At 39.2% G+C, this 144,179-nt stretch overlaps 2 protein-coding genes across 2 annotated transcripts in view; both read right to left on the minus strand.

Annotated features, from left to right (window-relative positions):
* Positions 1–2,590: 2,590 nt before the first annotated feature.
* Positions 2,591–80,648, minus strand: SLC2A9 (solute carrier family 2 member 9). The gene is made up of 12 exons (XM_071447340.1): positions 80,528–80,648; positions 76,834–76,932; positions 71,896–72,056; positions 67,958–68,082; positions 66,402–66,547; positions 51,598–51,730; positions 43,302–43,489; positions 39,783–39,893; positions 31,767–31,868; positions 29,212–29,287; positions 12,963–13,090; positions 2,591–4,376 (listed from the first exon to the last, which is right to left on the minus strand). Exons 1-12 carry the CDS (start codon positions 80,603–80,605, stop codon positions 4,119–4,121), a joined length of 1,605 nt encoding a protein of 534 aa, XP_071303441.1. The 5' UTR covers positions 80,606–80,648; the 3' UTR covers positions 2,591–4,118.
* A 50,758-nt stretch (positions 80,649–131,406) lies between these two features.
* WDR1 (WD repeat domain 1) overlaps positions 131,407–144,179 on the minus strand; it is a 19,394-nt gene continuing 6,621 nt past the window's right edge. The window contains exons 4-15 of the mRNA XM_071447447.1: positions 143,284–143,431; positions 141,695–141,875; positions 139,800–139,877; positions 139,039–139,119; positions 138,687–138,920; positions 137,785–137,874; positions 136,757–136,911; positions 136,087–136,174; positions 134,989–135,099; positions 134,324–134,497; positions 133,081–133,225; positions 131,407–132,790 (exon numbers count right to left, since the gene is read on the minus strand). Coding sequence (XP_071303548.1) covers positions 132,681–132,790; positions 133,081–133,225; positions 134,324–134,497; positions 134,989–135,099; positions 136,087–136,174; positions 136,757–136,911; positions 137,785–137,874; positions 138,687–138,920; positions 139,039–139,119; positions 139,800–139,877; positions 141,695–141,875; positions 143,284–143,431 — 1,595 coding nt within the window. The 3' untranslated portion in view covers positions 131,407–132,680. The remainder of the gene's footprint in view (positions 132,791–133,080; positions 133,226–134,323; positions 134,498–134,988; positions 135,100–136,086; positions 136,175–136,756; positions 136,912–137,784; positions 137,875–138,686; positions 138,921–139,038; positions 139,120–139,799; positions 139,878–141,694; positions 141,876–143,283; positions 143,432–144,179) is intronic.

Genomic DNA, 144,179 nt, shown 5'->3' on the forward strand with positions numbered 1-144,179 from the left:
GTGGGCTTTTTTTTCACTTTTTTTTTTACTTTTTTAAATTTTACTCTGAAGATGAAAATTATCCCATATGGATTATTACTCACATCTTCCCCCACTAGAAAGCAGATCCTTGTGGAGTGAAAATTGGCTTCAAAACCTGAAGTATGAAATTCAACTTTTTATACATATTTCAGATTTCAGTTTTTGCATATCCTTGTAGCAGAAATAGTCACTTGACTGAATTTCTCATCAAGAAGTAGAGCTGTAGCAACTCAAATTCATCCATTGCAAATGACAACTTTCTTCAAAAAGCCTCACCAGTTTCAACAATTTTTATAAGCAGTTATTACTACCACTAGCCAGTTTTAATAATTTTCCTCACACCGTTGTCTGCATTTTTATTTCTGAAGCCCAGTATAAACATATGAAAGAATGAAGTATAGAATCTGATTTGAGAATCAAAATATAAATAATGCTTCAAAAAATATACAGTTTCAGGGCCCATTTTCTTCCCATAATTCCCAACGACCCAACTGCAGAGCTCACAATGACTTGGCTCATCCAGACACAGGACTGAACAGTCTTGTACTGGGACATACAAAACCCCAGGGAATTGAAACATGTGCATAGGGGAGGTTCAGGTTTACCCAGAACAAAATCCACATAATTTAAATTTTATTCCAAAGGTTTATTTTGCAATCACTGTGCATGGACATGGTTGATCACACAGACTTGTGATACTCATACAAACACCACCTCACAGTACCTCACCCCAGTGTCAGACAGGAAAAGGGAATGTGGCACCACACAACACTTGCTGACAAACACACAGGCTATAGACAATTAGATACATTCAATAAGAAAAAATAAACTATAAGTTGCTGATATTTTCCATGTGGTCCTCTCATTGCTGGAAAAATTATAGCAGCGTAACAATGGAAAAAAACTGTATAGAACAACTTCAAGAACAGCAGACTCATTAGGGTCAGAGATGAGAAAGTTAATGAAGTACTGGCACATCTGAAACTTCCACAGCCCAAGGCGGAGGACACTTCCCTGGCTAGTGAACAAAGCACTAGCTTGGCCTGGAATTGCTTTGAACACTGGATGGCAAGGAAAATCAGGTGAGATGTGGAACCCCTGCCCCACACCATGCCCAGTCTGTAGCAGCTCTTTGCAGCCACACAGAAATTGTGTGCCCATCTCAGGCAGGACAGGAGAGGGGAAATGGGATTGCAGAAATGAAAACATGACCCCTTGCTGTTAATGCTGTACAAGACCCCCAAGCTGTGATAGGAAATTCTATCAGACATCTCTACCTATGCATTCAGAGCTGGGCTCCAAATGCAACTGTAGGCAAATGTAAGATGATTTTATCTTGTTGCAGAAGTCCTGATTTCTGATACAACTGCTGTATCAGGTCAGCATGATATTTAATTGAAGTTATCCAATTGTAACATTTTCAACAGTGTCTAATGTATGCTGATGAACAGCACTAAGTGCTAAATTCTGCTCATTCTAATAATATTGGTTTCCAATCTTCCAACTTGGCTCAAAGCAGATCTCATCATACCATGTTAGTAGCCCTAACTACAAAGTAAGGTAATTCCCAGTCTGAAGGAGAAGGTCTGAATTTGCCAGTCTTGCCCTGCAGGCAAAAAAGGAAGAAATTTTTTCATAAAATTTTCGGGAGGCCTGGCATTCACACTCAGTGTTTACATAACCATTCACCTTGCAAGCCTCATATAACCCTTGGAATAGAGAACTAAAGGCACTGAAAAGTAATACTTTCATTTGCTGTATATATAATTTTACAAGTGGTTATTACAATAATATTTTTGTTGAGTTTTCTCCACAGTATTTGATTAGCTTCCATTTATGACTGTCTGTTGGAATAATCCCACTTCGCTCTCTTTCTTAATAGTAGCACCAAACCCATAAATTTTTTATTTTTCATTCTCAATTCTCTTTCTCGTATATATTTAATTTTCTTACTGCTGTACTTCTATCCCGATGGAAAAAAACTCCATAAAGTCTGGCATAAAAGCACCCATCAATTTTTTGTCAATTATCTAGTAATGAAATTGTCCTATTAGGTCAGCTTACAACGTCTGTGGTAAAAATGCCATATACAAATAAATCACAGTATAAAACTATATGCATAAATTAGTCATAAAGTCATAAGAGCTGAACATTAAGATCTCTGATTATAATTTACAGTGTAATTTACAGTGTAGAACAAAACAAAAATGAGCTTATTACTTGGAGAAATACAAACAACCCCCCCTCCCCCTGCAGATACCAGAAAATAATTATCCACTGTATGTGTATATACATGAATATAAATCACAGAATCATAGAATAGCCTGGGTTGGAAGGCACCTAAAGATCATCTTGTTCCAATCCCCCACCATGGGTTCCAATCCCCCACCACCTTCCACTAGACCAGATTGCTCAAAGCCCCCTCCAATCTGGACTTGAACAATTCCAGGGATGGGGCAGCCACAGCTTCTTTGGGCAACCTCTTCCAGTGCCTCATAGTAAAGAATAGAAATTCTTTTAAAGAATTTCTATTCTTTACTATGAGGCACTGGAAGGCGTTGCCCAAAGAAGCTGTGGCTGCCTCACAGTAAAGAATTTCTTCCTAATATCCAATCTCTATCTACCCTCTTTCACCTTAAAGGCACTAATATAAAGCCATTGAATATTAATAAGTATCTACACTTGGAATGTATATACATATATATTAATGTATGCATACATTGCAAAAATGCTCAAAATTCATGAATTTCTAGATTAGTAAATATAACTTGTGGAAGCAGTTGACTCTACCTACATGCTGCACTTTCTTCTTGTGTCTTACTCCTAACTGAGAGCAGCTCAAAGACTTACTGTTATTTAATTTAAAAATTCTTTTTACATCAACATCCAGGTACCTAGAGGGATCAAGAAAAACTGTTATCAAAATTAAAACTGTAAAGATGATGTTCATTAAGAAAAAAATCCCATTAATTGGTGGCTGAACCACTGAGAGCCTGCTGAGTCTTTCTCTCATGAAATCAAGCAGTTTTACAAAGCTTTAGATAGCTTAGAAACTTGTTAATAAGAGCTAGGCCTGGTGCTTCAGAATCTAATGCCCAAATAAAAATTAGTGTTTAAATTCCTATGCAGACATCTGAGTGTTAAGAACTAAGTTGCCAGGTGTCAGGGAAATTTGGGCTCCTAAGACTTGTTTTAAAAGGAATTTGAAAAGAAAAGCAATAAACAAACAAACAAAAAATTTAAAAACCCTAACCCTTGGAACACTTCATGTTTGAATTTTTGTTTCAATACTATGCCCTATGCATACCATCAGAGTTCTCTCACTTCCCCATGAGGTTTAGCTTTCCTTTCATATTAAACCTTTTAAGTTTAAAAATTAAAATTATGTAAATATATATATTCAGAGAAATGCAGTGCCAGCAAACCCAGAAACTAGAGACAACTCTTGTTGAGCACGATTTTTACAAACTCTATTACTAGTGAATCAGGATTTGCAAGTGAGACAAGGAAACTCATCAGGACCCTGAGCTGCCCATTTGTGGGATGGTGGGAGATGTTCAAACAATGCAACTGAAAGTCAAAATAGCTAGAAAAGGAATGGGAGGTCAGGGAGGTGTCATGTCAGATCTCATGGGGAGCTTGAATGACATCTTGGGAAACATGGAGAAACTCATTCCGGTGCCATTCCAGGTTTGCTTCTCAGCAGACCCCCACTGGGATCTCTCCCCTTGTCTCTGCCTCCTCCTCCTCTTGGAGGGAGCATGCCCACCTCCCTGTGAGCACATAGGGTGCTCAGCCAGCTGCTGCTCAACACCCTGGCTCCCCACTGCCACTTCACATCTCCAAGTCTGTATTCCCCATCCCACTCACCACTTGCTTCACAGGTGCCAAGGAAACTCCATCTCATTTAATTCATCAGTTGCCACTCCTCCCACTCCTCATTGTCTCAACTGTTACCCCAGCTGCTAATGAGTTCACCCATACTCACTTAGAACATTTTCAAAGGAGAAGCAGTTCATGATAAAATATACAAGTTGTGCACTGCTATAAATGAAAAGAGCACTCTCTCCCCCATCCCCTGAAAGAACATCATGGGTTTACACAATCCTTTTTAAGGTTTCCCCATTGTCCACTGGAGTTGTGAAGTTTGATTCTTGTTCTTCACTTGGTTTCCTCTCCCCTGGGTAGTGGTTCATCTCCTGCATTTCTAAAGTTACTTTGTTCCTTTTGGCAAATGCTTGGCTGATCTCATGAAATGTCTTATTTTTTGTTTCAGGCAGGACAAAAAACAGGTAGGCTGCTCCTGCAAAGCAGACACCAGCAAACACTACGAAGCAGTAGGTCTGTAAACCAGCCTGTGAATGAAAACAGAGGAGATGGTCATTACAAAAGAGAAAAAAATCAGAAGAAAGGCAGGAATAATTTGAAAGAAAAAAATGGGGCGTATGGAGCAACTTTTAACCAAGTAAAGTACTGGCACTCATTGCTAGCTGGAGCGCTGAAACGTTCATAAAAATGCATGAAATTTTGGTTCTTCCAACACTGCCTGTGGCCTGTCGACAGCAAAGCAGGTTCCTGGCACAGACACAGAGAGCTGCAATCTGGGCAGTGCTGGGAGACACCAGACTGAGCTGGGGGAGAGCAGGAATCCTGCACTGTGCTCAGCTGAGCCTGGCAGGGCCCTGGGGTTGCTGGAAATGGGGCAGATGTTTCACTGGGTGGTTCTGCACACTGCCTCCCAGTCCCAGGTACAGGAACTGAGGCATGCTTCAGCAGTGCTGTGCACCTCTAAAAACCCATGGAAAAACTGCCATAGCCAGGGGCATCTCCATCACAGCAGTTACAGGCTTTGAGATTTGCAAAATAAATGAGGAAAAACCCCAAATAGCACACATTTGTTATCACTTTTATGGTTACGGGAGTTCACAGAAGGAAAAAAAAGTCCCTAAAATGCATTTCTTTTCATGCTAGAAAGTGTAAGAGTTAGTTAAAGGAATGCAAAGTACAGACCATATTTGAATGTTATGGATTTTACTTCACTGCAAAACCAAAGAGAGTAGATGTAAAGAAGTTCATTTATAAATTGATTATAAAGGCTCCAACCAGCCAGTAGGAGTTGTAGTTCACTGAAACATAACTATTTCTTGCCTGGTGATTATTAGGTCATTTAGAAGCTACCAGATACCTTTCAGCAGTACAGTTGTGAAAAAACATTTGATAAATACCATATTGCCATCTGAGCTTTGTTGAACTTGGAACAGGTTTGATATTATGGCTCCACAGAAGCCACTTGCAACATTTGAGGAAACCTCCCTTCCTCTATTGATTTACACTCTCAAACATGCTATGTACCCATATTTTTCTAATTGCTTTTATTAACAAGGCTGAATTAAGCCAGAAAGGGTATCTGCAACTCCAAAAATAAGGTGACATTTCTGTGGTGCCCTGTGTCAGGTCATGAACAGCAAACCCAAGGAGAGCCAAACTCCTCACACATCACCTCAGGTGCTGCAAGGCTGAGCTTACCCCAGGGAAAGCCACTCAGGACAGAAGAAGCAGACTGTCTTCCTCAACATACATATTATGCCATTAAAGGTATATAACTGCAACAAGTAAGACAGAGCCAGTAACCTTCATTTTACACATTTTTGTAATAGGCTCTCATCATGCCTCGTTAGTCACACCAGTCCTACACTGCAGGCTGGTTTAACTCCCTGCTTTGGGTGCTCAAGGTGTATGCAATTCTTGGCACTATTTTTATGTTTCACTTGCTCATTATGCATCATGCGTGGTGTGCAAGAAGAACATTAATTCCTGCGTGGAACAAGAAAGAAAAAATGGAACAAACCCTTTCCTGCAGCTGCTTTTTAATACCATAGCTGATTTCCAGCCTGCCTAGTCACAGTGTTCTTTGTTTCTGTGGATAATTCATTACCTAGTTCAGTGCTTCAAATCCTGCCTGTAACAGGAAAAGCCAGCAAGTGCATACTCTGATATTGTTTATGGACTCTAGAGATCACCAATGCTTTTTCATTAAACCCTAGAAGCATGAAGTCCTGAGCAAGCTGACAATCAGAAGCCAAACAGCATGGATAACATGGCGGGGGGGGGAAATATTCTGGCATGTAACAGATAGAACTTAATAGAACAAATAGCTTATACAGAGGCAGAAGCAAAAGGATATAGTAGACAGGAGAAAATAATTTGCAGTGCCTCATAAATCATCCTGTCATGCTAAGAATTGAAATTTGACATCTGGATCTTCCGCATTTGTAATTGCTCTTCAGCTGAATGGCAGAATTTCAACCCAGAATCATGTTTCTCACTTTTTAAAATTTCACTGAATTAAATATTCTCCATGATGAAAGTGAACCTTTAATACGCCATATAAATAAACATGGCAATCAATTGTAATAAATTAAAATAAATGTGTCTTTTGGTGATGCAGCCACAACTTTGTGCCCCCTTTCTAATTCCTCTTGATTTCTTTGCTGTCCATGAGCTAAATAAATTAGTGCTTATTATCTTTGATTCATATCTAAGTAAACCTCTTCTAATTGAACTAAACACTCATGAGTGCATGTTTTATTTGCAATTATTTTACGTAATGTATTTATATTTATTTGTAATAATCATACTCTTCTTAATTTCTACAATCCCTTAAGAAGCAATCCTCAAGGACCTCCAACTGAAGTTTCACAGAGAATAAGGTAAAAATTAAATTTTGTTATAAATCCTACAAGTGGGTTTTGTAGGGTTTATTGTGTCCTGCAGGATTTGTCCAACAGGTCCATAATTCCCAGACAGGAGGAACACTGCAGGGTGACCATAAAAAGCCCTTTCATCTCCAGCCATTCTTCAGTTATAATATTTTCTTAAACCTGGTTATTATTTACACTCACAGCAAAGAAAACCACTAATTCATAAACCTTTTATAAGTCATCCAGAGTTCAATTTAGATCACCCAAACCTGCGTTTGACACAGAACATCACATACTAATTAAATTACTCATTATAAACATGAAACCCTCTATATGCACTGCACACTGATAAAGGTTGTAAGACAGAAATACAGGGTAAAGCGGGAGGAAAATGTTAAATCACAAATCCCAACTCAGTAAAAACCTTTAGTGGGACATAGGTGGGATACAGTTCAGCCTAGATGTTTAATTCATTTTTATCTGTTTCTGATGTATTTTGAATTGTCTGGTGCTGGAGGAAAGATCTGAGATATGGAACAAGCAATAGATTGGCCCAAACATATCTGATGGGCCCATCAGGGAACCTAGAAGGTGAAATAATGTGGTGAAGTGCAGTAAATGCTGAGATATTTAACAATGGCTACTACAGAAAAGGTACTAATAGACAGATCTGCCAGGAAACAAGATCTTTGTTCCATGAGATTAGTGAACTTTCTTTTATTTATATTGGATATTATTTATGTTATGTCCATGAAACCTGTATACCTCACTATTTGTAATCACCATAGTCTCCTAACTAACCTGTAGTTTCTCTGTTGTTTTATCCCTTCCAAGGTGCTAGAGGTGAGCCTGCTGCTGCTACTGCAGAAGTAAAACCAAGGATATTGCTTATCCTTGGCTGGGGTGGGAGTAAAAAGTTGAGGAAGAACTTCAGTTAAAGTCTTTGGTGACAAGGCACGGATTCTCTGCAGCTCTGAGTATTTGAGCCTACAGACATGGATGGCCTCAAGATTCTTCACTGACATGTGCACTGCCAATGATACAAGAATAATGACAATATATATGATAAAACTGAAACAGTAAATCCTTTTTCTAGGCTTTGTGACAGTATTTCACCTGCTACATGGAGTGATCAAAAAATTGAATACTTGTGTCTACCAGAAGAGTAGCTTGACTTTTTTGGTGCATACAAGTATTCAAAACATACCACCTCTGAACAGCTGGAAGGTGCAGCTAAAAGAGGAAGGGAATGTCAGAGGAAGAAGTAAAAGCAAATCAATTCTGAATGGAAGTTCTAAGCAAATAGAGAAAAAATTCAAGGAAAGTGTGTGGTTTCTGTAATTCTGCATTTCCTCACATAAGGACAGGTTACTCCTCACCCTCTGCTCCAAGCAGGAGCAGCAGCAGCCCTGGGCATGCAGGAAGCTCCAAGGCAGCCCCATCCATGTCCCACTGACACATCCACCCATGCTGCTCTCTCCACACTGCCTGCACGTCCTGCTCAGGCTCAGAACACGCTGCACCTTCGCAGAACAAAGCTGCTTCTCCTCCCCCAGCCCCAGGCAGCCTTGCCAGAGCTGGGAACGTTTCCTCAGCAGTACCTGAAGCCAGGCTTTTACCTGCAGGGTTACAAACCCAAAGGTCAGAAGGAGGTCAGGACAAAGCTCTACAACAGGCTGTGTTTTGCAGCTGTTTTCCCTTAGCATTTCCTTAAGCATAACCTCCTGCAGGAACACCCAAGGTTCAAAGGTGGATCCCTAAACAGGAGCAGTGCTGTCTCCTGGTAGATATCCATTCCATATCAAGGGCAGAGTCACAGTGAGGATCCTTGAAGGGCCAGGCTTTCTGGGGTCACTGAGGGTCACCTGCCCTATCAGGTCTATGGGGAGGGCAAAAGAACAGCAGACACACTTATTGATGCAATCTCCTGAGGGAAGCACCTACTAGGTCAGCAAACTAGTAAAACCTCTTCAAAGCTGGATTTACATTGGATTTTTCGAGGCTGGTGAGGGCTATTACTATACAGGATATTTAATAGTTAAGCATAAACTTTAAAATGCATCACCTTCTATTTCAATGCCAGCTTTCTAAGGAGGCCATTTGAAAAACAGCATTTCTACAAATTCTGGACAGCTGAATCCTGAATTGCTCATTTTTGTCTTTTCTGCAGATGATTAACTCTTTTTATTTGTGGGGAAAAAGAAAAAAAAAAAGAAAACCAAGAAATTATTTACCTAAGACACACATGCAATTACCACAAAAAAGAATCAAAGTTGAAGTACTCAGGCAATTCCCCCAAATCAGATCCCAGGCATGGCAAGCAATCAAGCCTGACTTTGAGGATGAAATAGAGCTGCATAAGCAACATGTATGAGTAAGCAGGTGCAGCTTTGCCACATTTTTGTAAGCAAAGAGGTGAACAAACCATCCCCAGCTTGTGGGGGGCTGCTATACACGTTAGAGAGAATGTACAGGCATTTCCCCCATCTCCCTTTAAATACAATAGAAAAGAATACTTAATTTTTAGCATCATGAACTGACTTTAGGTGCCCAAAATGAATGAGAAAAAGAGCTCATTTTTTAAAGCTAAAAAGTAAACTGAAACAAATAAAAAACCCTAACATTGAAATGACCAGAATTCTTGTTTTAATTACAAAACCTGCACAATTTGCTACTTTTGAAGCAATCTAGCCGAGAACAGTCTTCCTGTTAATAGCTTGCATGCTGTGAACACCATATTCTGGAGGAATCTAAAAGTAGTTGAGAGGACCATTATGTGCTATTTAACAATGGTTGCTTACTGACTTAACACACCCTGTAGCAAAAGTTAAATTCTAAGCAGGATTGTGATACTGGAAAACACATATTCTAGGGCAGATACAGCAAAATAAATGAGCAAACGAAAAAAATCTGAATTAACTTAACAAACGTAACACATTAATATTTTTAAAACAAAACTTTTGGCTCTTCCCAGCAAATGCCAACCTCTAAATTCTCAACTTGCAAAGTCACAGCCCCCGACACTAGCAAAGGCTCCTTGCATTTGTAAGTTGCCATGAAGATTAGTGTCATGAGCTGTGGGTCAAACTGGCTTTTGAAGTGCTGAGGTCAAGTGATAATGGTTCAATGTCTTACAGAATTGATCAGCAGAAAAACTGTTATTCATGTAGACATTTGACTTCTCTTTGTTTCAAATTGATATAATGCAGTGAAACAAATGGATAAGGGCTTGTGTCCTTTCCCCTTTGTCCTTCTTCTGTTCCAGACATAATTTAAGGTTCTGCTGAAAGTGCAGGACAATGAAGAAGGACTGAAGTGTAATGCTCATGAAACATAATTCCTAAGTAAAAAATAGAGACATTTTTAGACATGAACTGCAATTTCAACCATGACCTTCACACACACACTATCTCTTCATAAAAGTGTAACACATCCTTATATTGTATCTCTAAAGGGGGTTGCTTCTAATTAAGATAAGCACATCTAACCCTCTGATAGCCCAAATTTCATTTTCTCATCTTTGAGGGGAACTTTTACCATTTCCCCTAACACAGGGACACTGTCATTACATGAAACATCCAATGTATTTGAAGGAGCTTAAAACACCTTGGCTCAGGGAGACTATGCATAACTTTCTGGGCACACCTGTGATTGAAATCCTTTATCCTGAGTAATAGAAAAAGTCAAGGGATACTATTACACAGTAAGGAAATAATAAGGACAACCAAAAGACAATCTTGCTGAGTAAATGAACCTTGAGAATGAAAATCTCTAGTGTAAAACTAAGGAAGAAATAAAGTAGAAGTAAAAGAGAACCTCCAGAAACCAGTGACTCAGAAGTACTACTTCCCAGGCACAAATAAATTAGTTTCTGAAAGGAGGAAAATAAACACACATACAGGTCTTGGCATTGTACTAATAGGCAATCTGAACTAAGCCTTGTAGCACCTTTATCCCATATGATACTGAGCTCCTTCTGGATCACAGATCCAAGCAGATTATTTTGGTTAAGAGTCAAATCAGTTTTCCATATAGAAGTTCCCTAATCACAATGGGATATTCCCCTGCATTCCCCAGTTATTGGAAACTTTTGTATTAGGAGGAAAGTCTGAAGATGAGCTGTTCTTGAAAATTAAAAATATAAAATGCACAACAATTTAAATATTTCTTGAATATGTACTTAATTTACAATGTGACTTTGACAGCAGAAAAAGACTCTGCACAGTTTTATAGAAAGAGAAATTATTAGGACAGAAAACTTCTGGAGAAATCTGATACATTTTCCTACAGTATATTACTAATTTACCATGTAGTCTTTAAGTGCCTCATAACAATCTAATAGCACAACTTGAAATATGAAATAAAAGTGCATCAGCATGTAATAAAAATAGCATGTTGGGAAATTATTTGGTAGTTATTGATGTTTAGCAATTCTTTGAATTTACACAACACATTATAAAAAGTAAACAGAAACTTTTTCTAGATGACATGGAATTTAAGGTCCTGCTACACCACTGAATTACTGAAGTCTATCCCTGCAAACTAATGAAGAGTATTTCTTTAACACAAGAAGCCTATCCAACTGCACCAGAAGTTTTTGGCCTTTTAGATCATACTTTTCTGCTGGTTTCTTGTTCCCTGTGCCTGCTTCAGCTCATTGCACCCATTTCCACATATATACATTCTAATTTCTGATTTACTGTGACCCTGTTCACATTTCAGCACCTCATATAGGTAGTGATGAGGCCTGGAAGAGAAGCCACATCCAATTTCTTTTTTAAATTTGTGAAAAATTTATTTGTATACTAGCTTTTCAATTTCATCCATATATTTTAATGTATGACTCAAGCCACTCTTTGATTATATTTATCTACAGATGGTTGAAGGGCAAAAATCTAGTCATTCAAATTAGTTAATTGGTGACATTTGGAAAACTAATTACTGGTTGATTTTTTTAGTAACCCTAAACTGAACAGATTTGTTTTCCGAATATTTGGAATAATTTTGTAGAAGCACACCAAGGATCAAAAAAAGTGGCTGCTGTTTCTCAAGCAATCAGGTTAGTATTCAAATACACAGGCAGGATTATGCATTCATCTTGTGGAGGTACCTTAAAGATTTTTTTCCTGGTTAAGGTTTATAAAATGAGCTAAGAAGATATTGCCTCTATGTGAAGAAAGTGGTGACTCATAAACTGAATTTTGAGAATAAGGTTGACTGAAATAGGAAAAAGTTAAAGCTTGGGAAAGGGGAGATGTTCTAGTTTGATCTTGTGAAGAAGCTTTAAAAATCAAAGTCTGAGTAACACTGCTTTCATCTTTAGGTACAAACTCTAAGCTTTTTCTCTTTTTATTTCTCTTTTCTTTAAAAGAAGAAAAAAATCCCCCAAAAAACCTTCAAGCTGGAAATAAAATTTATCCTCATTAAAAATAAACTAGATAATTTTCTAATCACACAGCTGGATATTTTTATGACACATAAGGATAAATTCCCCAAGGCTACAGCAAACTTCATATGGATGCATACTAAATCACTCAAAAAGCTTTAATATGCGTGTGGAAAATTATAAAACGCAGTTTGCCTTTTAATTTGAATTTATTGAGGGTCTTTTTAAGCATTTTCACCAGGTGATCTGTCAGGTAGCATTAGCAGAACAAGTAGGGATTGTCATGAGTTGCATTAATTCAAATCTGACAGCTAAGCAGAACTCAGGGTTATCCCCGGTTTTGTGCAGGAGGCAGAAACTGCAATTTTGAAGAAATGTGTCTGTATAATTAAAAAAAAAAACCAAAACAACAAAAACAGAAGAAAAAAATACACCCCCCCCCCCCAAAAAAACCCACCAAAAAACAAAACAAAACAAAAACAAACAAAAAACCAACCAAACCAACCCAACCAACCAAACAAAAAAAAACCCAAACCCAAAAATTTACCTAAATGAAAGTATTCTGAGTAAATGTCCCTAGGTTTGAGATCTTGTTCTCTGTCCCTACCCAGCTGCCATGGGGGCAGGTGGTGGAACCAGGAGTGCCTGGCCAGCTGGGCTGGAAGGGAGGGTCTAATGCTACCAAAATAGTCACTCCTCATCCTCTGGAAGAAAAACCTATTAACCACACAGAAGCATCCATTTGCTGGATGAACTGGGGCTGCCCCATGGACTAGGTCAGGTTTTCAAAACCTCAAGGGAATTGTCTGCAGCAGTGATATCACAGCATGTCAGTTAGCAGGGATGTGGAGTACCTGGATGAAGGGGAAGAGCAGCCCCACTGCGAAGTTGCAGAGCCAGTTGACTGTCCCAGCTATCATGAATGCAGCTGGCCTCTGTGACTGCTGGAAAAGCTCTCCAGTGAGGACAAAGGGAATCCCACCTGAAACAGGGTCCAACAAGACAGTGGTATTAGTAAAGTCCCCCACCCATCAGCAGAGATGAACAAGCCTCGTGACGCACACATCCCTGCTCTGCAGGGCCTTCTGAAACAGATCTGTCAAAATCATATTTGAGAGAAGTGACACTTCTTTCTTTCATGCCATCACATCTCCTGTTTGACATTCTTTTCAGGGATGAAAGGCAGGTAACAGAGCAGGGAATCCACACACCAGCTTCCAGAGCATCATATGATAAACTGTTTATTCAAAATAAGAACAATTGTTTCTACTACAATGCTTGAAATTCTGAAAATTCAGAGATACTCCAAAATACTTTTAGATCTTAACAGTTGGAAAGATGGTTCCAAAGAGACTAACTCCTATTTTTTTTATAATTATTACCCAATTTCTCAGCAATAAAAAAGACAAAACTTTTGCTTCCCTATGAGTACACTTGTCATTGATGCTTATTTAGTATGTTCCCTTACCAGATACTGCTGGCACTTCTGGCGAGGTCTATTTCTCCCATCAGCCAAGGACTCTGACCTCCATAATAACAATTGCATTTGAATACCACATTTGTGACATGTGTTTTCTTCCACTTAGGCAGTAGACTATTTTGTACAGCACTGGCATATAGCAGTAACCCCCAGGGAGTAGCTGTCTAGTAGCTGAAAGTCTCAATTTATGATCTTTGGCTTCCTTCATTCCTATCTGATATTTCCATGGAAGTATTTCTATTTTTAGAGAACAAAACCTGGATTTTACTTGTTGATCAGACATATATATATCTACTTGCAGAATTATTTCATTACAGTTTGAAGAACTGTACAACTAGTAACATCAGTATTTTGCTCTTACCAGTTTCTGCCTCTAGGACCTCAGGTGTGCTGGTATTGCCATTCAGCTTTGTAGGCAAGACCCATATACACTGTGGAAGATTATGTAAGTCCTGCCTCAGTTTTAAGCATATTAATAAGATAGTGTAAACAACCAAAACCATATTTATATATATATATTTACTTTCAAAAACCTCTATAGCAATACTGACCTCCAAAAGATTTATAAATTAATAAGAAAACACCACTACAGACTTACCCATCCACTGGGTTTTCTCCTTGCACATCCTCCCTTGGTCTATGTGCTAATCTTTTGCACTACCTTTATCCTTGGACATTTGGGAATACATCTCTAAGTGCATTATAGGGCTGCATCCTTATGTGCTCAATGGCCCTGAGCTTAAACACGTGCACCAGAAGCCCCTGTGAGCAGTGTGAGATAGGGACTTGCAAACACAGAACATGACATGCAGATGACACGTGTTGTCAGACACCCTTCCAGATGCAGAAGCCATGAATATGTGCATAAATAAAGGCAATGTGATGCAGCAAAGATCTGCTCTCCATCGTGAGCTTGTGTGGCTTTTTGTGAGAACACATCTGAAGTGGTAGCAAAGCCTTCAACTGAACTTTCTGTGCCAGAGAGTGTCAGTATAAATTACACCAAAAAAGTGGAGAATAAATAAATAAATTTATTTACTCCTACTTTATACATAGGAAACTGAGATATGGAGAGTTTAAGCCATCCAAACTGCAGCTTTGTACCTTTCTACAAGACATATGTAGTATCAGAATTCTGCTAAAAAAAGAGTAATCCCTTCCAGCAGAAGTTTGAACATGTAGAATAAATATCTGAACCCCAAAACTTAACAAAATTCCAGCAACATGGGGTCTATCAATGCTTGATGCCTTCCAGTGGCCATTCTATCATACCCTTGGGATTTGGGTTCAAATCACATCTGTTCTGTCAGCAATCACATCTGTTCTGTCAGCATCTGGTTTGGGTCTTAAATACCATATGAGGCAGCAGTTTGCCAGGACACTTGCCCCTTGGAGAGAGGAACTGAAGGACTGGAAACACAGAAATTGTGTAAGATGACTTATTTATAATCATTTATTCTGTCATGCCTTTGCTGTAGGACAATCTACAGAAGTGTTGCTGTTCTTGTCAGTATAATAAAATATGCTGTTGGAAGCAGCATTTGGAAAAGCAGCATTTGGAAAAATCCATATTATACAAGAGAGAAAAAAGCCAGAGGCAAAAAAAAAAAAAAGAAGTATGAAAGGACAGAAACCTATCAGAAAGCATAAGTGTAATGGAAATAAAAATGCATGGGCACTATCTCGGAAACAGGTTCCTTGAAATTCCAATTTAATTTCTAAGAACATATCAACTATCTCTAACTTTTAAAAATTCTGTAGAGGAATGGGAAGTGTGGCACAGACAGACCTCCCATCTTTCTCATGGTCTAGAGAAATATAGCCACAGCATCACAAAACAGAAAGTCAGCCTATGTAGGGAGATGACTATAAAGAATTGTAAGGAGGAACCCAGGAGCCTGGAAAGTGGTACATGAGTTATGTGAAAGTCAGGTCAGGTCAGGGAACACAAGAAATGGAGTAAAGCCAGGTCACTGCTGTCTATTGCTGTGTGCCTGGAAGAGCACAGACTTGACCTTAAGAAGATGAAGAGGAGGGCATGTGAATGCCTCCCAAGGGCCACACCACTCTGAAAAACACACTCTGCAACTGAGTGAAGGGAAAAAGAAATTTGGGAGAGCTGAAGGAAAACTGCAAAGCCTTAAAGTCACAGTCAGTGATGGCACCTGAGATGAGCTGAACTTACATCCCCAGCATTCCACCCTCAGTCATTTCAAGATGTCAGGGATATGCTCAAGGAGTCCCTTTCTCCTGGAACTCACTGTTCTTTGAGATACAAGTCTGAGTGCCTGGGGCTGAAGGAAGCTGTGTTATGCTTTGCCTGCGTAAGTTGGATCTGAGCAGAGATCACAATACTGTGACATCTTCCCAGCCACTTCTCAGAGTCAGTCTCTGCAAGGTACCCTACATAATCTCTAGGCCAGATGGGTCTGTAGTAGCCTGTGCTCAAACATGGAAGCTTGGAAACCACTGTCAAAAGCAATCCAACCAAACCTCTGTATTTTTGGAGAAGCCTTTAAAGACTTTGTCATGAGTTTTGCAGCTTTAACACGTATTTGTATGTGGGCGAAACAATTCACAAAAACGCTACCTGATCTTTCTCATGGAGGATGAACCTGGCATTGTCTTTTCCCCTGGAAAGCTTTCCATATAATTTTCAGTGAAGCAGCTTTATTTTAGCTCTGATCATAAAACAAAAAAGTGTATATTAGGATTCCCCGTAGGAGTTTTTCAGCAAAGTAGCTTCCAAACATGAATTTAAAGAGGTAATGCATTGACCACATAATTACAGTGATTAATTTCTAATACTTTGTTCTTTTTAGCATTGCAGTGAACATATTTAAAAAACTCTTAACATACTGCAGTGCTAGTAAAGAAAGATTGCTATACCTATAGGATTCTACATCTATTGGAAACTACAAATGTCTTACTGCATGACTTGTATAACAATAAGGTGTTTTATAAAACAAGATTAAACCCATATGGAACAATTAGACATGCATAAATACTCCTGTTTATGTATTCTTTATTAATTTATCTCTGTAATTAGTCCAGTTAAACATAGAATCAATGTCATGTGCTAGTGAAATTCCAGACTCGCAATCCAGTACTCTTTTATGCATGAAATTTGAATGTTAGGACAGAAAAAATATTCTTGTATCCATGCTCTAGATCTTCAAATATATATTTAAATTTATACAAATGTTTTCTCAGGAAAAATTAGGTGCTCATATTTACTGTTTTTTTCAGTGAGCAGTTATGAATAAATATTGCTTAGCAGAAGTTACATGAGTCAGTGCAAAAACCTGAATACAGAAAACATGACAAAGGAAGGAAAATGCTGAACTCCTCATTCTGTTTTTATCCAGTACCTAACTGGGAATTTATGTTATGGCTACATATATGATTTAAGAAATGAGATTGTTACAAGAATCAATATAAATCAGGGAGATTGGTCACAGTGGTAAATCACCTCTAAAGGTGACAGAAACTTCGTGCCCTAAGAACAACTAAAGAGAAAGGAGCTCTCCCTGAGCTAGCAGCTCATCTTTCAATACCCACCCAAGCCAAACCCTGGTGTGCTCAGGCAGTGGCCCCATGGCAGCCAGAGGATTTCCAGCCACACCAGAAGAATCATCCCTGGCCACCCAGCCTGGTGACCTCCTGCAGGACTCAGATCTCCAAATTCTGCTCTGCAGGGGCGAGTCTGGGAATCCCAAAAGGCTGATTAGGGCAAGAGCTCCCAGACTTTCCAACTCCATGCTTTGAGACAAGGAGGCTTCAAAGTTTTTGAGAAAACAGATAATTACCTTGCAACAATATTCTGTTTTGGGGGAAAAAGAAGTCTGTGGAGCTCCAAATATGATCAAGCAAAATGGCTTTGTCTGCAAGGAAGGGCATGTAGGGAAGACAGATATATCCTAATAGGGTTGGGAGATAAAGGACTGTCCCAGCCAAAGGTTTTGCTATTTGCAAGTCAAGCGACCTCTAGAGAGCAGCTCTGGGAGAGAAGCAGTGGAAGTGAGACAAAATTCCTGGAAGATAACTGCTGGAAAAACAACCCAGTGCTCTTCAGTGGGAGAACAAAAGGCTGTTAGTTTCTAACCAGACTTTAGTTATTTAAAAACAACAAAGAAACCGACAAACCCCAACCTAACCAATGAACAAAACCCCCAAAAATGTGCAACAAAACCCATGGAAAAATATACTTCAGGAATACTGCTAGGGAGAGATGCAATGCAGCTACTGAGTTTCTTCCATTTCTGTAGGTCTACAGATAGAATAAAAAATTTGCAAAATAGATATCTCAATCTTTATAAAGGTGTTCTGTCACCTGTTAGATATTTTAACTTGCACTTTGTATTTGATTGAATAATACCCCACCAAATATGACATTACAGTCAGATATGACAGCTGTACTCCCAGCTAATCCTGCTGAGAGAGCTGGGAACAGAAGGTGTGACAGGGGTGTACTGAGTCACAGCTTCATGCTACAGACTTTTCTAGCTGTCTGCAGCTCTTCTCCACAGGATAATTAAGTAAAACAGGCACTTTGTTTATAGAAAATGGTATAGTTCATTAACCATATTAATTTGTACCATTTGAATATTTTCTTAGATTAAAGGCCACTTGAGTAAAAGACATTTAGAGCAGTCAGTCTGTGGCAAACAAAAAGTGCAAATGATAAGACCAAACTAAAACACACACATAATACCTTGCAAACTCTGATATTATAATAAATAGTATTTATAATTATTAAGGACTTGTTTTTAATTCAGTATTGTGTGAAAGACTTTTTGCATTGATTAATTGGCCTTTGGTTTAGCATCTATATAAAACCTGCTATTCCAATAGCATTCAGAAGGCCATTTCTGGAGGTATTCTGAACTTTGTTGGTGCAAGGCAACCCATATCATTCAAGGTAAATAAAACTGAGCAATGGTGGAGAACAAAAATATTGATTCACGCTATTCTAACCTCGGTAGTTAAAATGTTATTTCTTGATTCTCATCAGGTAATTTACACTAAAATGGTTGACATACAACAACAAGGCTATTACATAAAATATAGTAAATCAACAAAATTCTTTCTAGGTCCATTTAGGTAATTTGTTCTACAGTGGATATTCCATGCAAAAAACCACACTACCCTTACATGAACCACCTGATAATTTCCTCTTCAGTGAAATTCTCCCCCTCTTGAATATTAATTGGCGTATTTTCCTATAATTTTTACTTTCATAAGTCAGTGCACTCAAGCAGAATTTTATGAGCAATCCTTTACTAACTGAATCACTTTCCTCTGAAAATTTTTTTGACAAAATACTTATCATACAACTGATAAATCCAAATATGTTCAGTACTTTAAAGATATTTTTCTTTAGATGAGTTATAAAAATTCCCTTTGAAGTATAATTGTTGGCTGTAAATGTAAGAAATATATTTAATCTTGAATTTATTTTAATGTATTAATTTAATTTAATATTTTTTTTTGCCTCTTTTATTGTAAGACAAACCAGCAGTATGTAGGCCATTCTGAACAAAACTAATACATTGGTTTTTTGTTTTTTTGGTAACAGTTGCAGTCTATTGGGATATTTGATAAGTTTTTGATTTTTTTTTAATTGTTGTTCGATTTTTTTTGGTCTTGGCTTTTGTTCGTAAAAATGGAACATCAACATTAAATTTCTCCTCTGGTTCTTGGCAACATTTCTTTTTGCTTCAATTATAATGCTGCATAGCTACCAAAGAATAAAATGAAATTTAAGAAAGTACACTCAACTTATAAGCATGTAAACAGTTAATAATATTTTCAACATTTCCGCCATATATTCAGATCTACCACATAACATCACAAATCTAATTATAGCCCAACTTTCTGTTCTATTTGAATGTGAAGAACATTTTTTTTTACTGAGCTATGACTCTATGACTATATAATAGAATTAAATTTATAATTATTCTCAGTAACAATGATGATTAGGCACTTCTGTTCATATTAAATTGTTAAAACCAATTATCTCAATTATGAGAACAATGATGAAAGAGTTTTTACTATAATAAAAGCACAGAAGTGTCCCTTGGATATTCATCCACTATACAGATGGAAATAGTGTGGAAATACCCAAATTAAAGACTCATGTTCAGTCCTAGGTAGGAGAAATATTCATACAGTCACATCACTGTATGAGGACTGAAAAGAAGAAAAAAACCAACCCGTATCTATTCTAGGCTTATTACTTCTATGATAATCTTCTGAAAGAAATATAAAACCATCAGACATGATTTCCTGTTAGGAATTCAAGTTGACAGACCATTAGCACAAAATGCTGCTGGTTGTGAACCTGCAAGCTAAAGAAGTCTTGTAAAGTCAGTATATTTTAACAAACTATTCATGCTAGCAGTGCACAATTATGTAATTGTTTAGCTGCATTCATCCTGAAGGATGCCAACAGTAAAAATAGTGGGCCAAATTTTCAGAGAAGCTGGGACTGAAGAGTTCTCCCTGTCCTTCTCCTGTTTAAGATGGGTAACACACCATGCCTTCACTGCTTATGATTTCTGGAAACTGCTGAAGTTTTTAGGACACATAGCCTCAAATGCCAGTAATTAAAGAAATTGGTTGCTGCTACAGGATGGTGGACAAGGTTTGAGGAGCAGTAGTTGTAGAACTAAGATAATAACAAAAGAAAAAGATAAGATAATAATAAAAAAAAATCACTTACTGTGACCAATAACCAAAACAAATATAACAAATATAACAAATAGCAGTACTTGCTTGCTAACAAACAGAAAGGAAAAGGGATTCAGAAGATGATCTTTGACTAGAAGTACCAGCTGAAGACAGTAACAGTCTTGCTGTGATGAACAATATAAGCCTTCTTTCTGATCAAACCCAGAAAGAGTTCATACATAACTCAGTGTTTCAAAGAAGTGAAGTTTCTGGAGTAGGACAGAACATCTGGAGATTTAAAGGAAACAACTGCTTTGACTGTTTGCTTGGTCAAACTGGCACTGAGTACCCTTGTTCATGTAGTTCTCCTGACCTATTTTTTTCCTCTGAAAGTCTATTGCTGGTGTTATTCATCTTTCTATGCAGTGCATTGGGTACCAAGAAACACTCTCTGGACTCCAGAGCAGTGTTCATTGCAACATCAAACTAATAAACTTCTGCATTTAGACCTTAGCCATGGAGATTAGTCAGAAATAGATGAGATGAACAGAAAACTTTTCTTTGCTGTGCATTGCGCCTGGGAATAAGGGAAATAAAATATTTTAATTGCCTTACATTCATTAATTCCACATCTATTGTTCTATATATTTATTAGTTTGCACCTTTGCAAGTATAACCATTTTATATGAACTCACAGAAAAAAAAAGTATGAATTCTGTGAAACATTTTTTTACTATGCTTTCCATATCAAATGCCTATTAATCTGAATAATTTACCTAGGTCACTTACACAGCTTTTGAATAAATGCTTTATTTCATGGTTACATGGACCTCTAAAACACGAGTGCATTTTTGAACCAGTACATTTCTTCAGGATAGAGTTGTGAGCCATCAGCAACTAATTAATGATCATTCAGGAAAAGCTGCTAGTTCAGGTAGGAGGAGTGCTGTCAAGTGTCAAAGTATTCACATTTTGAAAGCTTCAATTAAGATAATTTTTTTAATCTATTGTTAGCAGGATAAAGTTCATAAGTTTTCCTGCTGCTGAGAACTCCAGGTGTCACCTCCAGCAATTCCTTTATTCAACAGATACAATTACCTTTCAAATACTAAGGGTTCATTTTTCTTTAGAACTGCCACTAATTATGAAGAATTTTAATCACTTTTGCTGCAGAACTGTTAAAAGCTGCACATTTTCTCGATGCTGCTCTTTAAGAGAGAAGAATTCAAACAAAATGTAAAACAGGCATTAATCCCAAAATATACGTTGAATGACACTGCATTTAATTTATTTAAGGGACACGTTATCCTCCCCCCCAACAAAAATTCAATGAATTTTGAAAGCAATTCTAGTCTTATTTCTTAACAGCCTAAAAAAATCAGTTTGTTCAGTCAAAGGTAATCAAAAGCTAAATTCTCAACTACTTGACTTGGTAGAAGTAGTTAATACTCCTGCCCCGGGGGTAGGCAGGAGCTTTTCCATTGCTGGAGAGAAGCAGAGAAGGGAAGGTAAGTGAACCTCCTGTGGCTGTGCTGCACAGCCACAGCTGTTAAAGGGCATTGGCAGGGCAGGCTGTGATGGCTGCAGCTGGCAGGGCAAAACACCCATCCCAAGGACACCTGCTTTGGATGGATGGCACCTGAGAGCAAGAGAATGGGGCCAGGGGTCTCAGAAAATCTTCAGCTGAGACTGGTATGTACTGTCTGCAGGTTATTACAAATTTCTGAACAGAACCATAACTCACATTTGGAGTATTTAACTGATATTTATGCAGCATATTTTAATTTTGCTGTTGTGCCCACAAAAGCCTTGTAACTATCAACACACCAAGCCTTTTCCTAAATATCTGGGAAAACTAAAGGTTATTTCTGCACAAATACCCTCCATATCCAATGCAGGGACTACTTGACATTGTCAAAAAATGCCTATCTGCTGGGAAGACTGGAAATGCTTCTAGTTTATAGAATTAAAAAAAAATTTGAAAATTAACCTAACCTTTCAAATCTACAACTTTTAAACTAAATATAGAATAACATCAGTTTATTTGTTTCTTTTTTACTGCATACACTTTTCTGGTACAGAGAGTAGTTTTTTTTTTTGCACTCAAGCAAGCTCAAAGTCTTTCTCAAAGTGGACTGGCATAATGCCTCTGTGGGAGGCCAGGTGTGTTAGAAATCCTTACATCTCACTGTAAGTGGAGAAGCTAAAACATGGCACAAAGCCTCTGTAAATGCCTACTTCAGGCAATAATACCGATGCTGCCTTTCATTGCAGTACTTTTCTGTCTACATGTGTGCTATCACACCTTTGGTTGTTTCACATCTAAAAGCTGATTTTTATCTTCTTCATGAACTCATAACATTTCAGGCTGAACAAACCTCGTGACTTTCAAAGTGACCCTTTTAGGACAACAAACCCTCTGCTGTCAATACAGCTGCACATTGGCATTCAGAGTAAGAGCATGGACTGATTTAAACTTTAAATACCAAAGTATCTTTGATATGCCTCAGGGCACAGCAATGATTTCCTCTGAGTTTTCTTTTTTTTACCTTGCAATGTCAATTTAAAATGCTATTCAGTTGTATTCATTGTATTCAGCTGTGCTAGGGAAGACTTCACTCACCTTCCACAAGCCATGACAAATATTATAAAACTCTCAAAAAGAGACAAGCATAAGTGAAACATTTTTCTGAATGGCCTGGTTCGTTGATATTTCTCAGTTGTGTTTGAAAATGCAATTACTATAAAAAGTAACAATTGAAAAATGAAGATCTTGCTACCATAAAATTACTATTTTTTCCAAATTCATCTGAGTTTGAATCTTACTGATTTCTCTTTCCTGTAATCACAGTGTGACTGGAAACATACCACTGATCTGATTTTGTCATCCTTATGCATACTAAATAGAAACTTATTTTAAAAGCACAAGTTTAAGTAAAATCACAGACTCATGTTTGATCCCACTAAATTCAGCCTCATCTGTGCTACACTGAACTCAGCAGGAGTTGTGTGGGGAAATGCTACTTGTCCACTTACAGGATTCAAGACCAGAATTAGTACTTCTAAGACATTACATAAGACTGTAAAGCCAAAATGCCTGAAGCCACTGTGTATGACTTAGCCAGAGACTCCTGCTTTCTTCTCTCTAGTGCCACTGATTTAAAAATAGCAGCTTTTGACATAAATGAAGTCAGGGGCTGCATTTTGTTGCAGTGACCCACTAGAAAATCCCTCTGGCCACATGTGCATCTTTGCAGATACCAAGGGCTTTAGACAGGTAGAAACAAGGTATGACTTTATACAGAGGGCTGAGCATCTCACTTAGAGATAAAAAAAGAACACAAGATTAGAAGATAAAAGAATCCAGGATCATATTAGATCATCTGGTTCAAATACAATCCTCAGTTATTTCAGGCACTATTTAATTCTCAACCTTCTCTGTGAGACACTGAAGTTATTCTTGATCTTTTCATATATAAATCTATTTTCCTCACCTCCATGGTTTCTTCACCTTTGCAGGCCTTCTTTGCTAACTGCTGCCTGAGCAGTTTTATGCTCCAACATTCAGCTCTAAGTCATCTCAAAAACGATGACATGATGCCTGACAACACAATGAGCATTTTTTCACATTACAATACAGTGAGACAATGCATGACAATACGATGTATTAGGTCTTTAAGAAAACATGTAAAAGAATGTGCATACAGAGTGTTCATATAAAACAGTTTTTCAAGTTACTTAGATAAAATATAATCAGCTATGTGGAAGTCTTCCATGTGATGCTTAGAGATATTATATTTTTCTCTAGCTAACTGGCATTTTTCAGACATCCTTAAATCCTCACCCTGTTCTGAGTTTCTAAGCTTCTTTTTCTCTCCAGGTCATAGAGGCATATATGTCCCATTCTTAGAAATGGGCAGAATGCAAAAGATTTCCACAAAATCACTAATCTCAAACTTGGGGTGTCACCAAAATAACACAGATTTCTGGCACAAAAATGGCTTGAGTTATCATGATCAGGCAATTGATATAAAATCAACTCCCCCAATTTTTGTAACTTCCATGAGTGTTACTCTTTGTTGTAATAAAAAGGCAATTTTTCTTTTCTTTCCAAAGGACTCCAAGGAACTCCTTAGAAGAAGGAGCATTACCATGTGCCTTCCTGTGCACACATGTGGCTGATCTCCCTCTCAGATACAGTGGTCAAAGGGTGGGCAACACATTTGTGCTACACCAACACTTTTTACAGATATTCCTGCCACAATTAGGGTCTGGGGTTATTTCTATGTATTTCCAGTGCTAAAATAACTCCAGTGCTTCAGTGCACCATGTTTCCAGAGCCAGCAAATTTGCAGAGATTTGAAAGCAACAATACTTATTCAGTTTCTGAAAGAAGGCGGTAACAGAAGATTGTTTCAAAGCTAGGTATTTTATCAAAACAATACACCTCCTCCCACCTCCTCCCATCCTTCCATTTAGTTAAAGACAGGCATCATGCCTAACCTCAGCCACCCTGGTTTCCTGTCCCTTCTCTGCAGCAGTGCCTTCTCCACTTATCAAAACAGGATGGAAAGGTGTTACACTTAAACAGAATATGCTTCTAAGGAAGAAATACCAATAAATCACTTAATGCAAAGATAATGCATGGAAATGCTTTATGCCAGGTTTCCAAGCTCTCAAGGTCTTGACTGTCTTTGTTACACTTATTTTCACTAGGAAGGTTGTCTGAAAGTTCATGCCAATGTTTCTGTAATCCCCAATTAATCAGATCAAGTTTTTTCTCCACATGTTCCACCACCTGACACATCTTGACAGGTGGCAGAAAAGCCATTATTTGGTTCAGAGGATGAACATATAATTGTGTTATGTGAGTGGGAAAACTTCAAAATCAAAACCTGCAAGCCCCTCATCCGAAAATGCATGACAGACTTACTTACAAATGGGGTCAAAATCCCTGCAGACAAATCAGGAAACTGAATGGAATACATTCTATGTCAGTTTTTGGGTGTTCAGTTCTTTTTAAAAATATTTGGCTGGTGGGTAAAAGGGAACAATCTGTAGCAGGTTTTCTAAAACTACAATGCACAATTTTTCAATTTTCTCTGAAAAATCAAAAATCTCTTGCTGGCACAGCAACTGTTGTAAAGGTACAATGGGTGAATGGGGAGTTCAAGAAAATAGCTAAAAATAATCAGAAGCTTTTCTTTTTTCTGTTTAAGTCAGATTTTAGACCATCTTTCCTTAAAGAGATTGATTCTGCAGGCACAGTTGAACATGAGTGCTCAGTCCTTGAAGAGGCATCCACATAGGTTTAACTGAGAAAGTGGGAATAAATCTTAGTTTTCCTTTTTTATTAAATATTAACTAAGGCAAAGTTAAAGAAGGAAGACATTTCACATGTACCTAAACCTGTCTATCATTATTCAAATTTCCAAAAACTGCACATTATTTACCCATTCTGTAAAGGCATTACAAAATTAAAGGCATTACAAATCAATGCATTTGCTCAGGATGCATAACCCGAACAGCACAAATGCTCTCTGCAGATCCTGAAAATGTTCTTTTACTTTTTCCTTTGATTTGTTTTCTCAGCTGCAATTCCCTCAGTTTTTTCCATTTACTTTTTGCTGGATGACAATTCTTCATTTGTATCCTATTCTTTGAAACAATTCTTTGAAATGTATCCTATATTTATTTCAGGTCCAGTAAAATAAACCAAATAGGCACAATGAAGCAACTGTCTGGGGCAACATGGCTCCCTAATCTATAGAACAATAAATAATTTTCTCTCAGATCACACATTGACTGTATCAAGCATAAGGGCCCCTTTAATTTTTAGAAAGTGAAAGCTTTCTGATGTTTGTCTTTTGACAAAAATGATGAAGTACCAAACCCCACACATCTGAACATACCTGTTGCTAGCATTACTCTTTCAGTCCTCAAAAATACCTGCAAGCTGAAAAGCTGAGTTCAGAAAAATGAAACCAATGAACACCCTCCACAGTTTACAGTAACAGCTGATCCTCACTGTAAAGGAACAGATGGGACTCATGCATATGCTATCAGAAAATGGTTTACACACCATCTAAATTATCAAGAAGGTATTAGATGTTCTAACAAGAGAGAAAATATTTTACATTTAAAGACAATTTTATGGTCTAGAAAGTTAAAGCAGTATTTCTATAAACTCAATTCCTCATGTTATTTGTTGTCTTTAGATGGGATAATTTTTCCAAGTACCAGTAATTCAATGAACATACACGAAATTCTTCCTAGCTTAAGATTTGTACCTATGGAATCATTACAAATTGTTTTTGTAGTGTAACTACAGGAGGAATTAAGATACTGAGGATTAGTTGACAATTGTCCCTGTTTAAGCACTACAAATGAATGGCAAGACTTCTACAAAAGGCTAGAAGTATAAAAAATATGCAGCTTTATAAAAAAGAATATATATCTTAATTTTCATGGGGAAAACCCATTTTACTACCAGAAAGGTGGGAAAATTATTCTTGAACTTCAGTGTTTTCTCATTAAACCATCAGAGTGCTACAAAAGAACACCAAAGTGTGAAATTTTCCTGCTAAAGGGATGTCACAAAATATCAATGAGAAAAGGTAGCAGGAAGAAATAGCTTCATAGTTTATTCCAGAAAAATCTGTGTTGATAAGGTAAAAGTTTACAAGATCACAAGAATGTTGAAAAGGAGGAAGAGGATCAGTTGCTCTGTTTCTGCAAGACCTAGAGGGTATCACACAAAAATAACAAAGGATGTATTCATGAAAGGTGGTAGACATGTAGTTTTCTTTGCTAAAGAATACTAAAAGTCTGCTGTTTCAGACAGAGATTTAACAAATCCATGGGAGACTATGAAAGTGTTAGAAGCTATGCATCAGAAAGACCCTAAGATGGAAAAAAAAATGTGCATTTGTTCTCTAAAATTGTCTCACCTACTTGCCCTGTTTGTGTTTTGCTCTGGATACTTCCCTACAACCACTGCAATGGAGAAAAAGAGAAGTACCAACTATTCAGTTTTGATCTTTGTGTAGTAATTAAGGACTCAGTATCCTTGGTAGCCTGCTCGACTGCCTAGAATCAAAAAGGTTTTCCTTCCAGTCTCTCTGCATCTTTCTTTTTTTTTACACTTTCATTCTGTCTCTCAAGCAGCTCACCAACAGGAGACTGGCTCTGCCCTTGCAACACCCTTCTCACAGCTAGTGGCACTGCTCTGAGGTCCCCAAAGCTGTCTCTTCTCGGGCTGGACAAGTCCAGTTCACCCAGTCCCTTCTCACAGGTCTCCTGACACTGACATGGTGACTCTCCAATGGACTCGTCACAGGCTATTGATGTCTTTCCCATACAAGCAAAGGGGGGCAAAACATGACTCAGTAGTTGCTCTCAATTGTTGAGTTGTGCCTTGTGGCACAAAAAGCAATGGATGCAAAGTGGACTTATTGGAAATAATTTCTTTATTCAGAAAAAAAAAATAATATATGCTCTCTTCTTATTCAATCATCTCAAAACATTGCTAATAGTGGAAGTTGCCCAGCTAAAAGGCAGTAAAGTAATTCAGATCTATTAAGATCTTCTAAGGAGAGCAGAGAAGTTTCATAAATCATAAATCAAGCCCCATCAAAGTCAGCTAAAATATTGCTATTGATTTGCAGAGATATCACAATATGACTCTTCATGGCTTCTTCTCAACAGCTGAAGAGTCAATTACCAAGATTTTCATTAAAAGCAATTCAATTATAAGTGCTACCCAGATATTCCTACTATTGTCAGATATGACATGTTTGTGCACAAGGAAAGGTGGAGAGGCCAACTAGGTAGCTGCTGGCACACTATTAATGTTCTTTGACTTTAACAGCACTGAGCACAGTGAAAAACATAATAGAAGCTTTAATTTTAATGAATTGCTGTAGAAAGCAAGCAAGCAATTTCTAACAATAGCTGTTTGTCCTGGATGCATCTGCAGACACTTTGGTCCAAAGAGATTGTGAAGTGCAGCACAAATCATGAATAACGTCAGTAAAGAGAAAGAATCTAAATGAAGAATTCTAGAACCCATTTTGAAGAATGGTAAGATGAAGAAGAAAAGCAGAGGGTTGATCTTAATATGCTGGAAATATAACACATTGATTTGGAGGTTCTAAAAATTGGTGGAACATATCTGTAATAGGGAAAAAACTTCAGTTTGTTTTAACCGAGATTTAAGAAAACCCCGATGGTGATACTGCAAGTAGCTGCACTTAAACCCTCTGAACCACATAAAACACCAGAAGTTTTAAAGAAGTTTTAAAGAAGTTTCAAGTCAACATTTGACATTCCTAAGGTATTTAAAATTCAAGAAAAGTTCTATTCCACAGAATTCTTTAACATCCACCCCCCAGATCTCAGTCTAAGAAACATATGTCAGCAGAACAGTGGACTTAGCTGAACCTGAGATTTGTCCTTACAGAAGGACAAAGGGATTGCTATTTTTTTCCCAGTATGTTCACAGTATTTTGCACAGAAATTATTGACAAACTCTTTTCCTGGAAACAAGAGTAAAAGAAATATCTTAGTCTTCTCCCCATTTTTCTCTAAAGCAGCATATTTTTTTCTCAGCTTTTCAAAAGAGGATCGATGGAATTATAGCAGTATTTCATTAGAGTCACATCAAACATCAGGAACTCTTCCCCAAATAAACCACAATCAATCAATTAGACCACTTCAGTGGTGAAGATGTATAAACAGCTGATTAATGTTTAATGTCAAACTCCTTACAAAGAAAAAGAGGCAATAAATAGTGCATAAAAAACCTCCAAAAGCTCAAGGGAACAAAAGTCTTACTTTCTGGTTTACTGCCAAGGCAAAGTTCTGTACAACTGATTTGCTAGCATAATGCCAGTGCAAAAATACCTGTCCTCAGATGTACAAAGAAACATGAAAAATAGGTACAGACATACCTGGTCCAATGCAGAACGATGCAATGATTGCAAGGATACAAAATATACTGAGGTAAGGAAGCCAATGCACAGTGTTCTGGGTAGATAAAAGACATTAATTTTAGATATATTGTACATATCACAAATATTTTTAAAAACTTGCAGATAATAGATAGTGTTTTCCATGATTCTTTATCTATTTCAGAATTTAGTTTGGGGTTACTTTAGAAAATCCCAGCATTTCTATAGGACCTTATTAGATGATTTGTGTTTAAAGGCCTTGGTCTCTCTGAAATCCCTGTAGAGAAACAGTAGACAAGCAATGTACCACAGTCAGAACTCCAAAAAATCACAGCTTCTTGTGGCAAAGCTCAAGCCAGCCTGGAACACTGAACACTTCAGCACCTCCATCCACCTCAGGTATTTCAGTCATGTTTTAAAAGAGCATCTAGGACGGCCCACAGAGCTTCACAGTTCACCAGTGAAAGGCTTGGCCGAAGACTATGGCTGACATTTGGTAGTTCAATCAGGGATCTGAACCTTGCCAAAGCATGGGAAAGCCACAGTCCAGGGCTTTTTAGCTATAATCTGATTTTGCAGACAAGGAAGGCCATATATGCTATCTTTCCTCTACTTCTAAGTAGATTTTTCTCTACTGAGACCTCTAAATATCAGGAACTTGAAATATGAAGAGCAATTCCTGTGGAGCTTGCAGGACACTGTTTCTGAATCATGAATGTGTATGTTTTAGTCTAATACTAATAGATGAGAAAAAAACATATATGCCCATTTCTTTCTCTCTCCAACAGGTGCTTTACTGCAGCAAAGTGTGAATGATATTTTTAATAGAATTTTGCTATTTTTGAAAAGTTTGTTACCATACATGTAGGTGTACTATCACCACATTGAATGGCACTCTAAAAATATCCTTGCTAAAGGAAGTAATTATTTTTTCAGTGTTAAGGAAAGGCCCCCATTTTCTGATGTTTTCCTCTTTTAGTCTGGGTTATTTCCTTAGTTATGTGGAAACCATGGTCTCCTGGACATTAACATTAACAAAAAGGGTTGTAGATCTATCAAAATTACACAATCTAGGGTTCTTGTCTGGAAGCAAATCCAAGGTCTCTGAGAAAGAGAAGGTGCAAATATGGAGTAAATATAAATTTCTCTGGGATTAAGCCTATTTGTACTGTGATCCTTTGTTCAAAGCAAATCTCTAATAGTTTACAGATTGAAAAGATTTTCCTTTTGAAAGGAGGTAAAACTGAAAGGGATTTTAAATAGCTGAAGGTCATCACACCCCCAGTTTGGCTTTAAAAGATCTGGAAGGGAGTTTTTCATTTGGCATACAAAATATGCCTTAGCATCTCTCTTCAGGAGGAGAGCTCTCTTACAGCTGTTCTGGCAGGAGTGTGAAGTAAAGCTTTGTTGTGAAGTACATACAGGTAAATCAAATAACACTGCAGTGCTGTGGCACAGACCTGCCAGTCAACCTGACCTACTGACTCCCTTCAAACAAGAAACAAGATTTGGAAGTCAGATTAATGGCACCACACAGGAATCAAAACCAGCAGGAAAACACTTTGATGAAACACCACCCAAATCCGTGCCATTGCAAATCTCAGTTTTACTTCTCTAAAGTCCTCAGGAACATAAACAAACCACATTATTACACAGATGGAAGTTAAACAAGGAAAATTATGCAGGGCCAGAGTTTAAACTGGTTTAATAAATAAAATATGATCATTTGAAACATCTGGAGAATTGAGTACTAATAACATCTGATAACTTAAAACCATATCATCATAGGAAGATATTGATTGAAAGAGACCTTTAGAGCTCATCTAATTCCAATCCCCTGCAATGAGCAGAGACATCTTCAACCAAATCAGTTTCTTCAGGGCCTGTCCAACCTAGCCATGAGTGTTTCCAGACATGGGGCATCAACCATTTCTCTGGACAACCTGTTCCAACACTTCACCACCCTCACTGCAAAACACTTCTTCCTTATATCTAATGTAAACTGACCCTGGTTCAGTTAAAAATTATTGCCCCTTGTCCTATCACAAAAAGCCCTGCTAAAAAGTCTATTCCCATCTTTCTTCTAAGGCCAAATGTTCTCCAAAGGACGAGTATTTTTATTGCCTATACAAATACCAGAAAAGTAACTTGAAAGAAACATCAAATGTGGAAATTTTTCATTTAAAAAATTCCAAATGTAAAGTAGGAATGACATATAAAGCATGAAAGAAATCTCAGAGAGAGTGAATTACAAAGATACACCCACAGAATATGGGTAAACTGTTTATTCAGCTATGGGTAAAACTGTCTTCATAATGGTTCATCATATGCATAAATCTTTGAGTTAAGGAGTCTGAATGTGAAAATATGTGAAAGTCCCTATAGCTTTTTAATGCAAAAACTTTGGAGCAAACAGATTCATAAATTAGTATAAGAGACCTTTCCCTCCTCATGCCAAGCTGATTAAAAGGATTGGCTCATGCAAGAATGTTGAAACAAACCAGTATCAAGCAGATTTAAAATAGGTAAATGAGAGAGTAAAAATCTACAGTTACCTGTAAGGTCAGGGAGACAGTGAGCACGGCAAAGAAGACGATCATCAGCCCAAAACCTCCAATGAGCAGAGGCCTGCGCCCAAGCCGCTCAATCACCAAGCCCTGGAAAACAAAAGGTGGCATTTGACTTTCTTGAGAAAACACTGGAAAACTTGGATCATGAAATATGTTTTCCTATTAAATATGAAGATCAAAACTCAACCATGAATTGATTTTACACTGTTCATAAGTTATGACATTCATAATTGTGCTTACAGTTATATTTACAACATTTAACATGTTTGAAAGAACAAGTCAGTATGGTATCCTCATCTAAGACCACTGAAAAAATTGTTCATTGTTTGAATGGCTTACAAATATGCACTAGATTTCTATGACAATGTTCTTACAATGCATAATTTTTAAATACCACTGCGTTGAAGTGAATTATAGTCTCTTGCTTTTGCATTTTGACTGTTTCCTAATTTCAACATCTCTCTGAATTTAAGCGTAAGACTTTTAAAATTTGAGATTTAAATATTTTTAGCATAAATTACATCTTAATTAAACAAAAATTTATTTTAAATTTCTTTCTTTCTCAAATGTAGAATAAGCATTTAATTTTCATTTTGGATAATTAGTGCAATTAGAATATCTAAGCAAAAGAAATCCATGCAGCAGAAAATTTTGCTCAGAGAAGTGATTTTAACACTGATACTTGTGCAGTTACACCTATTTTCAATTTATATTGAACATCTGAATATAAATCACAAAATCTAAATACTTATCTACTAGAGAAAAACACAATGAAAAATTTCTTAAAAAGCTGTAACTTGAAACTCTGCTAGTCTGACTCATTTTGTCATAACAGCTGATGTACATTTCATGTTGGTAACTACTAGAATTACTAATTACACTTGGCTTTCTTATAAGAAAAATAAGAGGATTTTATGAAGATTATAATGTACCACTTCAAATAAGTTGAAGTCAGAATCCCAAAACTGTTTGCCATATCATTATTGACTGGTGACTGAATGCCATCTTCTGCACATCCTTTGAGGAAAAAAATAAAACAGGCAACTAAAATGAAATCTGGAGTAATACCCTTAATTCTGGGAAACAACACACATCACTCCACTGCCAGCAACCAAAAGAAATGTGTTAAAGCAAAGAACAGAGACACCCACAGATGAAATGCCTTGAGAGGCAAGTGCTTCTCCCTCAGTCTGGAGCTCACCAGTGGATTTTAGGGCAGGCTGTCTGTCCTAAACTCATGTTGATGTTGCACCCTGAGCTGAACTTCCTCACCAGAGATATGCTCTGTGGTGCTGCAGGTCACTGAAAACAGCTCTGTGGCAAGTTTTTTCATTCTTTCTTTCTTTAAATGGGGAAATATATTAATTTGGACAATTTCCACGGCTTCCATAATAGAATTTTGGAATTTTAAAAAGACCTGAACTCATCTTAAGAAGATCTTATGAGGTCCAAATGTTTCAAAACTGCAACTGCTTCACTGTCAAAACCTCTGCAATATGGCAGCTATTTCCCATTATGATTGATAAATCCGTCTTGCAAACACACATGACCACACAGACACTGAACCAAGAGACAACTTCAATGGCTGGGAGGGCTAAAAAATTATTTGATAGGTCTGTAAGACCCATCTTCTGCAATTTCTGCAAGAAACTTCTGCAACAGATGTTTCACATGTAATTTGGAGTGGATCATATGTTCAGCAATAAATGTTGCACATGTAATTTGACATGCTGTGTAATTTCTCTTATTTTTTCAATGCTGGATTGGTGGCCATGATCAAGACATCTTGGTGTTACACAGCTGAGGGGTTTTGTATTAAAACAGGGTCAGGTATGATGGTTCTCTTAGAGGGAAAAAGTTCATGGATGCCTCTCATACAAAACATGGGAAAAATGTTATATCTAGTTTTCACTTGTAAAACTCAATGCAAAACAAATTCCTGTAAGGAAGGACAGTTTGGACTTGGTCTTCCATAAAAGAAAGTTTTCCTGGTGAAAGAAATGCTGGTTTTGAGGGTGTAAACAGTCAACAACTTAATTTTTTAGTTATGATTATACAAATCCAAAACTTGTTCACTTGCAAAACCCACTAAGATGCTTATGACTCATAAGAAGTGGAATATGATTCACCAGTTTCCAAGTATTTATAGTTCTGAATGCTCCACTGCTATGTACTGGTAACTGTTACCTATTGAAGATCTATAGCAAATCAAAATATGCTGTACAGTAGAGTAAATGAAATAACAAGAAATCCAGTACATGCTCAAGTACAGACAACAGAAAAACATTAGAACTGTTTTCTGTGATAACACCTGAGTTATATGCCAGGCTGTGTAGGCTGATACTTGTTTCTGTGTGATCATAAACATGCATTTGTAGAAACCTATACCCAGCCATGATGGTTAGCACAACTGAAATGACTGAAAATGTGTAAAAAATATTGCATCCAAAATTCTCATAACACAAATGTTTTGTGATAAAAAGGCAACTGATATACAAACTACATTAACAGCTCACACAACTTACTTCTGTCTGTCAGGAAACACTTGTGAATAAAGTTAAAGAAGCAAATGTCAACCTTTTCACTTGAGTCAGCTGCAGATACCAGGGCTGACATAATGAAAGCAGAGTGCATTAAAATAGATCAGACAAGCTTTCTTGGATAAAATGAATGTGCAAGCAAGTCCTGCAGTCCAAATAGCAGGTCATTGCATTCTATTCCCTACTTATATCCTGGCCCTAAATTATACTAAAGAAACCCTCTCAGGTTTTCTTGATGTCTCAGCTCTGTGAAGAAGTTTGCTCTACAAGTTAATGTCAAGAATAGCCACACTTTCTTTCTCATGTATTTTGGATAAAGGTCTAAGACTCTGTGACTAGACTCAGACTTAACCCGGCAAGTTAACACTGTGTTATTTCCATTTTAAATATCAGTATTAAAATGGATAACCTCATTTATATCACTCTATGACACAATGTGTAGTATCTTGTACCCAGGAAAAGGAGAGGAACAGCAGACTGAGAATTATAAACTGGGGGGTTTTGATTCATACTTTGATGTATATCCATTAGTCTACTGTATGAATTATTAATTTTAAAACAAAAAAGGGGGTATTGTATTTAAGTACTTAAACTGGAATTTAGAGGCCTAGGATCAACTTTGACCACATAAGCACAAGCCTTAAAGAAATGTCTGTCTGCAAGGTTCTCACATCAATTTGCCTGTATCTGTATTAAAGCCACAACAGGATCTTATACAATATATCTTATATAAGGCATCCTAAATCAGCTTCACTTGGCAGTGAAATTTTCTGTTCACTAAAGATGCTCTCCATACTTGATACCTGCCAAGACCAGCACAGCCAGAACATAGCCCATCATCTTAGCCAGAAACTTTTGCCTCTGCAGTGCTTGGCAACAGCCCCTAGGGCAGCACAAAACCATTCATTTCCTTATTCCTATTCTGTCCCTTGATTAAACTGTAGATATTTCTGGAGCAATAGCTTCAGAAACAAAGCTCCTTCTAGTGATGATTCAGTTATTAAAAGTGTTGAGCTATCAAGTTTATGCTATAAAAGCCAGACTAGGTCTCAACCTTGATCTGTGACAACTTATTGTGGCTGATGCTTTATTTTCTAATTATGGTATTTGAATGCCCTGATGCAGATCATCCTGAATAGATTGATAAAAGAATTACTCAAACCCAATGCATTTAATCCTCAGCAGCAGAATATACATCTTTAAAACTTCCAATTTCTGAATATATCCTGCCAAAGAATTTGTACTACATAAATGCAGCCTTTAACCATGCACACCTTGGGTCTTAGGAGTGGTGTTGTAAGGCAGACCTTCATGATGAGACTTTTTCTTCTGTAAGGCACTACACAGTTACTTCAACACATGCAGTCCTCATCTATTCAAAAGTCCATGTGTATTAAAACAATTACAAAGGAGTAATATCTTTACCTAAAAGCAATCCTGTTGATCAGCTGTGGGCTAAGGCAGTGTGCATTAGCACAGTCTCTCTCTGCAGTCCACTCTGCAGAGAAAATATGTCCAAATGCCTCTGGCCTTTGACAAACACCATGATCTGAGATGCTGCTTGACCAATCTCTTTTCTATTGCTGCCTCTATCTAGTCTACTACAGACCAAGATATGACCTTCAAATTCTGGTAATTCTTGAGCAACAGCTTGGCAGGGTGAGGGGAGAAATAGGGGGAAATGCCGTGTTTGCCCCATTCTTGCCCTCCCTACTTACATCCTACTGGAAATGATGGGTATGTGAAGGCTGATTCTGAGTTGGTGGGAGCAATGTCACATGGGACTGCATTAAAAGTCTTACTAAAAATCAGATTCTAACAGAACTTCCTAGGAACCCTCAAGATTCTGGTATTTGTCACCTAATTTTTTTCACTTGCTAAGACTGGCTGTTACTTGGACATGTCTCTTTCTCCTCTGACAGTGGACCCAGAGTTTCAGTGGAGATGTCTTGCATCATCCTGTGGAAACTATGAAGGAAATGTGTTGGAGATGAGAACACCTCTGGAAGTATCTGGAATACCCTTTATTTAAGATGTGCCATGCCCTGAGCAGGGAATATTTCCTTCTATACTGAGATCTATTAACAATAAAAGAAACAAAGAATGAGTCTAAGAGCCATTTCTCATGACATCCTAAAGCAGATAAGAATCATCTTGCTAAAGAAGGCTGGCTTCCCTGACTTCTGTGTGATACTGCAAAGGATTTCCTACATTCTTTTGTGGTCTAGTACTGCAATGTATTTTAACTCATTCCAGCCTTCACACAGCTTGTCTCTGTCACAGGCTTTTAGTAACACCTCCATGCATCATCCTATGGGAAATACTTGGGGCACAGTCTTCTCAATATAGTCACGTCTAGACTCTTTCTGTGAACACTGTAAGAAAACCAAATTTGGTGCCACAGATGGCAAAATTGGATGTGGGATGCTTAATTTGAATAACATTCTCTTTTATTCTAGGCTGGCTTCATGGAGGAGGGAAGGAATCTTTTCAGACATTTCCTTCTGTCTCCCCTTCCATTCACCCTGCTGCTGTGCTAAAGAAAGGCACTGGAAAATTGTTTTCTTTGCCCACTGAGAGTAAGACAACAACTAAAATTAAACTGAAATGCTAAAACTTAGAAAACAGCAACAGTAATCAATCTTACGGAAGAACAACTAAGTTTGTGGTACTTTAGAAGGGATAGAACCGACTTCTACTAAACACAGGGAATTATTTAGGTATATTCCACCCTGCTGCAAAGAATTGCATCAGGTTAGATAATTTACTGCTGTAACATGTCTATGAATAGTAAATCTACTCAGTATTTCATTCCAGAGGATAAAAACCATCAGAAACAAACTTAAATTAATGAGCACCCCACTAAAAAGTAATTGTCTAGCCATTCCTCTAAATCAAATCTGTGTTACGTACAATGGGTGGAATTCTCTATCACTAATCAAAAAATATACAGAAAATTTATATTGTCTCCCTAGAGAGAGGCCAGGGCATCAGGTATGCAATGCTATATATATTTAATGAAGTAAATTAGGATGAGTTGGTGTAAGTGGAAGCTGCAGCCAAATTATGTGAATGAAAGGAAAATTATGATAAATGTTTAATCTTTCAATGTCTTGTTTATATGGCTTTTGCTGGAAAGGAGGAGGGATGGAGCTGTAGGCAAATCATGCTACAAGTGGGCATATCAAGGGATCTGAGGCAATACAGAGCCATGAAAAGGGTGGAATATTAATTGTATTTCCTCATGGACCACATCAACATTATTATTGTTGTGCTGCTGCTGCTCCCAAGAGATGAATTAAAGGGAGACTTTCAAAAATTTTCACAGTTTCAGTATTTTATCTCCTAAATATTACTTTGTTTCTCCATGAAATACATCTCTATTTCACTATTTTCCTTTGGCATTTGTAAGGGTCCCATCAATGGAGGTCATCAATACCGAAGTATTCTTACTGAGGCTCAATCTCATACCACCTAATTTATGCAAAATGATTACAGATGGTGCATGATTTCTAGTGGACATTTCCAATTGCTATTTCATTTAAGAGGACAGAAACTATACCTCTATAACTGTTTACCTTTACTGAAATTGTGGAGTTTATTGGGAGTAAAATCTAGTTTCTGCTAGCAAACACAACATATTAAAAAATACCAGGAAAATTGAATTGAGTTTTCTCCTTTCTTTCTTCTGTTTATTCCCTGAGTAATATAAAAGGCATACACCTGGCTTAACATTTAAGGCTGTGAAAGAGATTTTTAAAAAATTTATCAAAAGGAGACGTTGGGAGACGTTGGGAGTGGGAGGAATCCCGTCCTCAGCACTAGGCATGAAAACTTGATGGGAACTTACTCAAATAAAGAAGCTGCAAAATCTTCAACTGAAAAATGAAATTCATATTGTTGTTCCTTTAAACAACAGAAACGAAACATTTATGAAGATTAAGGAAATAAAACTAAGGCTAAAAGGCAGTGTGTCCGAACTGAGAAATTGGAAGGGAACAGGTATATTGGTACATGAGCATTTCCAGAGGCACAGCAGGTAGCACTAACAGAAAAATTATTAAGAAAACCTCCTCTTGCTCCTCTTGAGTACAGAAAGTTAAAGCACATGCCAGGAGCCAAAGCACACCCATCCACCTCATTATGTATGAAGAGTGTGCTCTGGAGAAGCCCCACAAGCCGACAGCACAGAAGGAATTGGAAGATAACAGACCCTATTTATAGAATGGCTTTAATATCATGGAATCATCTCCATGTAATTATCATCTGTTTTCACATAAAAGAGGTGTATTCTTCACTTAAATCAGTGGTAGAATTATCATTATTATTTTTCCATACATCTTAAACAAAGAACCATGTGTGCAGTATCACAAAGAAACTGTAAGAGGTAGGCACTTTCATATTTCTCTATTTCTATCTATTAAAATGAATAATAAAATAAAAATATCTTTAATTAAAAAAAAACAGATTTGTGGAAATTCACAAACACCAGAAGGTAATTTGTGACCCTGTAGAGTCCTTATGTCCTAGACTATAAGAAAACATACCTGATAGCTGGATTTAGTTTAACATTTTTGTAGGTCACAAGCAGTTACTCTGCCACTGAAAAGGACTCTCCAAAACCATTCTTCTGACATTAAAAATGCTTGCTGCTGTGTTCAGTATTGTTCAAGTAGAGTTGGTATAGAATATATGAAGGAGAAATTCTAACAAAGAAAGGACTACTGGCTTGTTTGCAGCTTTCCATTCCTAAGACTTCTGCCGTTGTTTCTTATCTATTGCAGTGCAAACATAAATGCATTTCCTTTAGCAGTTACTTGTCATTTTAGTTTGCTCATTTAGTGCATTTTTTCCCTAGTCCTTTCCTGTGCATGGATGAGTTTTTCTATTAACATCTCCCTTTACATTCAGAGCAGAGCAAAGGACCTGCTCTGGAGCTCATGGGTTAGGGAAGGATGCCTGTTTGTGCTAAGTGAGGCAGCAGAATTGAACACCACATGGGACTCTCCTGGGTGGCTGTTCCTGCCAGCCACACTGAACTGTGCCTGTAGCTGCCTGAGCCTTCTCCAAGCAGCACCACAGCTGCCCAGCAGGCACAGGAGAAGACTGAGATGTGAATAAACCTCTGCCAGGTAAGTTTGCTCTCCCAGGTGAACTAATTTATGAGTCACCACGTAATATACTTTGGCCCTTGCTGTTTCTGACTTCTCTTCACACATACAGAGCGCTGCAACTTTTTCTGTTCCTTTTGTGGATCTAAAATTAAAGAGCATCTTAAAAAAATATTCCAAGAAAACAATTTGGTTTAGGATTAAAATTAGAAATAATATTTTGAATTGCATATCAACCATTACACTTAATCAACATACTATTCTTTTTATATTTTTGGCTGTATAAGAAAATAAAATCTAATCATATTAAAATATCAAGCATGCTAATGGATTTTCATAACCATACTTACAGAAAAAACAGCAGCCAGAGTCTCAACACCACCAGTACTTAGTGTAACATAAGGGATTGTTTCCCGAGCGATCCCAGATTCACTAAAGATGTTGTTTGTGTAGTACCAGATCTGCATCAGAGAGAATAAAAGGAGTTATTAATCATTACAGGTTGAACTACAATATATTGGTATTCAGTCCAACCATTCAGTCTGCTTGAGGTGGGACTTGTTAAAACTCTGAGCACTCCCAAGTCACCGAGGGCTGAACAGGAAAACAGATGCAGGGAAAGTGCAAATTCCAGGTGCATTAGGCACAATGCTGCTGTAGTTCCACTTGCAGACCCAGGCAGAATTACAAACAGCTTCAACTCAATTTAGCTTAATTCACTTTGGGAGTAAATCAAAGAAACTCACTTTAAGCTTGAGCAACAGGATACAAACAGGTTTCATGTGGCTTACAAAGCAGGTTTGTGTAGCTTTATGGAATACTTCAATAGCATGTAACAACAGAGAAGAGAACAGGAAAGAGATGTTGTGAGGCAACAAGAAGCTGCTCATTTTTTGGACAGAAGGAGTGAGGTGTTATTAACCTTACTGGAGTGTGGATATATGCAGTCAAGCCATCTCCCCAATCTCTCTTTATTATCCACAGAAAGAAAAGATACTTTTAAGATTAGAGTTGCTTGGCGAAAAGTAATATGCTGTTTTAATCAGAGGCTTGAAGTAGCCGTCACTAAAGGACAGAAATACAGGTTGTATGACCTGGAGGAAGTCAGTCATGTTTAGTCATTAAAACCATATCCAGCAGTGACATATCCAAGCAGAGAATATATAGTGGCAATATTCTAAAATAGCAAGTCTGGTAGGCATCAGGGTCTCATTCACATCAATTTCCCACTTTGGGAATGACCCCCTTAAGGCAGTATGTCATACAGTGTATTCCTCAATATGAAAAAGTATAACATTCACCAGTGAAACTTCACCATAGTTTTGTGACTTCTTTAGAACTGAGACAAAATGGTGGAGGATAAATAAGTTTATTAAGACTTATATGTATCAGGTAAATGTTAACAGAGTAAAAGATACTAATAGGAAAAATTTTATTTATGTCAGTTTAGGTCAGGCTGTCTGGTATTTTGTTCTAATTGAAAACATTAACATGATTGGAGCTTCACCATGATTTATGTTCCATGTGGAAATAGACAAATGTACTGTTTTAAGCAAAACAAATTTTGATCTTAAGTAAAATCCTTAAAAAGAAGCAAGTGTTCTCAGGTACCAGCAGGATGATTACACAAATCTGCCAGTTGGCAATTTCCCTGGAGAACGACCTGAGATTGTCGCCTGAAGGAATCCCAACTTTCCCATATGCCCTGTCCAGATGGTAGTTGTGGAAAAGACCAGACTGACTAACAGGGCACTACAGACAAAGCAAATGAGTTGGAAGGAGCCTTCCCTGCCAGCAAAACCTGGCTGGTGCTGGCTCACACCCAGCAGGTTGGTTCAGATGCACTCAGGCAAACCAAGACCCAGGTTCACCAGTATCTGCACACCTGGACCGGGCCTCTCATCTTGGAGCTTCAGATTGCTTGAGCAGCATCAGCCAGGAAAGCCAAGTGGTCCAGCTATTTCTCTTGACCTCTCTCTTAATTCTCTTGGTTTTACTATTAACTGTTACTAACAACCATTTAAATAATCCATTTCAGAACACAATTTTTGTGTGAATAATTTTTTTTCATGTTTGGTGACATTGCATGAGAGGAGAAACAGAGTAATAATAAAAAGGAAGGCTTGAAATAGCCAACTCAACACACAGGATCCCTGACAAAGACAATTTTTCTGAGGCATATTTTCAGAAAATGGCCATCCAATGACACTTTTAAGTAACTCTGGCATCCATTTTGGACTTAAGTTGCCTGACTATCTACCCACACTGTCACTGAAGCCATGAGAGTGTGGTTTTGTTCTGCCACAGAATACCCGACAATTTCCATCAACTATTAAGTATTCTCAAAGTCACAAAACTCTTCAGTTTCCCCAGAAAATTTAGCTGTGATCTTTTCTTATAGGCAATGTGCTCCATTGAACAGTCTGTTTACTACTATAAGTGTCATTTTTTTCTCCATTATGTGTTGATAAATCTTAAAAAGACTGGATGACAAGATAATTCTGGGGCTTTTTTCCTCAAAAATATATCCACAATGAGGAATAAAATAACCTGCCATTAGCACTGAAATCCTACCATTAGAAGAAAACTCCACCTATACAAACATTATTGTAGTTTACCCCACAGGATGAAAAAACTCTTTTAATGCCCTCCTAGTATTTTGCAAAAAGCTTTCAGATACCAGTGTTCCAATTGCATTAATCTTTTAAATAGTCTTAGACAAATTACTTTTATTTGGAGTCTTAAAGCTATAGAGATACCTGAGATAAGCCTGAGCTAATGTTCACAGATACAAAAGCACATAGATTTATTAGCCCTGGGGGGAAAATCTAGCTGGAGTGTGATGTAGAGCACAGTGAAAGTTCCTTACATCAGTAAGAATATTACTTATATATATAAGCAAGTAATGACTTTGAACTATGACAAAAAACCCTTTCCCTTTGAGGTGCTTCATGAGAATATTTGTTTTATGCAGCATAAAGCATCTAAGCCAGATGCCACAAACTGCAGCAAGGATAGTTCTGGCTGGATATAAAGAACACACTTTCCACAGTGTAAGTGGTGTAAACACCTGGCAGAGGTTGCCCAGGAGGGTTATGGACTCTTGACCCTTGAATATGTTTAAAACACAACTGCACAAGGCCCTCAGTAGCCTGAGACAGCCCTGAAGTCATTCCTGCTCTAACCAAGGGCTTGGACAAGGTGGAGGGATCTTCAGACCTAAACTGAACTGTGACCTTCTCATATAGGCTCAGATAGGTGGTGAAGGAGACGTCTGATATCCATTAGCCTTAAACATATTAATGGCCAATAGGATTCACTGTTTCATGTCTTTTACCTCTTTTGCTTCACTTTCCAAGACAGGAATGTTGAAGCAACAAAAAAACCCCCAAAAAACAAAAAACAAACAAACAAAAAAACCCCCAAAAAACAAAAAACCAACAAATAAATACGCAGTGCAACCTTTTAAAATCCCTTATAGGAAGTTTTGATTTTGATGACTTCTGTAAGTACTGAACTGAATGAATCCAAGCTGAAATGTCTACTGAAAAAACTCTGACTAAGCATGGGGCATGTTCAGAAACAGAGAATCTGAGTATCAGATGTGAAAACTGCATCCTCTTCCTTTGCTGATCTTTTCTACCTTTCCATGTATTCCTTCAAAGTTAACCCAACATGGCTTTCCTCAAACATTTTTTGCTTTACAAGCCCCCAGGCAATACAGATCTCTGTGGATCTTCCCACACACTGCTCTCACAGAGTCACTGCTGAAGGGAATTCACAGAGGTTGGTAAATAGTGTAATTCAAACCTCGTTAGAAGGGAAAGGGGCTGCCCAGGAGGTGCCATGGCCTGAGGCAGGACACTTACAGCATTCAGCCCACAGAGCTGGTAGCACCCCATGGTGACGACCACGGTCAGGATCTGCCATCGCACCGCGCGCGTTCTCAGCAGCTGAACCACCGACACCAGCTTGGTGTTCCTCTGGGCCCGAGACTCCGCCAAAACTTCCTCTATCTCCTGAGACACATCATCTTTCCCAAGGAATCTCTGAAATGCTGCAAAGAAAGGACACGTACTTTAGGCCAGACACTTGGCACTGTGTGCATTTATAACTGTCTTGCTTCTTTAAAATAGAAATATTTGGCACAAACAGGAGGCAAACATGGGCTACAACTCTATTCTTCTTCCAACAATATCATTCTGCTCTGGACGTGATCTGGTTAATCCCTTCAATTGGGCTCAAAAACTGAAACACAACCATAAATTGTCTCCCTAAGAGATCTCTCTTATGTTATTTCATATATAATACAGCCTAAGGTCCAGTGAAGAGTGAAAACCCTGTGTGACTTGAAAATATTACCAGAGTGCCTCTGAACATTATTTGACTTGACTTTTGCAGCCTAACAGTATAGCTGGCTTCATTGCTGGAGATAGATTGGACAGAGAAGTAGTAAGATGTAAAAGAAGTAGTAAGATGTAAAAATGCATGTAAGTCTGGTAAACCAAGAAAAGGGAGACATTGGAAAGGAATAGCTACTATTCTTCATATTACCTCTGGTTTTTACAAGCATATAGACAAGAAATCACTTTTTCAAGGTAATTAATACTAGAAATAATTACCCAGAGCAGTTCAAGACTTTATATTTGTCATTGCTGGAGTCATGGGAACAAATTTACATGGCCAATGTAAGCAACCAACCAAGCTTAAATCCCCAGAAACACCCACACCATTTAGTATTGCACACTGAAAGCCTCCTGAATTATCCTTCCACTGTGAATAAGACAGGTTTTACACCTCACACCTCCCTCAAGACAGAGATACCCACAACTGGATGTGATGTGTCTCCACCAACCATGTTTGACAGATGCTGTCTATGCAGTCATAGATACTTTTGTCTCAATCTAATGAACATACCCCAGGGGTTGGCATTTTAAGAGATGTTTAAAATGCTCATCATCTCCGAGTCACTGCAGAGAAACAATGACATTACAAACACCCCTGCAACAAGGCTTCGCGACCCAGTAGGATGCTAACATTCAAAACAATCCTTTACACAGCAGGTCACTTGAAATTGTCATTTTTATTAAATGAATAAGTTCATTTAGTTCACCTAAGAGCAAAACCATTTTTTCTTATCCACAGCTTTGCATAACACTGCCTATAAACAAGTGACCACATATTTTGGTATGTTTACACATCTTTGGATCATAAAAAGCCCTTTGATGGTCAAGAAAATTAGAGATACTGACTAGTCATGGTTAATACATCCAGACTTTATTTAGATATTGTAGTTGCAAAATTTTATCTTTACCCAGGTGAAAAGGGCAATTTGTGGCATTTCATTGCTATGATAGATAAGACACACGAACTGGTGGTCTCCTAGAGCCTCCCTCTCTGATACTTTGGTGAATGCACAAGGCTGCACATTCTGCCTGCTCCTGGCAGTGGAAGGAACTAAGTTGAGCTCTGGGCCAAGCTTTTCTGAGGCACTCAGCACTTCTAATGCATTTTAATGGGCCCACCTGATTTTGCTTAACAAGGAGGATGATTTTTTTAAGGCATGAACCACGTCTGAGTGTTGAGTCAATTCATAACATTCATATATTCTGATAGCCAGCTTCTCTCTTGTGAGAGGAGAGGTCAGAACTTTTAAATCTCTCAGTAAAAGCACTTTCACTTATCTTTTCACAGAGGCTGTACAATCAGAAATTAATTAACAATTTGAGACCTCAGAACTAAAGTTAAGCTGCTCAGTTTTTTCCTTGGTTATTGCCCATTTTTTAATAAATAACATGCTAAACACCCATTTTAGCCAGTGTGATATATTTAAAGACAGTGATAAGAGATGTAAAATTAGAAATAATGTGGGCCTACAGTATGTTTAAGTCAATGTCTCATGCTGAAATTACACTTTCCTCAGTACTATTAGAATGCCGATCGAGAAAAATTAAGGTAAAGATGAGAACAACCAGACATATATCACCATAGTCTTGCATGGAAGGATTCTCTCAGATTTTTAAGCATCTGGTGTAATATAGGTCAGTGCACAGTTTTCTTTATTTTTCCTGTTCTTAAAATCCTCAGCATTCTTTAGGTCACACAAGTCAAAAATATAGGTGCAATCAAGTAAAAAGATAGCAATCTGTCTTTTTTGCACAAGGGAGTTTGCTGTATTTCTAGAGGGATGAGGAACTAAAAAACTGCAATTGCCAAAATTGTCAAGTACAAGGCAGGAAAAACATAGATACCCGATTTCTTTGCTTTCCTTCATGGCATTAAGTAAAAAGATGTAAATGCCACTAGGCAATGGTGATGGATACTAAAATTACCAACAAGTCAAGAAATACTAAGAAATTATTATGCTATCCATGCACAGTTTTGAATAGACATCACCCAACCTTCTTGGAAAAACATTTTCCTGCTACTCAACATCTCAGTACCATAAGAATCACAATTTTATATATAAATAATGTGGAAAGAAATTCTGCATTAGCAGAGAGATAGGGAAACTCAAATGTCTTTCAATGTGTGATGTTCAATTTATTAGTTTTACTGTCTAAACCCTGGCATTGCTGGCACTGAGAAGCACAGAAGTCGTTCCTCTCGTCGTTCCTCTCCTCACTGCAATGACTCATTTCCCTCCGTGACTGGCTGCTTCTCTCGGTAGGGAAGCTTTATTTTCATGTAACACTTAAAACATCTAAGGAGTTGAAGTTCTAGAAGCTTTTAAAACTTTCCAGATTCCTATTTAATTCCCTTGGATCAGAAGGTTTTAGAAGCTCAGCCTCCAAAAGCTGGAATACTGCCTTCATAAAGAGGAAAAGAACTGGATGGTTCCAGTCAAGGGGAAAGAAGTCAGGAAACCCTTCCATTTACTCCACCAGTTTTTATTCATCTCACCTAAGTGAAGGTGAAGCACCTGAAAAAGGTTCAAAGATCTGAAAAAAAATCAGTTGGTACCATCTCTAAAACCAATCCGGCCTTTAAATTAACTGAAGAAGGGCACTCAACATCTCAGCAACATAGGAATTACTAATTCTTTTTCCACTATAGTACTTCCAGGACTTGGCAAAGAAAGCAGTTATTATCAACAGAATTAGCATGTGAACTTTGAGAAGAAATTTTAAAAGACCAAAATGTTATTGAGTGGTTTACAGTATAAAGCCAGCACCAGGCAAAGGGGGGCAGAAAAAGAGAGAAGTGGTCAAAGTTTGCTTGGGCTTATTCTTTGAAAAGAAATGGAAAAAAACTAAAATAAGCTGCAGGAGTATTATTGTCATCTGTTTCCCATGGACACATTCACTTCCCTGATGATCAATTATATTAAATCCAGTGTCACACTGTCTCACACATCTTTGTCTAAGTTCTGCTTAAACAGGATCTTATTTGGCCACTGCTCAAGGTAGTTAGTAGAAATTTCCCTGTAATAACTCCATGTTAACACAGAAATAATTCACAAAATGAACTAACAGTTATTTCATATAAACTAATTTTATTAGAGTACTGAATATCCAGAAGAATAACCCAGGTATATCTTCCTACAAGAGATATAAATATAGTAATGCTATTTAAATCTAGAAAAATTTAGATTATCTACTAGCATGCAGCATAGCAAAATTTAAGAAAAAAATCTCAGGAAATATAACTACAGACAAATGACTTCAGGCTTTTCCCATATGTCACCTCCCTCTTCTTCTAAGTAAAGAACACACAGATCTTTTTTGAGTTATTATCCAGTTAAGGATTACATCTTTGCCTGTTTGTATGTGTGGTTTTACACACATCAATAGGCCTGTTCAGGTTCACCTGAAACTAGCCAATATGTACTGGTAAAACAAAACATATACATGCCACCCTAAAATAACACAAGAATTGGTAAACAGAGTTGTGTTAAAGTTCCAATGACATAAAATCCTTTCTAAAAGACAGGAGGTTTAAGAAAAGTTTAAAAACAAATCAGACACACCACAATCACTCCAGCTTTTGGCAGGTGACATAAAATCCTTTCTAAAAGACAGGAGGTTTAAGAAAATTTTAAAAACAAATCGGACACACCACAATCACTCCAGCTTTTGGCAGGTAAGTGTCTGAGATGAAGCCATCACCATAAGCCAGCAAGTGTAGTAGCCATGGCTGTCTCTTCCTTTCCAGTAAGAATAGTTTCTAATCCTTACAGACATACAAAACCCACAGAGAAACAAAAACAAATCATACATATGCTTGTTGTCAGTCATAACAACCTATTTTAATCACTGGATTTGCAGAAACTTGTTCCTGCTCCTAAAGTTTGGGTTTAACACCTCTCCAGTCCATGTGGCCCCCTGAAGGGCTTTGTCAAAAATTGGCTGCCTGCTTTTTTAAATCAGGAGTGGCCTTGCTCTATTGTCACATGAGAAGATGTCAACCCTAATCCATCTTTCTAAAAATTTAAACCTATACTTCTCATTATACCTATTGTAATGCTTTTTTCATAACCATGGGACTTTTAATGTATGACTGAACATACTGCATGAACAGATTTTGTATGCCACCAACAGATGTTGCTGTGACATTTTATCCAAGTTGTCTGACCCTTAAGACATAACAATATTTTTTTCTCTGGCAAGCTGGGATACCAGCTGAATTATTGATTTACATGACCTGCTACTGTGGCTGCATAGAAAATGCAAGATTCCCTCCCTGTAACAGTGCACTTCAAAAAAGACACCTCAACTCACCAACTGCAAGTCTTAATAACCCATGTTTTTAGTTGTAACAAATGTTCCATTTTATCACTACTACTGGTTTTACTTATTTTACATCGTTGTGATACTCACAGGTCAGGGGTGCACTTGGCATGAAACTAATAGACAGCCAGTGTGAAATCCCTGTCTTAACTGTCCTAGAACTTGGATGGTAAACTGATGTAATTATAGCAGCAGGTTTTTCCTTTTCTTCCTGTTTCTATCCTTGTCACTTTTCATTTCCACAATCTCCTTCCAAAGTCCTTCTCTTCAACCACTTGAATATCCATTTCTCCTCTGCTGTCTGGCCTTGATTAAGAAGGATCACACCAGTTAAATGCTAGGCAATTTCTTCCCTTCTATTCTTATCAAATGAGAAGAATATTAGTTATGGGAGCTGGGAGAGGAGCTAGAGTGGTTCTGCCCTTGCTTCATTACCAGATTTTGCTTCTTGAGCAAAGCAAGTTTACAGATTATGCTGTTGTTCCAGCGGAGTGTTCTCTCCCCAAAACATATGGATCAGTTCTCCCATGCTCAGCAGTGAGACAGGAATATGAGAGATAGTTCAGATCCTCTGGGTCTCAGAGAGTAGGATACAGGTTGGTGACATGCAGGAAGATGAGCCGAGCCCGTCCGTCAGTGCTGCTTTTGGCAGCAGAGAGCAGCGAGTCAGACCCGGTGTCCGTGTGTCCGACCGGCCAGAGGTCGGCTCAGCCGCGCACCGCCCGCACGGCTGGAAAGGGGAAAGTAGGGCCCTGGGTAAAGCCCTGCTAATGGGGCTCAGGAGAGCTCACTCATCTGAGGCACTGCTGCCCCTGTGCCCCAAAGAATAACTTCTCTCATGGTGCTGTGGCTTAGGCTTGCACATGATGCCTCTCTAACCCTTTACCCTCATCCATGCATTTTTTCATCATTTACACAACACATTTTGGTCCTTCCCCTTCTCTCATATCTTATTTGCCCCTTAAAGACATCTGCCAGAAAAGAGGTTGACAGAGAAGAAAAGAAGGGGATGAAAGCAGGGGCAAAACTTTGTGGAAACTCAATGACCTAAATTATCTCACTGGATATTATTGCTCTATAACAATTAGGAGGATTAATGTTGTCGGGTCCATTTTAGGAGCTTTGACATACATGCATACTTTGGAGTATTTCATAAAGAATAACATAGTCATCTGCTTTAAATACAGCAGACCTTTTGCAAATAATAGTTTTATATTTCTCTGACAAGGTATAATCCACAGTGAAATATATATTTGCATGAATAGTCTTGATCCATTAAGGGAAAGAAAAGGGATTTAGTCAGTAGAAAGCGTTGCAATTTTCCAATATTTATATGCAGATTTAAGCTAAGAGGCAAATAATTTAAAAACATTTCTGTAGTCATCACTAAAATGAAGAATTCTGCTTTGTCATTATATGACTTATAAGCAGAAGGGCATTTTAATAAATCACAACTCCTCCAGTCTCCTTAATAGTTAGACTTTTCCTCCCCCATTTCTGCTGATAATGCGAATATCCAGATGATTTGTCTCGATTGTTGATTCACTCTCCTATTTTTTGAATTTCACTGCAGACCACACTCAAAATGAGTTCCACTGTGTATTACAACATATCTCAGAATTGAGTCTTTTCTTATAGAATTAATAAAATCCAAAAGCGTATATTCATATGCAGTTACTTTGAAAAGCTTTTTATATCAGCTGTCTCTTTTTTCTCTGAGTATCTAAATTTATAGTCCTTAGGGTGGCTCATGAAAACCATCTTCTTTTAATCAGTAAACCAGTGGCTAAAGCTCATTTCCCCAGGTAACTGCTCTCCTGATGCCTTCTACTCCAAAACCTACCTCCAATGCCTCTGGATTAGATTTCAAATTATTTTCAGAACATATGTGCTGAAAACATCCCAGAGTGCCGTTGGCACACTATCAGCAACAGTAAATGGTGTGAATTTCAAGGCAGGTGGTGTTATTTTACTGCCATGTTTTCTAATTTTTAAACTCTACCTATGAGAGGTCCAGTTTCACTGTCAGAGCTGAGGTCCCCAGGTACTGTAGCAGGATTTTCAATGGTTCCTCATAGCAAGTGTAACATTATGCAATTGCATTGCAGATGCAGAGCCTTTGCCAGCCATAGCTCTGGAAATATATCTACAGTTTTATCAGGCAGAAATGAGCCAGTTTAAACTTGGCACCCAAAAGCATTTCTTCCTTGCCCAGCCATGGTGCTGCAGAAATTTCCACCCAAGAGCCAACCTGAACTGGGTCCTGCACCTCTGCTGGGTGCTCTGAGCACAGCTGGCAGGGCAGCCCTTTCCTTGGAAAAGCTCTCTGCCTCCTCAAAACTCTGCTGAGTCCTTAAGAACACTTTCCCAAACATTGTTGCTTTTGTGCTCCTTTTTTTTTTAAGCATTGAACTGTATCTCTGAGTGTCTGAGGCTCCAAACTTTATAGAATTCTTCATTCAACACCAAATTGAGACAACATGGGAGTCTCTTCACCAGTATACTATTGCTTTTTCAGGGCTCTTCAGAATAAAAAAGGCTAATTTTTAGTTTCAAAATAGAAGAAACTGGATGGAGTTGCATTAATTTCATGCTTAAAGATTATTAAATTTATATTTCAGGGGCTGATACACACTTTAAAAGTTTTTGCAAGCAACTAGTTCATGACTAAAAATGTTAAGGGTCATATTCAAATGAAGTTTTTAAGAATAATTTGTAAAGGACTTATGTTTGGTATTTTGGTATTATAATCAGACTTCTTTTTTATAGACTCCTGTTTTTCATATGCTATTATAATAAGCTAAACTAAATTTTTTAACGCTCTCTCACCTATATCGGGACAATAGTAAATTTACTGGGGTGGATAATGCAGCAACTGTGATCACGCAAGCAAATAGTTTTATACCTGGAACCTGAAGTAAGGACAAAATATTCCCTGTCTCTGAAGCTGAAGCAATATGGAAGCACTAGAATTTTTCAGTTAAACAGATGTATGGGGTTTTTATTAGATCAACAAAGGTTATTGAGTTACAGAACACAGCAAATACTGGGGGGAAAAAAGCAGCAATGGAATCTGTGTTTTTATTAGACAAAACTGTAGATAAGGGAGAGTCATGGTGACTGAAACCACCTTTTACTTTCAAATGAACCCTGCACAGAGTGGCTGGCACACAATAGCAGGGTGATTTGGTTAGTTCTGTATCACTGTGTGTGTAATGTTATATAAGTTACCTTGCTGGAGAATTAAATTTATAAAAACTTCAAAGCCACAGCTATATTTACGCATACAGAGACAAATGAAAAAGTGAGAAAAATTATTGCCAAGAGATTCTCTCCTATGAGGATATTCTGCTTCTAGTGTGGTATCAGAATCAGGTGTCTCCAGCCTGAATTCTGACAATAAACACTCTTTGCTGCAAAAAGGAACATATCCTACCTTTTTCTGCCTTGTTCCTGTTATGCTTTTCCAGTAGGAGGTACCGAGGGCTTTCAGGAAGAAAAGGCAGAATCACAACTTGTATCAATGATGGAACAATGATTGCTCCAAATAAGAAAGGCCACCGAGATTCCTGCAAATGGATGCAAACAGGAGTCAGTAATACTCTCCCATAGTGACACTTGGAGGAAAAATAGCTTTGATAGGGAACACTGCAATTTTTCATTTTTTCATCATTCAAAGTATTGTGTCCACCACCAGAGTGATGTGTTCCTCCTAAGCTTTGTAAGTGGTTTGAGCACTTCCCTCTCAGATCCTCCCTTACTCAAGGGCCAAGCCCCCAAAGCACTTTCCATTGTCAGTTTTTATTTTACATTCTTTCATTTCAGCAAAGCCTAAAGCACAATGCTCTGCATGGTATGGGATGTAATCCATGCCTCAAGCCTGAAACCAGGCCCAAGAAAACCAAATAACTCCCAGAAATAATTGGTGTGGTATCTCCTAATCAAACTTTTCACTTGTCCTTTTAGGTGAGAGAGGTGTTTTTAAAAAATTCTCCTGGGATGGGAAAACAACTTGAGAAGGTGTTTTTTCAAACAATTTAAAGCTTGAGGTAATTGGTCACCCTAAGAGCCTGCATTATCATGAAGGCTTCAAGACCCTATGTCTTCATTCCTTTTTTCTCTTTTTTTTTTCCACCTGAGTGGAAAACTTTCTGTCATGTGGGTGAACCAAAGGTAGTTAATACTGTTTATGGACAAACAAGCCTGGATCTTATTTTAAAAACTAGAAAACTAAGTTTCAGTCTTTAAAACCAGTCAATAATTATATAATCAAAGTGGGTACTGCTTTGTAGTAGTAATTTAGGAAAACAGGCAGTATAACTTGTCACCTTCGTTCCATATCTGCCTGGAATAATTTCCTGTAATATAAACCTCTTTGCTATGTACCATATAAAAAATTATAGGGTGTTATAATTTTTGACTATATATCCAGATAAAAATGTTACTCTTGATCAGCCCATCATATTTTCTGAAAGTTTTTTTCCACCATGTCAAGGATGCTTCTTAAAGGAAAAAAAGTATTTTTTGTATACTGTTATTATCAGCATTCTGTCCTCCTACCTATGGAGACTAACGTGGAATAAACTTACACTCTTTTTAAAGTCTCCTATAGTGCATGGTTTATAAGTTGGTCACATTTATCTCAAATAACTCTTCTTGAGAGTATTATTTTGAAAAAGTTATGAACAAGACTCCGAAATTACCCTTCACAATAAATAGCAAACCCTGCTACTAAAATGAAAAGCCCTTTATTTTTGCCACATAACACACTGAGTTTCCTTTATTTCCTCTGTTAAAGATTTCTGTTTTACTTTTTATCATGCTAACTTCTAAAACCTTAAGAAATACTCATAAATGCTCATAAATATGCTCCCAATTGCCATTTGGTGTGAATTAATCAGAAAGTCACTGAAGCCAGTGGAAACCTCTCCATCCACTTCAAAAGATTTCATGCCTATTCAACATTATGGAGTGTGTGCTCTACTTGCTTTTCTCCTCATTTACATTATACAATCTTAACTCCTTCCTCCCACTACAGAAAAGAAATAGTAGGAGTAATATAAGCTTAAAGGATTCATTAAATTGCTGGAAATCAGGTTGAACTAGACCCTCTAAAGAGAACTAAGAGAAGCAGGCAAAAGGAGGGTTTCATAACCTCTTTAAGAAGGAATAGAACAGGACACACACTGGGACAGTGCTCAGAAGCAGTAATAAGCTAAAGGCAAAAGACAGTGTAGGTGACTGAGAAGACACTTAAAGCACTTTGCCTCAATTGTCAGCAGTAAGGAGAAGCACACAGGCACTGCTGGGAGAAATGAAAACAACTACATCCCATTTTATTTCAGGGAAATTTAAAAGAGCATGAAATGTTTTAATTACAGGGGACCTGATTTCATCACCTGCTCAGAATTGGTACAAATAACATGTCAAGATGGTAAAATTTTCATTTTAAACTGTCACATTATGGATATTTGCTTAGGCTGGAGCATGAAAAACCTGGCTTTGATGTATTTACAAAAGACAGTTAAACAGTAGAGCAAGTTTGACAACCACAGACTCATTCAAAGGTTGATGGAATAAAGTGCAAAGCTGCAGAGACAGAAGATTGGGTGGAAGGGAGGGAGATAAAGCATGGCATGGATTTATCAGCTGCAAATGAAACAAGATTATGGTGCACTGAAATACAGTAAAGAAAATGTTGCCATTTCAGAAAATCATCAGCTAAAATGCAGAAAATGGAACTTATTGTAACCATCAAAAGATGGAAAAGAAAGTGGCATGGAGAAATGTCAACAGGCACTGTTAACAGCTGAACTATCCCTATCAAACTCAATAATCTATTTAAACACCAGTTACATTTAGTATTCTCAGCAATTTGGAAGATTTTGATGAAATGTGAAGACACTCTCAACACAGACCAGGTAAACAATGTACATATAGATACATTTTAAAGGGAGAAGAGAATTGTTAGCAAGGTCATGCAACAGAGGTTGGGAAGAAGTGCTGTAGTGCCCTGGACATGGGCACCCATTTTTTGAAAGATTTAGTGTGGCCAATTAAATAACCCTGAATAAGATGGATTACAGGAGTAAGGAAATATGCAACTGTGACAGGCTTCACTCTCTTTGTTTCCCTCTAAAAAATTTCACAGAATCAGAGAAACAGAATGGGTTGGAAGGGACCTCTAAGATCACCTTGTTCCACTACCCTGCCATGGGCAGGGACACCTTCTACTATCCCAGGTTCCTCAGAGACCTCTCCAGCCTGGCCTTGAACACTTCCAGGGCTGGAGCATCCACAATTTCTCTGGGCAGTCTGATCCAGTGTCTCACCACTCTCATAGTGAAGAATTTCTTCCTAACATCTGTGCTAAACCTCTCCTCTTTTATTTTAATAAATAGATTTTAATTTTTTTTTTATCTATTTATTTTAAAAGCATGATCTGGACATATCTGGACATATAATCTGGACAATCTCCCATTCCCAACTCAGCCCCTACTGCACAGTCAGGGTCCTCATTTGCTCTCTGCCCAGAGTCTGGGTTTCTGTGCTGTGGAGATCCCCATGTCCCACTGAGCATCCTGACCCCAGCTGCTCCCAGGTAAGCTTCCCCCATCTTGTCTCCTGTCCATTCCAGAGCCACAGGGGAATGCCCACACCCCAAACACCTTCTCCCAGGCTCAGGCTGGACATGGGGTAGCACAGGGCACTCCCCAGCCCTGCTCTGCATCCCTGTGCAGCCACCATGCTGCCTCACAGCACTGTCAAGGGCTTGGCTACCTCTGCTGCCTGAAACGGGCAGGAGATGGTATCAAAATAAATACTCTTTTCCCCTTTTTAGCACTCAGTGCACAGGATGATCTGTGATTTCAGTGAGCAAGTCTATTTACCAGTTACTATTAAGTAGTCACCATTTAAATATTTCTTCTGGAATTAATTCCTTGGGGATGTGGTTGTGATGAGTTTACTGCAGTGATGAACAACTTATAAACAGAAATTACCTTTTTGGATAACTTTCTTGTGTAAAATGACATATTTTACCCATTTTGTGGGGAACAAAGAGACAAAAGCCTCTGGCATCCAATGCAAGATACTGAAAATAACCAGGAAATAGTGATTTGGTAGTCTCTTATTTTTCATTTTCTATAAAAAGCAAGAACACTTTTAAAATTTTAATTTTGCAAAATATAATCACACACACAGACAGAAATAATTACATCTAGTCTAGTCTAATTTCTAGCTGCCCTGGAGCATCTTGCCTCAGCCTCCTGCTGCAGCTACAGGAGGATGCAGGTCTCTGTGATATTCTGTGTCACATCTGCCAGTCTCACAGGGACACCTAAGGTACCATAGGGCATCAAGATGAAACTATCTGCTCATATTCAAGCAATTGAATTTTGTCCTTTCTTGTACAGACTTGGCACAAAAAATGTATATCAGAAATATTCCGTTTGCCCCACAAAAAAAAAAAATTGTATCCCTGCTCAGAACAGACTGGGAAAATTTACTTAGGCATGCAAAGCCCAGAATACTGCACAAGTTCAGCATTTCTCTGTTAATCTGCTACCACACCACATAAAACACTCCTAAAAGTAAAGGACAACCATGCTGGCCTGGGGCCAAGGACTGAAAAAGCACTGAGATGGAACTAATTTCTAGCTTTAGAACTATCTTCTCTTCCTTTAGCCAAGGCTATGGCACAGTGGTGATGATCATGTGGCAGCTGAGAGAACTTCTGCATCTCAGGCTTCAGAGCAGCTGCTCAAGTAAGGTGCAAAACAACTGCCTTCCTCCTACCTTCTTTGTACCACTCCAAGCACTGCTCTACAGTCTCCTCTGGCTGCAGGGGATGCTAATCTCACAGTTATATCCCTGCTGGACACAATTTTCTCTTTGCATGACCATTTCTGTAACCCAGTTTGTCAAAATATATTTCAATAACAGAGCTACAAATTGCTTACCTTCCTGCTTAAAACAAAGGCAACTCAGATAATATGTGTATTTCACCTCTGTTCTGTACCCAGATGTGTGTTTTTACAGGTCACTACTACAGCTATAACTCTGACAAGAAGATTACTCAGGTATCAGTATCTTCCCAGGTAATAATCAGTACAGAAAATCACAGACTCAAGGCTGTACAAGTCTGATGTAAAATTCACAGAAATCAGCAGGAGATTTTTGTTACTGAGTACTGAGAACTTAAAACAGCTTTGAAAGTGTCTGGTGTCTGAGTCCCATGATTTTCTCTTCACTAAATGGCATGTTAGATCATGGAAGTATTGAGAGGGAGAATTAAAGGATCTGTTACAAGTTCCCCAGATGGTTTTTTTGTGCAGCTTTTTCTTGGAGTAACAGCTAACTTTTTACTGCACCCTTATATGGCATAATTTGTCCCCATTTATTCATCTCCAAGAGAAGCAAAAAGTTCAGAGATAAGAAATGGGAAGCTTTCACATAGGATTATTATCAGCAGCCAGCAAATATATTTGAGCTTATTTAGGAAGAAATACTAGAGGTATGCTGGAGCTAGACAAAATTTCTGACAGAACTTCCTTTCAGTGATGCATTTAGACTCAGGTTAGCATCCATAAATAACAAAATATAAAAATAGTAAATTAAAATAATTGAGGAGGCTAAGACTCAGCTTTTTAAACATGAGAAGATACTATCATTCTGATGCCCTTGGGTACCTCAGATGTCCCTGTGGGACTGGCAGATGCAGCACATGGAAATCCAGAGACCTGCATCCTTTTGGGACTGTAGTGGGAGATGAAAATAAGTGCTCCAGGGCATCTAGAAATTGCATTAGATGCAAATGTTTTTTTATTTGATTATATTTTGCCAAACTGAAGTTATGAAAGTTAGACTAAGGTATATTAAGGTTAAGAGAAAAACAAACATAAAAACACCCAAAGCACATTTGTTGTTTTAAAAACAATGGAAATTATTGAATATTTCATCTTAACATTTTTTTAATGACAAAAAAATCTGGTTTGGATTTAAAAAAAATAAAAACCCAATTAATTTTAACTTGACATTTACTTCAGGTTTAAAAAAATCCCTCAAAATACTAATCAATAATATATCTCCCATTTTTTTTCTTTTGCCAGTAGTTTCAAAAGCAAAGGTACTCAAGAGTAGAAAACATACCCTCCTACTCAATATGATAACTGCATGCTGTCCTACAGGGCTTGACCAACATACCACAGCATTAATACCTAATTTGTAGAGGATAAATTTATGTCTTAGGACATGAATTTGCAATAATGGGTAGTTTTACAATGTATAATAGAAAGTAAAACTGAAATGTTAATCTTGAAGGTTAAGAACCTTCAAAAATGTTTAAGTGGTGATTATCTCCCCAGTGTGAGAAACACACTTGGAAGGAAGTCACAGGTCAAATTTATTTAGATTTATTTCTTAATAACAGATTTGTAAGTATTATCAAATACTCAAGCACTAAGGAAACAGGAAAATCTGAAATGTTCATTTGCTTCTAAACATTTGAAGCAGAGTCCAACTTACACAGGGTAAGATGAGTTTTATAAACAGATACTATTTGTTGTTAGGTCAACTACAGTAAGTGAAAAAACCTCACCTTTTTAAGTCTGATAAAGTAGCAGAAAGTCACATTTTAAATATTAGTATAAGCAAATGCTCCAAATTTAGTTACATGTGTTAACTATGTTTCAGTGGATAAGGGGAAAATGATCAGCAACTGCTATCAGCCTCCATGGTGTTTTGATGTCTTTCTTTCCTTCACATCTGTTGAAGGATATCTTTCCAGGAAAGCTTGTCTACTGCATTTCCAACTGACCTAATTCAGCAGAGAACAGCTACACAGAATCTTCTCAAGACTCAGGTGAGCACTGTTTCACTGTCTATGAGTAGGAGTCCTCACTGATGATAAACTCTCATCCCAACATTAGATGCTCTGCAATTAAGTCTTTTGTTCATTGTTGAGTCTAAATTATATATCTATCTCCACAGTGCTCTTATTTCCATAATCACACTTCCACTTTCAGACAACTCCTCTCCTGTAAGATGCTGTCCTTCCCAAATGCAAAACTGCAACATTTCAATATTACAAATGGCCCATCAGCCATATGTTGTTACAACTTTGGGAATTGAAGCCTCACAGCACAACTTTAATGGACTGAAACTCATTTGCAAACATGCAGACACACAGCTGTTTTCCCATGCATTACTTAATGAGTTCTGTACAGAAAAGGGATGAATAAATACTGTTGTGTCTGTCTCAGGGAACCGATAAAAAGTTGATTTATGATCTCCAGTAAATACATAATCTCAGCTGATCCACAATAGATATAAACAAAGCACCTCACTAAATGTCTCCATTAGAAATTTATCAACTCTACCACATTCCTACAGCAGGGCTGGTATGACAGAGTAGATCTCTTCCCATGGGTCCTACTGAACCATGAATATGCAAGAACCCAGAGGGTCCTGGCAGCATTTCTGCACTTTTATCAGACCCACCAAGGCTGTGCCTGGTGCCTACACAGCATCTTCCTTTGCCTGGATCAACCAACCCTTGGGTGAGGTGGCCTTCATGTCCCAGATCAGCAGCTCATAGCTTGTATTGAAGTGCTTGTGCCTTGATAAAAGACTTGGAAATTGCTTCACCAGTAACAAACTTCGTGCCTTATGTGTTACTGTGAAAAGAGGATGGAAACATCCCATGGCTAGAAGAAGAAAAGAACTGAGAATATTTGAAAAAGGATTTCCATCTTCAAAATCACTGCCTCAAGCAATTCTTAATTGGTGTGTCTGGTAGCAGTTTGCAGGAAGTGCAGGCAGACATCAAACACCTGCTGAAATCAGTGACTATCTGAATGAGCACTGAAATATTTTCTTTCTTTCTTTTCTTTCTTTCTCTCTTTCTTTCTTTCTTTCTTTCTTTCTTTCTTTCTTTCTTTCTTTCTTTCTTTCTTTCTTTCTTTCTTTCTTTCTCTCTCTCTCTCTCTCTCTCTCTTCCTTCCTCCCTCCCTCCCTCCAGAAATTCCTTTCTTTGTAAGGATGTTTCTCTGAGTTATTCTTACCAATATTCCCTTAAAAATTTGAGCAGCCACTTATAAGCACCAATGTGTCACCTGTATCCTTAGCAGAAGTTTTAAAACACTCTTCAGGGAAGGCTTCAGCTTTTCATTCAGTTTTGTATTTTACTACATGAATATAAGGCAGTTTTGCTTCTGTGTTTTTAAGAAATACTGTACAAGCTCAGCAGTCCAGTGAATTAATAGGGACCAGGGTAACTTGGAGTAACCTTTTGCAAGCCTGGCTTAACAGCAGAGTGGTTCCCAGGAGTGCTATGAGATCACCTTCTCAAACACTTGCTCTAAACTTAGACAAACCCTGACCAAAAACCCCCACAACTGGGAACTAGAGCTGATGAGAAAAATTCCTATGCTATTTTTCCCAAGTCCTACACTCACCTTTGCTCTGAAGAACTCATTAAGGACTAGCAATCCATATACTAAAATAGACTCCACAAAGCATCATGTTTCTACAGATACAAACAGCTCCACCATCATCCAGGTCATTATTGAAGATATTGAACAGGACTGGAACTCTGGGCCACACCACTAATTACTGGCTTCCAATCTAGACTTTGCTTCAGGTCGCTCTGTTTTCAGAATATAACTAGGCAGAGTGAAGATGTTATGGCATTTTTTATTCTACATAGCCCATAGGCAGATGTTTGAAATTATTACTAAGAGGACACTTTAGGATTTCAAGTGATGCTAAATGGAAAATGCTAAACTGGTGGAGGCATTTGTCCTCCTAATGGAAAGTACAAACACCTTTTTATATTCTGTAGAGCAGAAGCTGCTTTAATTTCCAACACTCTGCATGAAGCTGCAAGAGTTCACCTGTCGTCTCTTATTGCCACAAGAGCTCTCTGTTCTATACTCTGAAATTCTCACTTGTATATTAAAGAATAATGACTTTAACTATAGTCACTATCATGGCTCAAGGAGAAGATAAACACACAGAACAAAAGAGCTCATAGAAAAATACTCAGAAACTGGTTGATTCATACTTTGTGTTATCATGCTAATGTGTCAGATTCATTTCAAGAGCATCTCCAGAAGACCATTTTGCCATTGGTGTCCACCTGCAGGCTTTAGGTCCCTAGACTGACTTGGAATTGCTTTCTCTACTCATCTATAATTCACTGACAGTTTTTAAGGAATCCTTGAATCTGAGTCAAGAGTCTTAGGAAGAAGGATCAATCAAAAAAAAAAAAAAGGAAAAGAAAAGAAAAACAAAGCAAAAAAACAAAGCAAAATCATGCTGGAAATGAAGCTTTGACAAGTAAAATCAAAGCTTATTTTCAGAACAGCCTTCAACTGCACAGGCTGTACAACCTATTCCATCACTGTCTGTTTTTGTGCAAGTGAAGGAGTACTTTTAAAAGACCTTGGTGGAGCAAAATGTAACACTCCTATAAAAACTTTCCTAAATACACAGTTATCTGTTGCATCAAATACATAATTTTAAGAAGCCTGGTAAAGAAAATGAGAGTGTAACACAGCATCTACAGAAGTTTTTAGTTTTATCACAACTATTCCTCAGCAAGGCTCACTTGTCTAAAAAACTAACTTGAAAGGGACTCATCACAAAGATGCTTCCTTACTAGACATATTGTACAGTGTCTATGGAGTTAATTGGTCCTTTTCCAGATTTAGCTCAATTTGCTGCAGAAATTGATATTGATACTTATATCAGTAACAGAATTTCTTTGCTAAAATAATGAGTTATGAGGAGGACGATTTGGCCGGTGTCATTGTGTATCACAAACATATTTCCAGCTAAATGCCTTTTTAAAAACAGGTATTCTCTAGCCAAATATACATTAAAGCTGCTAAAAATCCTCAAAAAAGTTTAATTAGACTAATTAATATGTCTTCTCTGACAAAGCATCCAATTCATAAAGTTGTAACTCTAACCATGTACACAAGATTTTTGCAATAAATTCCAAGTGCTTTTGAAGAAAGATTGAGAAGAGTCTAGAAAAGACAGCATGTCATTTCAGAATAAATTCTAAACCTTCTCTGGTACACTTTGTTTCTGATGCACTCAGGCTTTGAGTGTTTCCCCAGCATGGGGTTACCCCTAAGAGCTGTCTAACCCCGATTTTTCTCCTCAAGAAGCCACTTTCCAAATCTGATCATTGTTGCTCACTCCCGTACCTTGTACTGCTTGATTACACTCTTTTCAAAACAGAATGACCAAACCTATTCTACTTGCAGCATTCAAGAGATGGACACATCAGGATCTTTACCTTTTTTTTTTTTTTTTGCCTTGAAACACTAACACAGCAAATGGATTCGTTCAGGACGTGCTCCCCTAGTGAATTTTAGGATGCAAGCAAAGTAAAGTTTTTAGAGTAACATGCTATCCACTAGGAAACAATGCTACCATGTAGTCAGGCAAGCTCCTGCATGTGTGACCTAGAAACACTTGAATTTTTTAAAGTAGGGCTGCTGAAGTAAACAGACAAAAAAAAAAAAAACAACCTATTTGTCCATTGGTGCACCAATGGGAAGAGCAGCTGCTCAGTCAGAGGAGCAGCCAGAGCTGGCCAGCCACTGGGGCCAGCTCCAGGGAAAACAACTGCAGCTCGGCAAAGCCTGCCACACCAGGCACAGGAAAAGGGGCTCCAAGCCAGGTCTGAGGAAAGCATGGCAAAGGCAACTGTTTCAGCTTTACCTGTCCTGAATCAATAGACACACTGTGAAACATTTTTTCTCTCTGGTATTGATACACAGATGAAAGAGATATTGAAGCTCAATGTATATTGAAAATAAGAATACTGTGACTACTGCAAATGGATTCAGAAATTAAATCCTCTATAATCTAGGGAAAAGTTAAAGCCCACCTTCATTAAACAACATGAAGCCATAGAATAGACAGTCAGACAGTTTACAATGTTTAGAAGTTGTTACCATGCTAAGGAAAACCTGTGGAGCACGACATTCCCTGCAGGAGGAACTAGATGAGTTAGCTAGAGTGATACCTAAAGTTACATGGAATGTGTCAGAATCAGGCCAGACAATATTTCCGCAAGACAGTAAGTGTAAATTTGAACTTTCAAAACTGAAGCTGACAGTGCGTTGGCCTTTGCTTTGCAAGAGCAATCTGTCAGGAAAAATAGGCTGGGCTGGGTGATTCAATTGCAGAATCACAGAAACAGAGAGAACAGAAATACCTGAAGGGCAGTTTCTGAAGACGTGCCAGGTCTAAGATAGTTTGTCCTTATCTTATTATCTTTTTCCTTCAGTCCGATACATGGAAAGCTGCACATGCTGTACAACCCAAAATGGCCTGAATTAAATAATCCTGTAGCCAGCAGCAATAATTCAGTGCCCACATTACAGCAGATAACATCATTGCACACCCGTGGGCCTGCACCAAGTGGTCACCTACAGATGCCATGGCTTCCTGAAGAGTTCAGGACTCTGGCTTACAGAACACAAGATGCCAGCACATGAAAAAAAGCACATGAAAACAAGCACACAGCTCTCAGCAGCTGGGGTGGTGAGGAGAAGCAGGTCCCAGACCTATAAGAATCAGAATCTTGAATAAAAAGCATAGCTGTGATTTGTTGGATGAGAGGCAATTAGGACTGTGGGAAGCAAGTAAGATTATCAAGTCACTGCAGCAGAGGACTGTTATCACAACTGGAACTTTTCTCAAATAATCACTCTTGGTAAGCACTGCATACTAAAGAAACACATTCTAAAATTAGCACCTTTGGAGACAAATACAATAGAATTCTATATATATATATAATATATATATATATATATAATATATATATATATAATATATATATAAAATTATATATATATTATATATATGATCTATATATTATCTATATATTATCTATATATATTATCTATATATATTATCTATATATTATCTATATATTATCCATATTATATATATTATATATAATTCTATATATATATATTATATATATATTCTATAGCCAGAATCAAAAAAATTGCCTGTATTTAGGTGTTACAATCTTTATTAGATTGTCAATTTTTGTTCCATTTGCTCTTTAATACTATAATTTAAAAATTGGACATAGTCACGTTTGTCTAGTTCATGTCAATAGGGCAGGACACAGAAAAGAATTAAATGCATTTCTGCAATACTTCAGACAAAATATTCCCAGGAAAACCAGGAAATATTTAATATAATTCTGGTTTTTTTAAGTATTATTTCATCTGGATTAGCTGTATAATCTTGTTCTCCCAGGTTTGAATTTAAACCAGGAACTATTCAAGACAACAGCTTACAGGGTGAGAAAGAGATTAAAGAGCTTGTGTTACTAGAGGAGATGAAGTTTAATCTGAAACACAAAGATCACAAGTGATATGGGGAGGAGGGAGGAAGCACACTGTAGAAGGTGGTGAAAAAAAAAGAAACAGAAAAGTACTAAGGAATAAATAAAACTTGATCAAAAGAATAATGTGAATAAGTTGACAGAACTGGCATGAAAAGGTATCAGAAGGAAATGAGAAGACTGTCAATCCTCAGCACTTTCAATAGAAAGCTTGGGAAAAGTGAAGGAATAGGAAGCAGCCAACCAGCCTTAAGGCAGTAACCTAGCCAGAGCTGACACTGCCCCTCAGCACTGCACCTGGGGCTGCCCACATCCCTCCTGCTGCACCTTGACCAGTCTTGACAAAAGAAAAATTGATAAAAAATCAGTTTAGGGCTCCTTAACACACTTGATACAAAAAGCAGTAAGGACTTTTGAATTGCCTCAAGTAATACTCATTGCTTTAGAGCTATTTTTATCACAATTTCACATTTAAAGAAACACTTTTGCATTTGATAACAGAGGAAATCATCACTTAGGTTGCTAATAAGTGCCTGTTAACACTATGCCCCACAGCCAACATAAACACTTTCCTTTTCTGCAGAGAGACTTCTACAGAACCACTTAAGGCAACAGCCTCATGTAATTCACATAAATGCATCAAGCTCCAATTTAAAATTTTAATTTTCTGCTCAAGTTACTTCAGCTGGGAGTCTGTTCCAAACATCACTCTGACAAATTTCAGTGTGCAATTATTCACACAATATTTATTAAAAGAATCATTCTTGTGGCTATATTGTCTTTGAGATTAAGCCACTCTATTCCTTGTTTCTTGTGTTAACAAGGTGCAGTCAGTTCCTGTCCTTCCCTCTGTTTACTTGACCACACAAGCAATATTGCTGTCACCTCCTCTTACAAGAAGGACCTCAGTCATGCTGACAGCCATTCATTCTTATGTCCATCCCTTTTTCAGAGTCTCTTCCAGCAGGACACTCATCTCTGGTTTTGTCCCTCCTTTCTTCAAAACCATCAGTGCTTAGATACAATGGTTAACAATCTCTTAGATATTTGTTCAATTTACAAGTAATAGATACATAACAGATCTCAGCAGAACATCAGAAAACTTATGAAACCATGACAGAAGACAGGTATTTGTAAGTGGTATTGTTTATAACAAATTCTGATAAGAAACAAACAACTGCAGACCAGCAAAATAAAAACTACCTCCCACTGAAGGAGTTTCATTGGGAACTTCACAAATCTAGGGAAAAAAAATCCTAGCTTGACTGAAACCAAGAGAAATTAAGAGAAAAAAACCCCACCCACATACCCAACTAGAATATTCAAGATGCCTCCAATAAATTGTTTGGAAATATTGTGATCCACATCAGCCAAAACTTTGCTTCTTTTACATGCTGATGTTACCCATCTTGAGAAAAGTAATTCTGTAGATAAAGCATATTTCTTCTTACAGTGTCTGTCTTTAATGGTGCAATATTAATTAACTTCACACTAAAGGAATTTGTAGAAGCAGAAACACTACCTCCATAATTTGGTAGCAGCAACAACAGTGATGAAAGGAAGCCAAGAAGAGAAGTAAAACCAGCAATAATGAGCTGAAAACAAGAAATAAGAATTTGCATGACACCTCAACTTTAAAAGTGTATGCATGTTTCAAAAACCCAAATTAAAAAAACCTCCTGCTACATAAGGGCTGCCATACTCTAAGCAATCATATTGGCCTTGAAATTTCATACACTTGTTTGTAATAGACTTGCTCCCAAGCTAATTGAAGGGACATCTTTTGAAGTCACACAACAAAAGCCATTTTAAGTTTTTTCCCAAAATCTATTGCTTTGGATAGGCAGGGGAGAAATCTGTCCTTCAATAAAGGGTAAATTGAATCAAATAATTTGCCTTCAGGAGAGCTGAACAGAATAAAGGGACAGAATAAGAAAGCTGGTCAGGCAAAAATAAAAGTGTCAGGGAGGATGGTATCATGTATCCACAGAGGAGTTGCCTTTGGATGGACAGAGAAGGAAAAGGTCCTCTCACTTTCCAACTCCTTACTACTTTTTCTGGCTGACAGAAGGGATTCTGAGTTCAAGTTTCACTGTGAGAGAATTGCTGCAGACCTTTCCTCCACACTGCCTTGAAGAATCATCTCTGAATGGAAAGCACCTGGTCAGATCAGATGACCAGCATGGTGCCTTTCATCCTTACCTGTTGTGTGATTCTGTATTTCCAATTGCCAGCCTGAACAAAACTCGAGTTCATTTATTCAGAGTAATAATGACATCCAGTGGCCACCAAGTTAATCTCAGCCTATGACAGCAAGACAACCTCTTATCTGAATAGATAATCTTTCCATAAAGGTGTATGTTAACTCTGCTCTTCTATCAATTAGTCTAAAAGCCAGGCAAGTAAGGATTGCACTAAAAGGAACACTATAACCACTAAGCAAGAGTCTTCCTATTCAGGTTCTTATAATAATTCTAACCCAGTCCTTTTCAGCTCTATCTCACATTGGAAAATTAGAGATCAAAAATATAAAAACTCTTAAGCATTTCCATGGTGTCCAAAGGAACTGGAAACTAAAAAACTAGATGCACATCAAAAAAGGGGGAGAAGGAGGTCTGCATATGGACATACACAAGCCATTTAAGCTGTTGAACCTGCTGGGCACATCTACCAAACTTAGCCATGCTTTTAGTATGTGCTTGTAGAAGACATGGAGGAAACTACTTTTTAAAGTGCTTCAAAATGAAAAAGAAATACTTCTGTTTTCCACTTTTGTGAATAATCCAGTCAAAATACGAAAATATGACACTTAGAGCATGCTTGTGTTCTTTCATAGAAAAGGTCTGTTAAATACTTACTTGCCCAAATATTTCTGGCAGCCCCAAAACTTGACCAGTGAAAACACCAATGCAAATGAAAATTGCTGTGACCTGACCCAATGAGCCACGGATTTCCTTAGGAGATATTTCACTCAAATACATGGGGAGGGCACTTAATGAAATGCCTACAAAAGAAGAACAAAACCCATATATTAAGTCAAAACATATTTATTATGCCATGTATGCAACAAATTCCTATTGAAAGGAGCCTGAGTGATAATCTGCTCACAAGGGTGGCATAAAAACATGCAAGGAACAGAATTATATCTATCCATACATAACATGAATTATTTTCCCTGCATGTCTAATTAGTCTCACACTATTTAATAACAATGGGATTGATTATCTGTTACAGATCTACAGCAACATGTGTAGGCTGTTTTTTGATGTGGAGCACCAAAGGTTACTCAGAGATGAGAATCTCCAGGAGAACAGATTTTATATTTTAAATTTGCTCATCCCAAAGCAAGCAAAATCATGTTAACACTGGTGTGGGTAAGGGAAAAAAAGCCCAGTGCATCAGTCAGACAGAGCAGACATTGTCAGATGGAGTATTTTTACTGTAAACAGTATTAGCAGATGTTCCTCTCAATACAGGCTTATTGCTGCAATGAACTCTTCACAATAGATATAAAATAAGAGTTGGAATGCTATTTAAAGCCAGGAACAGAACAAACGAATGCATGACCCTGGTCAGTACAATGGCAATGTTTGCACAACTCCAGAAGTTTCATTGCTTGATGGTAATCTGGGACAAAAACTAGCAGAAACCCTTCCTTCTAGCTGCAAGATTATTCTGGTGCTGCAGTGCCCCCACGGTTTACTTTCAAACTGGGAAGACCATATTTCTAGGAACAGTTGATGAAGTACCAACCTTCCCTAGCACTGCAGTTATTAACACGGGATCCAACAGGTGCTAAGCACAGCAAAAAGCAGTGTTAATAGCAGAATACACTCTCCTAGTCAAGGGATTTTCATGGCATGGAAACAAATACACTCTGCCATGGCTGGAAGAAGAAAGGTGGGGAAACAACAGCTTTGTTAGCAGTGGTGAGCATTCATTCCAGTGTCTCCTCCAAACATCAGATCTTCCAGCCCTTAGTGTGCCATTTTGTCCCAGTGAAATCAGTGTGGCTATTGCTAGTCCCTGGAACACCTCTTTGATGTAAAGGAAATTCTAATGGGAGAAGAGGAGACAGTGTGTGCACAGCACAGGCACTTCAGACATGCAGAGTGTGACCAAAGCTGACCTGCAGTGTGTGCACAGCACAGGCACTTCAGACATGCAGAGTGTGACCAAAGCTGACCTGCAGTGTGTGCACAGCACAGGCACTTCAGACATGCAGAGTGTGACCAAAGCTGACCTGCAGTGTGTGCACAGCACAGGCACTTCAGACATGCAGAGTGTGACCAAAGCTGACCTGCAGTGTGTGCACAGCACAGGCACTTCAGACATGCAGAGTGTGACCAAAGCTGACCTGCAGTGTGTGCACAGCACAGGCATTTCAGACATGCAGAGTGTGACCAAAGCTTACCTGCATCCACACCCATGATGATGCGGCCCAGGATGAGCATTTCAAATGACCCAGCCAGCAAGGACAGGGACATCAAGAGTGCAGCTGCCAGTGCAAACACGTTATTAAGCACCAATGTGCATTTCCTAAAAGGCAAAGATGGTTTAGGTAGAAACCAGCATTGTGGCAGCTAAATCTGGTTATATTAGGAGCACACTAAGCTATTATTCTTAAATATCTATAAATAAAAAGCACCTAACAAACTCTGCCTCTTGGATGTGTAGAGTTCTGAAAAACAGCACTATACCCACATGGATACAGTTTCAACCCTACACCACAGTTTAAAAGAAAACATAACAGATAACTAAAGAGCTGTACTACAACAGCACCTCAAGGAGCCAGCTTATGCATCCTAAAACCCAAGTGTCAGGTCTGAGGTCTGTACATGAATTTAAATAAGCATATTCTGGATAGATGTCTGTATGAAGAACCCAAAGAATGTACTTCAAATAGCAATAAGCTGATATAACTACAGACACTTTAATGTTACATACAGTTTTTCACACTTCAAGAACTTCCCAACTGTGACATCATCCGTGTCATTATAATTCATCCTTAAATTCTCAATATTAAAACTATACATTGGGGAAAATTACTTCCTGCTTGTAGAGTTAGGAAAAATGTTTGGGCTCATTCAAGTAATAAAAATCAATGCTTTTCTAAAAATTGTTGGAATTAATAAAAATACAGGTTTACATATTTCTTCCCCCCTTTGAAATTATTTCATTCTATAACAGTGAAATAAAACATTAGGGTTTTATTTCTCAAATAAAAGAAATACTCTTTATGGCAAATTATTACTTTGTTAAAAAGTTTAAACCAAATCACAAAAATGTATTTTAAAATTTTCAGAACATCTAAACTTTTAATTTGCCAACACCCCAATTCCTTTTAGTTTTCATCTCTCAGAACTTTCTGCTCAAGTTTGAGGGATTAATTAAAAAGGAGTGACCAGGAAGGCTGTCTATCCCTTTCCTTTCTAGAGCAGGTGACAACTGTCCCACCAGTTCTAATTTTTTTCAATATGTAAGTATCAAGAGGAAATTTCACGCCCATTGAAAAAGTCACCCAACTTCTCCCAACAGATGCATATGTTTTTGAAAGGAAATATTTTTAACACTTGTGCTTTTAATCATGTTTCCTGCTTTCTAATGAGTTTTGAACACTGAATGAATAACATGGCTTGAAGATGGAAAAATGAGATGCAATTCATTTAAAGTCTATACAACACAACCATCAGACTGATGACTGTAACTGTTTAGAACAGATTTTTCAGATGGATATACACTCTGAGATGGCTGAAGTGATACAAATAATGACAAAAATGGAAAGAAAATGTTCATTCAGGTCAAACAAGTCTTATACATTCATCTGAAAATACTGATTTTTTCTCCTTTAAATTTAAATAAAAACTATAAAATATATATTTTTGAGAAAAAGTTGGCCAGCAAACCCTTATACTATGCAGCTGAGAAGAGAAAAGCACAGCCTAACTAAGCATGATAAAAACAGAGACTTTGGCAGAATGAAAAGGAAATGAAAACAAGAGAACACTCTATTTAGGGTGTTGCTGTGGAAAGCAGTGTCTGTGGAAAGGCTTGGGGAGTATTGGGGCTGCAGGGGTGGCTTCTGTGGGGAGATGGAGCGAGGGTGTAACAAGGTCACTGGAGGAGAGGGTGATCCAGGCCTGAGCAGGGACATCCCCAGAGGGACCCAGTCTGGAGCACAGGGGAGTGAGGAGCAGGGAATGGCACAGAGGAATTTCTGCACACTGACCCTAAACCCGTGCACTGCCCTTTCTCTCTCACTGAAGGCACTGAGTGTGACCATGGCTGTGGTACCAAGAACAGGGAGAGGAGCCTGGTGTGATGCTCAGCCTCTCCCTCCTCCTAGGGAGACCCTGGAAGTGACCTAAACAATCCCTTGAGCATATTGGTCTGGGTGCTCAGGATAAACAGCAGCAGACCCTCTTCGTTAGAAGAGGAGAATTTAAATTACAAAGAGTTAAAGCCACACCTGAACTTGGGAATTATGTTTATGTGGATGAAGGTTCCCTTTCAAAAAATTACTTTACATGTCTCTTGAAGTAAATAGGGCCTAGGAATCTAGTACTTTGGAATTTATGTTTTTAACCTTAAAGCAATATGATTCAAAAGTGTTCTTTTAAAGTCATACATTATTTCTGACTAGTGCTTTTAATCCCCCTTAGCTCATTATTCCGTGTCAGTGTAAATGGAGCTCAGCTTCATCATAGATACCACCCTCCAACCTACACTTGAGCAATTTCACAGCAAAGTATTTTATTGTTCTGTCAACATTTCACTGTGTGCTCCTCAATTACCATAACGACGTGTCAGTCTGGGCTCCTAGACCAGACAAACACTCTGCAGCGTGAGCAGCAAACTCAAGAACCACTCTTTGGTGAGCAGCCTTCATTCACACAGCCCCTTCCCATCTCTGCTCCAGCACTCACCCCCTGTGTCTGCAACAGAGCTGTTTTCGTGGCTTAATGGAGATAAACATGGCAAACAGGGGCAGAGTGTGCAAGTGTAAAGGTCTGCCCTGGAAACCTGACCAGCTCCAGTGGAAGTGTATCTACAGCAGAGATCAGCCACCATTTTAACTCTTTTAACAATTTAACAATTTTAACAAACCTATACACAAAGCTCTTCTACTCTTCACTGAAAATTCTAGCCTTCTGTGAACCCATTTTTACTTTATTTTAATAAAGACTCAACAATTTTCTGAGAATTAATCAGTCTGAGTCAGGCACAGTTTCATATTTCTAACAAGTATGTTAAAGCCAAATGCATGATTTGGCAGAAGAAATTGAAAACCTAAAAAAATTAATAATGTAACTATGGAAAATATTTAAAAATTGAAAATCAAGTGCTGAAGTGACAAAATAAATTCATGAAGAATGGGTAACAGCTAAGAATACTGACTTGCTGTAAGCATGAAATGGAGGAACCTGAAAATACACCCTTTCAGATGAAATATGACATGTGGACAGGTTGGGAGAGTGAAAAATAGACCTAGGAAAGTACAATCTAACAGATATAGTCAAAATGTAAAATAGGAAAGTAAGAACACTAAAGGTTTACACTTATATTTAAGCCTCAATGATGATGTTCTCCTGTAATTTAACTGACTAAAAGATATCAAATAATTTGAATTTACAATTAAGAAAAATCCAAATGAGCAGTTATGATGAATGCTACAATGGTGGTTTTTTTTCCCATGTCCTTCTAAATATAGATAAATTATAAATGACCTTTCAAATTCTATTTGAAAGACTGTATGACACAAAAATTTGACAGAAATACCTAGTTAGTACCTGCAGCAAAAATGCAAACACACACCAACACAAACATTCCTAAAATACTCATATTCTCAGGAATATGACTTGATCAAGCCTTGGTCAAATACTGCATTGTACAGAATGGATGGCATACCCCCTTCTTGGGGAAGGCCATACAGGAACTTCATCTGAATCCAGTTCTCCAAACTGTATTTTGAGTTGACAAGGATTGAAAAAAGAGTAAATTTTTATTACCATATGACAGCAAATGCTGATAAGAAGCAAATGAGATATGTTGATAGCTTTGTTTGTTTACAGTAAGATATTCAATAAACTCATGAAACAAGATGCTGCCAGTCTTTTGTGAAATCATTTCTATTTTATGTGTTTTCCTTTGGCATATTTGACAAGCCACACTCCTTGAGATCTCAACCTACTGCCCATTCAGAGCAAATGGCTTCTGTGACTCAAATGATGCACAGTAAATTTTCAGAATTTAAAGATTTGGGTTTTTTTTATTTTGTAATAAAAGTAAAACTTTTTAGAGAGACTAAGTGAGAAACTACTTTAGAAAATGCAAGTTTTCCAAAACACTTACCTTCCAAAGAACTTCACAATTGGGGTAACAATAATGGCACCCACAAGGCCACCGATGGCAAAAATGGAAACAGTTATGGACCAGAGGAGTGTCAGGGTGCCTTCATCCACTGAGAAGCCATATCTCCTCTCCCAAGTTTCATTGTAAAACTTCTTGATATACTGAAAGAAAAGAAATAATAAAAATATGTGGACTTGAGGACTACAACTGAGAGAAACAGAATTAAGAACCCAGAAAACCCACAGTAGCTTTCCTGCAGGAATCGCTCTTCTGTCTCTCTCCTCTGAAAAATGGGGCTTCATTTATAGATAAAACTGCAATAAAACTAACTGAGTCAGTCCAAGCATATATACATATAACCAGAAGGCAGTACGAAAACCAGATGGGGAAAAAACTCCACAGGCAGACAAGAATGCCCAGGATAAGATCACTCTTCAGCCTTTAACTTGCTGAAGTTTACACTCTTCCTCTGCTTTCCTCACATGAGCACAACCACAGGTTTTTGAAGGATGCCTTCTAACAACTTCCCTTCCCTGATGTTTAATTAGACAAAGTTCTTCATCTTTTTAAAAGGTAAAGATGTTATAGCTCCAGGACAGAGTTTTAACACAGTCTCTGTTTGCCTGCAGAGACATCTCCTATTTACTTTCTCTTTAGTCAATGTCCTTGTTTTCATGCTGCTCCTATTTCAAAACCAAGGAAATGCTGTGGTGCCTGATGCTCTGGTGAGGATACAGTGCCAGGAAGTTGCAGTCACTATAGCAGAAGGGCACAGCACACTTGGGAAAAGCTCTCAAGCTCTACAGTATCAAAAGTTTAATCTTGTATCTTTAATTACTTCCCAGTTTCTTCTCAGCATAGTAAGCCGCTACATTTTCCCTGTTCAAACCAGGAATTTCAAACTTTGCCTAAAGTCTGGCCTTGGACACATGAAATTTTCTATTTGAGGGCTTTTAGCAAACTAAAATAATCATCTCTCCATCTACAAAATACCTAAGAAAGGTGAAGGTGGAATATACAATTGCTTGTCATCCATCTATCAAATTTCTATTAAACTTTTTGTGCCCTGAATTAAAAGGAGAACAGGGTTATTTCTCCCATCCCATCTTGAATGCTTCTAAACAGAGAGGGAAAAAACATTTAAAAATAATCTTAAAAATAAAACTAAAAAAGACAAGTAATTTTGGTTCTTGAATCATTTAGAAGTCTCAGAGTAAGATTCAAAATGAATCTGCCATAAAATCAAGTAATAACATCTTAGTTCTTTAACACCAATACTCAGATTATATTTAGATTCAGACATCTTCTTGTCTATTTGAAATTAATTTCTGATAGTAATGATGACTGAGAGAAAACACTTTTAGAACACTATTAGCATTTCTTGTTAATGATAATGGCTAAAAATAGTATGTATGTAAATTACTCTCCCCTTGTGTTATGACTAATTTTCTCAGCATATCTTAGTTATTTACAAGGAGACATCAAATAACTGCAAATATTCAAGAGAAGAAAGTACAAACTAAAACACTCACTAATAACAGATAGATGGATGTTCTGACATGTACTAGTACCTCTCTCAGCACTCCCATTACCAATAAATAGGAAGCTAATAAAACACAGAAGTTTTCAGAAGATGCACATGAAACAAAACAAACTTGGTAGAACAAATCCACTGATTTTGAATCCATTAAATTCTGTGTAAAAGCTCTCTTGGGGTTTTTGATCAGGTGTCTCAATAACACTAAAAGCATAAACTTGTATACAAAAATTTTAGCGTCTAAACAAAGCCTACAAAAAATGGTGGCTGACTGATATCAGTGTCTTATTTTCTCAACTGCCTCACTTCATTATAATAGTAGTGCTGGGATGAGAAAGAGAAGAGAAATGGAAGGAATATATAAATTTTTATATATATGAATTTAATGGATATATTTTAAAAAGAACAGAAATAGTAACAGAGGTCATTCACACACAGTGACAACTACAGAGCCAGCTCTCACAGCAGGCTGTATGTTTGTGCCATAGGAACTCAGAGCTGCAGCCTCCTGCAGGAAGAGGGCAAGGGCTGCAGAGCAGAAAGTAGCAGGGACTTTGCTTCCCTCACAGAGCACAAAGCACATCATTGTTTCACAGGCATTGCCACAATCAGCCCATGAAATGAACTGTAGAAATCCAGCTCAGAAAAAAGACAGCTTCATCTTGTATTCAATTAAAGCTTTTGTCTTCCTGTTGCCAAATGCTCCCATATGTTTTTAATAAATTCTGGTGACTCTTTGAACAAGCCCATGGAAACTTGTAATTCTGGGTTTCTCAGGGAATCATACCTGTGATGGGCCATGCTCTTTCCCACAGAACTACAGGGAACTGAGTGGGAAGCAATCTCAGCTCTGAACAGAGTATGTGCAGCTTATTTCCCCCTTGTAACAATCAGGAAGTTAGACTAAGTCTGCCTCATGAGATGACCTGAAATAAAGCCCACCAGTGAGAATTGTAGGAGAATTCCCCCGTGGTTTGATGAGCTGACACAACTTGTGGCACTGAAAGGAAGTGGACACAAGAATTTACATATTATTCTTCAACACTTCAGTCTTAAATTAACTCCCTTCACTCCATCAGCTCCTGCTGACATGCTCAGTTCAAGGATCCTGGAAACATTCTGTATTTTAGTCAACTGTCCTAATCAAGCCCTTTTTCACTTCAGGGCTTCAGCATCAAGAAGAGTTGTACTGAGGTAAACAGGGGCAGAACATACCCAGCATCCTATGGAGAGAAGGACAATCTGACAATGTCAGATGTAAGCCACATGTCACCACAAGAAATTATTCTTCCTAGCAAGTTTATAAAAGAAGCACAGCTTCTAACTTGCAGGAATTACTGCACTCCCAGTATAACCTCTTACAAGGCTGGTTTTTGTACAGCTACAAGATGCTCAGCTTTGGTGTTTCTCAATCAGATCACATCAGAATTCCCAAAGGGTCACCTTGCAGCAGTCTGATTTAATCACATACAGGAGAAAACAGATGGGGCCAAGGTTCCTTTTGTTGTGCTGCAAGAAGCACAGCTTTGATGTGGCTCACTGCTACCCACCATGGCTGTGACCTCAGCCTTTGCTCTTCCCTTCAACCTGGTCACTGCATCTCCAGGGACAGGGACAGGAAAGGGGTCTGTTGTAGGCAAATGGAGACACACATTAACCCTGGAGCTGGAGAGAGGGCCAGAGGACAGAGTGGTATTTTCTTCTTGAACTGCACAGCTTCCTTGTCAGTAGGACTACTCCCTGGCCCTAGCTAATGGATGGCTTAAGATGAATAAGAGAGTTATGAAGTTCTCAATCAAACACTGAACACCAAGGGAGACTTCATGCATGTACTGTACTGGTATTACCAAAGCCAGCATCATAGTGCCCAGTTTCAGCACAAAAGCCACACTAAAGATTTCAAACAGAACCAGACAATCCTGGAAGTGTTATTAAGTACAAAACCTGGAATTCAGCATTTTTCACAGGGCTGCATCTTCAACCTCCCCACCCACACCACTGTAATCTATCACATGATTCAAAGAGAACTTTCTGAGTGCTGCCAAGGAGCACATCCCATCATCCTTTCTTTCCCTTGCTCCTGCAGAAAGTGACAGAAAGCTCTGACTACCAGGACAGTCCATTTTTTAAATGGTACTTAAAAGTTTAGAAATTGGCTCATTCTCACTGCTCTGTTGACAGCCCCAAGGCAGTGCAGGAAGGATTTTTCCATCAGGACAATCAACACCATTGCTCACAGAATTACAGCTTCTTGCTGATTTTTTCTAACCTGTTTTTTTCCTCTGATGACTGCAAGGTAAAGTGATGACTGGACATGTCATGCTAACATCCAGTTTTTCCAGCCTTGACTAACTAGTATATAAAAGGAACTTGAAGAAAACTCCCAGAAGTTATGAAGCAAGCAATTACAGATTTCTATAGGCTGAGTCTCTTCCTGCTCCTTTGGATCAACAGTTTACCAAATAAAATCCACATATAGAACATAAATTTAAAAAAATGTTTCTTTTGTTATTTGCATAAATATTGCATCCAGCTTTAACACGAAAAACCTGCTTAGGTATAAATCTAGCAACATATTTTAATGGGAGATTTTCATAAAAGAAGGAGCTTAGCTTTGGAAATGAACTATTTTGGAAAGGAACTAAATATTTGGCACAGTTTATTTCCAATATTTGCTAGCTACTTTTCAAAATAGTGTTGCTTGCAACACCCCTGAATTGCTTCCTGCTGTGCTTGACTGAATTGGGGTCTCTAGACAGCCAGTGTAAAAACAAAATGTTCAGATTTCCATTTGTAATACCTGATATTTTAATGAAATCCCCACCATTTTTGTATACTGATTTCACAGTGCTCTATTCATCAAATCAATCTCATATGTTGTAGCCAATAGATGAAGAAGTTTAGAATTCAGAACCAAAGAAACATCACAACAGAACACAGAAGAGGGGGCCCATTATTTAAGAGGGAACCAGAGGCATTATTTACAATATCAGTACTGTGGGAATGAAATGTTGTGCAACCCTCTAGAATTGGATGAACAGAAGCTGCTGAACATGTGCATGCAGCCACTGAATACTCACCAGTCAGATATTACAAATACTTTATCACATAAAAGTGTGCAAGAGGAGTCATGATTAGCCTGGACCTGGGAGAGTGAGAAGCAAACCCTGTGCACCCATTCACCTCAACAGCAGCATTTAGCTCCCTGACTTTTACTGAATTTATGTGAAAACCTCACGGGAAGCAGAAAGAAGGTTTTGGGCAAACAATGTTACTATACGAGATTCAATCCCCTTCTACTATGTAATCAGGAGGACTATAAGGGCAGGATGCTGAGGAGAGAATAGTTGGACAAGGCTGCCCTCTACTGATATCAAATTCCTCTTTAGTCCGTCACTTACCCCTGCGGGAGCGTTCACCACCGACAGATTGTAACCGTAAAGAAAAGACGACCCAAAAGCACCAGTTAAGGAGGCTACAATAAGACTCCCAGACCAATTCTGCAAAACAAAGAAAAGATGCAGCCATTGATAATACACTCAAAATTAACATACCTCAGGTTTTAAACACCCTTTAGCTATCTTGCATAGCTCCTGCAGGCAGATGTCCTTGCTGCACAATAATAGCCTGAAACACTTCCCCCTGCTCATTCTGAGAAACATTACATTTGAAGTGACAGCATGTCACTTAACATCTATGGAGGCATAAGTGAACATTTGAACTTCTTTCAACCTTACAGAGTTCTGCTGCAAGTGTTGTAGCAGCTCCCACACCAAAAAGTAAAATGCTGGGGAAGCATAATCTCAGCAAAGGAAACTGTTGACAGTATATCACTAACACAGTGAAGTAAGGTATAGCATATATGTGATACAACAGGTCTGTGGGTAGATCTGACTTGGCTGAAAATTCATGAGATGGTGTGCACACCATACTCTCACACATGCCCCCCCCCCCCCCCAAAGGATTAATGAAATTAATGAAATTATGACCAAAAACATCAAAATGATGCCTACAAACTAGGTTTTGCAATCTGCATGCAAGTTTCCAACAGTAACTTGGTGCCACACACAATCTCCAGTGCCCTTTTCCCAGTGGCACATCTGTACTTCTCCCTCCCCTCATCCTCCTCATACTCTTTTTAGCCCAAATCTGCAATTTCTGCTTCCACAACAGCTGTTGAATAAAAGGTAGAACTGCTTTGATTTGAGAGATTTTGCATTTGCATTCCTTTCCAACTTCCCCAGTATTACTTTCTGCCATTCACTTTTCCTGCTGGGTCACAGAATATGGCAGAAGAGACCATTCCCAGCCATTCCCAAGAGACATTGAAGTTAGTGTTTGGGTGGCTGGTCAATTGCAAATGTAATTGTGTAGATAATAAAAGACAACTCTGAATGTATTAAAATGGATGTATTTTTAATGTGTTTTCAATTTTAAAAACCAGCTATGACAAGAATATAGAATTTCGAGCACAGTTCATTGCTGTTTATGCCCAGCATCCTCACTCACTGGAGCCCCAATCCTTTCAAAAGGAGGAAGACCTGCTTAAGGAGCTCGGCTTCAGTTCTATCACTGACCACACCACAACAGGTTAATGAATGAATATGTTCTGTCAGCTGCACAAAGCTGTGTGTTCACTTTGGGAAATGCAGGTCCTGAGCATGAAGGAGGTTTGTGTAGCTGGCTCATGGCAGAGCTGCAGTGACAGTGGACTGGAACAAGCTCCACCAGCCTTGTGGGCAGGTGAACATGCCATGACTATTGGCATGTGCCAGAGCTCCTGTGCCACACTGTTCTCACAGGCTCTGTCACCTGTGGAGAAGGGATGAGATACCCAGGTGCCAGGGTGGGGAGCACAGCGTACAGCCCAGCACATGTGGGGTCTGCCATGCTCAGACCTGCCAGCTCTGAGTGTTCAAAATGAACCCTGCAGCATGGCTGAGTGCTTTAACTTCTTCCACATGGTGTGGGAACCTTTTAAGAGATTACACAGTTCATTAACCAGCCTGCTTTTGGTCAGGTCAGGAGGAAGTGTGCAGGGGGTGAAAAGCCTTGTATACGAAATATATCCCGTTGAGATCATTACATAAGCCAAACACAAGTTATTGTTATTAGCCAGCTTCTTAAAATGAGCCTGCCACACACACACACACAGAGTTTGCACCATTACTTTGTTAACAAAATGCAGAAACTTGACATAAGGCTTTATTTAACTTCTGATGATAACACCTCATATTGGGCGCTCATTATTTCTCTGCTATGCACAAACATTCCTCCACTTAGAAGGAATTGCTACTACTCTGAATGAATGACGCTGGGGAAAATATTTCTGGTGGTCTACCAGGCTGCTCCCAAAGGGTTCACCAACAGTGAGTTCCCAAGTGTTATGCAGTAATGTTGATGCAATATTTCTAAAGGGCTCTACTTCAACAACATTAGACACATCAGAAAAATCCTCCAATCAAAATTATTTGGAACATATAGCCAAATGGTTATTAAAAACATCAATGAATGCATAAAATTTCAGTACAGGCAAATTATATGCACATGAGTCTAAGTGGAAGATACTGCAGGGCAAATCAGAGAAGTGCTTAGAAAGTCTTGCACTGTGATAGCTGGGTTTAGAAACTTATTCAGTACCATGGAGTTTTTAAGTATATAGGCAGCTGCAGAAAACTTCAGGCTCACTCAATTCAGAGGTTTTGGAACTTGGAGCATGAACTTCAACTTCTCCATGGCCTGTCTCCTCATTCACTATTTTAAATATTTGCTCAGGTTTCAGCAACACCAGATAAAGACAAAAGCACAATGAAGCAAGAATGCAAAAAAAAATCCCAAAAATCAAACTGTTGCTCAAAAAAAATTTACCCTGTGGCAACATTAGTAAAAGATAAACACAACCCACAGTGTCTTTTAAATGGCCAGGAAGCAAGAAGGCAACCACGCCTCCTTCACAGGTGTTCCTTGGCCTCACGGCCGTGTGTGTGCCCCTGTCAGCCCAGGGGCAGGAACGTGTCACCGTCACCACAGCAATAAGAGTTCAGTCAGGAAAGCTGCATGTCAGCTCGCAGCAAACACCTGCAGATACCCGAGGACTGCTTACTTGTGGAAGCCCACGTTTTTGGTCTAATCACAGATCCCAGGGCACTGTGATCTACAGATGTTTTTCTCAACTCCAGTCCTTGTTCAGATTGCAGTGAAATATTTCTACTGGCTACCATGACTCTCAATTTTTCTTTTTTCTTTTTTTTTTTTCATTTACTGCATGACGGTTTGCACTTCATTTTTCAAAACACAGTTTAGAGTGTCGTACTTTGGCTAGTTATAGCCCCCTCCTCAGAATAAAATTAAGCACAATTGTCAGTGGTAAACATTGCATGCATGCATAAGGAAGTTTAATATTTTTAAATAGATATTGCTGATTGACACAGGAAGGCTGGACTCTGGAGCACCCTACTGGGGAGCCCCAGATCCGGCCCGGGCCGGCCATTCCCGGCAGGTGCCCGCGGTCCCGGCGCCCTCCGGCAGCTCTGCCCTCGGGGCTGCGGGCGATGAATGGAAACCTCCGTCCCTCTCTCCCCGGCTCTGCCCTCGCCCTGAGAGCTTGCCAATAGGATGGTCCTGGGGAGCAGCGAGGAAGCAGCAGCAGCAGCGCCCTCGCCTTGCTCAGCCCTCGCCGGCCGGCGCTTCACCCGCGGCGGCGGCGCCCCCCGGCCCGGCACAGACGGGCCCCGCGCTGACCCCGCACATCCTCCGCGTCCCGGCTCGGCGGCTGCGGTGCCTTTAGCTCTGCCCGCCACCGGCCTCCGCTGCACCGGCAGCAACAACTTCCCGGGCGGGGAAGGGCTGTCCAACCTAAGCTCTGCCCGGCCCTCGGGGAAGCCCCGGGCTGTTACCCCGGCTCCCGCAGCCTCCGTGCACCACCCTTCCCATCGCGCCAGAGAGGATGGGAATCACCCCCTCTCCCGTTAATCCTCCCCGAGGCGTGGGCATCGCAGGCCGAGCTTCCCCGCCCGCGCCGCCGGGCTCGCTCCCGCTCCGCGGTAAGGGCTGCGGGCATTCCCGCACCACGGAAAGCTACTCGGCACTACTTACGCCCCGGCGGGCGCTGCCGCTGCCGCCCGCTCCCCGCTTCACCAGCGTGTGCGCCTCGGGCTCGGCCGCTCCGTCCATGGCTCCGTCCGCGCTGCCGCCGCACGGGCGCAACGGCCGCGCATCTCCGGGGGCAGCGGGGGCGCGGCCGCGGGGGCGGCGGCGGCGGGCGAGGGGGACGCGCCGGGCGCTCAGGGGCGTTCGGGGCCCTGCGGCTCGGCCCCTGTCCCTGCCCCTGTCCCTATCCCTGTCCCTGCCCCTGTCCCGGCCCCTGCCCCTATTCCCGTCCCTGCCCCTGCCCCGGCCCCTGTCCCTGTCCCTGTCCCTGTCCCTGCCCCTGCCCCTGCCCCTGCCCTTGCCCCGGCCCCTGTCCCTATCCCTGTCCCTGCCCCGGCCCCTGTCCCTGCCCTTGCCCTTGCCCCGACCCCTGTCCCTGTCCCTATCCCTGTCCCTGTCCCGGCCCTTGCCCCTGTCCCTGTCCCTATCCCTGTCCCGGCCCCTGCCCCTGCCCCAGCCCCTGCCCCAGCCCCAGCCCCTGCCCCTGCCCTTGCCCCTGTCCCTGCCCCGACTCCTGTCCCTATCCCTATCCCTGTCCCTATCCCTGTCCCTGTCCCTGTCCCTGTCCCTGTCCCGGCCCGCAGCGGGAGGAGGCGGCTCTCGGGAGGGCACAGAGCCGGTGCCCGGGGCTGCGGGCAGGACCGAGCGATGGGGAGGGAACACGAGCGCACTGCTGCTGTGCGTGCTCGCACATAACTTAGGGGAATGTGCCCGCTCGCCGCCGTGCCTGGGGCTGCCCGGCCGGGCCCGTCCCTCCGGGGGATTGAGCCAGCAGAGCAGGTAGGGCAGGGCAATGTCACGGCTCGTGTCCATCGCGGCCCCGCCGCCGAGTGGCAGTGGGGCTGGGGGACCACGGCTTGCAGGGTCCCGACTGGAGATCCGGGCAGCCTTTCTGTGAGCTAGACTCTAGACTAAGGTGGGGAAGACTTCCCGTGTTGCCGAGGCTGGAAAGTGAAAGTACCACAAGACTTGTAGCCAATTAAGATGTTTCGGATGTTTCCACAGCCTTAGGGGGTTTAGATCTGACACGCCACACTACTGCTGTGTTAAGCATGGGGATTAGACATGCCACCTGGGGAAGATAAAAGCTTTCAGCTATTATAGTTGAAGGTACCTACTTGCAAACACGGAATTTTGAACTGCTAAGAGTCAAATGACACCTTCTAGTTGGCAATGATGAGTATTAAGTGCATCTGGGAATTGTCCCCAAGTGACTGTAGCTGATATTGGTGTAAATCTGAGCTGTTTTCAGCTCTGATACCTCAGAACTATCTTAGAGCTCTCAGACACATAGTAAGTAACACCACTGAGCAATGCAGGCTGGGAAACACTTTATGATGCAGCAACTTCGAGGTGTCATTGGCTCAGATCAAGATGACTGGTGTTTGAATAGAAAGCCAGAGGATACTCATGAGTGTGTACAATTATTGTACACGTTGATAGAAGATCTGGACAACATCTATCATCCCTTTGAATTGTTGTAAGAGTCAAAAAAATAAGTCAAGTTAGAAGAATCAAGCCCCTGGAATATATAGAGTGTATTTGAGATGAATCAGACACCTGTGTTTTGTTTTGTTTCATGTTAAATAGGTGCAAGTAGTTCAGTTCATACTCAAATACAAATACCACGGTTTAGCTGTGAGGTTTACATGTGATTAATATGTACAAGTGATTAATATGTACATAATTTCTCACCTTAACACACTCACAATTTTTGACCCTTTCCAATCACTGTTGGTTAGCTACAGAAACTAAACATATGCTACTCAAAAAAAGAGTAAATATTCATATAGGTTCCAAATAATTATTTTATAATTATTTTCCACCTCCAGTCTCCAAACAACAAACAAATGCCTTGACAGAAGATTTGATGAATTCACTCACCACATTTTTCTTTACTGCATTATTTCCTTTTGTCATGCCATTGCTTTGCTGCTTGTTCTCCATTCTGTTACCTTGTGAAATAATAGCTGAGGAAGAAAAGAAGGAAAGTTGTGCTACTGTTCAGGAGGGAAGAAAGATACAGGCTCTTTAGTAGATATACTGTCACTGTTAGGGTAGGAACATCAGACCCACTGCAACTACAAAAGAAGTTTAGTCAGTCAGGTAGAACTACATTACTATGGCTGGGTTCCAGCCAGGGCACTTGGATTAATTGTTGGTGTGATTCTAAAGATTATTAGACCTATACTAGCTAGGTCATTGTGCACTTGCAAAGGAGGAGTCCACTTATTTACTGTTCTGTCAAGAAAATCCTTGCCTGTACGTCACCATAGGTACTTAAACAATGTTAAAGGGCATTTTAATCTTAATTTATGAAGAAACTAAACTGGTTTCAGAGACAATCTGATATTTACATGGTTCTTCATTGTATGATCTTGGGCAGTCTGCCAGTTTGTTCAGTTAATTTGGAACATGGATTACTGTGTTATTCTGCTTCAACCTCTTGAGATGATAGTGCATTTCAAGATTTTTTCTTGCGTGGCCATTGTGGTAATGATAGATCCAGTCCTGAATACAAGTTGTCTTCCAGACAGGAGTCTACAAGACAGTGAGCCATGAGACATGGGGAGTAACAGGCAGTTTGGTGAAGCAGCACACTGGGTTATTGTGGCCATCACATTTACAAGAGGGTTTTAGGATGGAATCACTTCCATGAGACATTGACATTACTGAGGCCATTATATCAGATTGTTCCAAGCAACCAGTCTGAACTTCTGAGTAAGAGAAACCAGAGAGGTAACAACATCCTAGAAGCACTAAAGCCAGAAAAGTTACCTTCTTCCCTCTCTACTTACCAGTGCAGTCAGTACTAACAACCTGCAAACAGCCTCCTTTTCCTCTGCTTCAAGGGGCCTTAGTCAATTCCTGCTAAATTGTTCTTCAAAAAGGACTTTCATGAAAATGTATTTAACTTTATAGGAGAGAGCCTTAGTCTCCCCAAACAGTTCTCCTGTCCCATGCCACTTTTAACAAGTATATGAAAAATAATGTCATGACCTGTTCACTGAAGCTTCCCATACAGATTTCATATGTGGATAATTTAGATAATTAAATTAATGAAGGTTCTGACAGAGCACAAACAAAGCATCATCAAACTGGAATTTAAGACCCAACAAGATAAAGAATATATGGGTCATACCACTGAAACAGAAACAACAAAGTCAGAAACAATCTGCTAAATATCTTAGGAGGCATAGCCTCACAGCTAAGCCACTAGCAGGATAACTTACATCTGCCTTCCCTCACTGAACTTATTTTTATATGGCTGAATTTTTTTCAGAACATCTTTAAAACATTTTAAGATATGTCTGGAAAGTTTAATTGCTAGCAATCCACCATCAGTGTAAGTGTTAAGATTGAGCTATCCTTCCTATATTTCAGGTAACCCTCTTTTACTCTTTTAAGATATCAACTTGACTGTATAGCAAAAGGAACGTCATCATATCCAGAACAGACATTCTAGTTGATGCAAAAAATAAGAAATCTGGACTGGAGATGGAGTAGAAATCACTGAAATCCTGTATGGCTGTGTCAATGTTATTTTTTGCATCTTATTGACTCCTGTACAGGGAAGGGAGACATGATAACAGCAAGCAGAAACCTGATCTTCAGATTGCAGAGTTTGACAAAATCTAAAGAAGTGATGATCCACTTAGGGTAATGAAAAGTTCATATTTGCTCTGATGCTGCTGTTTATCACTCACTGAAAAATTTTAGTAGATAATGTAGAAAAGTATTCCTTCCCTCTGAAGTTCATATTGCTAGTACCAGGTGAAGTTTCTAAAGTTGTTGATCCAAAAATATTCATTCAATATTTTTTCTTTGACACAGCAGATTAGATTTTTCTGTTCCATAGCTTGTACAGTTAGTCAGGAGGTGTCTCACAAATCAGGAAAGGCTCATTTATGTCAGGCCCAGGGCATCTTCAATTTCAGCTACAGTTTGCTTATCTGTTTATCCAACAGTTCATTTGGTGATGTATGGGTTGAGTTCACTAGTAGGACATGGAATCCAGCTGAGTCCTATGAATTGTTAGCTTTGGCAAGGAAGGCTCAGCAGTTCACAAAAAAGGAACATTATGACTGGCACAGCAAACTGACTTGGGAGAGGTATGAATAAACCAACTGTAATCCAGGTTTAATTCTGAGCTTCTATTGAACATTCATCTTTCACTTACTGAGTGCAAGTCAGGAAAAATAAAAGCTGTTGGAAAGCTGTTCAGAAAAAGCAAATATGCAAAGGGAGTCATTCAGGTGGACTAAGATTCTAACCAGCCATATTTGCTAAGTTAGATGATGAAATCACCAAGGAGATGACCACCTCAGAAAAGCTGAGTTAAAGGACACAGATGTTAAAAAAACCAATGAGACCAAGCCAGAAGTGTATAAAATGTGGACTGGATCAATTATTGTTGTCCAGTCTGAGCACAAGGCTCAGTAGCCATTGAGGGCCCATTTGCCATCTTCATCAGATGAGCTTGGACTAACACCAAGGCCCTGGTCACCCCACCCAATGCAAAACACAAACAAGCTTCAGTCAGTTTATCTGTGATATAAAAGACTCTTCTGTCACAAATTCCTCATGATGGGCATGCACAGCTTCCCTGTCTGTATCCCAAGTAAAACTTATACCATCTCCATGGAAAAATAATGTCTCTGTCAACATTGCACTACTATGGACAGGAGAACTGTGGAAGAGCAGCCTCCAGCTGACAAAACTCACTTATAATTATAAACTAGTATGACCTTTCAGGGATGGAAAGGGCTTTATACCCCTCAGGACACATCTCTCTCAACTGAAGCACAGAATAGTTTCCTTTCTTCTAAAAGCAGGAGAAAGAAGCACCAGGAGAGACAGCACCACAATAAGGTGTGAATGGCAAAGCTTTGGAAAACACTGGTGTAAAAATAACCCAAATAGACTCAGCAAGTCTTATTGTCCATGATAGACTGACATCTAATAATTTTTGCCTTTGGGAGGCAAAATTGCCCAACTCAATTACTTTGGTTTGCTGTGCTTTGTACTGGAAATAAGTCCATGTTTCAAAATATCTTTTTTTTCTTTCTTTCTTTTTTTTTTTGATTCAGCTCTAAAACTCTGGCAAAAGAGCATGGAGGAGAAAAGTTTTGCATCTCACTCTTATTCCATAGCTTGTGTGCTGCTATCTTTTTTCTACTCAGCTATAGAAGAAGTCTTCTGTTGCTGACTGCTTGTGCCTTTCAAAAACTGAGCTGTTCTTGCAGTGTAAGACATGCAAGTAGAGGACTTGCCTGTGCTTCAAGACAGATACCTGTGCCCCTAGTTTGTGGTGTGTACTACAATGAATGTGCTCCTTTCCCTGGTACCATAAAGGACACATACACACTCACATAGAAGAAATCCACCATCGATTAATTAAAGGATTGATTAATTAGAGCATCCAATGTGAAGAACACATTCTGAGTGTCTGTGTCCCCAAAGCAGTAACGGTTTATGTATTAGATCCTGGGAAGTGACATAACTGTCTGGTTAAAATAGGTACAATGGAACTCCATTGAAAACTGAAGGGATTCTTTTCTTCTCAAGCAGTTTTGTTAATCTAGATCTAGTCTGACTCTAGTGAGACTATACAGGTCAATGTTCCTTATATTGTTCATGAAAAATATCTAGGAGTACCAATATTAAAATACCATTGATGGAATCAGATGGGGTATGACTTTAATTAGACACAGAGCATTCCTATGCCACTGAACTATTTAGAAAAAGTTATTCTCAAATGCTGTAGACACCCCATCCCAGAAATACATGTCTCATACATAATTAGTTAACTGAGTGGGAAAAAAATACGTCCACATTTTATACTCTTCTGGCTTGGTCTCATTGGTTTTGGTTTTTTTTCCTGTACCTGTAGTATCCGTGCCTTTGCAAAATGATGAATTATTACATTTGCATTTCAATATTTCATACAAGTCATAATCTGACCTGTTATACTGAGAAGTGGAAAGACTGAGTTTCTATCTCAAAGTGTTCTGTTGTGGTTTGTTGTTGGGTTTTGGGTGGATTTTCTTCTAAAAAATTCTGGTGAAAATTAAAGCTATTTTCCATAGAAATGTGTTACATTAGGAGAGGAAGACAGATTTCAGAGTTAATGACTAGTTACAGAGAAGCTGAGAATTTGGCTAGCACAGGAAATTGTTTGTTTATGAACTTCAAAACATTGGTTTATACCAAGATAAATCTATTCTTCCCTCCCCAAGTCAACCCCTTGAGAGCATTGTCAAATTTGCTGCAAAGTGTCAAGTCCAACTTTTAGATGCTACTCACCACTGATCTGAAGTATTCTTCTCTTGCAGTGAAGTTCAGTGCAGCTCAGAAGCAGTCCTCCTCAGAATTGCTGCTGCTGACTTCTTCTCTAAAATAGGGACAACTAAGTCATTGAGTCAAATGTAAAGCCAGATTTAACTCTTTTATACCATTTCAGAAGTAATAAATAATTAACAGTAAAGACAAAGCATAGTATGACGTTTCAGCTGGAATTCATGCAATGTCTCTTTTTTGCCCAATAGAAAACAAACTGCCTTGTATGGCTGTGACACCCTACAAGAGGTCTTTGTTTCAGATGCCACAAACATGAAAAAGCTTTGCTTCCTGAATTTGAACCATTAGATATTTGAAATGCAAGTGCCTAAGGCTAGGACCTGCATTCTTATACTTTTACCTGATTACAAGTGACTACACTGAGGAACACCCACAGCATTCCATGTGCTATAAATAGCTTTTAACAGTGGCCAGGAGGTCAGCATGCGAGCTGGTGTGTGGTACTTGTAAGGATTCTCCTCTTTGCAAGATGATAGAAGGTTGGGACAGTACAGTACAGAACATACTGTACACTAATTAACCTCTCAGTAGTTAATAAAAAAGATTTACCTTGTTTGCTGTTCTGGCTTTGTGCCATAGAGAGGTGCTCCATATCAGCATTAGTTTAAAAATTGAACAAAATATGGATCAGGACAAGGGTGTAGCAGTTTTGCTTTGTTATAAATTCCTTACATCCCAAAGCTAAGAGAGATAAGAACACTCCATTGTAAAAAGGTGCTCTCTGCCTTGAATTTTCCCTGATCCTATATATATTGCTCTCTTGGAAAATTCAAGGTATGTTAAATTGGTCTCATCAGCATTTTTCTAAGGACCTGATAGGTAATTTAGTTGGATTATTCCTAAATTTGCAGATGTTAAGGTATCCAAGATATGTTAGGTAGAGAAGCAGCTGTGCAGAGGTGAGTTGGCTGAAACTGTAAACTCTGGCTGGGGTTTGAAGTAACCTTGTTTTTTGGGGAAAGTGGGATTACTGAGCATGTGGTACTTGGTTTGTATTTCAAGTTGTGATTGTTCTGGCAGCTCTACGGATCACCTCTGACTCTGTTACATAAACCTTGCTGAGGTTCTCAAAAGATATTAGCATCAGTTTCTCTTCAGCTTAACATAGGCATCCTTCTCCAAGATGCTAATCAAAGAAAACACCACTTCTGAGCAACAGGAAAGAAGTTCTCCTTAAGATCCCCTGGCATATTTTATGTAAAAGTGTCATTAGACTTAGAATCCAATATTTTACAATTAACAGGATAGACACCCTTGTACTTTAGCTCTATGTAACATGGTGACTAAAAGAAAATAGGAGATTCATTCTCTGGAGTGAGAATGAGGGAGCAGACAGGTGAGTTTCAAACAAATCTTATATCTCAGCTACCAATGAGAGATGATGCCTTCCAGACTGGTATACTTTTAATTTTCACTTCAAATAATCTACACTTGAACAGAAACTTTTACAACTTTAAAATTAATCCAAGGTGATTATGTTATGAAAACTAAAACCAAGATGCTCTGCTTCCTAGTAGCACCTGTCACTACTGGAAAGGGCTTGTTGCTCAGCATGTCCCATGATTGGCATAAGGACAGGAAAATAAACAAGAAGAGCTATAAAGCTGGTACTGCTACCTTATAAAACAAATTTCACATAGTTATGTATGCTTTGGACACACATGCATGTTCAAAGAGCATTAATTCAATGATCATTGAAGCTCATTCTGTGATAAAACTAATCCTTTCAAGCTAAACAAACTGCCTCTTTGATCCAAGTTTTCCCAAACTGTAGATTCAGGTTTATTAGTTTGCCCTGTTTCATCTTGATCAAGAATACAAAGAAACTTTGCCCATCTCAAGGGCAACTTACACAGACATGACCAAGAAAAAGCACAACCAAAACATGAACTTCTATGTTAGAAGTCATACAAGAAAGAAATCACAAACAAAACAGAAAAATTAGAATATTACAAGCAAGCCCATGTTAAAAGCTTACAAATTGACTATTCAAACAGAAGGCTGTGAAATTTTGCTGCTTGCAATGGTTTTTTTCATTATTAGGAAGTTGGAAACACAAATGCTAGAGAAAATGTGATAACCAGAGGCTGTACAGTGTCTGTAACCATGGGTGTGAATGCTCGTTCACACATAAAGATGGATAGGTCCCTTTGGAAATGCAGGTTAAAACTGATGCTAAGATTTTGGGTCTACAAAAATGTTCTGATCTAGCAAAAGAGTAGCATACAGTTTAGTTTTAAGCTAATTCCATAGGAAAATTAACCATATCCATAAATAGTTTTCTAGTGAAAGAGAGAATATCTAGCTTCTCACTCAGTCAAACCACCAAAACTGGAATTTGGTGTCTTTTTATGGCTGCATGTCATTAATGAAATGCAGTGCTTCCTGCACTGCTAAAAGCACAGTTTTAAGAGAAAAGGAAGGACATTGACTATTTTTATTTAGAAGTTCTTTAATCTTAAAAATCTCAAAATTCCAAATCCTTATGCTTCTGTACAATGAGATCAAACAGATCTGGGGGGAACAGAACAAGAATATTGAATATTTTAAAATAGTTTTTTTGTTGATTTTATATGACAGTTCATAGGGTAAGCTACAACAAAGTATTTTCCAGCTATTTTGCAAGAAAAAGTAGTTAATAATTACTCTTTGCTGTGTTGGCCATTAGTGTTGTTTTAACCATTTTTTCTTGTGTACACATGCAAGTCTGCTATGTCATCATTTAGAAAAAATCTTATGAGCCATGAGTTTAATGTTTTTTATTATGTTAGGGTTATTTCCAACATTACCCTCCATGTAGAGTAAAGCTAGTTAAATCTTTGCAAAGTTATTACCAGTGAAATCAGCCTAGCATCTATGTACCATTTAGTAAATGTTGAATTAAATATTGACAAGTGAAAGCTTTTATGTTGTGAGGTCATGCCCTGAGGTGAGACCAGAGCTGCTGCCTTGTATAAGTTCACTCCAGGTGGACAGGAAACACTTTTTAAGCAATTTGTGTTATAAAGAAGGATGATGCCACAAAATGAAGCCCTCCTAGGATGAGAAATTTGGACTCAATCTTGAAGGCATAGTACCCAGCATCTGAGTTCCTTTTGGTTGAATGTCAAAGAATATTTCAACGTTTCTGAGATCAAGACATTTGAGCAGTGTTATAACACTCAGGAATTGTTTATTACTTCTCAAAATCTTTAGAGAACTGGTGATCTTTTGAAAGATCACTTGAATTGCTAACCCTACAGAACAAGCTCTCTGTCCTGACTCAAGGATCATCCTCACTGATATAATGACTTCTTCTAGCCTTAGACATGACTCTCGATCTGTGTGGAGAGGAAAGAATCAAAATGCGTTTGCATCAGTGCAACCTCAGCCAGTCACGCGCTTGCTCAAACCTTGAGTTGCAAAGCTCCAGTCCCCTGAGAGCAGCAAGCACTGCCTGAGCCTGGAGTACACACATTCCTCTCAAGGCTGAATGTGCCTAAAAAGGATGCAGAACAAGCCTAGGGTAGAAATATATACTCATGTTACTTTCTTCTGAAAGTCAGTCCTGGAAATCAAGCTAGGAAAATAAACTTTGCCAAACTTTGCCCTATCCAACCTGTCCAGCTATTTTAAATAACCCCAATCCCTGCTTTGCTTCAATCTAAGTCAAACCCTTTTAGTTTGCCTAGCTGTAGTTTTAGGTTTGAAGTTTCATTTTTCTTCATCTAGGGACTAAAAATAATCAGGGATATTTGTGTAACAAATTATTCTCCCATTCTCAGATTCATGAAACCTGGCAAACAGTGGTTCACGATTTATTCTCTTGAAGGTTAAGAGATATTATCAAAGTATTTCCCTATAAAAGTAGTGTAGGTAATGTAATACAAAAATAGGTGTCAATGTATCACTACCCTAATTTGTATAATTAAATCTTGATATGTAAATATGGTAAAATCCGGCATGTTTTGGACATGTGTGTTTTTCTCCCACTTTGAGGAAGTGGGGAATAAAAGAAAAAGCTAGTAAGGTAGGTCCTCCCTCCTCACTCAAGCTTTAGCTGTGATTTCCAGAGGCATTTCAATGTCTTTTTTTGTAGTTTAAAAAATCGTACAAAAAATGCTTTGTCACACTCAGTAAGTTTCAATTACGTGAACATAAAGATACAAAACTCCCTTACATTGCCAAGGCTTATGAAACACTGGAAATTCTGGTGGCTGAAGTGCCTGCTTTGCATTTCAGAGATATTGGGATCAAAGTCTGTTAGTCATTACCATTTTCAGCAGCTCATGGCAGCCAGCCATGAGGGGGACTCCCCTCCACCTCCCTCAGGAGAGCACCTAAGGGATGTTCTCAGCCCTGTCCTCAGTCCAGGTAAAACTGAACTTTACCCTGACTAACTCAGACCTGCCCTATCACTGTGGACTTGCCTGTTGGTCACAGGGCTGTATCTGCCCCTGGCTTGGTGACTTCAGTTCACACCTGAACCCCAGACCTGCCTCATCACCAGGGCAGGTCGTGCTTCTGGCTGAGCCTGATCACTGCTACCAGGTGACTGGAAGTCAAACAAAGAAATTGTCAAAGAAATAGTATCAAACATGCATGAAAGACACAATTATATCATAAATCCAGCATCTGTGGAGTTGCAGGCAAAAAAACCCCCAGAACCAAAGGACTTGGAGGTGCAGGTGAGTTGCCATAACCCACCCCCACCAGGGTGAAACCATCAGCCTTGGGAGGAGCAGGGGATGGATGAGTGTCATGCTAAGGATCTGAGCAGTGTGGGGTAACGTTGCTGACTCACTGTTGTTCTCTCTTTCTCTGTAATAAGTAGATCTGGACTAATAGCGAGACTCTTAAAATCTCAATTATAGAAACAGGCTCACAGTTAACAGTAAAGTCTTAATAGATCTAAGGTATGTTTCCTCTTTGACAATAAACAATGCTTTGGGCAGTGTTTCTGTTCCATGTTTTTCTGCTCTGAAAGTCAGTCACTTGAAATGTGATGTCCAGACAGGGAGGTAGAAGATACTGCAAACGTTTAGTACAGTATGTATATTTGTCAAAAGCAGGACTCTCTCAGCTGGTGAGCACTAGTGACAGCAAAAGGAATTCTCCATAAAAGATCATCTTTGCTTCAGTTGCAGTTGAATTGTAAAACAATTTTTCTGCAGTAAACTTCATTGTCAATCTTTGCTAAGGACGGTAACTAATACTTTTTAACCACCTAATTATTTAGGTGGTCTAATCATTCATGCAAATAATTATGTAAGCAGAACAGCGTATCCTAGGAAGATGTTAGAAATTAAATTAATGTCACTGTAATTTTGAGTGAATAAGATATTCTTTATCTCATTTTATGAAATAAAAGGACACTGACAGAAAGCCATCATTTAGGGTCCAGACTTTCCTATGGAGAGAAAGACTAGGGCTAGAGCAGGGATCATCCCCCTGTACTCAGCACTGGGGAGGCCTCACATGGAATCCTATGTTCAGTTCCAGGCCCCTCAGTTCAGGAAGGACATTGGGGTCCTGGAGCAAGTTCAGAGAAGGGCAAAGGAGCTGATGATGGGGGAGGAGCTCCTCTTATGAGGAGCAGCTGAGGGAACAGGGGTTGCTTAGCCTGGAGAAAAGGAGGCTCAGGAGGGACCTTATCACTCTTAGGTCTTTTCCAAAGTAAATGATTCTATGATTCTGTGATAGCCTACTCTGGAACTGCACAAGTATCCAGACAGATGCACAGCTTCTTAGGCAACACAAAATCCCCAGGTTATAAATTTGTATGACATCCTATATAGTCCAATATTCTTTGTTTGTGTTGCTACTGACAGCTACTGTATTCCAGCTTTTCTGCTTCCCTTCTACTCCAGCATTTCCCACTGTAGCAACCTTTTGGTCTCTTCAGACTTAAGTACTGGTTTAGGGTTCAGTCAGAGTTGATTTCTGCCCACTCTTGCTATTAAAGGTTCAAAAATTGAACAAACGACTGTAATTTCATGGTGTAGTGTGTGAAAGGAAGAACACTGACATAGGGCAAGTCACTAACAGTGAAATTGTTCCTAGTTTTATTGCCAATTATATGAACAGGGTGTGATAGTGACTGAATTATGTCCAAGTGCATGACTCATGCCATGTATGGCAAAAAAATCCTGTAACAACACTATGTTACTGCATTCCACTTTGCTGTTGGTTCAAGGGGCATTGCTTTCCTGCTAAGACTTATGTTGTCAACTAATAAAACATTAACCTGAGAACAGAAACAGGAATCTATAGGTAGTGCACACTAAGCCATTGAGAAGAATATTCAAAGTAGTCATCTTATTCCACAAGCCATTATTGGAATTACTGATAGCTGCACAGCAGAGTTCTGTTTATAGGTCCCCTTATCTCCCATTTATGGTTGTCATGAAAATCAGGTTTTTAAATACTTCCTGTGGCTTTGTTGTTTGAAGGGTCATTCACTATTCCACACCAGTATAGGATGCAAGTAAATGCTATCCAAACACACAAACAAGTTATGCAAGAGCTAAAGCACCATGCAAAACCTGGCCTTGGTAATACTGCTGAATTGAGCTGTTTCTGTATCAAATCAATTCCATTAAATGAAAGAACAACACACAATAATATGGCTATCTGAGAATTGTATTGCTCAACCTATCAATGAGTTATTTTGAAAAGAAGGGGAAATGTAAGGAGAAAGTTCACATAAAAGTGAACTAGGGACACTCAAATCTAAGGCTGATTAGAAAGAGCTGTAGAAAGTCACTTTGTACATCAAGTGGCAGATAAAATTAACTGCTATATATGCATATTAATGTAGAAAAACTCTTAATAAATACACAGAAATGGACTCACATGTAGCTATTTTTTGAAAGATCCTGAAACCATTGTGAATAGTCTTAGAAAGCTGACAGTTGAGTTCTCTGAGACTGAAAAAACAAGAAAAACAATAAAATTAATCTTATGAGAAACAAAGAAAGTTTATGTGTCCAGATTCTGGTAATAGGTTCCTTAAAAACTTCCCAAACTAAAGTATGTATTTGGATCCACTTTCCATTCTTCTGTGTCACTTACCCAATTTACTTATATTGTTTGTTCCAGCTTCCTGTGGCAATCAGTTTGACAGGGTTCAATTTTATCTGGACTGGGTTGTCAATTTTGACTTCTTTTCTGATTACTTATCTGGAATTTCCCTAATTCTTGTGTTGTGAGACTTATCAGCCATACCCTTCCTAAGTGAAGTTGTGCAGGTTTACCTGCACATCCCTGCATTGGTCCCTTGGGCACACTCCTATTGTGCTACATTAAGCAGTTACATCTCACAGGCTGTATATATATTAGTCACTAAAATAGTTCTCATTTTCCTAGGCTTTACAAGACATCCAGTCCACATGCTTCAAGGCTACTCTGCCTTACTAGCCAGAACATGTCTTTTTTTTGCTGAAACTCAAACAGAAACACCACTGTGGTCGCACCATAACCTCTCCAATGTGCCCAAAGAATCTCCCTTCATGTAATGCTGTAACAGGCAACCTCAGCCTTAGGTTTCTCCTCTGCCAGGAGTGATGTGGTGTGCTTATTTTCAAAAGGAATTGCTATGGACAGGAAATGTCTGTTTTGGCAAAATTCTTCACTTCTTTTTCTGAGCTGCTGCAGTAGTGCCAGGAACTGGTGCAAGAGATCACTCAGAGCACAGACAAACCTGAGCTGGAGCCAGATGCTCCAGGACAGGGAAAAGCAGGGCATCAGAAGTAGCAAAGCAGAATTATCAACAATATGGAGCACTACAGCCTACAAAGGCAGAGTCCTCAGTGTACTCTCTTAGGGCAAGAGGCTGAGAATAAGAAGTAAAGAGCAGAGGCAACCAATCACACCTTGATTGAAGACTGGACCTCTATTAGATTACTCTGAGTTATTAGTTTGCCTTGAGGCAATATTTAATTAATTTAATTTTTCTCCATATTTTTCATCCTCTCAAGATTCCTGAAAAAATTTCCTTGCTCAGTTGTTTATTTCCTCTTCAGAAAAGGTTTAATTATAGTTCTCGCCCCTTCACTCCCATCTTATTAGATGAATCCTTATGCTCTTTCTACTTCAGTTGTGATAAAACAGGTTTGTACTGTCTTTGGAGCAGAGGGGCACAGGTTTCTGACCATTTATTCCTAAAGTCCTGAAAAAAGAAATATTGTAGTTAAGCAAAAATATAGAGATTCTTGTACTTGCATGGTTTTGTGGCTGAGGAATTATATATGAGATGGGTTGTATTTGAGGAATACAACCCATCAGAGTGTTACATACCACCCTGGCATGCCTGTTCCCTTTTTCCCCCTGCCCAACCCCTCTCCAGAGTGTGCACATCAGGCTTTCAGAGTGGTTTTTGTTCACTGATATTGCACAGCAAAGGTTTGTGCATGTTGTGAGTGTTGAGTGTGCTCTGGAGCCCTGCAAACTGCTTCAATACCATAACTCACAAATCTCACTATAGAGGGGTGCAAGGCAAATAGGGAAATTCATTAACCTTTTTCCTCTCATTTATTTTGCAAAATAGAGTGGATTCTCAATTAGTGAGACTAGGTCTGGTTAAAAACAAGATGACAGCCAGGCAGGTAACTGAGACAGCAGAAACAGACGTGTCTTATAGGAACTATTGAGAGCTTTTAACAATAGGTATAGTAAAATCCTTCTCTTATGCACATTTGCTCTTCTTCTTATCCTCACTCTCCTGACAGCTGAACTGTGAACATAAAACTGTCTGAAATGCCACTGTGAGGTCTGCTCCATAGATGGTTAATTCTAAAACAGTTTGTTGATGTTCCATAATACGTCATGTATCAATTAGTGAGATGCAGACAACATAATTAATCCTGTCCCTGAAAGAATCTTCTGAGTGGCATTTAAGCTTCAGATGAAACAGTTTAATAGGCATAATATGGTGTTCTGCAGAAGTAGTGAGAGCAAATATCCACCCTGTAGTTTAATAACTCATTATCAACAAATGGTATGACATTTAAATAGAACCATTACTGTTTTATCCGCTGCATGAGAACAAGATAATCATTTGCAAGCAAACATGATTATAATGCCACAGCATTCAGTTTTTCCAACTTTTTACACAAGATTTTAATAGACATTGAGAGAAGAATCACCATGGAAGAGGGAAACACCATGCGTTTGTATAAACTGAAACTCATGATGGTGTTTCCCCAGTTATTGCAGACTCTGTTTGATATTTCCCTTTCTTCAAAAAAAAATTCACATGCAGTTAACTAACAGCTGGAAACTTGCCTGATTGTTTCATTGGACTGGAAAAAACATAACCCAGGGAAGCAGGAGCACTAAAAAACTGACTTGTATAATTGCAGTTGCAAAAGAGCTTGCAGCTTCTATCCAGCCTGTGAGAAACAGCTGGTGTGCTGATGTGCTATATTTAATGTAGTCTCTCTTACTCCTGCATGAATTACTGTCTCAAAGGAAGGAAAATGATGACATACCATAGTAACTTTTCTCTCTGCAGGATCTGCCACCAAAGCTGCATCGGGTAGACACATAAGCTCATACTTACAAACATATAAACTCTTTTCATGGAACACCCAGAATATATCTAAGTGCTTGAAAGGGTTAAATGCTGGTGTCAGCTGTAGTTTGATATGCTCCCAACAGTCCTCAAGGCAGCAAGGTATGATAAATGCTATATTCTTCAGATGTAAGAGGTTGTGCATTTCTCTTGAAACAGAAATTTGGAAAATTTTTATGATCTTCTCCATTCATTCTCCTGTTCTTCTCTTACTATAATTTCCTGTCTGCCCCTCAGATTATTTAGTTAAAGCATGAAATTCATTCATGAAACTCCTTAAGCTCTCCCCATCTTGCCTTTCCTCCTATCTCTGCCAGATCATAATCATCATAATCATCATAATATGGTGTTATCTGAGGCTCAGTACTGCCACATGGCCCCCCCATCCTTGATCATTTTGGTTAATATTTTTTTCCCTCTAGGTGCAAAGCACTGCCCCAATATCCTGCTGTCTGCAATTATCACAACTTCAATTTTGTTTGAAACCCTAGCTTTAACTCTTCAACTCCTTTCTCTGTGTGTAAGTAATTTAATTCCTGCTGGAATTAATACATATTATGCTGTTCCTGGTCTCTTTATGGGGACATAACTGTATACTGATTCTTTACCCAAAAATCCACAACAGATATAACAGCCAAAGACTGTGTATCATACCAGGCTCTATGGCATTCAGACCTCATTGGTGACCTCTGTCCTGACCTACATCAGCTGATTGAGGTCTAGTATCCTTTGTGGGTGGGATATATCAGAGACAAGATAATCTCCCACATCAGAGGTTAGATTGCATCACCTTGCCATGCACATCTTTGCTCTGATTCATGCCTGTACACATAGTTACACGGAAGCCACAGCCCTCTCTGGCCTAATCAAGCCTTGTTTGCGTCTTGTTTGACGGTCTCTGACTGACCACAGATTTTAGAGACAGCAGATTATACGTGATGTTACTTCTCAGGTCTTACTCCTTGGATCTACACTTCTGTTGTGGTAAGCTTTAGGTGAAAGCAAGCACGGAGAAGATTCCAACTGCATTTGGACACCAACCATCCAAAGCTCTCCTAATTCACTGTTGCCTCTCAGCTGAAGTGATCTGAACTGTTGATACAGATTCTTCCACCTAAATTCCCAAGGAAATTCTTGGACTTCAGAGTGAGGCATCTTATAGATATGAAAGCAATTAAAGGGATAATGTGACAACTGCAAGCAACTGTGGAGACTGAGAAGATCTCACAGCTTTAGATCACAAGTGGCTTAACTTTTTTTCAAAAATCCAAGGAGGGAGGAATCTGGCTTTCACTTCCTTTCAAGCTGCCCTCTTCTCTACATGTTCTTTCATGTTTGCAAGTATTGCCTTGAAATACTAACAGCTTGGCAGACAAAACATTAACTACAGTTTCTTCTCTTCAAGGTTACTGTTAGGTGTTTTAGCATGAAATTAAATTATTTGGTTTCTGTAGCAATGTAGACTCCAAGCCCTTTGTCTAAGTCTAGGAGCTGATACCATTCCTTTCAAATTTTCCAGTCTCTGTGTTATGATCTTGTTCTATCTGCTTCACTTGCTCAAGAACTCAAATTGGGGGGGGGTTTTAATCCTTTTAAAAACAGTTTGCAATCAAAAAGATTTTTACTGGAATAGCTTCCTATAGAAGAATCTGAAGGGGTTTTTTCATCTGGAAATCCTAGTAGCTTCCAATATTACCTATCTGTTCTTCCTTTTAAACTTAAATTAAAATGTACTGTTGTATGACCACAAAATCTCTTGCCAACTTGTAAACTAAGAAGCAGTAATAAAGTAATGGAACATAATAGTAATAAACATCTTCCAAACTTTGTGGCACACCTCAAAATCATTTTGCAATTAGAGAAACCTGATTTGACAACTCTTTGTAAACAAATCTCTACTACTTCTCCTTCTACCCATTGTCTATGATGTTTGTTCATAAAATTCCTTCCTAGTAAAATTCTATTAAGAGTCAAAAGCTTCATTTTCCTCTCCACTGTAACACAGTTTAGGAATGAGGAACAACTTCTGTCTGCTAAAACAAAGTAATGAGAAAGCCGTATCCCTTGGTAGGATTCCTCTGTTTCAGTGCAGTGTGGAAAAGAAGGAAAACCCCTCGTTCCTTTACTTGTCCATTTTCTTCTTTTTCATTCATGGACTAGTTTTGTTTGACTGGAAATCCAGAAATAGAGATTAACTGTCTTTAAGCAGTTTGGGTTATAGATTAGTGTCAGAAACAAGTAGTTAATTTCTATTTCTTATCAGCCCCTTTTTTTTAATGTGAAGAAGGACTGAAGATTATTCTTCAGTGATTTGCTATACCTATATATATGCAAAAATTATAGAACCTATATTTGACTTTTTGTTTCCATAACATGAGACTCACTGGGAAGCACACATTCCTGAAGTACAGAGAGATTATCAAGGTTTTTGGATGTGGCAATGGATAGGGAGGGCTACTCCATGTTTCAGCATAGTGCTATTTAGAAAGGTTTGTTTTGAAAAGCAAAACAGGACAGAACAAACCCACTAAACCACCACCACCACACATACCCCACGTTATGAGAACTGAGAAGCAGATTTTTCCCATGTTTTGTTTTCTCCATACAGCCATTAGCTTCCTCCTCTTCTACCCCTGCCCTCTCAGCACTGTGACTGAGCAACAAAGAGCAAATCTCACCTACACAGGCAGAGGAACAAACCCCTTCCTCACATGAGGAGCAGAGGAAGGGAAGAATGAGAAATAGGAGGTTAGTGAGACTTGAGCAGGGGCTAATACGGAGAGAATCAATCCTGACTGGACTCGGAGCTTGGGAGGTATCAGGTTGCTTCAGGAGCAAACAGGGCAGCATGCAGAGCCTGCCATCAGCTGGCTCTCCCTGACAATGGGACTGGGTGAGTCTGACCAACCTTCACAGCTATTTGAGACTAAGGGATTTGGATTTTATACACATTTTGTATTCATTTTGATTCATCCTTTTATGATTAGCATTAAATACATTCACTAGGAGAGTCTACCAGTAGGAGAGGGAGGTACCCACTGTCAAACCAGGTTCTTGACCTGCCTAACTTGCAGTTTTTCAGCCTTAGAGTCTTTAACTCTATGACTTAGTGGAAGTGGAATTTCCAAATAAAGAATTTTGATGATTTAACCATAATGTTGCACTCAAAAAGACTGGGGACCACCATTAGACCCATAGAGCATTAGAACCATTAGAACAGAAACACATAAACAAAATTCAAAGCAAGCAGGTAATAAAGTCTGTGATATTGCCAGTTTTTGTCTCCTACCTCTGAGGATAGATGATCCAAAAAGTGCTTGCAGGAAGAAAGAATTTTACAGGTGTTAGGTACTCTTCTCAAAAATCATGAAGTGAAAATTTACTCCAAATCACTTAATACTGAAGGTTATTAAAAAGAGATGGGTCTGTTCTTAGGATGTTCTTGACAGACTTGAGGCAGTCTGTGATCTTTGCTTGCCTTTCACACTGTGTGGCTAAGCAAAGGGTGCTTTCTGTGAATTACTTTCTTCTACCTTTGGACTCAAAAAGATAAAGGATAAAAAAGGATAAAAGATCACAACCTCAGTACTGTACAGTGTACACTACTTTTCAGTGTTTTCAGGAGATCAATGTAAATCTTTGCCCCCTGAATTGCCTCTCTAGAAATAACATATGTAAAACAGAATTAGGACCCTTGGCTGAGTAAGGAATGTCTTAATTTGTTTTGTAAAGGATATGGTGGAAAGAAAATTTCCTTCACAGTTCTCAAAATGTATTTAGACTCATAGTAGGTCCCATAAGATTGAGTGAAAAAATTCCCATTAACAGAAATATTTGATCCCTCTTAAATACAAACAAACAAGGATACAAGAGTCCCCATCTATCTGTTATAAGTTTCCACATAAATTACTGCACATTCTAAGAAACAACCATGCCTTTTTTTGGATCTTATTGTTGCAAGATTGTTCCCTTGTATATTGGTTAGAATATTTATGTCAGACTCCAAGTTTACTACTCACAATCTGTGCCATGGAGCTTCAACTCCCCATGAATTTTTGTTTCCTTTTTATAATGAGTTTTTTACTGTTTTGTTATAATAAGCTGTACTGCTTGAAGACAGAAATTACTTTTAATAAAGCCACTTGCCAAGTTAGCATATGATTAATCTATACTTACATCAATTAAAGAAAGCACTAAAGAATATTTTTGCCTCCAAGGAATGCCATAGTTACAGAACAGTTCCTCCAGAAGATAAAACCTGGGACATTACATGCACAGACTCCTCTCAGTCAGAAGATTCCCCATAAAAACAAACCTTTTGTGAATCAGTAAAGAGAAGGGGAGTTGCTGGGCATCCTCTGCTGTGCTGGCACTCAAGAGAAAGGATGACAAAGAGAAGAAGTTCTTCCTTCCCTCCCAGTGAGCAGAAAAGGCTCTGGACAGCCAAGCCCTCTGCCCACAAGTGGAATTTCACTCAGTGCATGGCTGATGGGGGCGGGGGAGGCGTCACTGCCCTCCCTATGGGGCAGAGACTGCTCAGGGCTCCCTCTGTTCCTCTGGTGCACAGTAACCAAATGCAACACCAGACACACCTCTCTGCTCCCCAAGAAAGTTCCTAACATGTCCTGCATATTCCCTGCCTGCATTGGCTTGATAAGTACTCAGCCTTAATTCCCTCAGGAGGGAAGAAACTGAATAGTATGTAAGGAACAAAGTCAGCTGGTGGGGGAAGAAATACACAGCAGATAAGGTAATCTGTTGCCTTAATATTAAGTCATTAATTGTAGTAGAATAAAGTTGAAAGAAAAAAAAAATCAGTGAAGTAATTCCTCAGAGAAAACAAGCATGTTTTTCTTCATTTCATTGGTTTTCATGCAATCTGTTTCACTGCAACAAAAGCCTTAGAAAGACAATAACACCTGTCTTAGGAAGCCTTTGAGATAAGAAAAAAAAAGGAACAGGCATTTAAAATTAAGCATTAATACAATAATATAGAATTATTATTCATTGAAATACCCAGTTCTGTACTTGCTGTTTTTCATTCAGTCTTACAAAGAGAGCATTTAAAAGAACACACAAGCTGAATATTTAAAGAATTGACACATCTAAGAAATTCTGCATTTTTCAGCTTTAGTCACATGGATGCTAAAAATTTAGTAAATTGGAAGGTGACTCCAGAATCTAGTTGTTTTTCTCAGAACTCTTTTCAAACCAGTATCTTTCTCTGCCTGAACTTTATTGGAATTCAGCCTTGGGTTCACAATTATCACAGCAACTTCCTCAGACTCAGCACTGTCCTGTCAAAGGGACCACACAGTGCTTGAATAGGCACTGACAGAGGACACACTGCTGTATTTACATTAGTGCCTCACTTAAGGGTCTGAGTGTGCTTCCTCTAGCATCTGCCAGACCTCCTGGCTTGGATCCAGGAGACTGTAATAGCAATGCCAGTAACAATTATGGGTGATACACCCTTTATTCCCAAAGAACCATTATCGTTGGTATTAAATATTTACACAGTAGTGACTACAAGCCCCAGGTTTGCCATTTTGTTTCACTATCCAGCAGATAAAGAGCTTCTTTGTAGGGAGTTCACTGCACTTGGGGTGAAGAAAATAATATGAGAAAAACAAACAAAAGAAGAAAGGGCATGTCCCAGTAAGTCAGTCATGCTATACACGTTCAGCTTATTCTGCTGGAACTTTCTGACCAGCATAGTACAGGAGCATTCTAAAACATCAGTGAGGTACTTCAGAAAGTAATGAAGAGCTGGTAGTTTTCAAGACTGTGGTTGGGCCATGAGGAGTTTGCTGAGGAATTTTCATCTCAGGACCATGCAAACGGTGTAAAGACAAACATATACCATGAACAATGAGTCACAGAGTGTGCTGCTGAGTTTGTCTCTTGTAACCATGGCCTATGTATAGTTTCAGAGATTTATGGCTCAGAAACCTGCTGGGAGGACAATACCAGCAGCCATTCTCTGTGGGAACAGACTAACACCCACTGCCTCTTTGTTTTTCCCCTAAAAACTTTGGGCGTTACCGTTTCTAGCAATGTCACTATAATCCCCTGGAACAGCAACAGCAAGTGGGGAACTTTGCTTCAGTCTCATACTCGGCATAAGGAGAGTCATTTCTATTCCTCCAGTTCCCATAGAACAGGCTTGGACTGCTGGAGACCTGGAAGGCACTGCCATGACCTGTCCAGCAAAAATTGGTCCTGAGTGTGCAGCAATGAAAAGGAAAAAAGTACAGCCAAAGGAAAGCTTGATGCTGTGGCACAGCTGTTCATGGCACTCCAGTACAGACCCTTGGAGTCACTCTCACCACACAGAGTTAAAGAAATACTGCCTTTGGTGGGACTTTTGCTGAGTGATACAATCCTAATCCCTTCAGCCACTCAAGAGCAGCCAACAGTCTGTGTCTGGGGGTGAGCAAGCCTTTGAAAGTCACTGGAATGGAGAGGTCACTGAAGCTGCTCCTCCAGCTCATGTCCGTGGCTGCCTCTTTTTGTCAGGTGTGCTCGAGCTGCTACATTGAGGCATGCAGTAAAAGCCCCTGGTTAGAGGGCTTTCAGTTTGCTCAGAGCAAATTCCTACTTGACATGATTTCTATCATCTCACCCCAAACTGAGCACTGTGGCTGCTGCAGAAACAGCAAACAACTACAGAGTTTTTTACTATGTTTATGGCTATCCAGTTCACACAACTGAGTTTAAAATAAAATTTAGCTTGACTTTATAAAGCCAGTTTTGAATCTTCCAATTCCATCCAAGTCCTGCATTGAATTTAACCTAATATGCCAAATAAATCCCCATGTAATCTTGTTAATCTGCAGCCACTAAGTGATCATCATTCCACTCTGGAGCAGGATTTACAGGAGATTAGAGTGGAGAGTCTCCAAGCTGGCTCAGAGACAAAAGGCAGTGTTAGGCACAGCAGCCCCGTGTCCACAGAGCTGCACGTGGGGCAAGGTACAGGACAGACCCAGACCTGGAACCTCACCTGCGAGTCACACTGGGCTGGCAGTGTGTACCAGCTCACTGTGTGGGTGCAGGAGTCTCTGTGCTCCTACAGCCACTGCAGAAGTAGCTGCAGATTGGAAAAAATAGGACTGACTCTACTGAAATAAACCTTAAGGAATTCTCCTATTGACAAGACAATATGGTGAAAATGTTGAGCTAGTAGGGTAAGGATCAAGAACTGCTAAACCCACATTGGTCATGTTAAACTGAGCTTAGATATATCCTGGAAGGACACAAGCCACAGCTAAAAAATATCAGGTATTTAGCCCAGGGATTAATCTCTGATCTCGAGAGACAGCGTGCTCATGTAACTTGATGACTCCTGTACCAGGATGACTTCTCTGTGGAAATGCACAAGAACTTAATCCAGAGAAAAAAACTTTGATGAAATGAAGAAATGTCATGGACTTCAATATTCCCTCAAATATATTTGCAGTCCAGACACATGTTCTTATTTTCCACAGGGAATCTGTATATATCTGAACCTTAGGCTGAGCCAGAACAAGCCATACTTAATCCTGGAGCACAGACCAAGGAGAAGAAGATAACTAGAAACCCTGGAAGATAAGTAAAAGCCCAAACTTGTTTTCGGTGTATAATATTAATACTTTGAACAATTGAAGACCTGGCCTTTAAAATTAACTTGGTTTCTGTTTCAAGAATCATATGAACTATGCACAAATACTTACTTGAAAATATAAAAGGGCAAGCTCCATTATTTCATAACACCATATCAGTTTAACAGATATTTCTGCTCTTATTAGTATTTGTACTGTTTGTTGCTTTTTTTCTTCTTCTTAGGAAGCATATCTACCCCTAAAGCAGAGTTTAGTCTTGCATGAGAAATGCCTTTCTAGCAATCCTCTCTGATCCCAGTAAATACATGCTAATGTGAGAGGTAGCAGTACTAGACTAGGCCCTGCTAATAAATATGCTCCATTGTGCACCATGTGATGAACTAAGATTTTGTAAAATACAAATATGCCTCTGGGATTTTATGGCAAATGTTAAGTTTTATTCAAGAATAAATTGTGGTTAATTATCTGTCCCAAAGGATGGCAGTTCTGGGGTTCTTATGGCTAATTCAAACAACTGTAATATCAGTTATTCAGCAGTGATAGTAATTAGAAAGATATCCAAAGGAAAAAATCCCTTCTGGAAGTTTTCCAAGTTCTGTAGGCAGGTCAAGGGACATAAACTTTTCAGTTTTAAGGTATTTTATAAATAAAATCAAAAAAATAAAATAAAATAAGAAAACAAATTTACCATCACTTAACATTCTTTTTTTGACCTAGAAGATATATCCTGAGTTATTTGAACACAACAATGGATTAATGGATGTGAAGATGGAAATACAAATGGAAGAAAGACCTGGATTCTGATGTGTGCCAAGATAATTGTAGTAGATATGTTATAAAAATATGCAAGTCAAATAAATTAACCCAATAAAATTAAAGACAAAAATATATATGTGGAGAAATCCAAGTGATTATAAGAAAACAGTATTAGTCAGCTCATAAGGAGTCTGGTCATACAAGCATTAAACAGATCACAATCTATGCAACATATATACATATACATATATATATATATATATATATATATATATATATATATATATACTGTATTTATACACAGGTGAAGAAGGCACAAAATTAAGATGGCACAAACCACCCACCTTCCCCTGGCACCTACACTCTTCTTTTAACTAGTTCAGAACTCCCCAATTCAACATCCCAGCTTGTAAAATACACAAATAAGCGGGTAAAAAGAAAGGGGTTGTTTAGATATATTAGTCTACTTACTAAGGCCTTAATTCAGGCTGACATTTATTCTCTTACTCATTCTTTCAAGAACAAGTCTTCAGTTTTTCCTTTTCATCATTGCCAAACCTCTTTTATACTGTTTGTTCTAAGAGTGTTAGTCCATCCTTAATTCAGAAAAACTGACTAATTAAACAAAGCTGTTCAGCTGCATTCCTCTGCTCAATTGTTCCTGGAAAGGGAAGAACTCTACCCCACTCTGAGAGAAATGCTCACACTTTTGTGACTGTTGGGAAAAATGGAACTATTTCCTTGAGCATTTTCCTATGAATATTGCTCTTGAAAAAAAATTAAAATATCATATGAATTGTATTCAATTTAAAGAAAAAAAGAACATAAGATTCTACCTTTTGTTCTGTATTTTCAGAAGTTCTCTGATTCCAAACAAAGTAAAATTAGGCAAGAAATTCCTATAAGAAATGGTTTGTGATTTCTTTAGAAACATGATAAGTTAATGCTGGCTTCTTTCATAATACCTCTTATATTTTAGCAAAAGTCTAGGGTAGGGATTTAGCTACTCTGAGATATAAATACAGATCTTTAAACTCACACAGTCTAGAGAAATTCCCAAACTAGACTTTCAAAGAAAAACTATATCTCTGAGATCTTTTCAATAATATGTTAGTTTAATTCTTTAGTGTTCAAAGAGATTTCTATATGAACAAGTGTTGGTTCTAAAAAGTGATTACAGGACTAATGGCAGCCTCAGCAGTAAGTCAAGGGACATGATAATGGATGATTTGGCATTTGCAGTGCTGCCTCTGCAATACCCTGCCAAGCTCTGGGTCCTTTGGGACGAGAGAGGGATGTGCAGATGGATGGAAACTCAGGAGCTGCTCGGGGTATTGGAACATCCAACGTAGAGGCAGAGTCTGAAGGAGCTCAGTCTGGAGAAGCAGAAGCTTAGGAGTGAATTTAATTACTGTCTTACACTTCATCAGGTAGGGGGAGGTGAGAAAGGGCATGAACAAGCTCTTCTTTGAAGCAGAAAGGGAAATTCTGGTTGTATATTAAAAAAGATAATGTTCACAATGGATCATTTAAAGAGGTACCCAGAGCAACTTCTGAGAAAACTGTTTTAGCATTGAAGTTACTTCCACACTGCTACTCCAGAAATCTGGCCTAGGTGAAGCCCAGAGGTCCCTTCCAATCTAAATTATTTCATGATCATATGACAAAATAATTTTAATAGACATAGCCTTTGACAACATAAATAATACCAATTCCCTTAAGGAAATAAATTATACTACCAAAAGTGCTCTCTAATTGGTGCACTTTATTTTTAGATCTTTCCCTGTGTATAAAGACCAAAATAGCAGTCAGACTAATAAAACCAATGAAAACTGACAATTGCCTCCTGTAGTTCCAGTCCAAATCCCTAGTAAGTGGTCAACATGAGGACAGCACATGTGCAAATCTTAACCATTTCTGATTAAGTGTAGAAATCAAATCCAGTATTGAGGAATATTGTGGCTGTTATTATGGCACATTAACAGCCACAGAATATTTCAGGCTATTTGTCATTCCCCACTGGACTTTGAGCTGTTTGATTTCTGGGGAAACCTCACTGTCCTAGGAACTTTATGGATTTGCAAGAAATGGTTAATTTGTTGTGAATTCCAAGATTTCACTCTTCAAGTATATTCTGCCTATCATACTTTGTTTTGGTTTTTTTCTGTCATACATGATATGCCTAAAACAAATAGTCTTCTGCTGATATTTTCTTTTAATCTTGAACTTTGTCAAGGCAAAGTGAAAATTTTAGAACCTTTTTCTTTTAGCCACCATAGCCATCATCAAGTCTGTAGTTTGATGAGTTAGTTCTAGGCAACTCACAAAATTATTGTAGAAGTAATTGATTCAATCATATATGTAAATTACAAAGCTCTTTAAAATGCAGGAGATGAAGGATCAGGATGCATATTCCAAGTTGATACTTAAATTACTTTCCATATCATTTAGTAATCTAAAATACAGAACTTTCTGTTCATCTATTCATTAGACAAACCACAAAAATATAATTCTCTGTCAACAAACTTCAGCTTAATTAGGTTTGGGCAAAAGGGGACTGAAGATTACAGTTACATCTTCCTATACATTTGACTGTGTTTGACATGTCTTTGATAAATTTTAAGCACAACATGGTTTCCATGACCTTAAGTAATCTTTTGTTTCTGCTCCATTTTGTAGCTTTCCTGCACTGCAGATAAAGCCAGTTATTAGTACAGTCTGTAAACGTAGCCTGTGATAAAGGTTTAGAAATAGTCTGAATATTGGAGTTAGATGACAATTATTAACACTTTTCATATTAAAAGATATTTTGACTATATAGATGACAAGCTGGAGCAGCTCACAAAAAGAAAGTGAAGATCTTTTCTACCCTAATACTAGCCTATTTATAGTTTACTCTCTCATGATTATTTAGCTTACTGAATTGGAGAGTTATTTATCATTATCTTTTCTTTCCTGCTATTTGTGTTTTTAGTCTCCTCTGTCTGCTCCAGCTATATTTAATACTGCTTTCATACATTCACCTCCATCCTTCCATGGAGCTGGGCACCAATATATCACACATCCTTAGGAAGAGCTCTATCTACTGAGCTCCTGACCTTTCTAATATAGTACTAGCCAGCTGTCCTTGCCCCCAGCGGTCTTAAGGGTCTTTTCCAACCTATCTGATTCTGTGATAAGCAAGAAGCTGGGATGATGGCTCTCTTGGCTGCCCATTGCCCTCTGCTCATGAGGACCCTCATGGCTCTTTAATCTTTCTCACTTGGTTCTTAATTACCAATCTCTGCCTTCCTTCTCTCTTTTCCCACAGGCAGATTTCTTGCCTTCAAAAGTTCAGTTCCTTCTGTTGCCATTCCCGAACTGCTCTGGAATTTGCAAATGCTCGTTTCTACTCTGTGGTGCGCAGCAGCTGAGGTCCCTGGTGTCTCAGATACCATCCAGCACTGTGCTGTTCAGCCAGCAGCTTACCAGCAGCAATATTTTGATTTCATGTATAACAATGTAGAATTGAGGGGAGACTTCTCCTTCTGATAGAAATGAACCTAGAGGGGACCCTCAAGTACCTTTTAAATTCAGGAAGTCTTCAGGCTGAGAGATTATACATTTATTAGATGCTTGATTTACATATAATTTAAGTACATTAATAATTTTACCCTTATCAACAAACCTTATTTAGAGATGAGGAAATTGAGGCATAGCAATTGTAAAGTCCACAATTCTGATATTAACTATCATGACATACTGCACAAAGACTAACTGGACAGAGGTTTAAAGGCTAAGAGCACTTTCTGGCCTCTCCTGCCTTATTAGTGTCAATGTGTGTCTTTTGGACACATAAAAAAAGAAATAAAAGTTCAAACTCAAAATCAGAGTTTCTCTCTCAAAAAAAAAAAAAAAAAAGTAAGATACAGTATGTGAAGAAAAAGATCAAAGTGAAGGCCAAAGGTGGAAATATAACCCTCAGATTAAGAAATAGGCTTTTGTTCAAATTTGAAGTACAAGCCAGAATAAATGCCTACTATTCATTAAAGACCATCCCAACACCTCTCTCTGAGTGTCACATGGAACTATAACAGCATGCCAAGAACTCTTAAAATGTGAAAAAATAAACAACAGATTCTGAGTCCACATTTGGGCTCCTTTCAAATCCTGCTCCTCTGGTTTGTGTATGTTGGAATTCTTCTGGTTTGTCAGAAAATATCTTGGGAGGGTCACTTGAAGGCTCAGAGTATTGGTGTCTCCACAAACCAGGGCTTCTAGAGAAATCCTTGGCATCCTTCCTCAGCCTCTTGTGAACACACATTAATTTTCTCTGGTGCTGTCAGTGCCCATATGCTTTTTTTCCCTTTGTTTTCCCTCTCAGAAAATGGTGTCTCTATTTCATGAAGATCTGTTTTCTCTCCAGGGAGAGATCTCCCAGGGTACGGTCCCTTCTCACACAGCATGCAGAGTAGCTGATTTTTCCCTTAAGGGCAGAGACAGAGTAGGAAAACTGTTGAAGATTATGTCAGGAAACAATGTCTAGACTTCACACACCTCTGATTTCAGTCTGTGCAGCCTGCTTCCATCTATGAGTAAATCACAGTCATCCTTCAACTTCAGTGTCTTGCTTGCATATGGAGCTTCTTCATTCTTTAGATTCACTTCTCATCCATACAGGCCAAGTGACCTATTTTTTATGTTTAACAACCATGATTGAGAGGCGATAACTTCCCTTGATTATCTGTAGATGTGACTCGTTGGATATTAGGGCACTTTGTAAGCACATCCGTCATGGTATTGACTTCCTTCTAGAACTCAGACTGGTTAGTCAGACTCAGCATTTGTAAAGACATAAGAAAACATGTTTACTAGAAATTGAACAGTTCTTATGCTGTTCTTAATCTTAGACATGTCTAAGAAAATATAGGCACAAGTTAATGTGATTATCAGGCTGGAAACACCGGCAATTCCCTAAACCCAGGTGCTGCGGCTGTGGGCTGGCTGGGCTGCTCACCTGGTGAACTCAGAGCTGACAGTGTTAGTGGTGCACTCACTCACTTCAATGTCCAAAATGCACAGGAGGACAAGGGCCCAAGGAAACCACTCTCTCCCTTTTCCCTTCACTGGAAGATAAAAGTACAGATTTGGAAGAAATTGCCCATACAGAAGAGGCATTGATGTAGAAGAATAAGGACTGTCCATGCTCTCCCTCACCTCACCCATACCTTATAATTGCATGGTAAAATACTCAATTACTCAGACTCAGAAGTTAATGTTGAATGTACCACTTACACTCCTGGGTGATCTTTTTCTATATGTACTATACTTTAGTCTTTAAATGTACAATCATCTACTGCTTCAATTCTACAGTACAGATATTCAGTTTCCCACCATTCTTGACCTTGTATTAGTGGTCTTAATATGTCCTTATTCGTAGGGTCCCTTGGCTATATGAATCCCTGATCTTTTAGCCTGTAACATTTTTGTGAATGACAATTTTGGAAATAAAAATTAGATATGTATCATTGACCCGTATTGCCCAGGAATTTTCAAACACATCCAGAATTAAATTCTTGAACACCAGGAAGGGTTTCTTCACAAAATTTTTGGAGAATCACAGAACAGGCCAGGTTGGAAGGGACATCAGAAAATTGTCTGACACAGTCTTTCATGAGAAAGGGAGCCCAGGTGAGACTGCCTAGCATCCTGTTCATTTGCACCTTGAAAACTTCCAATGATGGGAACTCTACCACATGGGGAGGTTGCTCCCATAACTGATTGTACTCACCATGAAAGATTTCTTTCTTACATGGAAACCTCCCCTGGAATAACTGGCATCCCTTGCCCCTTCTCTTTGTGGCTCCTTGAGAAAGGAGAGCCTCTGCCCTCTTTGTAGCCATGCTTCAAAACCTGAATTCTGTGGTGAAGCTCTTCCCTGAATCTTCTCTTTTCCAGCGAGAAAAGACCTAACTCCTTCAGTCTTTCCTCACCAAGCAGATTTTCCATCCCTTTGATCATCAAATGCATCAGAATTATATATTTTAGAATTATAGTCACCATGCAAGCGAAACACAACACATTTTGAGTCAAGGCTTGCTTGCTGTTGTTGCATAACAAGTATAACACAGACCTGTTTTGTATAAAGCTGGATTTCTTTATTATCCATTGTCCTTCTGGCAGCAGTTTTCCATACACAGCTATTAGTAGATGAAATATTCTAGATTACAGGTTAAGATACAAGGTGTATGACTGATTGTTGCTTGTTGTGAGATCAACAGATAATGACAGAACATAAAACATAACTAATATTATGACTTGCCCAATAGAACAGTCATGTAATAGACCTCAAGGAGAGAAAAGTAGGAAATGACAACATTTATACATTGAAATACATACAAAAAGAGTTACTGCTTTGTTTTTATACAAATATTTCAGACACATTTTATAGATAATAAAACCATAAACTTTGATTGCAGTGTCATGACTTTCTTTTATATGAAATTCTTCCCTTTGACATCAACAACCATATACTCAAATTACACAGGAGTTTTTACTTCATAAAAAGTGATTCCTCATTTGTACTTTTCCATGAGATCACAAATGCAGGTATTGCAACCCAATTTCATCTCCTATTTCCAGATTAAAACTAAGCACAGTCCTTCAGCTTTGGTGGAAGATACTAGGACTTTGTCTGGGAGTGTTTTGGAACTGGAACTTCATGGATGCCAGAGTTATCACCAAGGTCATACTAAATAACAAAAAATAGACTTTCCCTCTAAATTTTGCAAATTACTGATTAATAAAGTATCTAATTCATACTCACTGAGTTTTATAAATTAAGGTCTGAAAAGGTCACTTGTGGAATAGCCTGCAAGTTCTGAAAGTTGGGTACAGCATTTTAGCATGTCAGATTCTCTAGACTTATAATTTTCTATGGCTTAACACATTCTTATATTTTGTATATTACAAAAAAATCACATATTTTAATATATAAATGTAATCATGTGTTGCAAGGCCAATGAATATTAAAATATATAATTAATTTATATATGACATTATATATGTATATTGTACATATGCATTGTATTGTATTGTATTGTATTGTATTGTAGATATATGCATGTATTGTATATATGTATATATGCATTTTATACATTTTTATATCGCAGCTCCCAGGCTGCAAGCACTTGTTTTACCAAATAATAATCCTGTCTCCAGTTTCCACCTGACACGCAAGAGTCCTTGAGCCAATTACCCATCCCAATGTCTAGTAATAACCCCTCAAATCAACAGAGTCCTCTTTAAAATTTGAATCTTCTCATTTACTGATAGTCTTGGGTTCAGAGATGACTGATGTAAACAAGCAGATGAACAGACTGTCTTTAGATGGAGTTTTTAAGATTCTATTTTTTTTTATTCTAGGGTAGGAACAAGAAAGTAAAGATCGTTTAGAAATGGTCCCCTTTCCAAAATGCAATGATCTTTCTGTTCATCCTTCACATCTGATTCCTTTTTAGAAGCCCAGAAAAGCCAGGCCCTACTCCTTTATCAGGTCGCTGTAAGCACAGCTTAATTCTCTGCTGAAATTTTGTCTGGCTGAGAACCAAGTCCTCTTTATTATTTTTATTCTCTCTCAGCAAATTCTTCCTCTGCAAGATATACTCCTTTCTTTGTTAACATCTACTTTCTTTGTCCGTGTCTTGTTCTATTGCACTAAGGCCTCTTCCAAGGGGAAAAAGAAATGTTTTCCTGATTTATGCCAACTCCTGGCAATTCAGGTACTTTGTTTGTCATGATGCAATTGTTAGTAATTTTTTTCCTGTAGTAGGAGTACTGTTTCACTGTGACTGAGGCAGTATCACTGAATGGGGCTTTTATGGGGCTTGGGTCTGAAGGAGAACTCGGGGAAGAGGAGAACATGCAAATGTAAACAGATATTACTGCAAACCAGGTGGCAACACTAGACTGCTCTAGGGACCAAGACACAGTAATCTGTGTGGTGCTTTGCCCAGGTCTATGCTCAAGCTCAGGTAGGAATATCCTTCCTAAGAGCAGCTCTTCTTTTTCCCCAGATCCATTTTCTAGGCAAGGGAATGCAAAAAAGTTTTTCTAGCATATTCAGCTTCCAGCTAATGGAACAGGCCACAGCACAAGGACTAGCACTGGAGAATGGAGTTGCCATTTCTATCACTTTTTACTGCACGCAGACCCATGACTTTTGCTGAAGAGCTGTCATTGACTCAGATCATAATGTTTTAAAAGCAGGTTCAGAAATGTGATCATTTAACACTGTGGGAAGTAAATAATGTGGTGTGAATTCTCACAGCCCACCTTAAAATAATATATATGTAAAATTAAGTGCTTCTTATTTGTAGAGTAATTCCTTATAAAGTTTCTAGGAGAGAAACTATACTGTAAATAGGAGGGAAACCACTCACATTGCTACTCGTTCAGCTTTTAATAGGTTTCAATGTTCAAGTGTATTCCTGAAGATTTGTGGAAATAAACTACCAAATAAAGTATTTAAGGAAAAAAAAAGGGAACACAGCCCTTTATCTGCATTAAAAATACACTTTCAGAGACACTGCAGTCAGCAAAGGGCTCCTAGGTGCTTGCCTGACACTGAACAAATAGGATCAAGTGCAAAAGTTTATCTGCATTAATAACAAAATTTTTCATCCTCTTTTTCAGCTCCTGAGTCTATTAGTCCAAATGATAACGTCAAGAATGTTTTACTGCAATGTTTTTGGAAGAAAACCCAGGTTAAGAGATTAGAACTTTGTACAACCCTTGGCCACACAATTTCTCCCTGAAATGAAATTCTCTCCATTAATATATCTTCTTATCTCCTGCCCTTATTATACTAAGAAGAAACCACCTCAGTGGTTTCTGATATCCTAAAGAACACTGCAGTGACTGTGTTGTGGTCTGTCCTCTGCAAGCAAGGCAGGGAGAGTTACCTTCCTAATTTTCTCCTGGTTCTCAATGAAAGTTTAGTCCAAATAAACATATTTTCAGAAATTTTCAATTTAAAGAAAATCTATCAGAGTGTTCCTGCCAAATACTACCAAAAAAAATGAAGTAATCCAGAAAATTAAAATAAGCCATATTTTTGGTAGTTAATAGAGGGGTAACAGATACCTGTGGTAAACAGGTAAAATGAGCCTCTGAATATCAGAAAATGAGGAAGAACTTCTTTACTGTGAGGGCAGCTGAGCCCTCGTGGGAACAGGCTGCCCAGAGTGATTGTGGAGTCTCGTTCCCTGGAGATGTTAAAAAGCTGTTTGGACACAATTCTGAGCAAAATTCCCCCTTCTTGAGCAGGGAGGTTGGACTAGTGGTCCCTTCCAACCTTACCTATTCTGTGACTCAGATCTACATCCATGTCTGCTACTTTCCTTGGGGCATTTCCATCACATTACCCGTCTTGAATTTCCTTCTTCTTACACAGAGTAAATGGCACAAATAGCAAACACAAACCTTAAGGAAACAGAAAAAATACCCACTTCTTTTTCCAAGGAGTAATACAAAGACTAAATATTAGCTTCAGCAAACAACTGCCTGGGGAAGACCTTTTTTTTTACCTTATACAACTCTGAACTTCTTGTGGCTTTGTAGCATGACGTCAAAATTCTCTGAGTGGCTTTGATCTATGAATTCTAATCCTACCAACAAACAGATCTCATTTCATTCTCTTCTCTTGTTAAAGAGAAATCTACTGATGCCAAAATGGCTGTGACAGCCAAGGGGCAAAGGCAGCGTGCTTCTGTCTAAATTATTACTCTTTTTGACCATTGGAATATTTCAAAAATGCCAGAAAACCCTGGAAGCAAATAAAGTTAGTGAAATTGTCTTAATCTGGTCTGAGACAGTCTTTTCTTACCAGGTATTTTGTATATATTATAGTTAAAGTCGACTTCAAACTGTCTTATAAGGATAAATATTTTGAATGAAAGTGAAGAACACAGAATTACAATAAAGATACCAGGCAAAAATATAAAATTAGATATTTCTTATTTATGAACAGGAAATACAAATCTTCTGAATTGCTCAAATGCTGCTGTTCAGCAAGGAGAAATTTCCATGAGTTCACATTTGGTTGATATTTGCGTGCTTCACTAGGTCTAATTTGTATAAATGAAAATTGCTCTTGAAATAGCAACAGTAAGGTTAAAAGAGGACAAGTTTCAACATAATAACATGTTGGTGTAGGGCTGTCCATATACTCTGTCAAGATGAGCAGTATTCTCTCTCTAAGTGCACCAAGTGGCTGCTGTGACAGACACAGCATGAAAGAGGCTGAGCAGTAACAGGAGTAGGAAATTTCCAAAGAATTGGCAGGTCAGATTTAATCATAAGACCTCAAAAAGTGAGTGTTGCTGGACAGAAAGCATGGATAGTGAAGCTGGGAATAAAATAATTCCACATACAGCCTTCTAGTGAAGCCCCTGTCGATTCATTAGTAATACTCTCTGATGGGTTTTCCTGACTGTTCTCCAAGTGCCCTAAGACTCAGCTCTGCAAGGAAATACTCGTGTCACAGCATTTGGCAGCTCAAAGGCTGAGTTTGGTCTAATGTCTCTTGTTAATTAATTGGAACAATTTTCTAGAAAAGAGGGCTTTTGATATATTTTACATTTCCAATTTACCCCTTAGAATAGGCTTTCTGTGGAGTATCACATAGAATACCCTGATTTGGAAGTGACACAGAAATATCACCAAGTCCAGCTCCTGACCCTGCACAGGAAAACCCTGGAGCTTGGTTCAGCTTTCTTTTTTACAAGAGAGAATGTAGACAAAATGGTTGCATGTGCTGTGTAGCACTGCCGTCTCCCTGGGTACTCCTGCCACACAAAGAATACAAATGATTAACTTTCTGCCTGCTTCTCCACCTTAGGGCAGCACTGAGCCATCGTGGGCTTTTTCCTTTTGGCACCTGAAGCAGCTCAGCTGACAATGTTTGGCACCGCAATGCTCTGGGCAGATCTGCATCAAGGCACAAGAAGAACAGCATTTTATTTGTTACACACAGACTCCAAAACAACTGGAGGTAGAGCCCTTTTTTACCTTGAATGCGTTTGTGAACGTTGTTAACTATACTGTAAATTTCCGAACAACAAAGAATTTACCTGGCTGTAAACACGGCCCCATCTGTCTCTCACAACTGAGTCACGTGAAATGAGTTCTCTTTTAAGCAGATTTGTATCTTACATGTAATTGTGAAGTGCAGCTCTGGAGAGAGACAGAAAGTGAACAGATCTTTTGCATTTGTACAACATTGAAAACAGCAGGGCCTTGGGTTTGTGAGTCTATGATTTGTGATGAATAATGAAATACCTACGAACAAAAATCAGACCACATATGAATCCTGGACCTATTGAAACAAATGGGCACTTTGGTACTGGCATCAGTTACATAATGTCTTCTGCATCTTTTCTCACATTTCAAACAAAATGCAATATTTCAGCTCAGTTTAAGAAGTGGTGGGAAAAGAACTCAATAAGTTGCCAATTTGGAGATTTCTTTATCTGGTTCTCTGTTAAAGCCAGTTAAGTTGAACCTATTAAATTCAGGATGGTATAAACAATGATGAAAACATTACCAGTGAGGTTTTTAATTAGGATTAGGAATTAAAGTTCAAAATCCTTGGTGTTTGCCCTCTTGTCCCAAAAGGCTTAGCATTTGTGATGATTTGTGCTGATTTTTGTTTAAAAAAGAAAACAGAAAATGGAGTAGGTATCCTTTAGTCCTCCCTAGGATACGGCATCAGCAGGATCTAGCAACAGCTAAGTTGTTGAAGCAAGAACTCTGCAGTGGCTGTGATTCATGTGCACAGTGAAGTGGCCTGTTCCAAACCTTTGCATCTTGTCATGCAGCTTACTAGGGACAATCCTGGGTGGAACTCAGCAATAAGGAAAAATGTTATAACATATTAATTTACTAAAAAATGCACAAGAATCCTAATTCTTGCTTACTGATAGAAAGTCCAATTATTTATAACTGTAACTCTTACTCATATTTTCAGTTTAAAGGTTCACTATTGTTATGAGGAAAGCCACAATACTGAATCAAGTGTCTGATGGGTTAAGGCTAACATGTGCCCTACATCCAAAGAGTATTTTGTTGCAAAATCAATGACCCTTTTTAACCCATAACCTGGCTTGGCATTACCAACACATATTTCACCTCAATACTTGTCTTAACCTTGCTCTGCCATGGTTGCACAAACATGCTGCAGCTTTCCCTCACATCAGATTTCTGTTGCTGCTTGTTCATAGGTAAGAAGTTGTGCTCTGCTGTTATGTTTTTGAAGCAGCTGAAAAACAAATTGCACACTTGGAAAAGGAACCTGGTTTGCTCTTGAGATACATTTTTTGGTGTTATTTCTTGTCATATCTAGATTATTGTTTTTATTAAACTGTGCTCATAGCAGTGACAACAGGACTCCAAATAGCTTTTCAAAATGCTGCTAAACTACAAGGTACCTGGACTTGTAAGGAAGACAGGCTGATCCCTTGTGCAGTGAGTGGAGCATCAGGAACCAGTGAGCTGAACTCTCCAGCTGGGTCACCAGGCTGCAGAAGGAAGAAAATGCTCTGATTCTGTTGGGAAAAGATTCTAATATTCAAGTCCTTTCTCAAGTTCAATATTTAAGGTGAACTGTGAGAAACATTTGAGAATCTAAGACATGGCAAACTGGACTGAAATCTGCAGCAGAACCATAGAGCACAGTGAGGTCAGGGAAAGTTGCTGTATGCAGCAGCAAGGCTTTTAGAAGGAAAAATCCTTCTTTATTAATGAATAACATGCTCTCAGGTAGAGCCCCAATTACTTAAAGATTAAGTTCGATTGAGTTGCTGCTTGTTCATGGTTTTGATTTGGTCACAGATATTTTATGTGGAGTGCTGTCATGAATCAAACTGGAACTAAGTAAAAATTGGGGAATTTTGGACTTATTGGAAAAGTAGTAATCTTTAAAAATTATCAGAACAGAAAGAACAAACAGTATGGTAGGCTGTACTGCTAAGAATCCCAAAAGGCAGTTCACAGTCAGTGAAGAGCTCTTTAAAGAAATTGGTAGATTCAGGAAGACCAATCTAGACCATGAGACTCCTAGTCCATATGTCCAAAATTGTTTTCCCAAACAAAGGAATTGAAAATCTTTTCATGAGCATAACTTTAAAAAGGAAATAATAGTCCACAAATGGGTAAATAATCTCTTTGGAATCTCTAACATGTAATCTTGGAGTACAGAGATTCCCAAGGTCAGTGCTGCTGAAATTATTAGACTTCCTCATAGACACTCAAAGAGTTTGTCTGGGGATGATGAAAATCACGAGCTTGCTTTTCAAAGAGCCAGTGATGAAATTATAATAAAAATTCATGCATGAGCATCAGAAGGAAATATATGTGTTACTGTAATTATGTCTAGACATGATCTATTCACAGTCCTGGGCAATTGGTTGTAGGAGGCCATGCTTGAGTCTGGGGTGTAGACAAGATGATCTCCAGATGTCCCTTCCAACATCAACCACTCTATGATTCTCTAAAATTATTATACATATTAGAAGAGAATTATAAAATTTAAAAATCAAGTAGTTTTAATGGCTATGATGAAGTTGCTGTGAAAAAGAAGTAATCAAAACAAATAAAATATTGCCTTTCTGTTTTTACTTGATCAGTCAATGACTGTGTTGTTTCAGTATTTATGTCAGCATAACCCTACTGAAATCAGGTTTTTCTGACACCCCTGGGAATTCTACATCCAGCCATTTCCTTGTCTGGCAGTTTGTTACAAAATCAAGGAATCTCCTGTGTTGTAAAAGTAGGTTCATCCTTCATGCAGTGTTGATGTTTTCAAGAGGAAAAGACAGAATTATTCTATCATCAACCATTTTCATTATGGATGTTCAAAGAAAATACATCTTTAGTCAACAAAAAACTTGTATATGTGTCTGTGACTTCTACATGGGTTTGTGAGTTCTAGGTGAAAAAACAGGCCAGATCTTCTAACTCTAGGTCCCATTTCTGTACTGGTATATATTCTAAGCTGGAATCACGTTCTCCCTATATCAGTCAGAAAGGCCTGCATGACACAGTTACAAGATATGGGAGTTCTGCTAACCTGCAGAATTCTGAAAGGTTACCCGCAGTAACCTTCAGGTCTTAGGCAAAACCAACCCTTAGGTGAAACAACACCACAGCAGCTGTCAGTATGTGACATGTTGTTGGCCTGTCCCAGTTAGCCCACTATGAGAAGACAATGGCCCAGTCCAGAAGACAACAGACTGCAAGGAGCATTCACAATAGGCATTATGGACAAAACTGTGTCAGGTTCGGCTTCTCCACCCCTCACAATCCTCCAATGTTATCCCAGCAGACTTTGTACCCTCAGGCAATTTCTCAAGGCATGCAACACACCCAGGTCATGTCATGTTATCAAACTATGCCCCTAATGGGTTGCAACACAGCACTTGTATAACTTCAGACTTGTTGAACTCATCAGAACGTTTAGCACTTGGGAGAGGTACAAATCCAAGCACAGTGTGGTGTGGACATGAGCAAGCTGTTCACGTTAACCCAGCTTTATCTTGCAGTGTGTCTCTGGCTCTGCTTGTTTGCAGTCTGTATGCAGCCATGGGGTCTTTGGCCTCCAGGCTTCTTGGTCCTGGTGGGAACAAGAAATATTTCTGCTGGGGCACAGGGAGGGATCAATCTTGTTAAACCATGGAGTTACAGAATATTCTGAATTTGAAGGGTCCTGAAAGGATCATCAAGTCCAACTCTTGGCCCTGCACAGAATCATCCTAAAAATCACACAATGTGTCTGAGAGCACTGTCCTTGAACTCTGCCAGGCTTGCTGCTGTGACCACTTCCCGGGGGAGGTGTTCCAGGGCCCAAACACCCTCTGGGTGAAGAACCTTTTCCTGATATCCAACCCAAACCTCCCCTGACACAATTTCAAGCAGATCCTTTGGATCCTGTCGCTGGTCACTACAGGAGAGATCAGAGTCTGCCTCCCCTCTTCCCCTCACAAGGAAGTTGTAACTGCAATGAAGTTTCCCCTCAGGCCCCTCTTCTCCAGGCTGAACAAACTAACTGACCTCAGCCTCTCCTAAGCACTAGACAATGGTATAATTTATCACCTGAAAATTTAATATGTAACAAGCAAGACATTGCTGGGTGAAACTTAAATGCCTTTGATATGTATCAGGCCAAATTTGATGATCTAATAGTTCCTTGTGACCTTAACTTGGGTGAGATATGCTGCGTGGGGAGGTGTCTCACCAGGGGGCACTGGGTAGCCAATTACAGCCCACAGAAAAGAGGCCTGAATTGTTTCCTTTAGCAATTTTTTTGGCATGATACATTCCCATCTTCTCAGGTAATAAGTGACAGGGAAAGCCTCTTCTTGCCTAAGAAAAGAAATGACACAATTTACGAGAAAAAAAAAGTACTAAGAGAGCACTGTGTTAAATAAGGTAACAGGAACATATGATCATGTCAAATATTCCTGTAAAATCTACTGTCATGCAGCAATGGTTGTAATGTAGGTGTTACCTTAGGTGTATTATACTGGTATGTGTTGCAAAAGAAACAGGGAAACTGTGATCATAGCAAGCAGGAGATTGTTCCACTTACAGCTTACAAATGAAAAAGTCTCTTCTAAAATCAAATAAACCTGACTCAGCTGTCAGGATGTCATCAGTTTCACTTGATGAATGGCCACTTACAGCACACAGGACACAATTTTGGCAGGGTATCATCCTGGCAGAGCACCAATCCTGCCGTGCTCCTGAGGCAGGCACGTGTGACTCAGCAGAGACTCTGTGCTGAGTGACTGGAGGCTCCTCTTCTACCAAAACCATTTGAAGTGAGACCTTTTGTGCTGTGAATGGGAGGTGGTCACACTGTCTGCACATCTCTAAAGGGCAATCTTCCCAAAATACTCATGATGTGGTTGCTGGTGGTCATTTGAGCTCTCTTCCTCCTTTGAAAGGGCAAGTACTAATAATAAACAAGACAAATAATTGAGCAAAAGGAGGAGTTAAATGGACAAATAAACAGTGCAAACCATACATACCTTCAATAACACACACTGCTCTGCACTAGCATACTGCTGGCCATGAAAATGCATCATGGAAGTATTTGATGCATCATGGAAGTATTTGATACATCATGTATTGGCCAATAATGGACAAACTCATCTAAAAATACAGGAGGAAGATTTTAAGGTATAGAATTCCAGTTTTAAAAGAATTCAGTTCCAATCTACATACCAGTAAGTGCAGTGTGGTTATTACAGGGTTTGCCTAGATGGTAAAGAACAAGGATTTTATGGTTGAAGAATTTTAAGCTAATTGGCTTCAACCTAAAAGAGCAGACAAAATATAAATTAGTTGATCTCTTTAACAGCCTATCTCTTTAAAGTTGTAGGTTCCATGGAGAAATCAAACCACTGTGAATTGAATCAGGACCATTATGATTTATATATTAATCCCTCTTCAAAGTATAGCATTTTTATGGAACCATCATAATTTAATAATGTAAAGCTTAATGATTTAAAGTGAACTTCACAACACAATGCCAAAACAGACACATATATCAATATTCAAAAATAGTATCTATTACATTTATCAGAACCTGGCACCATTTAGAAAACCCCTCATAGATGATGTTATCTTTCACACTCAGTTTACATTATCCAAACTGCTTTCCTTTTCTTTAAAAATATCCAGAAAGTTTAAAATTCTTGGCAGAACTTGAATCAATTTTAGTAAGTGATTGGCACTCTACCTTCCTAAAAGCCAGTGTTGCACCATTGCTTCTTCAATTGCAATGAAGCTGTTCCAGAGGTTAATACTTATAATATCTTCATGCCAAGGTGATAGAGAAGCTTGAGAGCAACAATAGCTGGGAAAGTGACTCACCTTTCCGTAAATAATCACTCAAAGCCAGTCTTACATTTCTGTGTATCACCAGGTACAAGGAGGAGACATTGAAAAAAGGGATAAAAGCTCATAAATGGGATATCCAGCTCACAGTGCTGGGTGGATGCTGCATTCCAGTAAACTCTCTGTGGATCTGGGAAAAACTACCAGGTAGAGCACAGGGTGGATTTTATCTCAAGTTTTCCTTTCATAAGCCAGGCAGCTTCAGAGCAGAAATGGGTTTGTCTCTGCTGACCATCACTTCCCTTATGGAAGAGAGTGCATTGATCAGGTCATTCAGAACCTACTCCAAGGCAACAGGAGGAGATGGAATGACCTAAAGCATTTAAATGAAGTAGCTTCTGTCTCAGAACAGCATTACCAAAGGTCTAGCAGGACTTGGTGAAGACACTCTGAGACCCTCTGGGAACCAGTACCGTCACATTGGAGCTAGTGAGTGGTGATGGGTGAGATCTTCTCTCAGTGCTCCACTGCTCAGAGGTTCACTGCTCTCCCAGTGGAGCACACGGGATGGGAGAGCAGATACATGGACACCCAGCTAAACACGTGATCCAAGCAAGGGGTAAAACATGGGCCTAGCAGCAATGCTTTAGAAACAGGCTTGATTTTCTTTTGGTCTGGGGGGCTGATCTTAGGGAGGTCCTCTTCAAAGATCCAAAAAACAAAAAGGTCTTCAAAAGCCATGATAGGGCTAGAGTCTGGCAAAAAGTAGCAGTTTTTTAAACTTGTATGCATTGGAAGCCTTATTAAATGAAATTCAGCAATTTCTCAGAGAGGACAGAGCTATCTGGCTGGCCTGAGCTAGATGTTTCCTCCTACATGCTATTAAAAAACTCTCTTTTAGTCACTTGTCCATGTGGGTGTGCCACAACATCTACTCTCTGCAGGTGGGCCACAGTTGAGATGAGGTTAACTTCTTTAACTTCTTAACAACTGAAATAGTAGAAGCTGATAGCAGTTGATGATAGGTGTCCCCCAAGCTCCCAATAATTTTTCTGGACAAACAGAAGTGCCAGGTAAGATACACAAAACAGATCATACAAAACCTCTACCCAATCCCAGTTACTGCGACAGGTACCTAATTGAAAAATGCAACTGCCTGTGCTTCTTCCTTAAAATGCATATTTCTGGCTCATGGAAAGAGTTTTGACTCTAGATTATAACACAAATTTGAACTATGAACTTTCAAATAAAGAAATGCTCATCTTCTGGAAAATGGAATGAAAAAGATCACTGAAAAAATCCAGCCATCTCTACGCAGTCTCCTCTGTGTGCATGGGAAAACTGTCTGCCTCTGTCCCCAGAAAACCTCCCTGCAGACCCTGCTACTCCCCCTGTGTGGCTCCCAGGCCATGTGCACACCTCCAGCTCTCCCAGTGCCTCCACTGAGTCTGCCCAGCTCTGGTGAGGGCAGGCATAGCTTCCCATCCCACCAGTGCTCTCCAGGGACCAGGCTGTCAGGGGCCAAGTAGGGCCACTTGGCAACTTTGTCCTTGTTGTCTGTCCAGCTGCTGGGACACCGAGCCTGGTTCACACCAGACACACAACTCAAGCAGCCTCATGGTCCAGCACAATGCCATTCCCAGATGTGCTGTGCTCCCTTGGGCCTAACAAGACAACCCAACTCAGCTGAATTACTTTGAACCAGTATGAGCCTTGGCCTCCTTTCCTTTTTGATATTCCATAACCAGGTCCAGAGTGATAAGGTCACCCCTGAGCTTCCTCTTTTCCAGGCTAAACACCCCCAGCTCCCTCAACTTTTCCTCATCAGACTTGTGCTCCAGACCCTTCACCAGCTTTGTTGCCCTTCTTTGGATTCACTCCAGCACCTCAATGTCCTTCCTGAACTGCAGGGCCCAGAACTCAAGGTGTGGTCTCACCAGTGCTGAATACAGGGACAGAGTCACTGTCCTGCTCTTGCTGGCCATGATATTTCTGATCCAAGCCAGGTGCCATTGGCCTTCTTGGCCACCTGGGCACACTCTGGCTCATGTTCAGCTGCTGTCAAACAGCACTCCCAGGTCCTTTTCCCCTGGGCAGCTTTCCAGCCACCCTGCCCTCCACCTGTAGCACTGCCTGGGGGTGTTGAGAGCCAAGGGCAGGGCTCAGCATTTGGTCTAGTTGAATTTCTTACCATTGGTCTTGGCCCATTGATGCAGCCTATCCAGATTCCTCTGCAGATATGAAGAGGAACGACTGGAGAGATGGTGACCATGATCATCAAGTGTGGTGAGCCTCTTTCCTCTGTCCTGCCAGAAAAGCTCATGTGAGAGGATGAAATTATATTATCAAGGAAGACTGCTGTGTATGTACCCTCAGGCACAGCTGCATCACCAAGAAGCCTGGAGCAGCTATGCTGCTGGGAGACCTAAGTCATGTCAGGCATTGTCTTTTGGGTATCTGCTGAAGGCACATCCTTCATAGCCCTTGAGACCCTGCCCACAGTGCCAGTGCAGGACTGGCTCTGCAGCTTGCTCAAGCCTGTCAGCTGCACTAGGCTGCTCCAAAACCCAGCAGCACTCCCCTGCCAAGGTCCTGCCAAGGAGTGTAATCTACCCACCGTGAAAGACCTTCCCTTCATATGAGTTCTTTGTTGGCTCAGCTGGTCACTGACCCTTGCACAGTCCAGCTATGACGTTTTCTGTGCATTTAATGCTATCAGAATAGAGGCAGCAAAGCTCCGGCTCCAGATCTTTGAACAATTGATTTTGCTGCCTTGTTATAAACTGCTGTCAATCACTTTGTTAACCTAGACATTAATAAATCAAATTGTGCTGACCACAGTAAAGGGGAGTTGATTTAACTTGTTTTGTTGGTAAGTCATAGATGAACTGGTCACCTGACAAAGGCTGGTTTGTTCATACTTTGTTACAGTATCAAACCCATTATACAAACCTCCACTGTTTTCAGTTGTGAGGCTTTCCTAACTGATCAAACACCAAAATTATTCTCTTAGCACTGTTCAACTCCTGCAGTGACCACTTTTACAAGTGCCAAACTTCCAGTGCACACATCTTTTTCCACCAAGTCCTCTGTCCTGTCTTCCAGATTGAGGACTCATCACCTTGTCTTTGATTCAAGTTAGACCAGACATCACTTTCTCTGCCCTTATAAGGAAATACTGTCACAAAATTACCTTTAAACATAGTCATATAAATATAACAAACATTTATTAATGCATATTTGACACTGCTTACCTTTTCATCTATTTATTTCAATGTGGTCTAACAGAAGGTGTCCCTGTCCACAGCAAGGGGGGATTGGTGATTTTTCTTCCAACCCAAACCATTCTACGATTTTATGATTCTTTTTGCCTGCTTAAGTTCTATCCCTTTCAGTGGCCCTTTTCTATATAGTAAATAATAAAGAATGGTGTTCATCATTATGGTGCACCGGTGATTTGAGACGATGTACCGGCTGTAAAACCCTTGCCAATCAGCCCTGTTCCCCTTGAGACACCGCTTTCTGCTGCGGCACCTCCCTGCCTGGCAGCTCTGGCTCGGGGGGCAGCAGCAGGAGCGCAGGGCCGGCTGCCCTGTGGGGATACACCGGTGTATGAGCAGGGCTGGCCGGAGCCGCGGGCTGCCGTATGGGGGAATACACCTGTATATGAGCAGGGCTGGCCGGGGCCCTGGGCTGCCGTGTGGGGATACACCGGTATATGAGCAGGGCTGGCCGGAGCCGTGGGCTGCCCTGTGGGGATACACCGCTATATGAGCAGGGCTGGCGGGGGCCCTGGGCTGCCGTGTGGGGATACACCGGGATATGAGCAGGGCTGGGTGCCGTGTGGGGACACACCGCTATATGAGCAGAGCTGGCCGGGGCTCTGGGCTGCCGTGTGGGGATACACCGCTGTATGAGCAGGGCTGGCCGGGGCCGTGAGCTGCCGTGTGGGGGGGATACACCGGTATATGAGCAGGGCTGGGTGCCGTGTGGGGATACACCGGGATATGAGCAGGGCTGGCCGGGGCTCTGGGCTGCCGTGTGGGGGGATACACCGGTATATGAGCAGGGCTGACCGGGGCTCTGGGCTGCCGTGTGTGGGGATACACCGGTATATGAGCAGAGATGGCCGGGGCCGTGGGCTGCCCTGTGGGGATACACCGGTATATGAGCAGGGCTGGCCGGGGCCGTGGCTGCCGTGTGGGGATACATCGGTATATGAGCAGGGCTGGCCGGGGCCGTGGGCTGCCGTGTGGGGATACACCGCTATATGAGCAGGGCTGGCCGGGGCCGTGGGCTGCCCTGTGGGGATACACCGGTATATGAGCAGGGCTGGCCGGGGCCGTGGCTGCCGTGTGGGGATACATCGGTATATGAGCACGGCTGGCCAGGGCCGTGGGCTGCCGTGTGGGGATACACCGCTATATGAGCAGGGCTGGCCGGGGCCGTGGGCTGCTCTCCATCCCGGGCGGGCTGCACGCTGCCGTCCCGCGCAGGCATAGCTAAATCATTCCCGAAGCAGAAATAGCTTGGAAGAGTCGGTCCGGGCAGGACAGTAGCGGGAAGCGGAGTGGAGGTGCCGTCGGCAGTGCCGTTCTGCCACCTGGCGCTGGAGCACGGTGCCGGCCGGTGCCGCCCGCTCGGCTCCGTCCCGCCGGTCACCAGCCCTGGGGAGCGCCCGCCCGCAATCCGGGACATGCCTTCACCACGGAACTATAACACCGTTCTTTAACCCTGGATGATTTTTACTACAAATAAATATAATTCCCCTTTGCACAGGGCAGCCCTGCTGACTAAATTGTGTCCTAGAATGTGGTAACTACTGGTTGCAAAGGTGTACCTGGTACTTACCCATCATTTATAGGCACGTGGTGTGATACTTGGGGTTGTCCTGTGCAGGGCCGGGAGTTGGACTTTGATGATCCTTGTGGGACCCTTCGAACTCAGAAATTCCAACTATATTCCCTGATTCTATTTTTAATGTCCAAGTCTAAAAAGTACCAAATATGTACATTTATGATCTGATTAGGTGTGTTCTTAACCCCTTCCTTACCTAACATTTCCCTTTTACATTTTAATACAGTGCAGGTGTTTCTGTAGTTGTAAACTGAGGCATGGCTTAGTCTGCAGCATGCATTAAAGGTTTGGGTTTCAACTGCTTGGAAATGGATTGCCCATGAAGATTATTAAAGATACTCAGCAGAAGGGACTTTTTTCCACCTCCAAATAAATGCTCTTGCTCCCACTGTGTCTAAATACTTTATGCTTTAACTTACTTGGCTGCAGCTTCTTCCCTGCAGCTTCCTATTCCTGGAACCACTGTCCCTGCCTTGTGGGGTTGTACCTGGGTGCAATAGGCACTTCTAGAGTCTCTGCACTAAGAATGGTGCTGAGAACCTTGAGGAGGTCAGCAGCAAGCCAGTGCTGCTTCCCTGCAGGTCAGTGGGTCTATGAAGGGCCTTCAAAGGCAACACATAGGGCAAGCCCCTGTGTTCTGTACAGGTCATGCACAGGCTGCAGCTGCATACAGGCAACAGGGTCCAGGAAACAAAGGTTAAATATGCCAACCTAGAAATCTGGCCTGCCTGCAGAGCATGAGAATCCTGGCATCGACATTTATCAATACTTATTTGATTGTAATATTCACATCTGGCTACCCTGAGAAGATTCCTCCTTCCCATTTTAATGCCTGCAAGCTTTATAGAGTAAAGCAAATCAACAGGCAAACACTGAGGCCTGACTGACACGTTAAACAACTCTCAGGTAGTGAGATCATCTGACAATGCAGCCTGAATGATGTCGATAAGCCATGGTTTCAGGGATTGCTAAATAAAGGTGATTCCCTTGCTCATGTGGGACAGATTTGCTGGCAGTCACACATCAGGCAATTGGGAATGTCAAGCAATTCTGGGTATCATAGAAGAAGCCTCTTTTGGTGTCAGGGGTAAATTGGATTTCAAACTTCTATGTTTCTCTGCAGGAAATCAGAACTGACTGATCTAACTTGGAGGTGGGCACAGGCTGACTGCTCACAGAACAGGCTGGCTGGTCTGGGCCAGCAGCCCCACTGCTCCCAGCTCCATAGGCAGCACAGCAGCTGTCAGCTAACCTACAGAGTGGGAAAAGGGAACAGCTAAGCCTGGCTTCTGGATTGAGTTTCTCTCAGATTGGCTCAAAGAACTAATGAACCATGATCTGTAGAATTTCATAAAGATACATCCATCTATGAAGCTCTTCTCATCAGGATGTAACTGTTATTACAGCTCCAGGACTGAACATTACAGTAATAATTTTAATCATTACAGAATGATTTTAAAGTGAAGCTTATTCCTCAGACCTGATGTGCTTTCTGCAGGTCTCAAGCAACAAGGCAACAAAACATAAAATTTCTTCTGCTGTCTCTGTTTTAACAGAGAAACAGAGAAATGCTATAGATATTTAGAATTATATATATTTAGATATTTAAAGCTTTTTTTGCTTGAATTTTTCAAGGAAAAATGGAGGTCTGTTCTTAAATAAGGGAAATAAACTGGCACAAGGTGATAGAAAAAGCTCAAGTACTCAACACTCTCTTGACTTTGGTTTTCACAAACAGGCCTGCTCCCATACCTCTGCATGTGCCAGTGTGCTCTGAAGAGGCACAACCATCAGGAGGAAACAATGTTAGGGTGGGTCTACCTAAAAACTGGATGTATTCAAGTCCATGGGGTGGTGATGGGACTAGCACAGAGCTGTAGATATGGTTGGCCCACATGATTATAAGATAGTTAAAATATACATGAAACAAACCATGTTTATCATGAGAGGGCTCTGATGACTGGAAAAATACCTCAACTCAATAAAAAGAAGACCCAAGGAACAGGGGCTTGTTTGCTTCCACTGCAGTCTCCAGAGCAATGAAGGTACACCCCCCTTGGAATTTTATCCTAAATACTTGCAGGACACAGGAATAACCAACATGGACTTGTCACAGGCAAACAAGACTTGACCACTTGATAATTCTGCATCTCACTGCTGACAGCAATGCTGAGGAGGTGAGGGAGTTGATGCAGCACATCTGGGCTTCAGACAATGCCTCCCACAACAGCTTTCCTTAGGAGCTGAGGAGTGTGGGCTAGAAGTCAACAATTTAACATCCAGCTAGGGGCCAGCAGGTACATAGAAAATACTCCAAGGGCATAGTGTTCAACCTTCTCCTGCTAGTAACTGATAATATAAATGTGTGGTCATGCAATACAGCTTGGAGTCTCAGACTGGATATTAGGAGAAATTTAAATGGAACAGATTACTCAAAGAGGCTGCATGATCTCCATCCTTTGCAGTTTCTGTAGACTTGATTAGAAAACAGAACAAAGCTGACCTGGTCTAGTATTGCCCATAGCCTTACAACATACTTGAGATGAGGCCTTTAGGGTCCTTCCACCATGTCTATGAATTGGTTTAACAGACTTCATTCCTGTCAGTAAAAATATTGGTACTTAAACAAACTGCCTTTAGTATGCAAAACACACACATTTATTCATTGCAGTCTGATGATTGTTATGGGTCCCTTCCAAACTGAGATATTCTATGATTCTTTCCCTGCTTAGCTTCATTCCCAAGTCTCTCTGGGAAGCTTTGCACCTCCAGAACAGAACAAACATCTGCTGTATATATGTGAACTTGTGACTTGCTCTCAGCCCAGCCGGTTAACTGCATAATTCTGCTCCCAGGCCCACTGAAGGCACCTTTTTGTCCTCTGTATGCTTTCATCACAGAGATAGGCATGGGTAAATTTACTGTAGGGAACAGTTTCCATCAGCAAATCCTTTCTTGTGACACAACCATAAAACAGTATTTGCAGTGACATACTGGGTTCTCTGCTTAGAAATGTACCTCCAAAAAAAAAATCAGTTCCAGGTTAAAGGATTCTACATCTTTGGTATTTTGCTTCAGAAAAATATTCATGTAATTAAGATTTTAAGGCTGCTACTCTCGGTCTGAGGAATTCTAATTGTTAAGAGCAAAAGCATTTGGCAGAGGAACAGAGGTGTCAGAGCATCTATTCATAATGCTATTGTGTGCAACAAAATAAACAACCTCCATCTCCAAATAGATCAGTGATACCCTTTATCTTTCCCCTCTACCAATTTCCAATTAAAGAATTGCATTTAGGATTTGCTGATACTCCACACAACAGCTGCTGGTTAATTTCTGGCTGACTGTACAGAGCAGCTTCTTGGAAGGCCAATGTGCTGTACATGCATGGCAGAAATGGAACAGGCAGCCAGGATTAAATCACAGTAAAGGGGGAGGGGAGAGGAATGCCTGCATTACAGCCTTGTGAGGAATTACTGGTCACGTTAGTTCTCCAAATCTACCCCTGCCCTAATTAAGCTGCATTTTCACTGTAAAGCAGGCAAACTGCCAGCCATGGTGAAGTGAATCCAGCTTTCCAGTAACTGCCAGGAGCTCAAAAGCATATTAATGTTTAAAACAGAAGCCTTCAAGAATAAGGGTGTTTGAGGAGCTATGTTCGAACAGGGCTTGAGCTAACATTAAAATACAATTCTTAAGATAGCAACATTTAAGGTGCTTTAAGGTTTTGTAAGGTGTGGGGTTGGTTGTGCAGCATCCTCTGAGCCTGATTTTATATCGATGTCAAGTATGACCATTTCCTTTTGAAGTCACTACAATCTATACAGACCATCCTGTCTTTTTTTCCTGCTTCTCTGAGGGCAGGCCAAGGGGTTTGAGTTTAGCACAAAACATTTGCAGTCTGGGGCAAACACAAGTAATGTAGGGGCCTGATTCAGAGCAGACTCCTTAAATCAGTCTGTGGTGTGTATGTACACTGGATCAACAAAGAACCTGTGCTAAGACATTTGGTCCAACAGCAGAATATATTTTCAGTTTTCTAGTCAGGATTTGCTAGCCAACTATAAAGACCATATTAGCTCTTAAGGAATTAGAAGCTCAGGCCATATGCCAATAAGCAAATCCAGTGAAAGCTGAAGCGTGAGCAGGCACCCTCACTGCCATCCAAACACAACTCAAGGCAGGGTTTCTGGCTAACAGGCATTCCACAGGAGAAGTACTACAAGGTCTTCGAGGAATTAAAAAAATAGCTCATCCTACACATCACCTTTCAGGCATAGTGCACAAGCTCTGATAACTGCTTAACTCCTCCTCCTTTCCCCCTTATAATTACTTAAATGACAGGGATTCAACTACACAGGAACCCACTGAGCAGTTCAATAGCAACTCTTCCAGATCAGACTCAGGAACAATGGAGGAATTGCCTGCTGTGCCAGTCCCTATGCAACAGCAGAACAAGTTTTAGGGGCTAAACACTGAGAAAACCTTGCTCATTTGGATCTTAAACCAAATATCAAACACATCCTTTTTCAAAACTTCTCTTGTCCTTGCATTGTTAGTAAGAATAACGTGCAAAACTGCTAATAGACACAGTAACTAAGAACAAAGAAACTATGGTGCAAAATATCCCACTTAGAAGAAAAAAAAAAATCTATGTCAACTGTTCCACTGTAGATGTTGGTTTGCAGGCTAGGAGACATTCTGATCACCACTCCTAAAAAGAAATCAACATTTTTTTTCCTTTTCAGAAGACATTTCACCAACATCTCCTTTTTGTAAGGCAATTTTTTTCAGCAATTGAGCAATGGGCCACAGTATGAGAAGCAGCAAAAGCATTTTATTTGCTGTATAATTAGTGTCATTAGAAATATGATTGGTAAAAAAACACATGAGTCCACACAGAAAGGAAAGCTTAATAAAATCCAAAGACAACTGGAAAGGTGGTGGTGGTGGTAGAGACTTAGCAGAGAATATTTTTTAAGTCTTCCAAGGTTCTAGACAGCAACAACTCTTTTTGGCCATCAGAGATGGTAACAAATCTTCCTATTACTTTGCATCAGAGTGTCCTCCTCCACCCTTGTTGGACTGCTAGCTTCAAATCACTTAAACCTATTGTGGAGTGTGAGAAGGGAACTAAACACAACATCAGGATCTCTTCGCATGAGGTAATGCTTTCATGCAACTGTTCTGCACATGCAAAGGCATAAAACTCACTGAGCAAACACCATCTTCTCAAAAATCACTTTAAGTCATAACAACACTTCACTTTGTTTAATTCCTGTATTTTCCAAAAGGTGGTAGAAGTACTGCATTTTTTAAACAATAACATGCTTCTCCTTCAAACAGAAAATATCTTTAATCTTTAAAACAGAATGATTTCTTTTCTGACACTGAAATGACGACAGTCTTAATTCATGGAAGTAACAATTGTGTTTCTGAAGCAACAAGTTGCCACAATGATTATTTGTAAACATTATACCCACAACAGTAAGTACATTAAAATCCCACACTTCCACCTTAAAATAAACCACAAAGATTTGACATGAAATACATAAAAAGTTTATTATGTATGTACCCCATCTTCTTATCTGGAGGAGAAAATCTGAGGCAACAGTTTGGTGCAGTATAGAGAAGCAAAGCAATATACAGTAGCTGCACAGAGCTTGATTGGTTTCAGACCACAACTAAATACTCTTACTATGACTGTTAGTACAGAAATGTTCTGTAATTAGAAAAAATGAGAAGTATTACTCTCATGCTGTACAGTCTTACATTTCTTGGTTAGAAAAGAACAACTGATTGAGTTTGAATCTTTCGCGCCTGAACCTTGCACACCAACTTGTTTGGCTGTTGCCTCTGGAATGTTCAGCACAAAGGTTAAGCTCCAGACATAATTTAAGTGCTTTTCATGTGCAAACTGTTATTCGCTAAAGCTTTCAAAGTACATTTAATTACAGATATGAACACCCTGTAAAGATATGAGGATATGACAGCAGACCCAGAGGCCAATACAGATTTTTTAAAAGAAATGCTATGTTCCACTGCAGTAGTTCTAGTCCCTGATTAGGTCCTTCCAAAGAGGGGGCTTATTTCAATTGTAGGAGATAGACCACTCTTTAACAGAAGCATCGTGGGATGTTGTTACCAGAGTATGTTCATCCAGCCACGCCAAGCCGCTGACATGATGTAGTCTGTGAGCATCTGTATCACAGTGCAAAGTAACAGAAAAGAGTTAGGAAGGCTGGGTTGACAAGGTAACTTCAGCACATTCCAAATATGATTTTTAGCTGGATTAAATACTAGTGCTGGATTTTAAAAGTAACTACAAAACTAACAGAAGAATTCCAGCTAGTGTGGCTAGAGAGAGAGATTAACAAAGGCTAAATTACATTGGGAATACTCAAAGCCTGCTTACCATTACTCTACAAAACAGTGTTGGATCTCAAGAACTATTAACAATTCTAAAAAGTAGTATGTTGAAGAAAACATACCTGGTATCTTGACTCTGGTCTCTGGATCACTCACAGTCCAAACATACACCATCATGTCCATGCCTCCAGAAGCAAAGTGTTCATTGTCTGGTGACCATGCAATGCAAACAACTTTTGCATGGTGTCCGTAAAAGACGTTATGCTCCTATTTGAAAATGAGAGAGACAAGGGTTATTCCAATAGTTAAAGCTGCTTCAGGAAATCACTAGGCTTTCAATGTGCAGCATCAGAATGATGCTACTGCAAGACTCCAGACAATGTACATCTCAGATGCAGATGGATGCATTAAGCAAACCAAGTGGTGGCTTCATTTTATGTGATTTATTTAAATACTTAGTAGGCCAATAAAATACCAACCCCCTTTGTAAAAAAACAAAACATCAAGACATTTTTCTATGAAAGCATGATATGTTAAGGGCATATGCAATTTAGAGGCTTCTAAAATAATCCCACAGATGTTTCACAAGACAAAATTATTTCAATTTTTACTTGGAAAATGAAATATTTTTTGTGGAATGTCATCCTGTGTTTTTACTTCAGTTTACAGGCTGATACACATTGACTGTTTGAGCTGAAAAGTGGAAATAGCCCATTTTTTGGTTTTTAGTTAAAAGACAGTAGATTGGCAGATAAAGCAAGATTCCCTGTCCTAGCATGTCCCTTTCATAGCTTAGTCCTTACCATGGAACTGTGTGCCTGAGCCAGCAGAATTCCATTGCCAAGTCTGCTTTATTTATGTAATTGAATTTTATTGTATTGTACGATTCTTATCAAACTGAGCCTACATTCTTGTCCATTTTACAAAAATGCACACAAGTTCTCTAACAGACACGGCATGTATTTTGTTACTTCCTTTAAAAATCCCAAACTAACCAACTAGTGGTTCGGCAGATCCAAAGGAACTTATTGTATTTAACTATGGCTAGCCTGTGGAAATCCAGCTCCTTCCCTATCTTAACTATGCATTTGTTTTTAGATGGGTTTCAGTGCTTTCCCAGCAGCCAACCCATGCTGCACATTTCCTCAACTATTCTTACGGTCTGGAGGGTTCACATAGGCTGCTGTAAATACCAGTACTAGCCCAAAATAGCAGGTAAACAGTCACAGAAACATCAAAATTTACATCAATGATTTACAATTAAGCCTCAGCAGCAACAAAGTCCTTCACTACAGCAGATTTAGACATGGGCTGTCAGTCTATTTGTTTTTAAACAAAGACAACTCTCATTACAACAGTTCTTACCGCATAGCCATCAGCAACACTAAAGACAGTGACTACTTTGTTTGCATCACAGACTGCAAGAAAGGCACCATCGTGAGAATATGCCAGGTCAGTAACAGGACCTTTAGCTTCCAAAGTCTTATCATCGCTTTTCAAAGAGGTTCCTTGGATTGAATACAAATGGACATTCCCATCCTGCAAATTAATAGCAAAGAAGGAGAAAAGGTAGAAGAATCATTTTACAATAGAAAGAGGAGTTCCTGAAACTTTTTGCATTAATTCTGTCTGGTAATGCTTATGTTAAGAAAAGGTTTAGATAACCTGTCATTTATGCTGGTTACAATCCACCAAAGTGTGGAAATTAACACATTTTTTATAATTTGCCAACTTCAAGAACACAGTGGATAAAAACAATTTGGCAATTTCAAAACAGCAAATAAAGGAAAGAAGACTTAATTCAAGAAGTGAAATAGACTTTAGGTCACAATTAGGCAGATTAGGTCACAATTGTGGCAGAACCTAGGGAATGAAAGCCCAGGAACACCAAATACACACACTTAAACAATCCTGATGTTGTTACAAATTGTCACCTACCATTTCTCAACACAACACACCTACTATTATTTAATACCTCTGTTACTTGCTCCAGGTTCAAAGTAGTACAGATTTAGGAAGTGCAACCTTACCGCTCCTCCCACTGCTGCTGTACTTCCTGTGGGGTGAATGGCTACAGCTTCTGGCTCATAGCCAAGGTCATCAATTGCAAAACATTTTTTCTTATCTTTCATCAAGACAATCTGTAAGTAGAAAACCAGAAACTAAGACCCCTCTTCAAAGTACCTAATATAAAACTATTACTTTAGTAAAAACCACAAATTCCCTCTAGTTACTCAGATGTTTATTGTAGACTCATCTTAAGGGAACAGTTTCATTCTTAGGAAAAAAAACACTGAAGAAATGCCTACATGTAGTGACTAACTAATCTGCTGTACTGCAGTACTCATGTTCTAAACTATACATAGTCCAGGGCATTCTCCATTGCCTTCAATTTTGCTTCACTTGGTTTGAACATGAAATAAACATGGACAAAACCAGTATTTTTAGCAATGTTTACTCCCTTCTTTGTTCATTGTTAAAGGGAGGGAGGCAGGACCAAATTAGTAGCAAGTTAATGCTGCAGTCTTAAACCTTAAAGGCTATTTCCTATCCAGTTTTATGCTATGGTTATAACTCACATGAAAACAGGTTTGGATAACACTATCAAATGTCCCAAACACAAAACCAGCACCCATGCAGAAAGCAGAAATTATTAGAAGTTAATAATGTTTTGATACAAGAGAGCTTCAGTGCAATGTCTCAGTTTTCTGTGATCTGCATACTAGTGGCACGTGAGCTAAAGCTGCTTATGCTGTAAAACAACACTAGTTAATTGGATTAATTGTAAAAAAATAAAATGCAGGATAAAAACATCCTTTTGCCAAAACTGTGCCACTGAACAGATCTGGCATGAATGTGATTCTGAGGTTTTACCTTCCAGCACAAAGCTGTATTGATAACAAATACAGATGCATCCACACAAGGGACTTTCTGAAATTTAAATGTGAAATTGGTACAGGATGCAAAGAGACAAGGGTTATCAAGTATCCTGCTGAATTATGTTCCCTATAGGTCTTATTAGGAAATTCTGCAGATGTGCAAGGTAATCTCACACGAAATAGTTAAGTGTTATCACACATGGCATTATTAACACAGCAATAGTTGATAATCCACATGTTATTACTTACTTGTCCAATGCATAAAACTACAGTATAACCACCAGGACCCACAGCTAAACATTTTGGCTGAACATCCATTTTCACAGCATCCTGGCCACTGGACGAGGATGTGCCAAGGTGAAGAAGCAAGAAGGACAAAGCAGGAAGAAATTATTCCATGTCTACCATTATTTTAAATTGCCCATTCAAATAATCACCCACTAATCCTCAAGAACATGCATAACTTAATTTTCTTATCTACTAATCAGCAAAGTTTGAAATGAAAGTCAATGTTACTATACTATAGTTTAATTTTTAAACTAGATTATCTTAACAGGATTCTTAAAATTCTGGTTCTATGAAGAAAGACTATCCCACTCCTCCTAAACACATTTATCTCCATTACCCCTGAGTGTTTATGAATGACAAAGCAAATACCCTTCCAAAGCCCCTAACTAAGTCACCCAATACAAGACAGTCTCCATTTCACCCATGGAAGGGATAAAACAAATTGAAAAGCCTGGGATGCATTTCTCGTTGTCAGAAAAAAGCACAAGGTTGGTACAGTAATCATTTCTACAAGTTCCCATGGTAACATAAAACCTAAATAAACTCCAGCACTTCTATTTACCATGTCAAATCAACAGCACTCTTGCTGTAAAACAATTATAGTGCAATAACAGGCCACATTTTAACTAACCTGTAATCTCTCTTGCTAAGGTTGGTGTAGCGCACAGTGTCATCCATGCTGCAGGTGACCAGCTGGTCCATTTCATCCACTGCCATTCTAGAAACCTGGTTTGTGTGGCCTTTCCCAGAAAAGCCATCATTCTCTCCAGTTTCAGAATCCCAATAATGTGCATAATGGAATTAAGGAACATTTAAAGATACTGGTGCAGTCAGATTCCACCCCATAAAAAGTTACATAATTGAGAGAACAGCTAAGGTTAGAAGGGACCTTTTGAGATTTAGTCCAGCCTGCTGCTCCAATTGGTGTCAGCTACAACAGGCTGCAGGGCTCTGTAAGGTTTTGAGTACCTCTAGGGATGGAGACTCTATAAGCTCCATGGGCAACCTTGTAATATTTATTAAGTGAAGCTCTGATGTTCTATAGTGAGCTAAATGACCTACCACAGATGGCAGCAAATACTGGAGTAAGTAGCACTCGGTCAGAGACTAGAAAACACTTTTTAAAGAATTTTAAATAGAAGCCCTTGTAAAACTGGCTTTCCCTCATGATATATGGTAACATATGAACTAGTCACACTGTATTACAGGTCTGAAAAGAAACAGGACCTATATTTATAGGAGCTTATCCCAACATGACACCATTTTAAAGGCAGGAAAAAGGACTGCAGCTTTAACTATAAGCTTCAGAATGTTGGAAATATAACTTTCTGCATATTTTGCCATAAGTGGAAAATATGTATTGCTGTTTCTTGATGTTACAAGAGGCTACTTTATATATTTACTTGCTTCTCCATACTATCAAGCTACCCATCATGAAGACACAACAACTGAAAATTAAGAGCTGGCTTACATTTAGTAGGAAAATGTGAAGCAGGTACTAAAACAGGTATTAGGGGAAAGCAAAATAAACTTTAGACAAAGTATCCACTTGTGTCCAATAAACTATGTCTTTGGCAAAGCTTTTTTTTTTCACCTCTCCTAATGAGCTCTCATATCAGACTATAAGACTAGAACAAGCACCACTATCATTCAAAGGATATTAATATGACCATCATTACTTCCAGAGTAAATATAGGACTTTCCACCATTTTTGTGCACTGTAAGACACTGAATTGATTTACTATGACCCTGTGAATGGAACATAAATAATTACTGATGAGCAATTTTTAACACATACATACACCTATTTGAGAAGAATGATAGGTTATTCAGAAAATAACATGCTATTCACAAGCATAAAAAGTCACCCAGTATAAAAAACACTATTTTACAGTCTGTTATAGCACTACTATTGCTATGTCCTTGATGAGAAACAATAAGGAACATGGATGTCCTTATTAGCCTGATGAGCCAAAATACTTTTGTAGCCTTTTCATCACTGCTTTTCAGGCACTTTATGATTCAGGGAAGAGGACTAAATATGGTCATGTACCCATACCAACTTCCAGAATTACAGCAGTGATGGCAAAAATCTGGGACATTGTTTCTAGTTCATGTAAAAATGTAAGTTCCCATGAGAGAGAGTCTAGTGTCAGTGAACTTTTTAAATCCTAAAATTAAAGTTCAATTGCATGGTAACCCTAATCACCTTGTCCACAATACACTAGTTCTGGGAGAATGAGACATCTCTGGTAGTTTTCTATCTATGCTGTATTTCTTTTCTCATCTCAAGAATGCTTAAAAGCTGCCACAAAAGGTAAGTCAATAACATTAATTAAAATGAAATAATCAGTCTGGGTATTTGCACAAAGCAGTGTCACCCATCTAAAGAGTAACTTCTTGATTCAAGAAACAGTCACATACAGCTCATTTGGCAATGCTAATTAAACAAAGCTATTTTTCAATAGCTACTTTATAATAGATAACAATTCCATCTTTACAGCTTCAGTCACTGAGTCATTTATTGGTGAAAGTCATGCAGTAAGAGAACTTTAACCTACCTTTATGACACGTAAAGGCTTATTTGGATTGTTCTTGTCCAAATAATTGATATAGCCAGACAGGGAGATAGTCAGTAAATGGTCTTTCTGCCACAAGCAACCCAGCTGCTGATCCAACACGTTTGATCCCATGTTAAAAGTATTTACAATAGAATTAGCACCAACATCCCAGATTTTAGCAGTTTTATCTCCAGAAGCAGAAAGCAACTGACTACTGTCAGGGCTCCAACTAATCTGTAAAAACAAATGTCACCACAAGACAGTAAATGCATTTATTAATCCAAGACTTTGCAGTTCATTAACTGGGTAATGAAACACTATGGATCATCTGCACAAATGAAGTGATACTTACAGCATAAATACCTCCATCATGTGCTTTGCCTCCACCAAGAGCACACACTTTCTCTCCAGTCTTCCCATCATAGACAAAAATCTTAAAAGAGCACAGAGACATACAACTTAAAGGGAAAAGCAGTAATAGAAAAAACCCCAAGACAGTATCTGATATTTTGATACGCTAGAGTCCTTCTTAAGGAGAGGCAAAAGCTATGCTGCACTGAATAATTAAGACTAAATAATTGAGATTAAAATTGTAAATAATCACAGCAAGTCCCCTGTACTTTGGATACAGACATTTGAAATTCTGGAAAATGTTACAGTTTTGACTCCTACTGTGATGACAGCTGTTTAGCACTTCTATCATGGAAGTCTACCCTTTGAGAAGGACAAGTTACCTATGGTAAAAGAGTCATTGTCAACCTGCCCTTATCAGTAGGGAGTACACATGGAGCTGGGTTGCCATCTATGAATTCACCATTTCAGCTAGACCTCTCAGGATCATAACATACATATTCCAAAAGTCCAACATATTCCTGCCAAAATAACTTGTAAGGGGATGCTAGGGAGATGGATTGGGGAAAAAACCCAAGTAAGAATAGTCTGGTTATTATCACTTATCAGTTATTACAGATTTACAGGAGGATAGCTGAAAGTTTCAACTTGTGGCATAAAAAAGAAGCACCATGGGTTTTACAATACTAATCCTATTCCCAAAATGCACAAGAAAATCTTCTCATGCTAAAATCAGTTTTAATAGAGTTCCTTGTGTTTTACCTGCCCATCTGCACTAGCTGTAGCAAATCTGTTCCCATCAGGAGAAAATCTCACACAGTTCACAAACCGTGTATGGTCCTGTAGAAAAAAAGTAAGAATCAGCAAACAAAAAAAGAAGAAACCATTTTTAAATAGAAGACAATCTACTAACAATGAAGTTCTCTTACATGTGAACCATAAATTAGCTGTGTAGGAAATGTTTGCTGTAGAGAATTGCTACGAGGCAAGCTTAGGCTCTATTGGAAGAGAACCATGGGGCCAAGAACAGTCCAGGGAAGACACTGTGACATCATTACTGATGTAGTTAACACAACTCAGTGCATACCAGAAGAATGATTACCCAGTTTCAGGGATAAGCAGTAAAAAAAGTCAGCCTACAAACATGAACTTCTTCCCCAGTGGTGACTGACTTCTTCTGCAACATTCCTCAGATTTCAACTCTCGCTCCATTGCACAGTGATTTTATAAACACAAGAGTATTATATCCTTCTTATTGCAAAAGAAAAAAAAAGCACAGGCATGAGGAATAAGTTACTATTTTACTAAAATTCCATTCCTGGGAGACTGCATTAGTGGTAGTTCTGTGAAGTAATAAGGCAAGACTGATGTATGCTCCCCAAATAGACTATTTACAAGTAGGAGACTATTCAAACCACGCAAACTAAAAAACACATGTTAAATAGGGAAGCACCACAATGAGGCCAAAGCTCCCATGCAGAGAGATTTGGGAGACTATTTTTAGTAATATGGAAGGCAGGTTCTAACCTACTTTCACCAACTATACCTTTTTTCCCCCGATGATACTGCAGGCTAATTTAAACCATATAACAGCCCATACCAGAATCCCATATATCAACCCAAATATCACTTTAAAAGGAAGACTGCCTCACATATCAGTCTAAGCAGCACTGGTAAGCAATTTGGACTTCAGAGTTCTAAAAGAACCAGCTTAGCAAAATGCAAGTATCAGCTTAAGTTCAGAAATATATTAGGCAACTACATCATTTCATTGGATTGTAGAGCTCAAAACAATTCCTTTTCTAGAATTGGAATGGAATCCTTACTAAAGTCAGCATATGAAAACTACTCAAGGCTAATGTGTAAGAAAATAAAAGGCCTACTACAGTGTTTTTAAAACTAAAATACAAACTAAACACTTTCAATTGACTACTGCAATAACATCCAACATCTTTACAGTAGTTTTTTTGAGGCAAGAGGTCTCCTGCCTTCAAAGCTCTGCAGCTTTGTGGCTTTTTATTTTCTTTGGCCTTAAGCAACAATGAATACCTTCACTGCGGTTTCATGTAAGAGATTGTAACAAATAGAATAAGAAACAAAGTTTAAAGGAACATGGAAACAGAAAACCAACCACACAAGTTACATACCCATTCCATGAAGTAGAAATTAAGTTATGCTTTCAAACATCTACATTCACCCTAAGTGGCCCTGGGATTTCAGATTTGAGCACTCTATCAGACTGGAAAGTTACATGAAAAATCACCACATTTCTTGAATCATGCACCTTGGAAAGCTTCAAGAAATTCTACACACATCTGCACTGGGAAACAAAACTCTGAAAAAAATCAACAGAGCCAACAAAACAGCCTACTTCATCCCTTCCATAGCTTAGTGACAATGAAAAAATAATATTGGAAAAACTGTTTCAGGTTCTCTTTTTAACCAACCATTTATTTTGGTTTTCTTGGCCTGAGACGAACTATTTTATGAACCATGTAATATTTAGTGATACATGGTTTTAAGAAAGCCACTTGACATCAGCTATGCTTCAAAGTGGGGAACTGAGAACTTCTGTTATAACAGCTAGCTGTGATAAGAACTGCAAACTTGGTGGAAACTGCACAGTTTAAGAGAGCCACATCTAAACTTCAACTCACGCTCAGTGTAAACTTGAACTTGAAAGGCGGTCCCTCAAAGAAGGCAGTGCAGTTGTCATCACTGCCGGTTGCCAGCCGATATGGTCTCGTTTGTTTCATGTCCACGCTGTTGATCACTTTATTGTGCCCAGTAATCTCACCAACAGAAGAGCCACTATCCCACAGGAACACTGCTCCAAACCTAGTGAGAAAAGCACACAATAAATACAATTCATAAAAGTTACACGTAGATTAACTCCTTGAACATCTGCAAACGGCAGATTTGAGTGCACTCAAAGAAAAGAAATTAGGTCATCTCATTAATCTCATGCAAGCGCATCATAGTTCCCTGAAGGCTATTTGAGATCTTGCTGGTGAGAGATTCTAATCTTCAATAGGAGACATTTGCTGAAGGGGACAATCAGGTTTTGCATATAAAGCTTCTAAAATTCAGAGATCCAATGTATATTCCTCACTAAGACTGTTAGTTTATAAAAGAAAGCAGTAAATTATTCCATCTACCTAGCCACAACACAGACTGCAGAAAGCTGGGGTAACAATGACATTGGATCACAGTTATCTGACTATTTAGCCTAGATTGAGTACCATCACTTTTAAAACTCTTCTTCCTTAAATCTTTAAATAATAATATTTGTAAAAGCTTTTTTGACAGTTCTTGCTCTAAATCACTTAAAAAAAAAAAAAAACAAAACAGTATAATCAATGCAGAGGCACTAAAGTGCCAGAGCATTGCTATTTGAAAGGCTTTCTTTAGAATCCCTTCAACAATATTCTAGACTGAAAGTCCATTCACCTAATAGGAAGCTGGCCACGTTTTTCAAGAAGGAGAGCAAACTCACATTCTATCTACCCAGGGGGAGATGAGGCAGAGGGAGCAATGGAGGACAAAGAGTCCCTTTCAAGGACACAGTACATGACAGGGATTAAAGAATGGTGCAGGGGACTAGGGAACAGCACCACATGATATTTTTCAGCCCTTTAGGCATAAGACTACCTGGTTTGGATTCTGCTTTAAGAGTTCTGACAGTCTTTGAACATTAAATGGAGGACACAAACCTAAATTGGCATCTCATATAGTCAGGTAAAAGACGACTGCTTGTTGTCCTTTCATTAAACTACCATAATAAGGCCTAAAAATATAGACATGTTACCAAAGGAGAAAATTCAGATACACTTTTTTTTTAACTCTTATTCAATCAATTGAATAAGACCATGAGTCCAGTAAGTGAAGGAAGAGGGAAAAAATCTTGTTTTCCCATTCCTACCCTATCAGAATTTGATAAAAAAAAAATCTACCAAACAGCTATCCTTGAAAGTAACACCCACCTACCTCTAAGAAACAAGTCCCATACAATTTTTAAACTAATCAATTGTAACAGAACTGTATTTTTCAACTAATTTAAAGCTGTCAAACACTAGAGAAAGAAAATATCACTGCAAAACAGCACAACTTGATATCAAGACAGGGAAAAAGCACTTCATTCTATTGAAGAATTAAAAGTTCTCTGTAAGGATGTTAGGATGCAGAGGTTTACAGTAAATTCATGTATGTATGTATAAAAACACACAAACACAAAAGAATTACTCACTTTTCCCTTCCTTCTCCAACCACAGCAATTCTCTTGCTGTCTTCAGTCCATGCAAGGTCCTTGATTTTTCCTGCAAATGGCTGATACTCATACTTCAGTAGGTGTTCCTTCTGTGTAGTATCCCAGATTCTCAGCTTTCCAGAGACATCTGCCATAATAAAACAGAATATAACTATTGTTCCAGCATGACTCAGTCACATGACTCATCAATCTGCCACAGTAGAGATTTTCAGCTACACTGAAGACTTGTACTAGGGACCTACTACATTACTCTATTACAACTACTACAAATCTCTTTGTTTAGGAATGCTGAAGACTATATCCATTTCAATAAATTAGGTTTTTAACCAGATACTATGATTCAGGACATGCAGCACCAAACACAACAGACTGAGAAAGCATTTGCAGACACATGAAAAAACTGCACAGTAAGAGAGCAGGAACTTTAATGTTATCAGCTGGTATGTGATAAGTATCTGTTACACAAAGAAGAAGCCAGTCCAGCCCTCTTGCCCAGCAGCTACAAGGCATCTTAGTGACCCTTCACTGGGAAGTAAGCCACCCTACACCTACAAGGGAGGAGTACAGTGGATAGTGGCTGATGCACTACAATTTGTACCTTCAAAGGAGACCTGTTTTGCATACAAATACCAGGCATATGTAATGTACAAAGAGATTTCTGCCCACAGAACTCAATTCATGCACATCAGCGTGCTTTTTGTATACAGAAGCATACACACACTTAATGGTGTGGATGCCTGCACTATCTGAAATACTAGATAGGAATGCAACAGAATATTCAGGAACAGTAATGTCAAAAGCAGCAGACATGGCACAAGCAGTTAACAATTTAAGACTTGAGATAATGAAAGCTCCCTGGGTCACTGTTTCCACTG

This window comes from Agelaius tricolor, unplaced genomic scaffold (genome assembly GCF_023055355.1).
Source record: "Agelaius tricolor isolate 1412-34295 unplaced genomic scaffold, bAgeTri1.0.p SCAF_24, whole genome shotgun sequence".
In the NCBI taxonomy this organism is placed as follows: Eukaryota; Metazoa; Chordata; class Aves; order Passeriformes; family Icteridae; genus Agelaius; species Agelaius tricolor.

Excerpts from the sequence above, each read along its gene's own strand:
- SLC2A9 (XM_071447340.1), bottom strand. The coding sequence starts at position 80,605 with ATGGACGGAGCGGCCGAGCCCGAGGCGCACACGCTGGTGAAGCGGGGA. Across the intron at positions 43,490-51,597 it reads CAGGAACAAGGCAGAAAAAG|CATTTCAGAGATTCCTTGGG; the intron begins GTAGGATATGTT and ends CTTTCTTTGCAG. Across the intron at positions 31,869-39,782 it reads CTCTGGCTGCTGTTTTTTCT|GGCTTGGTGATTGAGCGGCT; the intron begins GTAAGTATGGTT and ends TTTGTTTTCCAG.